Here is a 144179-nt window from a genome sequence, read left to right on the forward strand (position 1 = left end):
AACAATGGCATGGTAGGGCCCCATGTTTGCCCCTCCGTGACGTCCTCTCCAGGGAAACGAAAAGCTGTTTTTTCACTTCTGGCCCCGCAAAGCCAGCCTGGGATCCGCTGCTTACCCGTGTCCCCGGTGCCTGGCACGCTGTCACCAGTGACCAGGGTTCTGCCACGTGAATGGCGTTGGCTATTCTCTGCTGCTGGACGTGCCCCACACCTCTCCGCAGCGGTGGTGGCTTGGCTGTGCCAGAGAGCATGCCGAGTTCTTTCAGCCAGGAGAGGCTGCAGACGTGACCAGGTTCCGCTCCGGTCACGGAGGGATGTACCAGCGGCACAGTGCTGGGGTGTGCCGTTGTGGCCCAGCATGTGGGAAGAGGTGGTGTGGCACTGCACTATCCCGCAGGAGCTCGGAGGGGCAGGACGCCCTGGCACACATGGACAGCCTGATGCCCCTGCGGATAGCTCCTCCCTCATGACCTGGTGCAGGGGGGAGGCAGGGCCATGCATCACTCCCTGCCTGGGCATCTGCCCCACCCTCTTAAGGGGGCTTGCAAGGGGTAGTCCCTTGAGCACAGGGGCCGTAATCCATTATTCTCACTTTGCAGTGCCATAAAGGCCAGGGGAACCCAGCACACAATGAATGTTTTTATTATAACTGGACTCTAGGAGTCTCTTGTTTGTGTAAAAAATCCCTTTGTTCCCCACCAGAGTCGCACGCTGGTGGCTGCCACACTAGGCAGCTCAGGATTATGTGTGCCCATTGAACCGAGACAACAAGGACGTCTGAACAGAGTACGGCATAGACACGTGGCATTGGCATTAGGCAGAACAAGATCACTTGGGATAGCTCAGCAGGGCCACATTCTGGCTTACAAGCAGGAGTGGCATAATGACTTTCCCTCAATGGAAAACACCATAAGAAATGTGTGCTGTGCTCTATAAGACAGCGTGGAAAGGAGAGCCCACCCCTAGGCCCTGCGGGATGGGTGCAGAGAGGGGACCCCGGCCCTAGGTTCTGAGGGACGGATGTGGAGAGGAGACGGTGGCCCTAGGCCCTGCAAGATGCATATGGAGAGGGGACCCCGGCCCTAAGTTCTGAGGGACGGGCATGGAAAGTAGACTGCAGCCATAGGGCCTGCGGGAAGCATGTGCTGGGGGCTACCCCAGCCCTAGGCCCTACAGCTGTTTGGATTTTATCTCACCAGTGACACAGAAAGATTCTATGTGGAGGCTGATAGCTGGCCCATACTGAGAGATACTGGGTTTATGTGGTCAGTGTCTTCCAGCATCAGTGGCTTGCCCATCTCCTGTGGGGCTGTAGGCAGTGGTTCATGCAGGCACCTTTTCTTAACTCTGACCCCACAACTCAACCGTCTTTCGTGCTGGCAAGACACCTTTGCTGGGCTGCTGCTGAGAGGGGTCTTGCTGTCCTTGAGAATAGACCTGAGCTAGAGCAGCTGTCCCTCGGAGCAGCACACTGCTGTGCCCTGGCTCTGCTCCCTCTGCCCTTGAGCTGACCTGGGCCCCTTCTCCTTGACCGACACCAGCCCCCGACTGTGGTGCAGCAAGGTCTCTCCATGCTCTCCTGCTTTGTGCCCCCATCGGGACGGGGTGAGGAGAGCCCTCAGACCCCAGCAGGAAGGGAGCAGAGCCTTTCCTCATTCCCCATGAGGGGAGGGATAGAGCTGTTCCCATCTCCTGCCTTCCCCAGCAGGCATCCTCAGTGGACCCCAGGCTGCCTCTCCCTGACTTTGGGGCTCTTTGGGGAACAATGTCTGGCCCCCTCTTGATCCCTCTGCAAGAGGGAAGGACAGTCTCCTCTGCCCCAGAAGGCAACCCAGGGAAGAGGCATTGGCTACTGGGCTCCCCAGAAAGACTTCACTTGTAAGAGGGGGTGCCAGGAGCTGCCAGGGCCGGGGGCTGGGGAGCTGGCATAGCCGCTCTCCCCTCTCCTCATTGCCCTGGCTACAGAGCGAGCTCTTCCCCTAGCCCTGACAGGCCAAGCCTTACACCACAGCTCTCAGCACAAACGTCGCACTTCACCCAGAGCCCATTCATTTTACAACCCCCAGGATACTCGAAAGCTAATGGGAAAGGCTCGTAAAACCTTCGGTTCCAGGAGGCTCCTCCCTCTGCACAGCATCCCCTAGTCGGGGCCAACAGGCCAGTCCCAGGGCTGGTCACTTTCTTGATTAAATGAATGTTACATCAAAACAAAACAAGGATGGGGGATCTGCCCACCTTCCTCCCTTCTCCTCCTCTGTCCTATGCGCTGTCCTCTAGTTAAGGTTGCATCAAGCCATCTGTTTGAACACTGACTTTTCTAAGTCCTCTACAATTGACATGTTTTTGGGATTGCTTTGAAATGAGGTATGCCTCAGGAGGGCGCCAGGTTGGGGCAGTGAGCCAAATGGGGAGTCACCTGAGCCAGGACTTCTGGAGATACAAGACAGTTCAAAAAAAGTTTCTAGGTGGGGTGCTTTTTTTTTTTTTGGTGAAGAGCCGGAGATCAAACTGTTGATATGATGCCTTTCCAGATGGTCTCAATCGGTCGCGTTTTAACCAAGGTAGTGTATGGCACCCATTAAACCTTTGGGAGACCCAAACTGAGAACGGTGTCAGAAAATGTACATGTTTACATTGTAAATACGTCAATGTAGAAAAATAGCTAGAAGATTTCCAGTCCCACCATTTTATATGCTCTTTGTGCTCTGTGTGACAGAGATGGCAATTTCCTGCAATATCCTTGGGAGAATTTACTGAATTAAGTTTAAATATCATTGGGTCTACTGTATTAAATGAATTGTTTGTGTTATTGTGGGCTAGGATTGTGTGTAACCTCTGGAAGGGGGAGATGTTATGTGACAGATGTGAGACCTGGGAGTTCAAATGACTGTACTGAACATTGTGCCAGACAAGAATGGACTCTTCGAACAAGATGTGGGAAGTGGTTTTCCTGGGGAATATCTAGGGACAGGTGAAATGCAAATTCTCCACCTGTGGCTATGCCAAAACTCAGGCTTTTGAAGCTATGCCCTGAGGAGAGGGGCATTGTCTGCTGATCGCCTGTTACATGAGGCCAAAATCAAAGGCCCAAGTTGAATAGGAAAGACTGAACTATTTGTAGTTGTTGGTATCAGTTATGAACTTGTAGCCATGGGAGTTGCTGCAGAGCCCAAGGTTGGAGTTGGGGGTGACCTCTGGTAAGCTTTGTCGCATGCACGTTGGTTCTCTTCTTGTGTTTTGTTTTCTCTGTAATGCTTTCACTTTAAGAATAAATGTGCTTGCTCATAAAGAGCTGTGTGGTAACTTATAACTGCTGGCAGTCATGCTGTTCATAGCCACCGGAGAGAAACCAAAGTGTAGATGCTGGCATTTTAGGCAATCTAGCTTGCTGGGAATATCACAATGTAGGTAGGGAACTGTGCAGCCCAGAAAACCATGTGTCAGAAAGGAGAGAGATGCAAGTCTCTGCCCAAGGAGAGGTGATGGCTGAGGAGGCGGAAACCTTTAGGCGCGTGCCCTGGGTGGACCATGAGGGGAAATGCAGGTGCTGTTGCCCTGAACTGTGACACTCTGAACTCTGACGATTATTCAGAGTACTTGGTGTGCTGCCTGAGGGCGTGATGATGCTACTAGCCAGGATGGGCCGGGACGGTGTCCCTAGCCGCTGTTTGCCAGAAGCTGGGAATCTGCGACAGGAAATGGATCACTTGAGGATGACCTGTTCTGTTCATTCTCTTTGGGGCACCTGCCATTGGCCACTGTCGGTAGACAGGATACTGGGCCAGATGGACCTTTGGTCTGACCCAGTCTGGCCGTTCTTATGTTCTTATTTCCGATCTTTCGTAAGCCTGCTGCACGATCCTTAGAGTTGTTTCCTACTGTCTTGTTTTCTGATTGGCATTGTTAGGGAGATGGCACACCTTTTCCCCAAGTTACAGGGAAGCAACCATTGCTGCTCTTCGTCTCTTGCCTGTTCCCTGAGCGTATGAGTTCTGACGTGCCTCTGTCCTGTGCTGAATGCTGTCCCTGAGAAGGAACTGAGATCACTCACATAACTCTGCAGGAGTCCCAATGTGTCAGTATTGACACTTGCTTTCATTTGCTGAGGAATTGCACAGTTAATTACTTCTACTAAGCCTGACTGCTAAGGCCCTGAAAGTGAAAGAGAGATCAGAAGCTGGCATTTTGTTTCTAGTGGTGTCTACGTGTGAGATACTTGCAATCAATCCTCCAAAACCTTAATGCGTAGATAAACATTTCTTCATAGTTTTAATAAATTATCTACTAAGGAGGGCTTAAATGCATTCATTGTTGTGTGACTGGTTAAAACTTGGCAGTGGATTTAATGAATGATTGGAGCTCTGTGATCTACCGAGTGTGTCCCGTCAGACCTTCCTAACCAGTTAGCACTACGTAGGGCGGTGGCTTGTAAACCAAGTTATTAAGATGCGCGGAGCAGTTGTAGCCATGCGGGTGCCAGGATATTAGAGAGGCAAGGAGGGTGAGATAATTGCTTTTATTGGACCAGCTTCCCCTGGTGAGAGGAACAAGCATTCAAGCCACACAGACCTGAAGAAGAACTCTCTAAATTAATAAAATGGTATTCCTGAAAATGCTAGAATTATCAGTATTCCCCAGCTTCTTACACACATGAGAAAACTGGAAAAATGAATGGATACAAATAATGCTTGCTTGCAGTTTACTCTTTTAGTCAGATTAAGTTATTGTTCTGCTCTAATTACATTCTCCATCCAATAATTAGCATGAATAGTTGCAGCTCCATTCAGATTCGTTAGCATGAAAGATCAATACTATGGGACAATTATTTTAACTCAGTTGGATGTTCCAGTCACACTGTGGGCTGTTTTTTGATAAAAGGGGCTATTAATACCAGGTGACATAGAGCGCCTGATGATGGTTTCATTGGCGCCGGTTTAACATTTCTCATCAGAATCAGGCCCAGTATTTGGCAAACCTCCGTGCTGGTAGAAAGCCATCGATGCCCGGCAGGGAGCATTTACTTGCAAAATGATGACTGGAATGTTGACATTTTTCAGGATCACTTCCAATACTGTTGTCCCCTAGACTAGACAAAGTAATCACAGCAAATAGACCCAAAGGATCTGGGGTAATGGAGACCAGTAAAGCAGTAAAGTACATGGCATAAAGCACTGTCTATCCACCTGCTAAGAAATGCTTCCGTTCCTTTAGCTACACATAGTAGGTTATATTCTGCTGTCCCAATTGCTATGGTAATCAGTGTATTTCAGATGTCTTGCAGTATTCTGAGGCATGGTACCACAGTACTCAGACTGTTGGGGGTGGCCAACTAGGATTTTCTACGGCTGTCCAGTTCTCTGTAGCTGAGCTGAGATTGTTGCTTGATCCACCCAGTGTATCTTCACTCTTCACAACAGCAAGCAGAAGGTTGTGTTGCCTCCTATCATTTCTGCTCTCGAGAGGTGAAATCTGTCATTATTTACATGAGTAAATAATGGTGAAGCGGCACAAAATGGTATTTCTGCCCTTCGCTTCAGTCTTTATAGGTCAGGCTACATTCAAGTTACAAAAGTAGGGAGGGGCTCTTTGAAACTTGTGAAATTTAGAATAAAGGTTACTGCAAAAAAAAAAAAAAAAAAAAGAGAAAGAAAAAGGCTGAAGATCCCAAAAGGAGGGTTGTGAATTGCTTAAACCAAACTGATGCTTGCATGTTATAGTCTTCTGGAAAAAAAATCCGTGGGCCAAATTCAGTCCCCAGGTGTACACACAAAACACCCAGTGAAACAGCTGAAGATGCCCTACATCGAAGGGCAAAGCTTTATCCCAGATGTGACTGTCTGAGGTAGCTTTGGCGGCATGATTTACATTATAAGCGCTCCCCCTGTCTATCCTCTTCCTCTCTCCCTGCTCCCACGTACACCTCAGGCAAGGGAACTTTCAGCTGCCTTAAAGCTGGCAGTGCCAGCTTCTGCCCCAACTTCCCACCCCCCACATCATTGTAAGGGGTGTGTCAGGGCTAGGAGAGAGCAGGGCAGAGCACCACTCTGCCAGCCTCAGCGGACATGAGCTGGAGCAGCCTTTTAGATCATGTCAGGGCCAGGGCCTGTGAAGACCGGCCCATAGAATGAGGGCGTTATAACTGGCCCCCTGGTGGCCTGCTCGAGTTCCTATACTACGCAGGTCTTGATCACGGGACAGACTCTTGTTCTCAGAATGTAGTCAGACTAAAGCCAGGTGAACCACAAAAGGTTCAGAGATCTGGTTTATAAAGAAACCCGAAAGCGTAGATGCCAGGTGGAGCAAAGATCTTATGGGAATTGGTTTTTAATGTGATTTCCAGAACTTACTGCTTTGGGTCAGGCTAACAAAATAATAATGGGGCTATAAAAGATAGATAGAAACACTATTTCTGGGACTAGATAATAAAGTCAGGCTGACTTTGAATAACTGTAGGAAAATATTATTTGGTCCTAGAAAACAAAGAAAAAGAGAGCATTCCCAATAGTTGGGACGAGCAAGGAAAAGGCATAATGTTAAAGGAGAGGAAGAGAAGAAGGATAAGAAGATTTTAAGACAAGGAACCAAGGGAGCAAACACGAGAGTGGCAGAGTAGTGGTAAGAGGGGAAAGGTAGAGAGGACTGGTTCAGATGATGGCATTAAACATCAAGTACAATTGAAGAAGTAGATGGTAAAGTGAAGAAAAGAAGGTGGGGGGGGGGGAAGGGAGAGAGAGAAATGCAAACTGTGAAGGAGAGCCAGTATTAGACACACTGCATGAATTTGAACTGACTGAAGTGTCTGAAGAGAGGATTTCAGATCGCCATTGTAGAAATTGAAGTAATTGGCTTTCATCCAAAAGGACATGGAGATGAGATAGGCTGAAACAGCGTTACGGCTATACAAGAGTGAGGGAGGAAAGGTGGGATGTAATTGCTTGTCAGCAGAGATACAGTGCCAAGAGGGAAGTACAAAGAGACAAGAGTTGGTGACTGAGACGAGAGCCTTCGGAGACACCCACCAAAGGAGCAAGGAAGATTCTCATTGCAGGATACTTTAAATGATCAATCAGATGAGAAGCAGGAAAATCACTGGCATGCAGAACCCAGAGAAACGTTGTGTGTGCTGAGGCAATGAAGAGGTGGGGTGTAATGAATGCCACAGTGGCTGATGGGCCAAGCAACAAAATGGAGAGAAGTGAGGCCTTTGGATTTTGCTCCATGATGTCTTGAATAACTGTAGTGAGGGCTGTGTGGATGACGTGAGTGAAGTATGGGTTTGAAAGGTCCAGGCCACCAAGCCATGGAGGATGGAATCGGACCAGTGAACAGCCTATTCCGAGATCTGAGAATGGAAGAGAGGAAGGCAATTGGGTAAGCATTGGAATAAGGATTTGTAAGGAGAGAATAATGGAGCTAGAAGGACTGGAGTTGAGGGAACAAGTATGTTCCTGTGTTCTTGCTCCAAACTGTAGTGATGAAGAGCTCTTAAAAAAATCAGCAAGATTAACGTTGGTAAAATAAACTGTTTTTCTTAAAAACCACTGCACCTTTTCGCTCACACTTCCCAACCTGAATCAGAGACCAACTATAGGAAATGTCAGCCTGAATAGTTAAAGTTTGCCAAGATCAGAAATAATTGAAAACACAGAGTTATAATGGGAAGTGTTTGGCAACTTTTAGATAGGTCTTGCTACCTCTCTGCCTAGAGCATAGCACATTCTAACAACATAATTTTGTTAATTGTGGATATATTTCTATGCACAGAGTCCCTATTACAGGGATTAATAGATGTTTATCTTTTGTCACAGCAATCTTTTCTTCCTGCTCCTTCCATCTCCAGCCTGATCATGATATTCTGTATTGACGTCATAATCCTGAAATTTCTGCATCTAGTCCTTCCCAGCTGCTAACAGGCATTGCTGAAAATTACAGGATTAGGTCTTAATGGCAGGCTCAAGCTTCAGGGAGAAATGAGGAGAGAGCAAGAGAGAAAGCTCTTACTTAAGCCCCCAAAATCCCCAGTCAAGAGGAGAACTGGAGTATGTAAAATGCAGAAAAAACAAAAGCTATCCTCTCTCCACCTTATTTTTCTGAACACTTGGTTAGATGCCCAAAAAGCCGCAATGCCATGACTGAGGAAGAAGGCCGAACTGGTTTAGAGGGGAAATGAACGCAGCTATAAAAATGATACATATTATTATAATATAATTATATATACTACATATAATTATTAATAATGCAATAAAGGCAGACATGATAAATACAGGTTTCAGAGTAACAGCCATGTTAGTCTGTATTCCCAAAAAGAAAAGGAGTACTTGTGGCACCTTAGAGACTAACAAATTTATTTGAGCATAAGCTTTCGTGAGCTACAGCTCGCTTCATCGGATGCATTCAGTGGAAAATACAGTGGGGAGATTTATATACATAGAGAACACCCATTGTTTCTTGTTCTCTATGTATATAAGTCTCCCCACTGTATTTTCCACTGAATGCATCCGATGAAGTGGGCTGTAGCTCACGAAAGCTTATGCTCAAATAAATTTGTTAGTCTCTAAGGTGGCAGAAGTACTCTTTTTCTTTTCATGATAAATACATATTTCTCTTATGTATTTGGTAATAAACAGATGGTGTAATCCTATCACATGATAACAGTCTTTCCTTTCCACTGTATCTCAGGAGGATGTTAAACCATACCTGCTAAAGTTAGACATTTTAAAATCAGCAGGTGCATATAACTTGCGTCAAAGAGTTTTTAAGAAGCTGGCTCAGGAGCTCGCTGGACCATTAATGTTGATTTTCAATGGGTCTTGGAGCACCGGGGAAGTTCCAGAAGATTGGAAGAAAGCTAATGTGCCAATATTTATAAAGGGTCAATGGGATGACCAGGTAATTATAGGCCAGTCAGCTTGACATCAATCCTAGGCAAAATAATGGAGTGGCTGATATGGGACTGGATTCATGACGAATTAAAGGAGAGTAATATAACGAATGCAAATCAACATGGGTGTATAGAAAATAGAGCCTCTCAAACTAACTTGATATCTTTTTTGATGAGATTATGAGTTTGGTTGGTAAAGGTAATAGTGCTGATGTAATACACTTAGACTTTTGTAAGGCGTTTGATTTGGTACCTCGTGACACTTTGATTAAAAAAACTAGACAGATATAAACGAACATGGCACACATTAAGTGGATTAAATGCTTGCTAACTGATAGGTCTCAAAATGTAACTGTAAATGGTGAGTTGTCATTGAGAAGGCATGTTGTCAGTGGGGTTTCCAGGGGGGTTCCACAGGGTTTAGTTTTTGGCCCTTTGCTAATTAATGTTCTTATTAATGACCTGGAAGAAAACATAAAATCATCACTGATAAAGTTTTCAGAGGACGCAAAATTAGGAGGAGTGGTAAATAACAAAGAGGTCAGGTCATTGATAAGAGCAAGCTGGATCTCTTGGTATGCTGGATGCAAGCAAACAATGTGTTTTAATATGGCTAAATTGAAATGTAAAGTGTCATAGAGTTTAAGGCCAGAAGGGATCACCCGATCATCTAGTCTGACCTCCGTCCCCAACAACTGAAATGAAACCAAAGTATCACAGCCCACAGGAGACTAGACTGTGCTGGGCCACAGGCAGAGAATAGGAAGGACCAACATTCGCTGGTAGTTATTTTTTCAAACAAGGAACATGTAAGAACAAAGAATGTAGGCCACACTTACATAATCAGGGACTCTACCCTGGAAAGCAGTGACTCTGAAAAGATTTGGGGGTTATGGTGGATAATCAGCTGAACATGAGTTTCCAGTACGATGCTGTAGCCAAAGGGGCTAGTGCAATCCTTGGCTGCATAAACAGGGGAATCTCAAGTAGGAATTGAGATTATTTTACGTCTCTGTCAGCTCTGTTGTGACCACCGCTGGCATATTGTGTCCAGTTGTAGTGTCCAAAATTCAAGAGGATGTTGATAAATTGGAGAGGAGTCAGAGCAGAGCCATAAGAATGATTAAAGGACTAGAAAATGTCTTATAGTGGTAGACTCGAGGAGCTCTGTCTATTTAGTTTAACAAAGAGAAGGTTAAGGGATGACTTTATCACAGTCTGTAAGTACCTACATGGGGAAGAAATATTTGATAATGGGCTCTTAAACCTAGCAGGCAAAAATATAAAGTAATCCAATGGCTGGAAGTTGAAGCTAGACAAATTCAGACTGGAAATAAGGTGGAATCTTTTAACAGTGAAGGTAATTAACCATTGGAACAATTTACCAAGGATCATGATGGATTCTCTACCACTGGCAATGTTTAAATAAAGACAGGATTTTTTTCTAAAAGATCTGCTCTTGGAATTGTTTTGGGGAAGTTCTCTGGCCTGGGCTATACAGCAGGTCAGACTAGATGATCACAATGGTCCCTTCTGGCCTTGGAATCTATGACGCTGAGTCTCTGGGAGATATCAGGTTTCAGAGTAGCAGCCGTGTTAGTCTGTATTCGCAGAAAGACTGAATGCGTCCGATGAAGTGAGCTGTAGCTCACGAAAGCTTATGCTCAAATAAATTTGTCAGTCTCTAAGGTGCCACAAGTCCTCCTTTTCCTTTTGGGAGATATCAAGATTTTGGTCTTAATAACACTGAGGATGTGCTAAATAGTTGGAAGTATTTAAACATTCTTTCCTGCCTTTCCCCTTCACCACCAAAAATGCAATCTTGAGCAGTGAATTTGCCTGGTGTGAGACCATTTCCGCCAAATGAAATTGAGAGACAGTTTGCAGCCAGCCCTGCCACACACATTGTGGTGCACAGAATGGCTGAGGCAGTGGGAGTCTAGCACGCTCATCCAGAGGAAGCTATTGGCCAGCATTTTCCAACTTGCCTGACCCATAGTGGGGATTTAAACCCAGGCCTCCCACATGAGTACACTAACTGTGGGGCTTTTGGGGTATTGCAGGCGAGAACCCCGCCCTCCTTAGTTTTGTGAATGGTGCGTAAGTCCCCTTGTGAATCTAGCCTGAAAAATTGAAATGATTCATTTTGACATTTCCAAATGATTTATTCTTTTTTATTCAACTGCAACAATTTGCCTAAATCGACATAATTTTGGCAAATGTTTTGGGTTGATCTGAATCTGCATTTTTTGGAGAAAAAAGGTTTTGGATGAAAATTTTGCCCAGCTCTAGGTTAAAGGCCTAATTTTAAGCAACCAAGTTTGATATTTTTGACCTGTAGTACCGAATCCTGGTCTGTTGAAGTATATAGGAATTTTGCCATTGGTTTTGGCCAAGGATTGGGCCCACTGTGTCCACCTTTCGTAGCTTAACTCCACAGTCCTGAAATGCTGAGGAGCCTATGAAGTTTACAAGATGTTTTCATAGGGTTTTGGTTTTGGGGACCTTTTTAAGCTGCACTCAGGAAATTGCAGTTTGAGTTTTCTTTAGGATTGATAAAAGCTACCAACGTTTATCATGTTATGGCAGATGTGACGAGACCACTCCTTGGTAAAATTTGACTAAGGGCTGGTTGAAAATTTTGCATCACAACTTTTTGTCAATGGAAAATTGAGTTTTTAACGAAACAAAATGTTTGCATTAAATGTGTCTGCTTTCTGCAGAAAATTCCATCTGAAAAAGTAAAAAAAATTCAGCAGAAAAGGAAAAATTTTTATTAAAACCTGAAAACATTTGACTGAAAATCATCTTTTTTAAAATTTGAAAATGCCATCACAATAGCTTATAGGAGTTGTACTTCAGATTCCTCATGACCCCTTTCCCTCTATAGGCTGGGTGCCCTGGCTGGACTACAGCTCCCATGATACATTGCAGCTGGGGACTCCCATGATGCACCACGACAGCTCTGCAAGGAGGGACCATAGTGCTTTATGAGAGATGTCATCCAGCCAGAGACCTCAGCCCAAAGAGGAGAATGGAGACCTGAGGCACCCAAAGTGCAACTCCCATCAGGCACTTTGGTAGAATTTCTGAATGGAATTTTTTAATTTTAGCCAAAATTGTTTGGTTTTCTTCTAAAAATTTTCATTTTTTGATTTTTTTGCCAAGAACCTGAAATTTTTCACATAAAAACCTTCCATTTTCTGACCTATTCTAGTTCTAATCATGAGAAAGTATTTCTGCTTTGGATCTGAGGAAATGAGCAAGATTTTGAGCACTGTACAGGTCTGAAAAATGTTGTCAGCTCACTGCAATGGTAATGAACTGGGATTTTTATTGATATTTTCACAAATCTCTGCACCGCAGTGGATGACTTTATTCCCACAAAGAAGGATCTGAGGAAAGAAATGTCTCTCAGCTCTGCTTGCCGACAAGAAGGGAGCGGTAATGCTGAGGGATTCTTTTCACCTCACTGGTTTCACCACGACAATGCACCCTGACAAGGACCGTCAGACCTAGTTAATCCAGCTCAGTGTGTGCTTTCAATATAAACTCCTCCAAACTCTGTAGCTGAATGAATCAATGGACCATGCGTGTTCCGGGAGGTAGTGTCGTCCAGTGGTAAGTGTGGGCAAGTAGGGTTCAGAACTCCTGGCTTCTGCTTCTCATAGCTCTGGGGCAGACTGTAGCCTCCTGTGGCAGGGGCCCCGGCTGAGGAAAACTCCATGAGATTACCATTGTCATGTTTTCTCCAAATTATTCCATTGGGGCAGGGGGGTTGTCTCACCAAAGAAGGAGCAGAGGTTCAGACCCTGAGACCCGCAGCTCCCCTGACATATAGGAGATAAAGGACCAAACATGCAGAGCCCCCATGCCGCGGCCTTGGCTCTGGGGTCCATGCTCTTCTTCCAGCTGCCTGGTTCCAAAGGAGGAAGGTGCTTTCAGAGCGCCATGCAGTGCCTTCTCCATGGTGTGATAAGTCAGCTCGCTCCCTTCCTGGGATTCGGTTTGATGGGCCAACATAAACTGACTGCATCTCTCTATCGGGCCTCTTGCCATTGTCTCCCGCGCTCTGCTCCTCACCCCGCAGCGCGTGGGAGCAGGGTGGTGAATCTATTCCTCTGCAGAATGTGACGCCGCTGTGACTTAATGGGGGCTGCACGTAGGTGGAAAGGAAACTACAGGCCAAGTCTTGCACAATCGTACCTGCACAAACTGATGGGGTCTACTTCTGATCTCAGGGCTGTGGTCCATGCATGGATGTCCCGTTCCCCACTAGAAATAGTGGTGGCGAGGCTAGTCCCCTCCTGGGTCAGCACTCCCCCCTTTCCTGGGACCCTGTGGAGGGCTTTCGAAAGAGAGCTGGCCAAGCTGAGCTGCTGGTGGAGAGGCAGCGATGGGGACATGTGACTTACCGGGGTACAATCCAGACTAATGAGTGCTATGATATACCTGTACCCTGGTATATCATGGGGGACCTACCCATCTTTGTCCAAGGGGCTCTGTCAGAGCTCCCCAGGCTAACAACAGTGCACACCAAGGCCTGGGATAGGCCTGGTGCCTGGGTGAAGTTTTAAACATAACTTTAGGCCTGGGGATGGCCAGGGGATGGGGCTAGGTCTGTGGCTGACAGGGACAGGGACGTGGCAGCTGGAGCCACAGCAGGTGTGGGGTAAGGCTAGGACTGAGGGTGATAAGTAGAAGTCATGGCTTTGGGACGTGAGTGGGGCCTGGCGCCCCGGGGCCGGGAAAGGACAATGAGAGCCTGTGCTGTGCGGGGAGGGTGGGGTGCCCCACCTGGGGCTGGGCGTGGGAGGATCATGCCCGGAAACAGCAGTACCAGATGTGCACGGAGAGGGAGTGCTGCCTGCAAACTGTGGCTAGGGGTATGGCCGAAGCATGACAGCGTGTGGCTGGAGGAGGGAGTATGTGTGTGTGTGGGGGGGAATAACACAAAGCCACCATCCGCTGTAACAACAGGTTAAAATAGCTCTAATTCTGAAAAACTAAATGGCAGCCTTTCTCCCGAAGCTGTATGGGAACCGATGGCAGCCAGCACTCCTCTCTTCAGTAGTGTAGTGATGTAAGCTGAGGTCCAGGCCTGCCCTGCACTGTGCATTTACCTTCTGTATGGTGTTAGCACACGATGTGCTTCTGGGGCAGGGGCTGGCTACAGCCGCCTGCACCGAACTCCACTATCATGGGTGTGCAGAGGACCACGTTCTGCAGGGTATCTCAAGAGTACAACAGGGCTCCAAATTGGTTCAGCTGGGTTTGAAGCCTGAGGACTCATTGCGTCCTGACTTACACTGTGTGGTTCATTTCATTTTTAAGGCCTGAGATGTCCGAGGATTTGCTAGCGTGCAACTAATGCACCCAGTGACTCAAAATGAGCGTGCCAAAGGAGATGGGCTGGTGCAGTTGTACATATAGGGAGCATGGGAGAGTGCTGGTAGGTACCGAATCTGTTCAGCACTTCCATGCAGAGCCTTTATAAGTGTTTGACAAAAGATCAAACACAAGAGCAAGACACGCTCGCCTAGAGGGCTCTCCGCAGTCTCCTAGTGGCTGCACTCTGAATGCTGGAAATGTGGCCCTAATGCTGGTTTTGCTAGCCAAGGTGCTGGAGCAATCGAGGCGAGCCTCAAACACAGTGTCCAGCCCTGCAAAACCTTGCTCACATTAACAGCCCTCCTGGACTCATGTAATTTCCTGTGGTAGAAGGTCACAGACTGCAGGGATGGTCCCAGCTTAAGGGCCTGATCCAAAGCCCACTGGAGTCACTAATAATCTCCTCGACTTCAATAGAGATGTACTTAAAATTAGAGCTGGTAACACAGAATGGCCATTTGCTTTCACAATTTTGAAGGAAACAAAATAATTTTCATTTCATTTGATTTTTTGTGTGTGTAGATTTTCCAAATGTTCGTTTAAATGAGTTGAAGCCAATGCACAGAAAATGGCCTGGAATCATTTAATCAAACATTAGAAAATTTTGAACCACACAAACATTTTTCATAAAAAAAACCCACGTGGTTCTAACAAGCATTTTTTAAAAGTAACAATCCAAAAATCATAAAACCCTTTTCAAGGAGAAATCTGCAACTAGCTGCAGTTAAAATAGGCAATGCCCTTTCCGAGTCAGGTTGCTGTCAAGCCTTTGTGCTCCAAAATAAAGATGGTGTTCAGTGCAGGCTAAGGCTAAACCCAGGCAGTGACCAATGCAGATTCAGGCACCCGTAGCGTGACTCAGAACCCTGCCTTCACTTTGCCATTCAGCTGACTATGCAAATAGACACATCCGTGCCCAACAGGAAACTACTTCTGCAAATTAGGGGGGGAAATTGTACCAATCAGACGCTCTCTGCTCCCTTCCAATGTATATCTTGTTCCTGTACTAGACACCGTAGCTTTGTTGCACTCTGACATGTGAACCAAACGGAATGATGTTTTGTGGAGCGCAGATCAAAATGCTTCATTTCGCGCCTCCTTCTGTCCCCTGTGTCTTCCCAATGGAGAGGGTGGGGGGGAATCCTGAACATTGGTTTGGTTTTATATCAGAATAGGTTTTCACTTTCATTTCAATTGATTTTTAATGTAATTTACTTATATTTATAATTTTTTTAATAGAATGTTTCATTACAAAAACTAATTTCCCCAATACTAATTTCCCCCTACTGTTACTCACACCTTCTTGTCAGCAGCCTGGAATGGGCTACCCTCATTACTACTACAAAAGTGATTTTCCCTCCCTGTTAATTGAATTGTCTCGTTAGCACTGACTCCTCACTTAGTAAGGCAACTCCCATCTTTTCATGTACTATGTATATATATATATACCTGTATTTTCCACTCCATGCATCTGATGAAGTGGGTTCTAGCTTATGCCCAAATAAATGTGTTAGTCTCTAAGGTGTCACAAGGACTTCTTATTGTTTTTGCTGATACAGACCAACACGGCTCCCCCTCGGAAACCTTTGTTTGTCATGTTTTATTTCCAAACATGATTTTTGAAATTTTGAAATAATCAAAAATTAAAAAAAAACACCCAAAGAAATCCCATCTCTAATGAAGCCAGTCAATCCAAAGTTGCAATGAAAGTGCAGAGAGAAGGGGGAGGGGAAATGCTTTCACTGTTTGGTTTTCTCTGTTCTCCCCTCTTTTCCTTCTGCTATGTCACTTTGCTGATCAGCTTTTCACAGGGTGGTCTTCTGTATATGTTTTTAAAAGAACACCTCCTTTTGGCAGTTTTTCTATCTGAAAAACAAGAAATGGATTTAAAACATGGATATTCTTCAACAAGAAGAAGAAAAGTGTGCCCAGCTCTCTGCCAGGGGCCATATTTGCTGCTCACTAGAGAAATGCATGCCGGGAACATGCCAAGTAAAAGCAAAAAAAAAAAAAAAAGATGTGGCTTTATTTTAACATGCATGAAAAGGTTCCTTATGTTTTGTCTGTGTCATTGGCAGAGGGAGGAACCACACCCTGGACTGCAAGGTTGTAATCATTTTTAGTAAGGAGGCTCCCGCATGCGGTGCTCTGGTGGAACTAAGGGCTCCTTGTGCATGTGAAAGCACTGCCCCAGATTGCTTCCAGCATCCCTGCCCCACAGCGATGGATTGTGGCTCACACCGGACCCAACCAGCAGGACATGGGGGTACTGCCAGGGCCTTTCCCTCCTCCCCGCAGGAGTGCTCCATATTCTCATTGGTGGATGCTGGATACTTGCCCCAGGAGAGCCCTCTCTGGTGCCCAGTGTTCAGTCAGCTGGGGAAAATCCCAATCTACGGTTGGCCATTGTAGGAAGGAGCTCATTCCCAGCACACTCAGAAATTCCTTTATTGGGGAATTAGGTGGTTCAGGGTGCCAAGGAGCCAAGGAACAGTGCCTCCAACAGGAATGAGCCTTTGTGACTGATGGGCCCGCAGAACTTTCATAGCCAATCTACAGCAGAGGAAAACTTCAGCTAGATATGGCTCTTCAGTCTTTGGGCCGGATTTTGCCCCTCTGTAAGCCGATGCAATGCCATTGACGTCAGTGGAGGTGTACCTGCTTACCCGGGTCTGAATCTGGCCCCTTATCTTTTTGATCCACTGGACTGGACGTAATGCTATCTTTGGGGCCTTCAAGCAGAAAGACAAAGAAGCAATTTCAAGGCTTCTTTGAAATAAGCAGAAGATGATGGCCACTGAAGAGGAGGAGCTTTAAATGCCTCTCGCTCTTTTTGGGCAGGACATAGAACGCATTGTTCGGAATCACACAAAATAGCGTGTTGGGAAAATTGTTTTTAAGCCCTTTGTCTCTGGGGATAATTCCCAAATGGCGAAAGGCAGATAGATGAAGTCATTGCCTCGGCTGTACTATCCCCCACGTTTTTCAGGGAGTTTATGAACTCAGATATAAAGACTTACCTTTCACCAGAATGATTAAGAAAAGGCCAGTGTAGCTTTGCTGCTCATTGAAGCATGAAGCGTGTTTAATTTAATAACGCTGATAAGTCTTAAAGCCAGGAGCATTTGGCTAACACATGACCCACTTTTTCAATCAATTGGAAACATTTACATAACCGACTGATTCAGGGTTCTGCATTTGTTGGCTATGGAGGAAAGAATAAAAAAACACCGTTAAAAAAAACAAATTGGTTACAGCTCAGATAAGTATCTCTGATAAGGATTTGCTAAACCATCCCTTGCATATGCAGTTCATACATTATGGTGTATATCTTGCAACTGAAAGATGGCAGATTCAATCAAACCTTTAAATCATAGAATCATAGACTATCAGGGTTAGAAGGGACCTCAGAAGGTCATCTAGTCCAACCGCCTTGCTCAAAGCAGGACCAATCCCCAATTTTTGCCCCAGATCCCTAAATGGCCCCCTCAAGGATTGAACTCACAACCCTGGGTTTAGCAGGCCAATGCTCAAACCACTGAGCAATCCCTCCCCCCATGCGAATTGTGAACCAGACGTTCAGGGCTACATTGTGTTTTTCCTCTTGCCCTGTGCAAGGGTCGGCACATTGATGTTTTCCTGTTGTTGTAGGGGTATTTATCTGCTGAGCCTTCCATGCCAGCCCCTTTCTGCTGGCTGTTACATTGTGGGGTGGAGCCAAAGGTATACCCACTCCCCGCCCCTCCTGCCCACCTGCTTTGCGAGGGAGTGAGCTTGTCCCTGCATGCCTCCAGCCAAGGGCTGGGGAGGCCACGCAGGAGTGCAGTGGGAGGCCTCGCAATCTCTTTTGGGTAGCCCACCTCCCAAGATAGCCTTAAGAGTGTGGCCCAGCATGCTGGAACATCTTGACAAGTGGCTATTTGTAATATTGGAAAGCTGTCCTATGCTGCGGGAGGTGTTTTCTCGGGCTGAGTGTGCAATGCGTTTGCCCCACAGCCCCACTCTGCTGCACCGCCTGAGGGGCGCCAGGCTCTGCCACCAGTACTGCTGGGGCTAGGCAGGCCTTCCCGTGGATTTCGGCAAGAAGGCCGGAATCGGTGCTGCATGGCCACGGCTGCAGGGAGAAGCAATATTTTCCCTGGTCAGGCTTTGAAGTGGCTGCAAAGTCATTCCATTCTTTGTGTTTCATTGTTTTTATTCTTTTCTAGTCTCTTTCCTGGTGTTCTTAATGCAGGACGCTGGTGCTAACCTGCCCTTTCAGAGGTACATTGTTAGAGTGGGAGGAGGGGAGGGCTGGCACCAGAGGTGAAAGTAAGCTGGTACACCCCGGTACGGCGTACCGGTAAGAGCCGGTGCTCCGTACTGGGGCAGCCCAGCTTCCCCAGGGGGCAATTTAAAGGGCCTGGGGCTCCCAGCAGTGCCTGGAGCCCCAGGCTCTTTAAATTGCCTCCAGAGCCCCGCTGCTGGAGCCCTGGGGTAGCGGCTGCAGGGCTCCGGCAGCTATTTAAAGGGCCTGGGGCTCCCCTGCTTCTACTGCCCGGGCCCTTTAAAGAGCCACTGGGGCCCCGCCACCGCTACTCCAGGGCTCCGGCGGCTATTTAAAGGGCAGGGCGGTAGAAGAGGGGAGCCCCGGGCCCTTTAAATAGCCCCCGGAGCCCCAGGCTGTTGCTGCTACCCCGGTGGGGGGGGCACTTACCTTACAGGGTGGGCTGGGGCTGGCTCTGACCCCCTCAACCCCGTCCCTTCCGCCCTAGGCCCCGCCCCATTCCGGGGGCCAAAGCTGGCCCCAGAGTACCGGTAAGTCACTCGACTTACTTTCACCCCTGGCTGGCACACCATTTATAGACTGAAGCTTCCAGGCCATGGCGCGGCCAGCCTGCCGCTTTGGACCCACTTACACTCATGAAATGAGGGCAGCTGAACCCTTGGACTGCACCAAGAACATACCTGTCAGGGGCTGCCTGCCTTCTCCCCCCAGCTCCCCAAACAATGCTTTTCTCCTTGACATCCTTGACTCCCCCTCCTGGATCTTTGAGCACCCGTGTCCCTTTGTCTCCTTTTCCTACTGCTCTGGAAGGCTCAGTGTCATGCTGACCCCACAGTCTGGGTGCGGGGTGCAGCTCCCTCCAGAGAGGCCAGAGCTCCCTGCCCTGGGTGGCTGAGCTGTCCTAATTAGGACCGTCCCTCCTGGAAATGTATTTTCTCTGTGTGCAGCAGTTGTGGCTAAGATGCTCTATAGCCTGGGGACAGCGAGACCCTGTGGCCCGATTACTGCAGGGCCAGCAGAGCTGGCAGCTAATTGAGGGCACTCCTGACAGCATGCCAAGAGCCCTGGGACTCTGCACCGTCAGGTTTGGGAAGGCGACTGCTGCTATGAATTTGGAAAGAATCAGGATTCACCAATGAGAGGCTTTCCCCTGTTAATTTGGAGAGAGGACTAGAGTCATTTATAAAGTGCAGTAAACAGGCAGGGATTAGGCTGCCACTGAAATCAGCTCTGATGGATTTTGCCCTTCTGAGGATAAACAGAGCTTTAATTTTCACTCCGTGGGTGAGAGACCCGACTGACTGGGGACCTGTTTCAAGCTGTGACATGCAGCGAGCAAGCAAAACACACTTTGAGTTACTAATTACTGATTCACCCTCCCTCCCCCGGCTCTCTCCATCGCATCTATACTACTGCCCACAGCCATCAGACTGGTCTTTAATGGTTGGCTATCATTAGACATTGTAAAAATAAATTATGACTAACAGATGCTCGTAAGCTGCCTGAAATGCCCTGTTGAGGTTACAGGGACAAACCATCCCGATGTGTCGAAAGAATAGTCAGTATGGCAGGCGACCAGCTTGGCTTAACGGTGAAATCCTAGCAGATCTTAAGCATAAAAAAGAAGCTTACAAGAAGTGGAAGGTTGGACATATGACCAGGGAAGAGTATAAAAATATTGCTCGGGCATGTAGGAATAAAATTAGGAGGGCCAAATCGCACCTGGAGCTGCAGCTAGCAAGAGATGTTAAGAGTAACAAGAAGGGTTTCTTCAGGTATTTTGGCAACAAGAAGAAAGCCAAGGAAAGTGTGGGCCCCTTAATGAATGAGGGAGGCAACCTAGTGACGGAGGATGTGGAAAAAGCTAATGTACTCAATGCTTTTTTTGCCTCTGTCTTCACGAACAAGGTCAGCTCCCAGACTGCTGTGCTGGGCATCACAACATGGGGAAGAGATGGCCAGCCCTCTGTGGAGACAGAGGTGGTTAGGGACTATTTAGAAAAACTGGACGTGCACAAGTCCATGGGGCCGGATGAGTTGCATCCGAGAGTGCTAAAGGAACTGGCGGCTGTGATTACAGAGCCATTGGCCATTATCTTTGAAAACTCGTGGCGAACGGGGGAAGTCCCGGATGACTGGAAAAAGGCTAATGTAGTGCCAATCTTTAAAAAAGGGAAGAAGGAGGATCCTGGGAACTACAGGCCAGTAAGCCTCACTTCAGTCCCCGGAAAAATCATGGAGCAGGTCCTCAAAGAATCAATCCTGAAGCGCTTGCATGAGAGGAAAGTGATCAGGAACAGTCAGCATGGATTCACCAAGGGAAGGTCATGCCTGACTAATCTAATCGCCTTCTATGATGAGATTACTGGTTCTGTGGATGAAGGGAAAGCAGTGGATGTATTGTATCTTGACTTTAGCAAAGCTTTTGACACGGTCTCCCACAATATTCTTGTCAGCAAGTTAAGGAAATGTGGGCTGGATGAATGCACTATAAGGTGGGTAGAAAGTTGGCTAGATTGTCGGGCTCAACGGGTAGTGATCAATGGCTCCATGTCTAGTTGGCAGCTGGTGTCAAGTGGAGTCCCCCAGGGGTCGGTCCTGGGGCCGGTTTTGTTCAATATCTTCATAAATGATCTGGAGGATGGTGTGGATTGCACTCTCAGCAAATTTGCGGATGATACTAAACTGGGAGGAGTGGTAGATACGCTGGAGGGCAGGGATAGGATACAGGGGGACCTAGACAAATTGGAGGATTGGGCCAAAAGAAATCTGATGAGGTTCAATAAGGATAAGTGCAGGGTCCTGCACTTAGGACGGAAGAACCCAATGCACAGCTACAGACTAGGGACCGAATGGCTAGGCAGCAGTTCTGCGGAAAAGGACCTAGGGGTGACAGTGGACGAGAAGCTGGATATGAGCCAGCAGTGTGCCCTTGTTGCCAAGAAGGCCAATGGCATTTTGGGATGTATAAGTAGGGGCATAGCGAGCAGATTGAGGGATGTGATCGTCCCCCTCTATTCGACATTGGTGAGGCTTCATCTGGAGTACTGTGTCCAGTTTTGGGCCCCACACTACAAGAAGGATGTGGATAAATTGGAGAGAGTCCAGCGAAGGGCAACAAAAATGATTAGGGGTCTGGAACACATGACTTATGAGGAGAGGCTGAGGGAACTGGGATTGTTTAGTCTTCAGAAGAGAAGAATGAGGGGGGATTTGATAGCTGCTTTCAACTACCTGAGAGGTGGTTCCAGAGAGGATGGTTCTAGACTATTCCCAGTGGTGGAAGAGGACAGAACAAGGAGTAATGGTCTCAAGTTGCAGTGGGGGAGGTTTAGGTTGGATATTAGGAAAAACTTTTTCACTAAGAGGGTGGTGAAACACTGGAATGCGTTGCCTAGGGAGGTGGTGGAATCTCCTTCCTTAGAAGTTTTTAAGGTCAGACTTGACAAAGCCCTGGCTGGGATGATTTAATTGGGTATGGGTCCTGCTTTTGAGCAGGGGGTTGGACTAGATGACCTCCTGAGGTCCCTTCCAACCCTGATATTCTATGATTCTATGATTCTAAATACTCTGTGACTCACTAGCAGAGCCCACCTTCCTCCTGGACTGCCCAGGGTACAACTGTATCGTACAGGCTGCTGGATAATCAACTCTTACTGAAAGGATCCCTCATTAACTGCCCCTCAAGCTGTCCCCTTGGTCCTGCCTGGAGCTGCAACCCCTGCACACGCCTAATGCAGAGGATTAAAGGGTCCGAACATCTTTGCTGTTGCCGTCCCAGTGTAAATTGTGGCATGGCTCTGCAGGCTGTGACAGGCCTTATTTTCCCTGCTGGACCGAGCTCAGAAGAGTGATAAATGGTGTGAGAGGGCGGCAGGTGCAATGTCTCATCCCTTTCCATCCCGGTAGGTATTTCAGCACCGTCTGAAACGGAGGACGTTGTTCCACAGAACACACCGAGACTAGACACCGTGATGGAAGCCTTTTGCCCGTGGCGATGGAGAACCTGGGGAGAGGTTAGAAAGGAGACAATGAGATTCATTTTCCCTTCCTCTCTGGTAACATAAAGGGGTAGAAATTGCCCCCAGGGTTATCCCAGGTGTTAGGGGATTGTCAGGACAGATGGCACAGAGCTGCCGCAACGTCTCTGCACTGCCCCCTCTCCCAACCCAACCCTCAAGGACCATGACAGCAGAGTGTCAGAGAGAACTACCCTCAGGATGCTGTAATTCATGTCAGGGCCAGCCAGACCCCTAGCCGCCTGGCCAGTTTTTCTCCTGCCTTGCTGGTTGCTCGTTGCGATGTGCTGAGATTTTTTCACTCATAACTCTTGGCACACTCCAACCGGTGATCTTGCTGTGTGCACGTGTGGGACCATCAGTGGCTGCATCCACTGTGGCATGCAGGTCAGGTGGCTGCTGGAAGTGCTGTTAGCATGGCACCCGGGTCTCACTCTGCGTGTGGGGCCCTCAACCTCTCGATGTGGCGGCTGAGGCTCCTGCTTCCTACCGCACCAGAAAGCAGGACCCCACCAAAGAGGGGTAAGGAGTGGGAGCCAGGGTGGGGGAGACAGGGGCTCCTGAGAGGGGACATGGAGGGGCTCCCTGGGCTGAGGGTCCAGGGAGGGGGCAGGAGGTCAGGCCAGGGAGGGGGACACCTGGGAGGGGAAGAGGAGGATCAGGCTAGTGGGGCGGGGAGTGCGGGTGGCAACTGTTTCTGCCTCTCAGCAAGCCTAAGAAAGGGGAGGTGCAAAGAGGGCTTAGAGCATTAGATACCGTGATGGGCACAGTGGGCTGGAGAGGACAGCAACCAGAGTGGAAGGGCTCAGGGGAGGGTGTGGACAGGACTCTAGTAGATAGTACCAAGGTGACTCTAGTCGATAGTACAGTCAATGTGTTTAGAGATAAAAGGAGATGGGGAGGTGGTATGAGAGTGAGGCAGGGTCGAGGGTCACAGGGAGGTAATAGGGGAGGGAGTCAGGGTCAAAGATGGTTGGAGAACCGCACTCAGAGAGTAGTTATCAGTGGTTCACAGTCAAACTGGAAGGATCTGTCGTGGGTCTGGATCTATTCAATATCTTCATCAATGATTTAGATAATGGCATAGAGAGTACATTGATAAAGTTTGCGGATGATACCAAGGTGGGAGGGTTTGCATGCGCTTTGGAGGACAGAATTAAAATTCAAAGTGATCTGGACAAACTGGAGAAATGGTCTGAAGTAAATAGGATAAAATTCAATAAGGACAAATGCAAAGTATTCCACTTAGGAAGGAACGATCAGTTGCACAAATGCAAAATGGGAAATGACTGCCAAGGAAGGAGTACTGCGGAAAGGGATCTGGGAGTTTTAGTGGATCACAAGCTAAATATGAGTCAACAGTGCGCTGTCACAAAACAATCAAACATCACTCTCGGATGTATTAGCAGGAGTGTTGTAAGCAAGACATGAGAAGTCATTCTTCCGCTCTGCTCCGTGCTGATAAGGCCTCAGCTGGAATAATGTGTTCAGTTCTGGGCACCATGCTTAGGGAAAGACGTGGACTAAATAGAGAAAGTCGAAAGTCCAGAAGAGAGCAACAAAATGATGAAAGGTCTAGAAAACATGACCTGTGAGGAAAGATTTGAAAAAATTGGGTTTGCTTAGTCTGAAGAGAAGACTGAGGGGGGACATGAGAACAGTCTTCAAGTACATAAAAGGTACATAAATAGGAGGAGGATAAATTGTTCTCCTTAACCTCTGAGGATAGGGCTTAAATTGCAGCAAGGGAGGTTTAGGTTGGACATTAGGAAGTCAGGGTGGTGAAGCACCGGAACAAATTGCCTAGGGAGGTTGTGGAATCTCCATCATTGGAGTATTTAGGAGCAGGTTAGATAAATACCTGTCAAGGATGGTCTAGATAATACATAGTCCTGCCTTAGCGCAGGGAACTGGACTAGACGACCTCTCGAGGTCTCTTCCAGTCCTACGTTGCTCTGATTCTGCAGGGTTTTATGGTTGGGAGACAATGCTTATATTGTGAGGGGAAGAAAGTAGGTAAGAGTGATAGGCAGTGAAAAGTGAAAGAGAGCAGTAAAGACAGGAAGGAAAGTGGGGATAAGGGAGGTCATGAAACTGTATGGGATGGGGTTGCTGGGGTGAACGGAGAGGTTACAGGAGGAGAGTGGGGAGACATCTCCATCAGTGACAAGACTGAAGGAGAAGAAAGTGATGGGGAAGGAGAAGGGAAGGGGGCGGCCCACAGAAGGGCCTTGATCCATGAGGCATGGTGCTGCCAGGGCTACTACAATACAAATAACAATAGAATGGTGTCCTCCTGAATGTGAAATGTTACAGATGGAGTTTGGTCATTCCAGTCTCTCCCAACCCTAGCTTAATCAGCCATGTACCCTAGTGATGCGCGGCTTTCTCCCATCTCCTCTCTCCCCAGGAAAGCTCCTTCTACTATAGGAGTATGTGCCAGGGGACATTTCTTCCATCATGTAACGTTGCCGTGTGGAAACCAAGAGCAATTGCAGATGGCTGTAATGAAGGTAGTACGGTGGTCTTCTGCTGGCTGTCATGGTCCCACAAGGCAACTCACGGGTCCAGCGGAGAGAGGGAGGGTTTTCCATTGCCTTAAGGGCACGTGTTTTGTGGGTTAGATGGATGAAATGATTGGTCCATTAAGTCCTGTATTCTGCTTCTGGTTGTGGTCAGCGCCTGATGTTTCAGAGTCAAATGGAAGGAACTGAGATGTGTAAGGACCTTCACAAGAAGAAAAATACCAGGTACCACAGGGCTCTTGAATCTAGTGGAGAAAAATGTAACAAGCACCAATGGCTGGAAGCTGAAGCCACCCGAATTCAAATTCCAAGTCAGGCACGGATTGTTAACAGTGATGGGGAATTATCCATTTGGCCAGCCTCCAAGGGAAGTGGTGCATTCTCCATCTCTGGATATCTTCAGACTGGATGCCTTTCTGGACGATATGCCGATGCAAATACAAATGCCTGGGCTCAGGACAGGGTAACTGGGTGAATTGTAATGGGCTGTGCTACACAGGAGGTCAGACTAGTTGATCTGGTGATCCCTTCTGGGCCATGGATTCATGAATGTCTTTAGCTCACCTATAACCAAGCGGGAAAAGCCTCACCGGTTGTGGCTGCTAGTGAGTGTAGTAGCCCATTGGATGCGTTTGGTTCCAGCTGCAGTTGTAGAGGATACACATCTGGCCCAGGTTCTCTGGTGCACCCAGGTGTGCTTGGCACAGGACCGGAGGGAATTTAGCACATCCCACCTTTGTGTTTCTCTAATCTTTGGGCCATCCAGAGAATGCTTTGGCCCTTGGTGCATGTCAGGCTCCCTATGACCCAAGGCACACTTCCCTCTTCCCCATTCCCGCCACTTTGCCTGAAGTGTGGGTAGCACTGAGCCGGCTCTCGACAAGCAGGGATTCCCCTTGCAGAATTCCTTGGCAGCTGGTAAAGCTGGAGATCCGCAAGCCGAGGAGCTGACCCGATGAGAAAACCACAAATAGAAGTTCAGCAGGACATGAGCAGAGCTAGACTCTGGGAAGAAAAGCTCCCTGGGTAGGTTCTAGTCTTGCTTATAAGCAAGATGAAAAATGTGTATTACAAATAATTGTCCCACTCTTTGGGTGTGTTTGCGCTGTGATTAAAAACCCATGGCTGGCCTGTACCAGCTGACTCAGGCTCAGGTTCCAGGGTTGTCTAATGGCAGTGTGGAGGTTCAGGTTTGGGCTGGAGCCTGGGATCTAGGAGCCTGCAAGTTGGGAGGGGAACCTGTAAACAGCCCCTTTGCCTGAGCCCTGCAAGCCTGAGTCAGCTGGCAGGGGCCAGCCACAGGTGTCTGATTGCAGTATAGACATACCCTTTGTCTGTCCCAGATGAGGGTGAGCCCCTACCTCACTCTTCTGGTTTTGATGTGCCCCATGAAACAAGCTCTTGCCATGTCACACAAGCAATGTACTGTGTGTCACATACATGCACCCACATCCTTTTACTATAACAAAAACAAAGAAGCAAACCCATGAGTATTCAGGAGCCCTGACCATGGGAGTTGTGCAGGACAAGGGCAGAGCAAACAGTCAGTGAACAGAACCTTACAAATGTCCCTTGTCTTCAAGCCGTGTGGGAGCACTCAGCTTGTTCGTATTCTGCTGAAGGCCAAGTCCAAGTCCCCGGCCATTGGCAGCAGGTGTTGTGAAAAGAGTGAAATCAGCCGGTAGACTTCATTGATTCATAAAGCAGGGAGCACTAAGCAGCTCTTCCTCTGTCTCCTTACAGGTGATTGTTTTAGGGCTGTCTTGTCCTTCCTTGGGGGCTCCCTGTTCCTTACCACACATCTCCCGTACTCAGTAGGAAATGGAATCAAAAGTCTCGGAAGGTGGCCTGAATGTTACTCTCACCATCCGGCTGCTCATGCATGGAAAGGTAAGGAGTGGATACACGTTTTGTTGTCTTCATTTCAGCTCCATTGCCCGTAACAATGAAATGATCAGTGTTTACCAAATGGAGAAAGATGAAAGGCTAGATGGAGCCGTTCGGCCCTGCCCCGAGCAAGGGTCAGCATGTCACTGCGCTGCTCCAGGAGAAGCCTAGGAGGGAACTGGGACTCCGAGAGGTGCAATTCCTGCTCCCTGCTTGGGCCAGCCCTGACAGGGGTGCAGCTGCCTTCCCCCATTGCACAGGTTCCGCGCTGTCACGGCTCTTCCTCTTCCTCTCCCGCTTTCAAAGGCAAGGAGCTCTTTGCAGAGCTCAGTGAAGGACGAGACCTGAGGGAGCATTACTAGACACTTGAAGTCGCATGAATTTAGCACCATTCCACGGCTTTAGAGCAGCGTTTCTCAACCGGCTCAGGTTGGCATTGACTTGGTATTTAAAGGCAAAAATGTTTGCGGTCCCCTTACATTTCTCAAAAGAGTAAGAGCAAAATACATTTCAGTGACAAGCCTGTGTTACGGATTTGTGGGTGTCTTTGGAGAGGCTGACAGAGGATCCTTGGTCTTGAAGCAGAAGGGTTTTGGGGAGAGGGGGAATGAGATTTCCTTTGCTTTAGACTGTAAGAGGAGTTTCAACACCTCTCAACCCTTCCCCCCTCTTGGCCTCTCATGACCCCCCAGGGGAGGGGTCCCAAATCCTTCGGCTGAGAAATGAGGCTCCAGAGCAGGGGTGGGCACCCTACGGCACGCGAGCCGATTTTCAATGGCTCCCTGCTGCCTGCCGGGTCCCAGCCGCCGGCCCCGCTCAGCCCGCTGCCAAACCCGGGCCGGGATCCCGGCAGGCTGCAGTGAGCCATGCAAAATCCTGCCCGACCCGCCCGCTCTTCTCCGCCCTCCCACCCCCCAGGCAGGGTGAAGAAGCTTGGTCCTGCCGGGTGCTGCTGCAGGGCAGGCAAGGTCCCCCCTCCCCGGCCTCTTCCCCCGCCGTGCGGGGGTCCTGTCCCTCCCCCCTCCCTCTTCCCCCCCCACGCTGTGCTGGGCCCTGCCCCTCTCCCTCCCTGCCGCCACTCAGCTGGTGCTCTGGGGCAGGGGGGGAAGCGGAGCCGCTGCTCCGGGGAGGAGGCGGAGACGAGGTGGGGCCGGGGGTGTGGAGATGGGGGGTGGAATCAGGGCATGTCCCCCTCCCAGCTCCCTGCCCTGTCCCCTGCAGACCCCCACACCCCCAGCCCCCTGCCCTGACCTGTGCACCCCCCCACACACCTCCAGTCCCCTGCCCTGACCTATGCACCTCCCCTCACACCCTCCCAGTCCCCTGCCCTGACCCCTGCCCCCCCCACAACCCGCCAGCCCTCTGCTCTCACCCCTGCCCCCCTCACGCACCCCCAGCCCCCTGCCCCCCACGACCCCCAGCCCCCTGCCCTGACCCCTGCACCCCCTCACACACCCCCAGCCCCCTGCCCCCCACAACCCCCCAGCCCCCTGCCCTGACCCCTGCACCCCCTCACAAACCCCAGCCCCCTGCCCTGAGCCCTGATCCCCCCCACGACCCCCCAGCCCTCTGCCCTGACCCCTGCACCCCCTCACACACTCCCAGCCCTCTGCCCTGACCCCTGTACCCCCCACACTCCCCCAGCCCCCTGCCTTGACCCCTGCACCCCCCCACAACCCCCCAGCCCCCTGCCTTGACCCCTGCACCCCACACACACACCCAGTCCCGACCCCTGCACCCCCCCTACATTCCCACCAGCCCCCTGCCCTGACCTCTGCACCCCCCCACAACCCCCCAGCCCTGACCCCTGCACCCCCCACGACTCCCCAGCCCTCTGCTCTCACCCCTGCACCCCCCCACACCCCCAGTCCTTTGCCCTGACCCCTGCACCCCCCCATGACCGCAGCCCCCTGCCCTGATCCCTGCACCCCCCCACGACCCCAGCCCCCTGCCCTGATCCCTACACCCCCCACACACCCCAGCCCTCTGCCCTGACCCTTACACCCCCCCACACACACCGCCGCCCTCTGCCCTGAGCCCTGCACCCCCCACGACCCCAGCCCTCTGCCCTGAGCCCTGCACCCCCCCACGACCCCAGCCCTGTGCCCTGAGCCCTGCACCCCCCCACGACCCCAGCCCCCTGCCCTGATCCCTACACCCCCCACACACACACCCGAGCCCTCTGCCCTGATCCCGCACCACACTGCAGCCCTCTGCCCTGAGCCCTGCACCCCCACACACCCCAGCCCTCTGCCTTGAGCCCTGCACCCTCCACACCCTGCCGGCCCCACTCAACCTGCTGCCGGTGTGGGGTCCCAGCCACTGGCCCCGCTCAGCCCACTGCCAGTCTGGGGTCCCGGCCGCTGGCCCCACTCAGCCTGCTGCTGACCGAGGTGAACAGAACCCCAGGCTGGCAGCAGGCCGAGCGGGCCGGCGACGTAAGATCAGCATTTTAATTTAATTTTAAATGAAACTTCTTAAACATTTTGAAAACCTTGTTTACTTTACAAATGACAATAGTTTAGTTCTATAATATATAGAGTTATAGAGAGAGACCTTCTAAAAACGTTAAAATCTATGACTGGCACGCGAAACCTTAAACTAAAGTGAATCAGTGAAGACTCGGCACGCCGCTTCGGAAAGGCTGCCGACCCCTGCTCTAGAGGAAGGTCCAGTTCTCCGACCGATGGCATTTGGGAAGGTGTGAGCCTCCTCCCCCATGTGTCAGTAGTGGTCTGAGTGACAGACATTCCTCTCTCTTGCTCACTGTGGGGATGGCTGTGCTAATCAGCCACCACACAAACCGCTTCTGAACTCGCCGGGAAGTCGCGTGGCGTAATACAGCCTAGCTGGGAATGTGCAGCCAGCTGCTCTGCTTGGCTGGCTGACCGTGCCAGAAGACAGGCATGCCCATGTGCTGGAGGAGGGCCGTGTACCATGGAACTGAAACACAACCGATGGCTCCATTCTGAGAGTCCTGTGTAGGAGACATCTTTTCTTATAAAAAAATTAACCCCCCTTTAATTCATAGGTATTGGTTTTTGCACATGATGCCACAAGAGTGCGAGAGCTGTGTTCTAGGCTGCCTCGCAGCCAGCTTGTCCAGGAGATCATGCAACCACTCGGCTTCACTTTGCAGACATCCAGGCCCCATTCAGGAAAGCATGTTCTTACGTGCAGCCCTGAACAGGGGTGATCTCTTGAACGGGGGCCATAGTTCAGAACCAACATGGTCTATGAGGCACCTCAGAAAGAAAACAGAGTTTATACCCTCCTCAGGACAGAGCAGCACGTACCTTTGGCAAACACATGTGACCACCCCCCTCTGAAATAAAGAAGTAATTCCCTTTCTGCTCTGTGTTTTTGGGGCTATTTGAAAATTGATCTGGTGGCTCATAATTCATTGAGCTCAGTGCGTGCACCAGCTCCTGTACGTCACTAGGAGATTTTATTGGAGTTTCGTAAATTCTGTAATTTCTGTCTTTGTGTTTGGGTCTTTTTTAGGAAGTTGGAAGCATCATTGGGAAGGTAAATATTTCTTCAGATTCCATCATTGTACATGTTAGTTGCATAATAGTTATAACCTGTATTTTTACAGCTGTTAATTATTACATTATACACCTCTGACAATTGGCATCATGTGGATCTATTGCTCTGATTGCAAGAGAGATTATTCAGGTATCCGAAGAAGAAATCAAATGATGTTCTCCTTTCCAAATGCATCTAAAATACTGTCAGTTTTCAAGTCTTAATGTTGCTGCATCACTCTGGCTACTAATATGTATCTTCATTCTGGGATGGTGATAATTTTGTTCCCACTGATACATTAAGGAAAAAGATGAATCTCATCACAAGAGTAGCAAGATGTCAGTAAATAAGTTGGTCTTCACAACCTTGGTAGACTAGCATAACAACAAAGAAATTCCTCCAATTCCTCTACAGCAGAGTACTGAGTTATAGGTGACCTGTTTACACAACTGCGCCAATTACAATTACAACCTTCCTGAAAAGTGGACAGGTGCTTATGTGTTAAAGTTCAAAATTGGATGGCACTTACAGTAAAGAACATAGACTATCATTGGCCCCGGTGGACCTTCATGAAAAGTGACATGATACTCCATGGCACTGCCCCCAAAGAACAGTGACATTACTACAGCGTTATGGAGGACCATTGCTGGAGTGTTTTTACAGGTTGGTAGGTCGGTAGAAGACGGGGTCATTACAATGACTGGTAAGAGGGAGGATGCCTGTCTCTCCACACATGGCCCTTATTTTTTCCATTATTTTCTTATCAAACTCAGATTGTTTAGTCAACTTTTTGATGGATATGAATGTCTTTGAGCTTCTTCCATGGAGAAGGACATTTGGAAAGGAAGAAACTCATTGTGAATCTCTATCAGAATGATCTGAATGCTGTTTTGTCAGTGAAGTGAGCAGACTTGATTCCAATACACGCAGGGATAAAATCTGTAGAGTATGAAAAGGAAATTGTTAATAGCCCATTCTCAGAGTACAAATACACTTCAAAGCTCTAGCAGGGCGGGACTGAGGAGCGGGAGCAGGGGGTGAACTCTTCTCCCAGCTTTCTAAACTGTATTGTATGTATTTGTATTTTATGAAAATGTATTAGAAACTTTCTGAAGTTTCAGTATCGGGACAGGTGTTTGGATGAAGCTATTGATGATATTCTAATGGTTGTGTTTCTGCATCTTATTTCAGAAAGGAGAGACGGTGAAAAAGATGCGGGAGGAGGTGAGCTACCCAGACATTTGAAATGATTTCTAATGAAAGCGACATGGAGACTAATGGAAAGGCCTTGCTCCTATGGCCCAGTTCGTGGAAGCTTCAGTGAATAGTTGCCTAGAGCTTTGCAGACATTTGATTTTAGCTGTGAGAAAATGTGCAATTAGTCACTTACTCAGTTTTAAAGACCATTGACCCATTATTCAAGAAATTTAAGCAAGCTGCAGAATAATAAAAGTAGGCTATGGCCAGAGACTTTGTCAGTTTTTATTCATGCCGTACTCAGGAAAACTCCCATTAACTTCAGTGGAGATTTACCTGAACCAGTAATTTGCCTTACAAGTTCATGGTCTGAGCACTTTGAGCTTTTGTGCACTGCTTGGCTGTCATAGCCGAATAAAAGGTTTGTTTGTTTTATAAATGAACCTGACCCCTGCCAGCGCACCTTTACATTAGAGGGGAGCCACCAGGAGTCCACAGGGGTGCAGGGCTCTGCCTACACACTGGTCAGATTGCAGGAGCTGAGGTCACTGGTGAACCTCTAGCCTGTTTCTCTAGGTCAGTAGCCAGCTCTGGTTCAGTGTGCGGCTGTCAGGTTGATGGGCTTTTTAATGGGATGAGAAGATTTTTTTCTTTCCTTTCTAGAGTGGAGCAAGAATCAACATCTCAGAGGGAAACTGTCCGGAAAGAATTGTGACCATCACAGGCCCCACTGATGCCATCTTCAAGGCTTTTGCCATGATTGCTTACAAATTTGAGGAGGTAAGGAAATACACACACTCCTTTGCAGATGGAGAACTGGTGACCTGCTTTTTGGTCAGGTCATTAGGAATGGTCCCCCAGTTCCATTAAACCATTAAAGACCATTAAAGTCTGGTGGAAATAATTGTGGGTCAGCGCACATGTTTATCATGCTGCCGTGCCTACAGCTCACTATTATGATGCAGCATTACCTGGCATTGTCATAGCGCAGTGTTAGAAGGTTGCGACGTAATGTCAGGACACAGCTGTCACCTCAGACTGGGGAGGGGGGTAACAGGACAAAGTTTCTAGGCCTGAGCATCAGGTAGTGAGGCGGGGTGGGAATGCTTTCTGAGGCGGCTGCAGCCCTCTCTTGCTGTGCACCCTCTGGCTGCTGCGGTGAGGAGCCAATGGGTGTGATGTCGGTGGCAGAGCTGTATCAGGGAATACTACCAGACGGACCTGGTAAGAGGGCCCGGGAGCTTGGGAAGCAGGGGAGATGGAAAGCTGAGGCAGAAGGGGAAGGGGAGAGCTGGGGGGAGCGTGCATGGGTGAGTGTGCATGTGTGCACACGTGTGTGGGGAACAGGGGTGGTGGAGAGGGTGGGAGGGAGGAAAATCACTGAGGGATGAAGAGGTGACGCACTGGTCAGAAGCTGGAGTGAACAAGTCCACACAGAGCCACCTCATGCTGGGAGATACAGAGTGGCCCTGTTTCCATTCTTGTTTTGGAGCCTGTCATCCTGGCAACAGATTCATTCCAGCCCTGAGAGTGAGATCCATCCGTTTCTTAGTGGAGAAGGGGGTAGCCCTCTCGCAACAGGAAGGTCACTACCTGGCATCGTTTCCGGTAGTCTCAGCAGAGAGGCCAAGAACCAAAATAGGCAGGATTAGAACCAGAAGTACTTATTTTTAGAGCTCGTGCCTGCTGGCTAAGGTTGAGCTGCCTGGATGGGGTAGTATGGGATAGGCCAGCATGGGCGCTGCACCTGTTCCTGAGTGGGGAAAGTCCGTTTCTGCACCTCAAAAGTACAGTACTTTTCAGAATACCCAGCACTTTTCATCGGTAGATCTCACAGCACATTACAAAGGAGGTCAGTATCATTAGCCCCACTCTACAGATGGGGAAACTGAGGCATGGGGCAGTACAATAACTTGCCCAAAGTCAACCAGTGGCAGAGCCAGGGCTAGGAATCCCAGGACAGGGCACTCTCCACTAGACCACACCCCTTCACTACATTTGTGCTCAACAGATGAAAAATACAGCCACCGAAACCCCTCTGCAGTAGAGGGCTTTGTGCATTACACGGAAAGTGGATTAGCCATTATACGGTGTTGTGAGCGTTGAGGGCACAAGGAGCAGTCTCTTCCAGGGAGGGCGAGAAAAGCAAAAGCTTTACTCCTAGGTAAAACTGTGAGGAGATATAGTTCACAGGTGGTGTGTGCTGGGGCAGATACCATCCCTGTACATTACATGGTCGCTGTCTCTAATTTTGCCAGCAGGTGATCTCCTTCAGGTTTTGCCTCACGTTTAATTCAGTCTTTGCCCATTGTCTTTCTGCCAAGTGTAAGGGTTCCATGTAGTCTTGTGGGAATAGAGGCAAATTCAGTCCCTTAATCGGTGCCCTCGTGCTTCCTGGTTGCATCCTCTCAAGACAGCCCTTCTTATGCTGATGGGAATAGGAAGGAGGTATCTGTAGACTTGATACAGGTAGTTCCATTGAGGTTCACTTACTCAACAGATAGATCTAACAAATATTTATTAAGGGAAAACACTCAGCAAACAGTGATCAATAACTTACAAGTAGGAAGCTCATTAGGACGATCTCATCACAATCACCGCCAGCACTGACAATACAGCTTCAACTTCCCTTTGTTACGCAAATTATTTATACCTTTTTGTTATCTTGTCTTATACATATGTACTAGTCTCTCATTTCCATGTCAGCTCTCCTCCCCCATCAGTACAGGTGTCATGTTAGTTCAAACCGATCCTTTCTATCTTTTTAGTGATTTTACCTGTTCTTGTTCTCACAAACATGAGGGCTCTGTAATTTCTCACACATGCACGGTTCTACTTACGCTTATACCGTTAAATGTTATAAGCACAGACTCTTAAAATCTCCAGCAGGCTTCTGTCAGGCCTACATACGCCTTCGCTCCCAACACTCTCCACTGTGAAGCCATAGAATCCTTTCTAAGGCTTCATCTAAGCCTGTATTTTCTATACATCTCTTCTCTTTCCCAGCTGCCTCCTACCCTTCCAGATCAAAGCAATTAACACCCCTACGAGTAAGGCTTGCGCAATTGCGAAGTCCATTGATATCATACGTGTCCATGGATGTTCCCCAATATTATATGCTAACTCCCACCATGGGGCATTTCCCAGAGTATCTATGTCACTTTGAATATTTCAACTCTCTTGTCTTAAGGTCAACAAATGTTCTGGGCATCTGGTCATTGAGGCCTGCACATTTCAATGCAGTGGTGGTATGACTCAGCTTAGCTTTATCACACAGTCTAGGGCAGCACCAATCAGATGAGCATCAGCTGATACACATGCACATCCACCAATGTGATATATGCTATCATGTGCCAGCAATGCCCCTCTGCCATGTACATTGGTCAAACTGGACAGTCTCTACATAAAAGAGTAAATGGACACAAATCAAATGTCAAGAATTATAACATTCATAAACCAGTCGGAGAACACTTCAATCTCTCTGGTCACGCGATTTCAGACATGAAAGTTGCGATATTACAACAAAAAAACTTCAAATCCAGACTCCAGCGAGAAACTGTTGAATTGGAATTCATTTGCAAATTGGATACAATTAACTTAGACTTGAATAGAGACTGGGAGTGGCTAAGTCATTATGCAAGGTAACCTATTTCCCCTTGTTTTTTCCTACCCCCCCCCACCAGACGTTTGTGTTAAACCCTGGATTTGTGCTGGAAATGGCCCACCTTGATTATCATACACATTGTAAGGAGAGTGGTCACTTTAGATAAGCTATTACCAGCAGGAGAGTGGGGTGGGAGGAGGTATTTTTTCATGCTTTGTGTGTATATAAAAAGATCTTCTACACTTTCCACAGTATGCATCCGATGAAGTGAGCTTTAGCTAACGAAAGCTTATGCTCAAATAAATTGGTTACTCTCTAAGGTGCCACAAGTACTCCTTTTCTTTTTGCGAATACAGACTAACACGGCTGTTACTCTGGAAGCTGATACACTGTGGATCTCATGCTGGGGAACTGAAAAAATTACCTTGTCCCCTAGTCAGGTAACATTTCTTGGCAGAAGACTGGCCAGTCATAACAGCATGTTTGTGTCCCATACTGGAAGTATCTGGCCCAAGAGCTCATATAATATTTGCCTTCTCCAGCCCTTGCAACCTTGGCTGACCTTGCCTCAGCCATACTGTGCAATTCCAGGTTTCTTCATCCAAAATGAAACCCCATGCCAGCAATGCACTCTGCAGTACATCACAAAAACACAACCAGGTACGAGGCCTCTTGGAACAATATGAGGTATCTGGGGCTTTCCAGACTCCCACACCCATCCTCTCCAGCGTCTGAGGATGAGTGCCATGTTCCTTTGAGATGTGATCTGTCATGGAAGTTTCCAATGTACCTATGGACTGGACACTATACACTCTTAATGCCTCACTTAGTCCTGTGGCCACTGCCACTGCCAGTACCATAGAAAGGATCCATGTTTCATCAAGTTTGCACCTTTCCTCAGCATAACAGACCCTTGAGTAGCACCTAACCTTGCACCAATCTACTCCCCTTATTTCTGTCTAGCATCTTATTTGTTCTGAACCCAGGCACTTCTCCACCTCGAGTTTCCTTTAGTCCTATCTGTAGTTCCAGTATTCGGAAGCTGCCTTACCGTATGCCATACTATACCATGCCTTTGATACATGTGGATGGTTCATAATTTTTCCCATTTCATTGATTGCTGCTTCCACTTCCCTAAACAGCTGTCCTGTTATCCTAGCATCCCGGACAGCCTTTAAATGCTCCCCATACCCCCATGCTGTTGTTGACAGGTTTTGTAATTGAAGTCTCATTTACTGGTTTTCCTCCCACAATACTGTGATATCTATATCATTCCATAGGGAAGTTCCCAACACCCCAACTCCTAATACTGGTCCTAAATCTCTTTCTTTTATCTTTCTTCCTCTTTCTCTTTCCCTTCTCAAGCCACCAAATTTCCTCCTCTTCCACCCCATCCATTGACTGTCTGAAATTCGGTACCACTTTCGTTGGCATTCGCGTATAGAAATGCACGTATTTTTCATGACAGAGCTTCTGTGCTAATGTAAAAATGGTTCAGTTCAACACTACGGGTATCATTTGGTACTGTATATTATTATACATAATCTGGTGTTCACGATTTATCACTAGTCCATTGTCAGGTCTCACTTCTGTTTCGGGCATGTTTCATCACCTTGCTTCAATTCTGGAGTAGGAGGCATTGTTACTCCAGCGTGTTCAGGAGTGGTGTGGTACTCTGCCAGTCCCTCATCGCATGCTGAGAGAGGGTCAACGTCTCGGTCACTTTGCTGGCATGATAGGTGGTAGTCCAGCAATCTGCCGAAGTCACTGTATTAGATCCGACGTGTCTTACCTGTGCCCTATGAATGGTTAGGTTATCCATTACCATCCCATGTAACGCACTGCCCCGTTTAAGTCCCCCAGTCCAAGTACCTGCTCCCGAGAGTCACTTGTGCTGCAGGATCCGCCACCTTGGCTGTGGTCCAGTCTGCACCAGGATAGGGCAGGCTCTCCTGCATGATTACCTGGGAGCCATAAGGCTAAAGTGGCATTCTCCCCCTCGTGCGTTGTCATGGCCTTGTTCCTCTGCTGGATCACGAATTCCACAGACCCCAAGGCAGTGCATGTTATGCCTCCCACGATGGACAACACCTGAAAAAGAAAACAATTCTCACTTCCCTCTACTTACATCAGTGGATTCCCTTCTGTCCTGCTGTCTGTACAGTTTCAGCTGCATAGCATGCAACCACCGATACACCATCGATACCTGAACCAGGTGTACTGATGGACTAGTCTGGTCCATTACATAGCAGTGACCCTCCCAAATGGCTTTTGGAAGTGGCCTTTTATCTAAGACATGCTGCACAAGTACCTGATCTCGCACTTCATTCTCCTCACCAGAAGCTTGGTCATCAGAATATCTTTTCATTTTTCGTTGGGCTTCCCCTAGGTTTCCTGCCACCATCTTGTGTCTATCTTGTATATGCCATACCAGTGCCTTGGCCCACTGATCTGTTACAATGCCCTACTGCATTACATCTGCCACTGAGGTAATGAATAAGCATTCCCAGAGTCTCATCTCCCTTCCAGTGATAGCCTCTGTCCGGGTTCCTTCCCCACTCTGAACTCTGGGCTACAGATGTGGGGACCTGCATGAAAGACCCCCTAAGCTTATTCTTATCAGCTTAGGTTAAAACTTCCCCAAGGCACAGATTCCTTTCTTGCCTTGGGATCGCTGCCACCACCAAGTGATTTAACAAAGAATCAGGTAAAAAGAAAAGAAGGACGTGTGGCACCCTAGAGACTAACCAATTTATTTGAGCATAAGCTTTCGTGAGCTACAGCTCACTGCATCGGATGCATGCAGTGGAAAATACAGTGGGGAGATTTTATATACACAGAGAACATGAAACAATGCGTGTTACCATACACACTATAACGAGAGTGATCAGGTAAGGTGAGCTGTTACCAGCAGGAGAGTGGGGGTGGGGTGAGGGGGAAGAAAACTTTTGTAGTGATAATCAAGATGGGCCATTTCCAGCAGTTGACAAGAATGTGTGAGGAACAGTAGGGTGGTGGTGGTGGGGGGGAATAAACATAGGGAAATAGTTTTACTTTGTGTAATGACCCATCCACTCCCAGTCTTTATTCAAGCCTAAGTTAATTGTGTCCAATTTGCAAATTAATTCCAATTCAGCAGTCTCTTGTTGGAGTCTGTTTTTGAAGTTTTTTTTGTTGAAGAATTGCCACTTTTAGGTCTGTAATTGAGTGTCCAAAGAGATTGAAGTGTTCTCCGACTGGTTTTTGAATGTTATAATTTTGATGTCTGATTTCAACAAAAAAACTTCAAAAACAGACTCCAACGAGAGACTGCTGAATTGGAATTAATTTGCAAACTGGACACAATTAACTTAGGCTAGAATAAAGACTGGGAGTGGATGGGTCATTACACAAAGTAAAACTATTTCCCCATGTTTATTCCCCACACCCACCCTACTGTTCCTCACACGTTCTTGTCAACTGCTGGAAATGGCCCACCTTGATTATCACTACAAAAAGTCCCCCTCTCCCCGCTCTCCTGCTGGTAATAGCTCACCTTATCTGATCACTCTGGTTACAGTGTGTATGGTAACACCCACTGTTTCATGTTCTCTGTGTATATAAATCTCCCCACTGTATTTTCCACTGCATACATCCGATGAAGTGAGCTGTAGCTCACGAAAGCTTATGCTCAAATAAATTTGTTAGTCTCTCAGGTGCCGCAAGTCATCCTTTTTCTTTTTGCGGATACAGACTAACACAGCTGCTACTCTGAAACCAATCAGGGAAAGGACCACTTGGAGTCCTGTTCCCCCAAAATATCCCCCCAAGCCTATACCCCCTTTCCAGGGGAAGGCTTGAGCACATATCCTCACCAATTGGTTACAAAGGGATGACAGACCCAACCCCTCGGGTCTTAGAACAATGGAAAAAATCATTCAGGTTCTTAAAAAGAAGGATTTTATTTAAAGAGAAAAAGGTAAAAGAGTTCCCTCTGTGCTTAGGCTGGTAGTTAACCTTACAGAGTAACAGAAAATTCAAAGAGCACAGAGGAACCCCCTCTAGCCCTAGTTTCAAAGTTACAACAAAACAGGAATAAACCTCCGTCTAGCAAAGGGAAAATTCACAAGTTGAGAAAACAAAGATGAACTAATACGCCTTGCTTGGATGTTACTTACAAGTTTGAAACAAGAGAGACTTGTTCAGAAAGGTCTGGAGAACATGTATTGATGTCCGGTCCCTCTTAGTCCCAAGAGCGAACAGCCGCACAAACAAAGAACCCAAAACAAAACCTCTCCCCACCCGATTTGAAAGTATCTTTTGTCCCCATTGGTTCCTTTGGTCAGGTGCCAACCAGGTTACTTGAGCTTCTTAACCCCCGACAGGTAAGGAGGAATTTAGGCTATCCCTATGGTTATGACAGCCTCAAAAGGAGCAATCCTTGTACCTTTCACCACACTTCCTTTGTGGGCATTAAAACACCTTCTTCAACATGGTTTTGTCAGTCCAGTTGGCTCATACCACCAATCCCCAGCGTTGCAGGTGGTATTGTATATGGAATTTTGGATCAAGTTCTAGTAACTCACAAACCTCCCTCATCACCTTTCCCACAAATCCATTATCACGATCCACAGCCTTCGGAAAACCTCACCTAGAGAACATCTCTTCTGTTAGCACCTTAGCTGTCGGGGTGGCTGTACAGCCTTGAGTCGGGGTAGCTTCTGTCCACCTAATAAAATTCTACAATTACCAAAATATACTTGTTCCCTCTAGTGGCTGTAGGTAATTCTCCAGTATAGTCCATTTGGATTCCTTCCCAAGTACTGGGAGGTACGGTCTGTGGACAGCTACGGGTGTAGAGCAGTGACTGGAACCAGACAGACACCTAAGAGAGATAATTATGAGCTATGGAAATAGTTGACCGACAGTGCTTTTGGTTTCTGACCGCACGCTATGGTCCTATGTGCAGTTTAAGGCAAGATTAAGCTGTCCCCTTCTGTGTATATTTTCACCGGTTGGGATAGGGTGTGTATGGCAGAATAATAGAGCCTGTTTTCATTTTTCCCCTTCCCAAGGACATAATCAACTCAATGAGTAACAGCACTGCTACCAGTAAACCACCAGTAACACTGAGGTTGGTCGTGCCTGCTAGCCAGTGTGGGTCACTGATTGGCAAAGGAGGCTCCAAGATTAAGGAAATCAGGGAGGTAAGGCAGACCTTTTTCTTAAACCTCCCTTGTAAGTGCACTGTTTAAAAGCTACATTTAACTCAAGTGAGAATGGAAACTGACTCTGCAGCCTCTGCAGTGGGTATCCACGTGCAGCCAGCTTCACAAATAGCATCGCCTCCAGCAAAACGCCTGCCACCAGAAGTTGACTCGGAAATGCTAAACCTGGACTTTTGATTTCCTAAGGATCCCAGCATGTAACTGACGTGGGCTCCTGCCAGCACCGGCATGACACTGCATTTGACTTCTACAGGCCTTGGAGACTGACATATGCACTGTGTGCATGGCGTGGCAAGAGGAGGGAGGGTGATTGTCATGTCATGTTTGCAAAGCAATTCTTAACCAGGGTCTAACGCACCGAAAACTGAGCACATTGAAGTTACAGCTGACTACAAAAAGGAAGGGAAGGTGTTTTCGTTCTTGCAGCTGCTGTGCATTCAACTTTGCTATTCTTCCTCTCTCTCTCTCTCTCTCTCCCTTCCTGCTTTCTCCAGTCAACAGGTGCTCAGGTTCAAGTGGCGGGGGACATGCTGCCCAACTCCACAGAACGGGCAGTGACAATTTCGGGGACCCCCGATGCAATTATCCAGTGTGTCAAACAGATCTGTGTGGTGATGCTGGAGGTACAGTCTGTAACAATGGGGGTAAAGTATATAGGAAAAGCTATCAACAACCAAACTACAGTGAAAACCCTGGAATAGCTATTGATGTTATTGTTCACCCTCACTTACTGGTACCATTAGTTTAAAATCCTCACCATGTGTTTTTGCCCAGCCATGCACTCTGTTCATTTACTAGGTATGGAGTCTGGGGCTGAACTCTAACTTAACTGAGAAGTGAAATATGATGTTTTCTCTTTAGATTTGAAATGAGATGGAGGGGCAGTCAGCAGTAGAGTCTCAAGAAGGTTGCTTTTGAAATTAGGAGGCCATAGGCTCTCTCCCTTAGACTGGAGAGCTTGTGCGGTGGGACAGAGACGGCTTAGTGCGAGAAAAGCAAGGGGAGTAGGAAGGGCATAGAGAGAAATAAGAGCTGTGACGTGAGCTGGATCTAGTCCATGGAGCATTTGAAAAACTAGGAAGATCATTTTGAACTGGATCCTGAACTGAAGGGGGCAGTGGTATTGTCTGAGGACCGGAGCGATATGGTCACTGCATTGAGTGTGTGAGAGAAGGCAGGAATCAGCCTTCTGCACACTGGAGTCTGGGGAGTTCTTAGCAAAGGAAGTTGGGAGAGGGAGGAGGATTTTGGCAGAGGTGGGTTTGGAGCAGTAGTAATCACAGGCCGGGCTGCACAGGTGGTGGACAGGTTTGCAGCACCAGGTACCTGTTTGGAGATGCAGAATTCAGTGCCCATTATGGCAGTAGAGGCAAATGGGAAGCCTGCGTCAGACTGGGAGATAGGTCTACGAGCTGAAGTATCGATAATTATTGTAATGCTTTACAATGACTTCGCTACAATCCTGTCACCTTTCTAGTACTTAACCAGTGAAATTCTCATTTTCCCTGTGTTGTTAATGCAGTATGAGAGAAAGCAGACTTGTGACTATCGAGCCCTGAAATTCTGTAGCTCATTTGGGGGGTTTGATTGCACAGGTTTCTGTGTGTTAATATTTATTGTGAGGTTCTTAAAACTCATATTGATTTTATATGCCATGCATTCTGCAGATAGTAGTTGTGTGTGTAATTACAATTATAGATATAAACTATAATGACCTATAAATACGTACTGTATATAATATAAACAATAATGGATACGAATCCAAACATTTTGGTCTGAAATCTCATAGGAAGAGGCTTTCGCAAGATTTCTTTCGTGCATTAACAATGATTTGGTTATCAGACAGAACTCGGCATACACCTCTCACAAACACCAGTAAGAGCAATAGTCACAGAATACAGCTCGTGCATTGCCTTCACAACAGACAGGTCAGGCTGAAGCAGGAGACTGAATTGGCAAATGGTATTGACTTGTGGCAGGATGAAAAGACAGAGGGTGTGTGTCGAGGAGAACCCTCCCAATGGCATATGGCTACGTGGTGGCTCTTCGGTCACTGCTCACTCGCTCCACCAGCACACTGTTGGGGTGTGTGTGTGTGTGCAGCTTGCACAATTGCTGCTTGTGCTGTCCCTGTTCTGTGGATAAGCAGAGGACTTGAATCTCCCATGCCCCCAGGGTGATCCCTTTCATAAGTACGGTAACATCACGGAAAGGGGTCTCAAGAGCTGTATGCTATTTCCTCTTTAAACCAGGAAGCGAGGAAATCACTTTCCATGGAGTGTAATAAACAGAATTTCTTATTTGCAGGTTTATAATAAAATGCTTTTCTTCTAAAATATAGAGACCATGGGAGAGGCGGGGTAATTTCCCAGCCTTTGTTTGTGAGCTGCCCTGTGTGTGTATATCACAGTCACCAGTTCATTATTACCGTTATTGATACTACTGCACCACATAGCAGGCCCCATTCCACTAAAGCCCTGCAGTGTCCTGTATGGATACGTAGTAACCAGATAGTCTCTGCCCCAAAGACCTTCCAATAGTAGCTGTACAACCAGGCACAAAACCGTTCATAAGATTAGAAGTGGGCCCAGCAGCACGGGTGGCCTATCTGCGTTGGAGAAAACTAAAAAGGATTTTTTTAAGTGGAGAAGACAAAGATGGTCAATGTGTTGTACAACCTTCTCACTCTTTCTAATTTCCCCCAACACACTGATGGTTGCTGTGCTCTACAACAGTGCCCCAGCATTGTATCCAACACCTGACACCACCGATGTGATGCTGTAATCAGGTGTTGAGATGTACAGCGTAGCTTGATGATGGTAACAAAGGCCATGCTATGAAGACAACTTCCCTGTATGTACGCCTAACGAGTTATCTCCCTCGCAACCCTGCTGCGTGTCCCATAGGCAGCACATCGTGCTATTGCCACGTGTCTCTGGGTACATGTGTTCTTCAATGAGAGTTTGAGGGGTGCTGTTCAGATGTTCTCTCATGCACAAAAGCCTGGTAAATTATGAATGTAGATTAACTGAGAAATCAGTCTATACAGTGTGTGTGGGGATGAGTGCTGGAGAGGGAAATAGATTATGCTGAGAAGGTGCACTGGTGTAACGCCCGTAGGAAAGGGAATTGCTGAGAAGCCTCACCTCATTTAATTTAAGGACTTCTCTCCCCACCCCCGCCCCCCGCTCACATGACTATTTCCCTTGTCTCCTCTCATTTGGAAACCATATTCGCCCAGTCCCAACAGCAATGTTTCTGTTAAAGGTATTGAAGGAATCTCTGTGGGGCAAGGACAGTGTGATAGAATTCATGGGCCTTGTGATGTCGATGTCCATGACATGGGTTGGGTTGGTTGCTTTCTAACTTTCTTTTTACTGATGTTTCAGGAAAGCTGTTCTAATGTTCTCTCTCCCTCTCCTTGTCCCTTTTCCTAGTCCCCACCGAAAGGTGCCACCATTCCCTATCGCCCAAAGCCCGCCTCCACCCCTGTCATTTTTGCAGGTGGTCAGGTAAGAGCCGACCCGCTTGCGGCCTCCACTGCCAACCTCAGCCTCTTACTGCAGCACCAGCCGCTGCCTGTTAGTGCACTCAGGTTTTCTCGCCTTCTCACTTGCATGGTTTCATCCCATTCATATTGTGCCAAAGCAGATGGACTGAAAGCTCTTTGCTAAACTGCTCTTGGTTAATTTGCCTGAATACCTGGCTTAGTTGCCCCATCCATGGGGGGCGAGTATGAAAAATTCTTCCTCTGGCCAAATTGCTGGGAATAGAAGTGAATTTTACAGTCCGCTTCCATGCTGTCTTGCATTCTAGGAAACAACTGAACATTTGTAGCAGGCAGCACTCAGGGTGGAATGTGCTCTTCCCCACATTTACGGCTTGAGTCTGCAAAGGAAGATGCTGGGCGCGCTAGTCCTGATCCGGGAAAGAACCTTAGCCCGTGCATATTCAGCACACGATGAAGGGCTGTGTTGCGTTTGTCTCAGAGAACCGAGAACCTTGCAGGAGTGCTCCCTTTGTGCTGTGAGACAAGGGCCGTGAGGAACGGGAACGCTTTCCACTGGTTGGTTTGGGGTGCTTACACGCAGTGAAAATACCACTTGTGATGTAAAACATCACGCTTTGGCATGGGTTTGCTACAGCTTCATCTTTGCTGGAACCTTAGCTTTATTTTTCATATATTCTGCTCAGTTTTGAGCAACATTTCACCTTTAGATGCACAGAAATGAAGGCGTTTTCACTGACATTTTCCCATTTTCTAGTGAAAATTAGCTTTTCATATGAAGATAGGCCAGCTAATATTTTCTCAGAGGAATCCAAAAGCTTTCTAACTTCTAGTATTTTCAGTTTCACTTGGAAAGTTACACACAGCTCTGATTAAACATCACTTTGGTAGCAGTAGGACTGGATTTGGAGCTCAGCGCTTCCCAGGGAAAACTCAGCCCCTTGGGTCCTAATGGGGTCCTAAGTCCTTATTTACACAAACTTCGCATTAAAATTTTGCCTGAATTGGGCCTTTTATTAAAGCCCACAATACAGGGCAGTGTTGCACGTTTTTTGCACAGTTAGCGGAAGGTAATGCGGTACCAGTAACGCATGCTACGGCATAATCACCGTTGTTTTTAATGGAGGGACTGAAAAATAACAGGGAATATTGCACTGGCTTCAGTGCCTGTAAATCAGGGCAGAGTTTGGCCCACAATTAGGGAACTTTGAATGTGTTTATAATAACCCTTTGAAAGTGAATCTGCACCTTCTTTTCCATAGATACTCGTGCCTTTCATGGCACTCGCCCACATTGGCTTGCCGGAGATTTGCAGAGAGTCTGAACTCTTGGCTGCTGGCATTGCTTTTTGCTTCAGATAATCAATGCACATTTTAAAAAATCAGACACGGATCAAGAATTACATGGATTTTAAAAGCTGATCTACACTATGAAGTAAACGTTAGCATCCCCACCTCTTCTGTAGCTTTGTGATTTCTCATTACTTCTCAAGCGAGGAAGTGACGGTCAGCGAGTCCCCCATGAGACCTGCATTGCCATATTTATTACCCATCATTCCTTAGGGTTGGAGCTGGCTGCTCTAAACACCTCATTGCACCAGTTTAACTGAAGTCACTTTAAAAAATCAGTTTAGTTAAAGCAATGCAAACCTCTGGGTGGAAACCCTGAAACTGCCTTCTAAAACCAATCTGAATTAAACCCAGGCAACATTGTAGAGAGAGGGTTTAAGTGCTCAGGGCATTTTCAGATGTGTAGGTAGCCATATTCTGAAGTTCGGGGTCCAGCGTGCAATGACATTAATAAAAAGAAAAGGAGTACTTGTGGCACCTTAGAGACTAACCAGTTTATTTGAGCATGAGCTTTCGTGAGCTACAGCTCACTTCATCAGATGTTTACCGTGGAAACTGCAGCAGACTTTATATACACACAGAAATCATGAAACAATACCTCCTCCCACCCCACTGTCCTGCTGGTAATAGCTTATCTAAAGTGATCAACAGGTGGGCCATTTCCAGCACAAATCCAGGTTTTCTCACCCTCCACCCCCCCCCCACAAATTCACTCTCCTGCTGGTGCTAGCCCATCCAAAGTGACAACTCTTTACATAATCAAGTCGGGCTATTTCCTGCATAGATCAAGGTTTGATCTATGCAGGAAATAGCCCGACTTGATTATGTAAAGAGTTGTCACTTTGGATGGGCTAGCACCAGCAGGAGAGTGAATTTGTGGGGGGGGGGTGGAGGGTGAGAAAACCTGGATTTGTGCTGGAAATGGCCCACCTGTTGATCACTTTAGATAAGCTATTACCAGCAGGACAGTGGGGTGGGAGGAGGTATTGTTTCATGATTTCTGTGTGTATATAAAGTCTGCTGCAGTTTCCACGGTAAACATCTGATGAAGTGAGCTGTAGCTCACGAAAGCTCATGCTCAAATAAACTGGTTAGTCTCTAAGGTGCCACAAGTACTCCTTTTCTTTTTGCGAATACAGACTAACACGGCTGTTCCTCTGAAAAATGACATTAATGACACTTACGTCATCTGTCTAATCTAATTGTCTCTGATCAATCTCGGTTTTCTATAGAACTCATCATTGTTGCATCTAAGAAACAAATTAGGATCGGAATTCTCCCAGGCTCCAGTAATTTCCCTTCAAGCCAGAATGATAGCAAACAGAAACATATGTGGCCAAAAATCCCCAAATCATCCTTTTGGGTGCCTCAGTGAGTGGGAGCCCAATTGGAAACACTCAAGGCTGATTTTCAGAAGGGACGAGCACCTGTGGGTGCCATTGACTTTCAGGGGAGTCCTGGGAGTCAGGCCCCAGTTCTCTCCATGTAGATGCTCAAAAATGGAGCCACTCCAATGTGTGCCCTTGGGAAAATGGGCATTAGTAGCCAATTTATATCTTTGTGGTAGCTCAACCTCTGTGTGCCTTCCAAGACAGCCCTGTTTAAAGCATGTTGTTCCCCCAGCCCATAATTGCTAGCGGAAGTGCAAACCAAGTATGGGAGCACATGACAAGGGGACACAGCAGAACGCATCTTAACCAGTTGCCAAAAGCATCACCACCCTCTGAGCAGCAGTCCTGCAGACGAGCTTTGGGTCCAGCTGTGGAGTGAACTGTATCTTCTCAAAAGGGAGAGTAAGATGGAAGGAACTTCCCCCTGCTGTTAAATTGTTGGTGTCTTGAGCAGAGGTTTATTTCAAGGGAAGAAGTGGGGCTCTAGGGGTCGGAAATCCTCATTGGCTGTATAAAAGAAAACTCCTTAGCTACTCTGCATAGGAAGCTATTAGTTGTAAGGGCTCTGCCTCAGAAGGGGTAAGTGCCCTGTCCTGTGATTGGAGGAACAAATGTATGGGGGAAAATGCCTCCAGCTGCCTCAAATCTCCCCATGTATACAGCAGGGCTGAGGAGTGTCAGGCGTTCAGTGCCACACTACCACATAACCTCACCCGCACAGGCAGACTCCAGCTCACCATCCTCAGCTACAGTTCCTGGCACAGGTACTGCCCCCCATCGCTTCCCCCAACAATCCCCCCAACAGCCTCAGGCTCTGCCACACCCCACCCACCTCAGGCTGTTCCATCCCCACAACAACCCCCCAACAGCCTCAGGCTCTGCCGCACCCCACCCACCTCAGGCTGTTCCATCCCCACAACAACCCCCCAACGGCCTCAGGCTCTGCCGCACCCCACCCACCTCAGGCTGTTCCATCCCCACAACAACCCCCCAACAGCCTCAGGCTCTGCCGCACCCCACCCACCTCAGGCTGTTCCATCCCCACAACAACCCCCCAACAGCCTCAGGCTCTGCCGCACCCCACCCACCTCAGGCTGTTCCACCCCCACAACAACCCCCCAACGCCCTCAGGCTCTGCCACACCCCACCCACCTCAGGCTGTTCCATCCCCACAACAACCCCCCAACAGTCTCAGGCTCTGCCACACCCCACCCACCTCAGGCTGTTCCATCCCCACAACAACCCTCCAACAGCCTCAGGCTCTGCCACACCCCACCCACCTCAGGCTGTTCCACCCCCACAACAACCCCCCAACGCCCTCAGGCTCTGCCGCACCCCACCCACCTCAGGCTGTTCCACCCCCACAACAACCCCCCAACGCCCTCAGGCTCTGCCGCACCCCACCCACCTCAGGCTGTTCCATCCCCACAACAACCCCCCAACAGCCTCAGGCTCTGCCACACCCCACCCACCTCAGGCTGTTCCATCCCCACAACAACCCCCCAACAGCCTCAGGCTCTGCCACACCCCACCCACCTCAGGCTGTTCCATCCCCACAACAACCCCCCAACAGTCTCAGGCTCTGCCACACCCCACCCACCTCAGGCTGTTCCATCCCCACAACAACCCTCCAACAGCCTCAGGCTCTGCCACACCCCACCCACCTCAGGCTGTTCCATCCCCACAACAACCCCCCAACAGTCTCAGGCTCTGCCACACCCCACCCACCTCAGGCTGTTCCATCCGCACAACAACCCTCCAACGGCCTCAGGCTCTGCCACACCCCACCCACCTCAGGCTGTTCCATCCCCACAACAACCCCCCAACAGCCTCAGGCTCTGCCACACCCCACCCACCTCAGGCTGTTCCATCCCCACAACAACCCCCCCAACAGTCTCAGGCTCTGCCACACCCCACCCACCTCAGGCTGTTCCATCCCCCCAACAGCCTCAGGCTCTGCCACACCCCACCCACCTCAGGCTGTTCCATCCCCACAACAACCCCCCAACAGTCTCAGGCTCTGCCACACCCCACCCACCTCAGGCTGTTCCATCCCCCCAACAGCCTCAGGCTCTGCCACACCCCACCCACCTCAGGCTGTTCCATCCCCCCAACAGCCTCAGGCTCTGCCACACCCCATGCACCTCAGGCTGTTCCATCCCCACAACAACCCCCCAATGGCCTCAGGCTCTGCCGCACCCCACCCACCTCAGGCTGTTCCATCCCCCCAACAGCCTCAGGCTCTGCCACACCCCACCCACCTCAGGCTGTTCCATCCCCACAACAACCCCCCAACAGTCTCAGGCTCTGCCACACCCCACCCACCTCAGGCTGTTCCATCCCCCCAACAGCCTCAGGCTCTGCCACACCCCACCCACCTCAGGCTGTTCCATCCCCCCAACAGCCTCAGGCTCTGCCACACCCCACCCACCTCAGGCTGTTCCATCCCCCCAACAGCCTCAGGCTCTGCCACACCCCATGCACCTCAGGCTGTTCCATCCCCACAACAACCCCCCAATGGCCTCAGGCTCTGCCGCACCCCACCCACCTCAGGCTGTTCCATCCCCCCAACAGCCTCAGGCTCTGCCACACCCCACCCACCTCAGGCTGTTCCATCCCCCCAACAACCCCCCAACGGCCTCAGGCTCTGCCACACCCCACCCACCTCAGGCTGTTCCATCCCCACAACAGCCTCAGGCTCTGCCACACCCCACCCACCTCAGGCTGTTCCACCCCCACAACAGCCCTCCAATGGCCTCAGGCTCTGCCACACCCCACCCACCTCAGGCTGTTCCATCCCCACAACAACCCCCCAACAGCCTCAGGCTCTGCCACACCCCACCCACCTCAGGCTGTTCCATCCCCACAACAACCCCCCAACAGTCTCAGGCTCTGCCACACCCCACCCACCTCAGGCTGTTCCATCCCCACAACAACCCCCCAACAGTCTCAGGCTCTGCCACACCCCACCCACCTCAGGCTGTTCCATCCCCACAACAACCCCACAACAGCCTCAGGCTCTGCCAGACCCCACCCACCTCAGGCTGTTCCATCCCCACAACAACCCCCCAACAGCCTCAGGCTCTGCCAGACCCCACCCACCTCAGGCTGTTCCATCCCCCCAACAGCCTCAGGCTCTGCCACACCCCACCCACCTCAGGCTGTTCCATCCCCACAACAACCCCCCAACAGCCTCAGGCTCTGCCAGACCCCACCCACCTCAGGCTGTTCTATCCCCACAACAACCCCCCAATGGCCTCAGGCTCTGCCACACCCCACCCACCTCAGGCTGTTCCATCCCCACAACAACCCCCCAACGGCCTCAGGCTCTGCCACACCCCACCCACCTCAGGCTGTTCCATCCCCACAACAACCCCCCAACAGCCTCAGGCTCTGCCACACCCCACCCACCTCAGGCTGTTCCACCCCCACAACAGCCCTCCAACGGCCTCAGGCTCTCCCCCACCAGCAATCCTGCCAACTGCTAAGGCTCTTCCCCCGTCCCCACTTCAGGCTGTTCCATCCCCAACATCCCCCCACAGTCTCAGGGTCTCCCATCCCCTCAGCAACCCCCACCAGCCTCAGGCTCCACCAGCGCTTTCTCTCCACCCCACCCCACCCCACCCGCAATGACTCAGTGAACCCAGTCCGCCACACTCTGAGCCCGACTCCCTGAGATGCTCTGGCCCCCACTGACTTTTGCAGGCTCCCCAGTCACTGCTGACTTCCCATTCCCCAGCTGCTCATGCATCTGCCAGACCCAACCTCCTGTGCAGAGAGGGAGTGCTCCTGCCTCCTTGCCAGTGCAGTCCCGGGGCCTGGGGCACCCTGAGGGGAGTCGGGGACGGTTCCTGGTGACACATGGCACCCCTGGAGCTGGGCAGGACTCGGCAGCTCTGATCTTGGAAGAGGGGAGTGCCACTTCCACAGTGTGCTCCAGATCCGTTGGGAGCCCCTCTGTAGGGACTGTGCAAGGGAAGGCTCTGCGGGTTAGCAGGGCACAGGGCTAGGGGCTGGCTGGGCACTGCAGATTCCACTGCTGCCCAGCACCGAGGTCGTACAGGTTAGAGCACACTGCGCCTTCAGTAACTCGTTACAGCTTTCCCCTCCATGCTTCCAAGAGCCCCCCCACCTCTGAGCCCTGGCAACGTGGCTCTTTCAGGAGCCACCCACAGATCCCGGCCCTTGGTGCGGATGGCACAGTTTAGGCCCCACAACCCCTGTCTCTCCAGGGAGGGAAGGCCCCACACCTGACGGATTCCATGGGACCTCCTGCGTCAAAGCAACTTGTCCCTTTGGGTCACTGGTATGCCACATAGCAGCAGCAGGGAGGTGTTTGAGAAAACTCCAGGGTGGACCAGGTCCATGGGGGAATGGGAAGTTGCATGTAGATCAGCTCAAGGTGCATTTTGACCTGTAGTAAAACTCCAGTATTTTCAAATATATTTACAGTGGTTCCCATTAAAATGTCAGTGTTTTCTGACAATTAGCACTCTATGGTTTTTCCATGTGCTTTGGACTGGCAATATCTCTGGGGTTTCTGTTGGGAAATGTTGACCTTTTAAAAACAACTACTGTACCCAGTTTATTTTTGAAGAAAGTTGATTTGCATCTGTCCGAGACACCGTCCTATCTGTGGCTAACTCTGTATGTAATCATCAAAAGATATCACAGAATAGCCTCAAGAGGTTGGACTGTTTATTTTGGACATTATTTAATGTTGTGCTTATTGGACCATTTTTCATTTCTACATCTCTAGTTACTGAGTCCCCAGTAGAAATAAGTATGTATATTACTGATACTTTTGGAGCTGATTGGTAATTCGGAGCTGACCAATGAACTATCTTCAGAGCCTGGTCATTTAAACAAAATTAAAGCAAAATATCAAATGGAAATTTAAAGGAAAAATTGAACAATTTAGAGAACATCCTCAGTCTGTTTTCCTTCCTATTACTATACCCTGTGTGAATACAGCCTAGGGAGTGAAAGATTTAGCGATGGGAATTTAACCCTTTGGAGACCGTGGACATGTATAATGCCAATAAAATATGTTACCTCACCCACCTTATCTTTGTCAATGTTCTAAGAATCAGATAATAGCATTTTTGATGGCAAGAAACCACTGAATTGGCTTTTGTGTCCAATTTCTCTACACTTGTTATTGATCTTCACCCCACCAAGCTGAGGATGTTACTGAGCCAAACAGCTTGTTGTTTGCAACGAGTGATGTAACTTTTCAAAGGTTACCAGACTTTCCTCTTCTTTGCTGTCTTTACTCTCCCTTTACAAAGTGTTATCCATCCTTTATGCCATTTAATTTGGAATCATCTGAAAAATGTTTTATTTAATCAGATATGTTTTATTACCCAGTAAACTCCTTAGCAATAAGGCGTCTACAGCTGTTGGCAGACAATAATGCTTATTTTCAAAGTGATAAAAAGAGTATGTTAAAGGATTGTTGCAAAACTTTGCTGAAGATACCTAGGAAACACCCTGAACTACAGAGGGTGAAATTCACCACAATGCAGAGAGCCACCACAAGGCCTACATGCCACTTAAATGCCACTTGCGCTCTATTTTGAGGGCATAAGTGAGACGTAAATGGCACACTGGACTTCTGCTGCATCTCTGCTCAGGGTTTCATTTCACCCTAATGTAGTAACATAATGTATGTACAGATTAAAAGTGTATAAATACTGGACATTTTATAATTTTAAACAAAATATTTCTCACTTTCTAAGACCCGAGAGCAGGATTTTGTGTTACCCCTACAAAAGCTAACGATGACATCACAAACACCTAAATAACTGAAGGGTTTAGGGTCTGATTCTGAGCTCACTTACACCATCAATGATGTAAAACAGAATTGGACCTTTCATTGCTAATTCTACACATTACAGGCCATTCTGTCACCGATTTGAGTGTTTCTTTCTAAACAAACTCTTCCAGGATGCTGAGCTGCAGGGCTGAGCAAACCTTTTGTCAGACCTGAGAAGCAAATCACACTCACTCTGCACAACGTTGCTGTTTCGGTGATCTTTGCTATGTCCCTTTTGGACAGTGGATAGAGATAATTCATCTGCAGTGGCCAGGAGGGGGAAATTGCAGTCTGTTGAAGTCAGTACCAAGGACAGAGACATTTCCTTAGCCCCCTTTTCCCTACACCAGCCACAGACCCTGGACTGACGTCTATGGGCTGAAATTTTCAAAGCCACATGTGGGATTTGGATGTCCAATTCCTGCTAACTGTAAGGGAAACTGGGTGTCCTAATCTCTTACCTGGCTTTGCAAATCCCAGCCATAATGTTTTGCAGGGTAGATGACTAAAGGATTCAGTTCTGCCAGTGGAAACCTTCCTCTGGCTACACTCCCACTGACAGGTGGAAGTTCTGTCTGGAGGAAGGACACTATAGCTGCACTGTTAGGCTGTCGTTTCAGAATGATCTATCCTGGGTAGGACTATAGGCCATGTACAGGGGGGAAAGGGAAGTAGTTGGTGCCCTTTGCAGTTGGTACGTTCTGTGCACATCATTTGCTTTTTCATTCTCCGGCCATAAGTGTAGCAGCAAGCTGGCAAATTCAGAGCCCTGGTTAATACCAACTTTCCAAATATCTGCTGTATATTAAGTTTGTGGGATGTCACTTTTCATCCCCCCCTCCCCCAGTACAAAGCTATTTAGCTCTATCAATTATGGTGCAAGCTATTAGAAAGCTAGGGCCCAGCCCTGACTTGAGGTTGCTGAGCTCCTGTCAGATGGCCAGTCCCTGAGGGATCAGGCTGGTCATTAGAGGTGACTCAGGCTTGCAGGTGCGTTGTCTGTTCAGCTGTGCAACTTCTAAATTCAAGCTGGACTATCATGAAAGGATGGTCTCTAGATAAAAGAAAAAGGTCCTCAGAAATAAATTCAAACCCGCAGCCCACCCTCTCTCTAAGGATTGGTCTCTGCAGCATGGTGTGATTTACGGCTCTGGCAGAAGTACCCGCACTCGCTTTCATCTGGCTCGCACGCTAAAAAGGATGCAGTGATGGGGGCTTCAGGGGAGGCTAGCAATGACAACATGGACCCAGGGAGGCCAAGCAGGCTTGTACAGCCCATGCTGCCATGTCTTTACTACTATTTTTAGTGAGCTAGCTACATTAAAGCTAGCGCGGGTATGTCTACCTTCCCCCTCCACCATTGCAGCATAGATGTGGCCTAAATGCCTCCTGCCTGGCTTGTAATGGTCTCAGTTCCACAGCATGTAGAATGCCCATCAGCTCCTAGAAGGAACTTCCATGATACACAGAGGGAACAGATGGCCAGTGTAACCCCTAAGAACCACATGTGATATGTGTTTCATGGCACAGCATGGAATCCAGGGATGAATACATTCATTTGCTTTCCACTCAAATGTTTCCATAGTTGGGACCTCCCAGCCCTGGTCTACACTGCAGGCTTATGTCGGAATAACGACATTGCTCAGGGGGTTGGAAAACCAGTCACATAGCTCCTGCCTCTTGGGGAGGAGGAGAACTGGCACCGACCGGAGAAGCTCTCCCATCAGCATAGGTAGCGTCATGACTAAGCGCTGCTGTGTAGACAAGCCCCCAGTCTCAGCCCCTGTGATACAATAGTGCCGACTACATATCTCCTCTTCGGTACAAACACAGCAGCATTCTGATCACCCAACATGGCGCCCTTTCCTGCAACCTCGTAACTAGGGTCCTACCAATTTCATGGCCCTGAAAAATGTGTCACAGACTGTGAAATAAGCCCTTCTCCGTGAAATCTGATCTCCCCCTTACTGTTGGGACCGCCTCAGTCAGGGGGCTCCTAGCTGCAAGTCCTGGATGGGCTGGGGAGGGAGAGGACTTGTCCTTCCCCTGCACGGCCACTCTCGTTCTCAGGGGGAGATCAGACCCACCTTGGAGTGCCTCCCCTTCTGCAGGAAGCTCCAGTCCCAGAGGTTCCTGCAGCTGGAGGAGACTTGTGGAGGTGGGTCCAATATCCCCCTGCTCCTGGGAGCGCCTCAGCTCGGGGGGCTCCTAGCTGTGAGTCCCTGCTAGTCTGGGAAGGGTCAGGACTTGTCCTTCCCTTGCGTGGCAGCTCTGGAATGGCAGGATCAGACCCACTTCCTGGTACCTTGTGGGTTGGGACCCCATGATTACAACACTGTGAAATTTCAGATGTAAACAACAAAAAACATTAAATTGACCAATTTAAAAACCCTCTGGCCATGAAATTGATCAAAATGGACCCTGAATTTGATAGGGCCCTACTCATAACCTTAGAGTTACTTAACCAGATTCACACTGGAGAGATTGGAAGTCGTCACATGACAAGGGATTTTCCAAGCTAGCCCGCTGCCACTATGTATTTATACAGCTTCCCAAGCGTGCCGCTGTTCAAAAACCTTCAGGGCAATTTGTGCATTGGGTGTAAGGACTGTGTAGCAATTCTGCGGTGACATCCCAGTGCTGACCTCTAAATGAGGATCCTGTAATCCAAAGAGCGGCACTTGGGGACTCATACGTACCTTTGCTATAATTGTGTATTGTTAAGGGACGGCTCTGGAGTGGGCATTTGTAGTGGGCAGCGCTGCTCTCTGTGACAGAAATCATTTCAAGCCGAGAGGCAGGCTCATTGCGTAATGCGAAGGTTAACAGTGTGCCGTCAGCCTGGGGGGCTGAGTGCTTTATAGTGGCCAGTCCAAAAAACCAGTGCTGACACCTGTTGTGAGAGGAGCGGTTTTAAGAGTGATGATAGGGTTCTTTATGGGGAGGAGGTGGATGCCTGGTCTGGCTTCATTTATACATAAAAATACTTTCCCAAAAATCATAGGGGGCTTCTCCCCCTTCCCAGATTGGCTATTAAAGGGGGAAGGGATTTAGATGAAAGCTGCAGCTGAGGCATAGGGCTTAAATAGACCCGACAACCAAGTCTAATGACATATCTTTTCCTTTCACAGGCCTATACAATTCAGGGACAATATGCAATTCCACACCCGGATGTGAGTTTTACCCTAATTTTTCTTATACCCATTTTGCTCTTTTATGTCACCTGCATGATACTGTTAATTACTACGAATATTAATATTAGACAATAATATTAATAGCATATTCTCAAAGTAACAGTCTCTGTGTAGTATCTGTAATACCTTGAATAGCCTTTTAACCTATTAGCACTAAACTTTATTAATATTGAGGACTTGGCCTGATGTTAAATTTTTTGTATTGTTCAGTGCTATCCCTTTACTAAGACAAACCCTATATGCATTTTGTGCCCCAGAGAATGGTCAAAAATAGTCTTTTCCCTCTGTGTCCCTCCCTCCATAAAATGTTGCTAATGAAATGCGTACACTGGCTTATCCGGGTGCTCTTGTGAGGGGGTAGGTATATTTGAAAGCTTAGAGACTTATGGCTGTCTCATAGACTTTGCTTTCTAAAAGCGGTGCCTTCCCACAGGTTGGTCTGTCTTTGGGTATGTTGTCAGTTGTATTGCAAAGGAAGTCTGGGCATCTGGTGCTCCTGAATTCTCTCCCCACTATTATTTTAGACTGAGGATTGATTTTGCAGTCAAACTGATCAGTCACCTAAGCATAGATGCACCCATTCCTTGTGTTTTGGCGGAAGGGATGAAATGTCCCAAGCTCTCTCTTTGACATGGCTTACAAGCAACATGCAAAAGTTCCCTAGAAATGAAGGACAGTACAGGTTGCTGTGTTGAGTTCAATTCCCAGTCAGGGCTGTATAGGAAGGCCCTTGGTGCTCTCTGTCTTTTCTGGTAAGGGTGAGGATTTTTTTCTGTTGATCTTAATGTTAGTCAATGGGGGAGGCGACAGATGGAGGAGAGAAAGAAAAGGAGGTTCTGTGCCAAATTCATTCCTGGTTAATGCTTATTTCTAGTGAGAAAAGCTGGGCACAGGTGAGCAAGGAGTAAACACATCCCCTCTGCAGCTTTCACCCATGTGGCTCATATGCAGCCTCCAGCAGAAATTTAAAATTATCCTTCTTGACAGGTCCCCCAAGGGAAGGCGGGATGGATACAGACGCCACCATCTCCAGGAGACAACTCTCTCCTGGGGTGTAGGCCTGTTCCGTATCTTCCCTTCTTGGCCCGGTCTTTGTCATTTTGCAGCATTCCCTCCTTAGTGGGAGGAGACACAGGGAAGAAGGCAAAACCATATGTTTTATAATAGTGGGTGTGAACGAAGGCACGTGCACTGAGGCGGGGTGAAAAGAGGCAGTCTCTTAGCCTTCTATAGGTGAAAGGAAGAACTCCCAGCTACACTGCTCTTGGTGAGTGCTCGAGTAAGAGTGAGTCTAGTAAGACCTCAAGGTTGGGGACCACTTTTACAACAGGTGTGCTTATTCAGGTGGGTGGTTTAAGCCAATTGGCTTCTATCCAGGACCCCATCCATCTCTAGGAAAGCAAGGACATGGTCCCGCCCAGAGTCAAAGAGGAGGCGAGACAGAGCTGGGTGTCCTCTGCCTATTGGTGACACTTTGGCCCTGAGGTCTTTATGACCTTCCCCAGTGGCTTCACACAGGTGCTGAAGAGGAGTGACAGAGACACCATAGCAGGCAGCCAAAACAGCCCTTTGCACTCCCCTAAAATAAGTGGAGCTACTTTTAAGGACTACAGCCCTGACCTGCCAGGGGCCACAGCTGGATCAGCAGCACCTTGTAGTCACTAGTACCTAAAGCCACTGACCAACCTAGCAGTGTGAGCCCAGATGTCCCACCTCTGTTCGTTGTCGCGAGAAGACCAGTGACTGCCAAGATCATGCGATTGCCATGCCCTGGCCCAGCTGGAAGCCTGATTGAATGACACTGTGACGACTTGCTCAACTCACCCAGATCTGTGAGCCACTGCGTTACCGCTGTGCCTTAGCGGGAGGGCGCTTTGCTGCGGCTAAGCTGGGAATCTGTCCCTGACACGCCAGCCTGCCTGCCTTGCCAGCAAACCCTGCAGCATCTGCCAGTCCAGCCCTGCCCCGCAGCGATCCCCACTCCCGGAGCTCCCAGGGACGCCTCCCTACAGCGTCCAGCCCCTCTCCCTGGGACCCGCTGCCTCCAGAGAGAGTGAGCACACAGCACCCTGCTAGGCTGGCTGAGGACTTCCCCTCCCCTGCTAACACACAGCACTGGGATGGGTGTGTAACAAAACAAGCCTGAGTTTATTAACAAAGGACATAGGCTTAAGTGATTTCAAGTACGGGTGAAAGCGATCTGAGAGGTGTGACAAAGTCAAGTGGTGCAGCTTCAAGAGGGTGGTCCTCTTGGGTTGCAAGAGGTGGGCGGGTGTGTTAGCCCTAGAAAGATAAAGGCCCTTTTCCCTATAATGGGGGTCAGCAATCTTCGGCACGTGGCCCATCAGGGTAATCCACTGGTGGGCCACGAGACATTTCGTTTATGTTGACTGGCCGCAGGCACGCCCCCCCCCCGCAGCTCCCAGTGGCCATGGTTCCCCGTTCCTGGCCAATGGGAGCTGCAGAAAGTGGCACGAGCCGCAGGGACATGCTGGCCTCCGCTTCCCGCAGCTCCCATTGCCTGGGAACAGCGAACCGCAGCCACTGGGAGCTGCGGGGATCCATGCCTGAAGACGGTCAACATAAACAAAATGTCTCGCAGCCCGCCAGCCGATTAACCTGATGGGCCGCGTGCCAAAGGTTGCCAACCCCTGCCCTATAAGCTGAGAAGGGGCTACCTCAGGTCAACTAGGGACACCTGAATCCAATTAAGGGCTGCCTGAGGCCTTTAAAAACCCCTCCTCAGGGAGCTGGGAGGGAAAGAGACAGGCTTCTCCAGGGTGAGAGGCTGCTCTCATCTCTACAGGGGAAACAACCAAGCTGACTGCCTGTTTAGGGGAAGGACCTGCACCCTGGGGCCAGCAACAGGACAACCCCCCTCCAGAGAGGGGGTCAGGAAAAGGAATCCCCCTTTATTTTGTGTTTGTGAATTTGTTTCTTTTGTTTGGTGGAGGAGCCCTCGTTGGGCCTGCCCCGAGGCCTACCTTGAAAACATTGATAAATAAACCCCGAGTGGGAAAACAAACACTGTCCAGAGTGGACTGATTTACCCCAGGCACCGCCAGAGAGGGAAGTGGTACGCCCAGTGAGACAGAGAAGGTGTCTTACCACAAAGGTTATAAACAAAATGAACAAAAGACACTTTCCAGTGACTAAACTGTAACTTCAGCAAGTTACTATCTTTGTCTGAGCAGGTTTCTTATCTATAGTCCGTTCCTAGAGACTACAGGCTCCTTGGTTGAAGGAATGACCCCTGAAATCCACCCCCCTCTTTTTTTGCTTTTTGAAACCCAAAATGGAACTTTTTCATTATTTCATGTTTACCTTTTTCTACCACCGCCTATTTCAGAGGCAAAAAGGAAGGGAAGAAAAGGGGAAAACATAAAAACTAAAATAGTGCAAAGTGCAAGGTCATGCACTTAGTAACTAAAACAAGAATTTTTGGTCTAAGCTGGGAACGTAACAGAGGAGGAGAAAGAAAGAGAGAAACATGGGTGTATTACTCTCTCTAAATACGTCAAAGGGATAAACACCAGGGAGGGAGAGAAGTTATTTAAGTTAAGTGCCAATGTTGACACATGAACAAATGGATATAAACTGACCATTAACAAGTTTTCTAACCATCAGAGGAGTGAAGTCCTGGAACAGTCTCCCAAAGGGAGCAGTAGGGGGCAAAAAACTAGCTTGTTTCAAGACTGAGCTTGAAATTTATGGAGGGGATGGTATGATAAGATTACCTACAGTGGCATGTGGCTCATCTGACTGCTAGTAGCAAAAATCCCCAACAGCTGGAGATGGGACACTGGGTGGGGAGGGCTCTGAGTTACTACAGACAATTCTTTCCCAGGTGTCTGACTGGTGGGTCTTGCCCACATGCTCAGGGTCGAACTGATGGCCATATTTGGGGTCGGGAAGAAATTTCCCCCTGGGTCAGACTGGCAGAGACCCTGGGGGATTTTTGCCTTCCTCTGCAGCATGGGGCATGGGTCACTTGCTGGTTTGAACTAGTGTCAATGGTGGATTCTCTGTAACTTGAAGACTTTAAATCATGATTTGAGGGTTCAGTAACTCAGCCAGAGGTTCGGGTCTTTTAGAGGAGGGGTTCTCAACCTTTTCTTTCTGAGGCCCCCCCAGACATACTATAAAAACTCCATGGCCCACCTGTGCCCCAAGAACTGGTTTTCTGCATCTAAAAGTGAGTGCCGGCGTTAGGGGGTAGCAAGCAGGTCAGTTGCCCAGGACCCCATGCCACAAGCGGCACCGTGAAGCTAAGTTGCTCAGGCTTCTGCTTCAGCCCCAGGTGGTGAGGCTCAGGGCCCCACACTTCAGCCCCATGCAGTAGGACTCTGGCTTTCTGCCCTGGGCCCCAGCAAATCTAACACTGGTCCTGCTTGGCGGACCCTGAAATCTGCTCACGCCCCAGACCCCTGGTTGAGAACTACTGTTTTAGAAGATGGGGTGGGTGAGATTCTGTGGCCTACAATGTGCGGGAGGTCAGACTAGACGATCACGATGGTCCCTTCTGGCCTTAAAGTCCATGAGTCATGGAGACCAGACTCTTAGAGCTGGTCCATTGCCGCATTAGCATAGTGGAAGGACCCTCCTGCAGGAAGTGGTGATTAGACCGTGATGAAGGCATATTCCTCTGCGTACTGTGGTCAGGCTGTTGCCTAAGATGAGCTCCATTGTGTCTGTTTGCATGCACAGCCTCAGAGACAGTTCAGGATATGATAAACCCGTGAGGGTCATGAATACTGATCCTAGTGATTTAATGGAATATCAAGCTCATATTCTGTTAGTCTGTTTGCAAATGCATTCTGTGGGCCTCATGACGTGATTTTGTCGGATCTTCTAAGCTATGAAGGTTGGCCATAATCAGTACTTGGATGTGAGCCTTGCAGCTACGACACATACCGGCAGGTGCTTTAGAAAGTAATATTGGAGAGTCGGTAGGTGGGGCTCTTCCCTCGGAGGCAGCGCTGAGGTCGGACATCAGATGGGTTAGTAGCTTTGTGCTGCTAGAACCCCAACTTTTACACAAAGTGTAAAGCGGAGGTCCTGATCAGTTGTGTTCAGTAGAAATGCCTTTGCACTTTCCACAAAAATGAGTGCCATGGTGAAATTCTACTCCCTGAAATCTGTGGCATTTCCATTGGTTATGATATTCTTCCCTTCCTGGACTCCTTTGTTGTATATTTTTTCTGTGCACAGTTTGAAAGCTGCCAGCTTCTACTTAGGTTGCATTTCAGCAGTGGGTGAGAAGGTCACTTTCTCTATAGTTGGCAATCATTTTATGAAATTTGTGGAGTGTGTTGATTGAAGAGCCAGTCGCTGGATGAGTGATAGACAGGAGCTGTGTTGCTATTAATATGCTTGAGTGTCCTGATGCTTGTATTTAAATGCTAAGCAGATATGGGCCTGGTTAGTACTTAGATGGGAGACCAGGGCAAGGTGAGGTCTGTGGAATACATGTATCCTTTGTGTACCAGGCAGACGCTTACTGACCTCAGCTCTTGCTAGCTACTAACAGGATACCAGAGTCTCCTTTTGTTTGATAGGTAACCTTATTGGTTTTGATTTACTATGTCCCTAGAATATGTTAATCACAAATAAAGACAATACCTTATTGGACAGAGAGCTGCATGGATATTTCGCATAAGCCTGCACAGTCCACATCAAGTTTTGCAATTTTTATTCATTCTTGCCAGTATTCACATTTGTTGCTGCTTTTATTATTTTGTAGTGGTGATGGGGATGAAGGGAATACAGAAGATTTTTGAGGAGAAAGTATACAGATGACTATTGGGACATATTTTTTTGACAAAATACTGATAAAAATAGAAAACATGATTTATTTTAAATGTTTGTCCTTTTTTATAAACAATAAAGAAATAAGATGCAAAAGGCTGCTTTACTGCAACGTGAAGACAGAGATTTAATTGCGTGCTGCCAGGAAGCCAGATGCTCCCCTGGTGTAAACTGGCATAGCTTCAGTGGACAGTCTGGCCCAGAGCATTTAGAATTAAGGTTCCATGGGCAACTTCCGTTGTGTCCCCTTCGCTTATGCTTCACAACAGCATCTCTTATAACATGATCATACAACTCTAGGCTATGTGACACGTTGGACTGGATCACCCCATCCCTGTGACACACGTGCGTAGCACTTCATATCACTTATGCAACAAATGTCATTACAAAAACAAAATATGCCACGGTGGCCTCTCAGTTCAGCATGAGGGCAAACAATGGCAACCTCTTGACAGCACTCTTTGTGAACCATTGGCAGATGCTGTTGGCAAAGGAGCCAAAGGGAATTAGGTGCTCAACTCCCAATGAGCATCAATGAGATGTGGGCACCTAATTCTCCTAGACCCCTCTGAAAATCTTAGCTGTCACCCCCATCACTCTGTGTTGTGCAATCTGCTGTTGAACAACCCATTGCAAATCTCATGTTGTTCAATAATCAGTATGGTTTAACATTTGTATTTCTGGCAGGCGGGTTTAAAACACACTACTTCTTGCATAACAACGTACAAATATCAGAGTAACAGCCGTGTTAGTCTGTATTCGCAAAAAGAAAAGGAGGACTTGTGGCACCTTAGAGACTAACCAATTTATTAGAGCATAAGCTTTCGTGAGCTACAGCTCACTTCCTCAGATGCATATCATCTGAGGAAGTGAGCTGTAGCTCACGAAAGCTTATGCTCTAATAAATTGGTTAGTCTCTAAGGTGCCACAAGTCCTCCTTTTCTTTTAACGTACAAATAAAAGCTTTTATGGTGACACAAATGACACTTCTGAAAATGGGAACTACTGAAATGATGTTTACTATGCAGCCAAATGTAGTGGTAATAACACACAGACTGGGCCAAATTCTGTTAGAGGCACTGTTTTAGTCAAGTCTAACAAAGTTCAGTGTTACCCATCCCTTTTAACACAGCATTGTCTATTTTTTCTAAGAAGTTTTTGTTTTATATATTTCAAGTTCTCTCCTTAAATAGACTGTGAATATGATGAGTCTACTTTGCTAGTCAGATCAACATGCCCTTTCTCCTAATTGTCCTTCTCAATACACCCAGCATTGACTCAGGCTATACTTCTTCTTGTTATGATGCAGCTCTCTGGCAGAGGAACAAAGCACATTATGGTGTATACTGCATTGTGGAAGCATTTGCGCTCTGGTCAGTAACAGGCAAATAATATTTGTGATTTGTTCAATACTCTGTGGCCAAATCCTGCAGAATTTACAGAGACCTCATTCAATGCCTGAGTAATGTAGTTGTATCTCTTTCAAGGCTTTAGTATTTAAAACAATGCTCAATTAGTTAATTAATGGAAATATGAAAACAATTTTACTAAGTAATTCGCTCTTTCACTTGCTGCAACACACATTTGTCTTTGAGCTTTCCCTTTTTATTGATACCTCAGCAATGTTGTTATCCTGGGGATTTGGAACTATCTGTAAGGAATGAATGAATATGGACATCCTGGGACAAACCCCAAATTCCTTGCTCAGTTTTCCCGTGGATAAATTGGTCACTCGAGTGAATGGGAGTTTTGTCTCAGTAAGGACGGCCCTTGGGCATTCATGTACAGACCGAGACAGGTAGTCTCCATTTGGAATTTGCAATGGAAGGGAAGCCAGTGGTGACTGGGAGGCTAGGGGTTCTTTGGATATGAGGAGCATAGGAACTGTTTTAGCATAGTGGGATCTCAGCCCTGAGCCATGCGCCAGAGCCATGCACGAGATTGCCCAGTTACCCGTAATAGGGTATAAGCAGACATTTTGCCAGTACGTAGTGATATTCTGCATCACTGCACATTGGTAGAAGCTAGTGCTCTCCCATCGTGGCAGCTTGGTTACCTGGATATGTCGTCATAGTTCTATACTGTGAACCTGACTAAAGCGGAGGAGGGGACGGGTGGTGGTGGTTGGGGACTCCCTCCTAAGGGGGATGGAGTCATCCATCTGCCGTCCAGACCGGGAGACTCGAAGTGTGCTGCTTGCCTGGAGCTAGAATTCACGATGTGACGGAGAGACTGCCAAGACTGATCAAGTCCTTGGACTGCTACCCCTTCCTGTTTCTCCATGTGGGCACCAATGATAGTGCCAAGAATGACCTTGAGTGGGTTATTGCAGACTACGTGGCTCTGGGAAGAAGGATAAAGGAGTTTGAGGCACAAGTCGTGTTCTCGTCCATCCTCCCTGTTGAAGGAAAAGGCCCAGGTAGGGACCATTGAATTGTGGAGGTAAATGCATGGTTGCGCAGGTGGTGTCGGAGAGAGGGCTTTGGATTCTTCAACCATGGGATGTTGTTCCAGGAAGAAGGATTGCTAGGAAGAGACGGAATCCACCTAACAAAGAGAGGGAAGAGCATCTTTGCAGGCAGGCTTGCTAACCTAGTGAGGAGGGCTTTAAACTAGGTTTGTCAGGGGACGGTGACCTAAGCCTGGAGGTAAGTGGGGAAGTGGGATACAGGGAGGAAACATAACAGGGGAGGCCTCCTGATTCATACTCAGAAAGTAGGGCAACCGGCTAGTTATCTTAAGTGCCTGTACACAAATGCAAGTAGCCTGGGAAACAAGCAGGAAGAATTGGAAGTCCTGACACAGTCAAGGAACTATGATGCGATTGGAATAACAGAGATTTGGTGGGGTAACTCACATGACAGGAGCACTGTCATGGATGGGTATACACTGTTCAGGAAGGACAGGCCAGGGAGAAAAGGTGGGGGAGTTGCATTGTATGTAAGAGAGCGGTATGATTGCTCAGAGCTCCAGTATGAAACTGGAGAAAAGCCTGTTGAGAGTCTTTGGGTTAAATTTAGAGGCGAGAGCAACAAGGGTGATGTCCTGGTAGGTGTCTGCTATAGGCCACCAGACCAGGGGGATGAGGTAGATGAGGCTTTCTTCGGACAACTAACAGAAGTCTCCAGATCACAGGCCCTGGTTCTCATCGGGGACTTCAATCACCCTGACATCTGCTAGGAGAGCAATACAGCAGTGCAGAGACAATCCAGGAAGTTTTTGGAGAGTGCTGGGGACAACTTCCTGGTGCAAGAGCTGGAGGAACCAGCTAGGGGCCATGCTTCTCTTCACCTGCTGCTTACAGAGAAGAATTGATAGGGGAAGTAGAAGTGGGTGGCAACCTGCGTAGCAGTGACCATGAGATGGTCGAGTTCAGGATCCTGACAAAAGGAAGAAAGGAGAGCAGCGGAATAAGAACCCTGGACTTCAGAAAAGCAGACTTTGACTCCCTCAGGGCAGGATCCCCTGGGAGAATAACATGAGGGGAAAAGGAGTCCAGGAGAGCTGGCTGTATTTTAAAGAGGCCTTATTGAGGGCGCAGGAACAAACCATCCCAATGTGCAGAAAGAATCGCAAATATGGCAGATGACCAGCTTGACTTAACAGAGAAGTCTTCGGTGCGCCTAAACACAAAAAGGAAGCTTACAAGAAGTGGAAACTTGGACAGATAACTAGGGAGTGGTATCAAAATATTGCTTGAGCATGCAGGGGTGCAATCAGGAAGGCCAAAACACAACTGGAGTTGCAGCTAACAAGGGATGTGAAGGGTAACAAGAAGGGTTTCTACAGATATGTTAGCAACAAGAATAGGGTCAGGGAAAGTGTGGGCCCCTTACTGAATGGGGGAGGCAACCTAGTGACAGATGATGTGGAAAAAGCAGAAGTCCTCAATGCTTTTTTTTGCCTCGGTCTTCACAGACAAGGTCAGCTCCCAGACTGCTGCACTGGGCAGCACAGCATAGGGAGGAGATGAGCAGCCCTCAGTGGTGAATGAACAGGTTAAGGACTATTTAGAAAAGCTGGACATGTACAAGTCCATGGATCTGGATCTAATGCACCCGAGGGTGCTGAGGGAGTTGGCTGATGTGATTGTAGAGCCATTAGCCATTATCTTTGAAAACTTGTGGTGATCGGGGGAGATCCCGGACGATTGGAAAAAGGCAAATATAGTGCCCACCTTTAAAAATGGGAAGAAGAAGAATCCAGGGACTATGTACTGTTCATCCTCACCTCAGTCCCTGGCAAAATCATGGAGCAGGTCCTCAAGGAATCCATTTTGAAGCACTTGGAGAAGAGGAAGGTGATCAGGAACAGTTAACATGGATTCACCAAGGGCAAGTCATGCCTGACCAACCTGATTGCCTTCTATGAAGAGATAACTGGCTCTGTGGATATGGGGAAAGTAGTGGATGTGATATATCTTGACTTTAGCAAAGCTTTTGATACAGTCTCCCGCAGTATTCTTGCCAGCACGTTAAAAAAGTATGGATTGGATGAATGGACTATAGGGTGGATAGAAAGCTGGCTAGATCATCAAGCTCAGTGGGTAGTGATCAACAGCTCGATGTCTAGTTGGCAGCCGGTATCAAGCGGAGTGCCCCAAGGGTCTCTCCTGGGGCCGGTTTTGCTCAACATCTTCATTAATGATCTGGATAATGGGATGGATTGCACCCTCAGCAAGTTCGTGGATGACACTAAGCTGGGGGGAGAGGTAGATACGCTAGAGGGTAGGGATAGGGTCCAGAGTGATCTCGACAAATTGGAGGACTGGGCTAAAAGAAATCTGATGAGGTTCAACAAGGACAAGTGCAGAGTCCTGCACTTATGTCAGAAGAATCCCATGCACCGCTACAGGCTGGGGACTGACTGGCTAAGCAGCAGTTCTGCAGAAAAGGACCTAGGGGTGACAGTGGACAAGAAGCTGGATATGAGTCAGCAGTGTGCCCTTGTTGCCAAGAAGACTAATGGCATACTGGGCTGCATTAGTAGGAGCATTGCCAGCAGATTGAGGGAAGTGATTATTCCCCTCTATTCGGCATTGGTAAGGCCACATCTGGAGTATTGCGTCCAGTTTTAGAATCCCCACTACAAGAAGGATGTGGAAAAATTGGAAAGAGTCCAGCAGAGGGCAACAAAAATGATTAGGGGGCTGGGGCACATGACTTATAAGGAGTGGCTGAGGGAACTCGGGTTATTTAGTTTGCAGAACAGAAGAGTGAGGGGGGATTTGATAGCAGCCTTCAACTACCTGAAGGGGGGATTCAAAAAGGATGGAGCTCGGCTCTTCTCAGTGGTGACAGATGACAGAACAAGGAGCAATGGTCTCAAGTTGCTGTGTGGGAGGTTTACATTGGATATTAGGAAACACTATTTCACTCAAAGGGTGGCAAAGCACTGCAATGTGTTACCTAGGGAAGTGGTGGAATCTCCGTCCTTAGACGTTTTCAAGGCCCAGCTTGACAAAGCCCTGACTGGGATGATTTAGCTGGGTTTGGTCCTGCTGAGCAGAGGGTTGGACTAGATGACCTCCTGAGGTCTCTCCAGTCCTAATCTTCTATGGTTCTGTGAAATGCTGGCTCACAACACTTTCCTCACAACTCTTGCCAGCTCGTCAGAGTACAGAAATTAGAAATATAGGAGATGTTGTAAGCCGTTTAGGCATTGGTTCAAACAACTGCTTTACCTTACTGCCTGGCTGTGGAGTCCCCTAAGTCTTTTGAGTTTTTTCATTACACTCATATGCTTTTGTTACATATCCACATGAAAAATATTTTCATTCAATAATAGAAACAGAAAGGGTTTCACTGTTTCCCCTGGCCCTGAGCAGCTCCAATGAATGGTCTGTGGCTCCCAAAGTTGTTCCATTCGGCAAAACATCATCTCTTCACACTGACGTAGTTAGGAATGCTCAGGTTAATGAGCAATCTGGTTGGCTTTACTCCGGTTTCCATTTTACAGCCCAAACAGCAGTGGGCAGGGGTTGTGTCGTTCAGGGCAGGAAGGATGGGAAAGCTAGGCTGGTAATGGTGGCAGTGAGGAAAGAGCTCTTGTAAGATACTGCACAGCAGCTGTCCTTGGATGGCAGCGATGAGAGGCTTCAGCAGGGAGATGCAAATTTTAAAAGAGAAACGTGAAGGGCTAAAGAACCATTGAAAATTTTATCATTATCTTTGGAATGAACCCAAGGAGACTGTTTTGGTCTCCATTTTAGTGTAAAGCAGGATAAGGTCTGTTTTTTAAAAAATAATCCTGTTCTTTTTTTGTTTCAGTTAGAGAGTTGTCATGCCCAGTGGACTAACACGTCTTATCCCCGGGTTTCCATGTTGGTTTGCTGGACTCATACTGCATGTGACATTAGGGGTTATTCTCATTTTGATTCATTGGGACTTAGACACAAAACTCTCTGTGCACCGGCATGACACTGTGCCCCCTTGGTCAGTAACGCCTTGGGAGAGTTTAAAAGCTGATACTCCATGTCTGTTGTTGCACTAGAAAACCTGATGCAAGCTCACCCACTCGGGTTGGTTGGAATCTGGCCTACTCTTTTCCACTAGTTTGTTTAAAAGTTGACCACTTGCATGCCAAATGCTTCTGATGTTCTTACTTGCCAGCTCTCTGGTAACTGACTGTTAGATACCATTTCCAAAACTCCTCTCCGCCTTCCCACCTGTTTTCTTCTGCCTCCAGGGCTTCACCCTCACCACTGCTGATGTCAGGCTCCCCTCCACTCCCTCCCTCAGACGTGCTGCAGGAGCCAGGACTTTTAGGATGTTGTTTCACATGCAAATTTAAATGACAACTCCCCCACTTGCCTGCAGGGGACTGGACTAATTGACCTAACAGGTCTTTTCCATTTCTGATGTCTATGGTTTTGTTAAACCTCCTAGGCCGCCCAAGCTCTCGAAGATTATTGAAGGGGGTGTGATACGGGGCACTCCTTCCTGCATACACAGCAAAATCTCAAAGGGGGCCTTATCAGGATGAAATTTCTACCTCTTCAGTTTTCTTAAATTTGAAGCAATAAAACGGAGCACAAAATGTATTCCAAACATATTCTTCTTCCGAGGTCTCTTTTTAAGGGGCCAGGAAAAGACTCCGAGCACAACAAGGGATTTGCAGGCTCTGAAATACTTACCTGTTTTAGCTGAAGCCCATGTTTTGCCAACTGCTGGGTAGTTTGTGTCGATAAAGTGACGACTTTAAGAGCTACGACTGGTTTGGCAACTAGATAAATTTCCCTTTCAATGTGCAGTATTCAAGTCAAGCAAGGGGAACATCCAGTGGGTAATGAAACAAAATGGCCAATTACTGTACACTTCTGATAGCTATCCCAGGGACTATCTGTGCTTTTTAAATATTGGAATTTGATTGTTATGGACCTGGCAGCATATTTGACACTGTTCAGATATTTTTACTCCTATTCTTCACTAGCAGCAGTCAGTGACAATGGGTTACAAAGTCTGATCAGCCAAGTTGCATCTGGAATTGCTGTGCTTTGATACCCTTCTACCGGCTTTGACAGCTCCCTGTTCCATCAGGGCACGTGATGCTATCTGTGGGCTGGCAGGATCAGGAGAGATCTGCACTGACAAAGTTAAATGATTTCAGTTAGAGACCAAAACTGGGCTTGCTGCTGGTATTGTACTTCAGACCCTGATCAAGCACTTCTGCTAAAGATTTGGGCTTTACTGTATCTACCCAGGCCAAGTCCTTCTGTTAATGTCATGTTTGCCATGTCTTAACATGGCGTCCTGCTTTGGTTTTTTTATTATAATTTTGTTCTTAATTTTTTTGGTGTGACTTGTTGTATTCTATAACAATAACCTTCTTAGTTCTAATGTCCCTCCTACCCCTCAGCAGTTGACCAAGCTCCACCAGTTGGCTATGCAGCAAACCCCCTTTACTCCCCTTGGACAGACCACCCCCGCTTTCCCTGGTACGTACCCAGATGCCCTTTACAGATTTCCTTCTCTTCTTACCTGTAGAGTTTCTCTCTCTTTCTAAGCTTGTTTTATTTAATGGAAATAAATAGGACAAGTAAAGTGAAGTTGCAAATGTCAATGGTGAAAAGTTAACAAAGATTAGTATTTCAAAGTGCTTCTCCTTATGGCTCAGTTTGCTGTAATTGTGCGTGTACAGTCTGCTCTTGGGAAGCCATGTTTATCTGCTTCCTGCTTTGCTAGCTTGAATAGAGGTGAATCAACTTTGGGATAAAACAAATGCTTGTGGGCCCTTTCTAGCACAGAGGACTGGGTATTCATTGCCACGGGTTGGTATGTCCTTTGGGAGACATCCATACACTCTGACAATGCTTCATTTGTTGAGCATTGTCTGCAGATTCAGAAATCTGTAAAGGCTGTGTAAATTCCTTTCAGCTCTTCCTATTGATCTCAGTCACTGTCCATCCAGGATGTTCTCTTCATATGCACAAAGTAGCTGTAGAATGTCAACAGAAACATACTGTACGTGAAGCCTCTTTGTTTTGTGCTTCATGAGAAGTGGTGGGAATTAGCCATACTTTTAGGGGGGAATCCTGTCCTCTGGTGAAGGAGGCCTTTGAAGCAATATGCTATAATGGAGGACCCGCAGAACTCTAGTTAGGGCTATATGTCTCAAAATTTGCTAGCAGAATTGATAATACAGTTTACATTTTTCATTGTGAACTAGGGTGGCAACTATAGAGTCGGGAATGAAAATACTTAAAATACCTTCATTCCTCTCGATGGTCAAAATGCCAACTGGAAATTCCTTTTCTGCCATTTTGTCCATCATATTTTGAGCTTCCTAGATGAAGTGACATTGCTTATCTCCTTGAAGGCAAAAGCATTAAATCTGTTTCTTCTTTGCTCTTCAGGAGAAAAGCTGCCCTTACATTCCTCCGAAGAAGCTCAAAATCTGATGGGCCAGTCATCAGGTAAAATAAAAGCTATAGGGAAATTAGTAGGCTTCTGTTGCAGTATTTCTTGAATAGGACCCCATCAGTGTTGATAATCATACATAAATTGTCTTATTGTGTTGACAATACAGTACGACTTCCAATGGGCAAGAACCGATGGCGTAAGACAGTACCTGCCATTTTCTTTCTACAGTATGTCCAAGGAACGGAATAAATTTACCCGTACTGTACTGTACTTCAATAGTCCATTAATATAGTCTCTTGATATAGGTGTATAATCGCCATTCATGCTAATGAGAATTATGCATGGTCAAGAAAATCATAGAATTATGACCTGTATTATTGTATTTGAGTTTTATACAGTTCTCCATGAGATAACAGAAGAATACCCATGGGAGGCAAGAGACAGCAATCCTACGTTAGTGTAGCTTTATTAATCCATCCAAAGGAAGGTAGCTTTCTAAGCTGTGCAAGGCATTCATGTATCTGAGTAAAGCTGTCATTTTTGATAAATTCCTATTTCAAATTTTCTGCACTGACAATTGGCTAAGAAGCTAACACGTGTCAGTGCAGACTTTCTTTAATAATAATTGTTTATATCTTAAATGCAGTCAAAACAGGGTGTTTTAGCACTTGATAGATGATAGAAGAAATTAACCACTTGAAAAATATTGTTGACATTCACAACACTCAAAATACCTTTAATTTAAACATACATTTGGAAAATAATCATTTCATAATATGGCCTAGTGCTAATAAGTTAATGTATTTTCCGGTGAAAAATATTTTATTCTTCATGCCATTGAAAGGAATTTTGGGGATCTTATTGTACTATAATATCTCTTGCTGGGGAATGGAAGTACATTTTGTTAAAGCAGTATGGGTATATTTTATGGGCTATAGCCTCAGCTCATGGAAATCAGCTTAGTTCCAACGAAGCCAATGGAGTCACGTCTATTTATATCAGCTGAAGATCTGGCCTTATGTTTAAATCATAACCTTACGTATAGTCCCGGGTATTTTTAGTAAAAATCATGGACAGGTCACAGGCAATAAACAAAAATTCATGGCTCGTGACCTGTCCATGACTTATATTAAAAATACCTGTGATTAAATCTTGGAAGGGGGGTGCATCTCAGAGGGTATCGGGGGGGATTCCACTCGGGGGGCATCCGGGGCCAGCGGCACCAGCTGTCCGGGCCAGCAAACTGCAGCTGCTGCAGCCGGCCAGCCAGCCGGCCGGGGAACGCTGCCCGCAGCTGCCGGAGAAGGGGCTGGTGTGGCTATGCCCCAGGCCACTCCAGCAGTGGCTGGCATGGCTATCCTGAGGGCCACCTGAGCAGCTGGCCCCATCGCCAGCCGCTTGGGCAGCCCTGGGGTCAGCCACACTGGCCCCTGCAGAATCACAGAGGTCACGGAAAATCGCAGAATCCGTGACTTCCACAACCTCCATGATGGACACAGAGCCCTATTTATAAATACATAAAAATGCCAACATAAATGTGCTGGTGACATCATACACATAGATCAGGCACACTGCAAAATGTTCTGACGACATTACTTAACCAAAAAGGCAAACTTTGACCACTGAAATGGATTCTGCAAGACTTAATTCCCGCCCCCCAAAGTATAACATGACACGCAAAAACTTACATTTTTCTGCATGTGTTGGTTTAGTATTTTTGTAATAGTTGGACAAATTTTGACCGTTGTTTTGTGCACATGACTACAACTCACTTTCTTGCTCTGGCATTCTTCAGTGCTCATGTCACACTAGTGTCATCCTAGCTCTGACACATGGAGCTAGGTTCTCGGCTGGATTAATTCAGCCCAGGCCTTCGGAAGTCAATAGGGATATGCTGATTCACACCAGCTGACGATCTGGTTCATGACCTTTCATTAGATAGCGTCCCCTCGCCTCACTCCCAGGAGATGTTATAAATTGTAACTGTGTAACATATTGATTCAGAAAATGTCTCCTGTGGAATTCCAAGCGGTTACAAAATTGAACCTCATAATGCACGTGAGAACCCCCTGAGAGAGTTCAAGGTCACGCACTCTGGGATTTTCCATCACTGCAGGTTGGTGCACTCTGAGGTGCAAGTAACAGGGACAACCCCAACTCCAGTGCATGGGACGTGATAGTTAGGGTGGCACCCAGCAAGGAAGCCAGAAGACCTGCTGGACTGTACAATGTTCAGTGGGGGAGAGGATGTTGAGATGGGCTCATCTAGGGGAATGAGGAGTAGGTTCTAGACAGACATAGTGAAGAAGGATCCATGGGGTCAGGACTGGATCAGAACTGGGAGCAAGGAGGAGATGGAATGGTGAAGAGGAGGGAATTTGTCCAGACCGGAGAAGAGTTTCCAGTCCCATCTGAGTATGGGCAAATATTAGGACCGGCTATTATTTTGCCTCAATGATTTGCCCTTCCCATTAACACTGCGGGGGCGGATTTGTTAACCCAGAAAGGGAGTATTAGTGACAATGTGGAGTAATATAAAAGAAGGCTGCATCTATTTCAGTGAGTGTGTTACTCTGCAAGCCTGACTGGTGAGAAGTGCTTCTCACTAAGTCTTGGCACTTAGGAGCCTACTGCTGACCAGTAAAGTCCTTCCTCTGCTGTAAAACCAATATTAAATGCAGGGGAGAGCTAGTGGTGACAGTCTCTTGAGCTGGTGTCCCAGCCAAGGGCTAATGCTGCTTTGTGCCCACAACAGAGGGCTGCACGGCAGGATGGGTGTTCTTATGGTTAAGGCACTTGATTGGCAGTTGAAAGTCCTGGCTTGTATTCCCAGCTCTGCCACTCCCGTCTTGTGTCCTTAGACTATTCATTTAGGCCAAAATACTTAAACTTCGGCGCCTAAGATTACGCAACTAAGTCTATATTTAGATATTTAAATAAGTGCCCAGATTTTCAGAGGTTCTTAACAAATCCCTTGGAAATTTCTGGGACTAGTGAGAGCTCATCAGTTCTGAAAATCTGGACCCTTCGGTGTCTAACCTTGAGCAGCCAAGTTTGAAAATTGTGGCCTTACCTTTCCTTCAGTTTCTTCTTCTGGGAGATGGGTACAACACTTACCTGGCCTCCTGGGATGGTCGTGAGGCTAAATTCAGTAATGTATGGGAAGTGCTATATCTTCCAGCAAAGCAAAGCAATTTGATATAGTTATTTCCAGGAGTAGTCTCCGAAATGCCTATTTAAACTTTTTTTCAATGTGTTCATAGATTTCAGTCTTAGTGAGAAGTACTTTGTATCATGTCAACTCTGGCATGCTAAGGACAAAGGCAACACATCACATTTCTTTTAAGGATTTTTCCATATATTCACTCTTCACTGTATTATTAATGCAACATCAATCTTCCTTATGGACTTAATACTGTAAAATATGGTTGTTCTGATTTGAATTCTTAAAACACAATGATACCAACAGAAATGGAGCTCATTGGTTCCAGGGGTGCTGGAACAATTTGTACAGCGGGGGTGCTGAGAGCCATTGAACCAAACTGGAGTCAAAAATGGAAACCACTTCAAGCCAGGTGGTGCGGCAGTCCCCCCAGCCCACCCCCAGCACTCCTAGTTCCAGTATTGGTTCGTTCATTTTCTAAATGTACTCTGTTGTTATCAGCAAAATTAGTTGGGAAATCATCTTTAGCAGTACAGAAAACGTTGGCGGAACTGAAGGATAGCAAAACTAGATCATTGCTTGTATTGTTTGTATATTCCTTTTGGAGCAACTACAAAATACCACATGGCATGCAGCAGCAATTCTGGGGTAATTTCATTTCATGACTTGCATGATAGAGTTCAATAATGCCGCTGTGTTATTTCATAGAGACACTGTAAGTAACTGGCTTCATCGCTGTTAATTGGGGGAAATGATAAAACATGAGGCATTTTAGGAGCCGTGAAGGCCATCTGGCCTTAACGTACCTGCCTTTTCTTTTCTTTTTCTTTTGTTTCATTTTAATCCTACATTCTGTGTGCTTTTTCTCCATGCTCTTACTCCCCTATTTGTCCAGACACAAACCTTGGTGTCTCTTGAACTCATTTATATTCTTTGCCTCAAATTCCTTCCCTTGTCATTTATTCTATATACTGATTAAAGTTTTTGCGAGTAACTGTAAATTTATGTTGGCTACTAGACAGCTTCACTCTCCCAGTGCTGCAAATAGGGATATGAATGTCACTATTTCGGCAATGAATGAAGATCTAATAATCTTATTTAGAGAAACTACTGCTGACATATGCTTGGTCCTGTACTGAGAACAGTATGAAATGCTGATTGATTACATTTCAAGCTGCATAGATTTGTCCCCTGACACCTCCACTTTCATATTAATGGAAAGTGTTCTTTATCTCTTCAGGGAAACTGAAAGGAAATATATGTCTCTATACAAATCAATCACTAGGTACAGCATGTTTCTATCTGGTTAAACAATAATTCAGGCTCTAAAACTGGATGTCTTGATTTTCCTGTGGTGGAAGAGCAGGATGGGTATTGAATTCAGTTAGTCAGTTCCTGTTTTGTACTTTGTGTCTTTGATTCATTGCTGAGTGTAAATCTGTAGTGCCTGGACTCCCAGCGTTGCATCGCAGAACACAAACGAGTCAACGTGAAGAAGTTCCTCTCTCAGCCTGTGTTATCTGATGCATTGTGACACAGTATTCCACTTTCACTACCATTTGTAAACCACTTGTGAAGACTGCTGCCAGAGGGACATGCAGAAATATATCATCTAATGTAGCAATGCCACATGTCCTAACAAAGACCATTCTTGATCTATCTTGTACCTCCTCTCCATGACTGTTTCTTAAGCATATTTTGCTGTATCATGTGATCAGAGAGGTTTGTAGTGTGTATACTACTTACCCCTTGATGCCATCATCATGATGATACAGCATTCATCCTATAAGGCATTTACTACTTCTAATTTGTTGTGGGCCATGTGATTTCTCACTCTCCAGTGCTTACTTACAGACTTCCCCACACAAAATGCACCTCTTATTTCTCATTGGTAGACTTCAAACAATACAGGATGTTGCTTGCTTAACCTATTTCAGCTTTTCCCAGGTGGGTCTGTAATTTTGCACAATGGTTTTCAGTAATCTAGGGATTCTTTGAGTGTTAAAATAAAAGAAAGGAAGCATGGACTAGCTGGCAGTAGCAAGGAGCTCTTCCTCCTTGTTTCTTGGAAGGAAGACAAAGTGATGGAAAGGCACCTACAGTCACTGGCTTTTAGTCTGGAAGCTGTGAACCTCCTAATGAGAACCAACTGGGAGGGTTCAGGGTCCCAGAAGAACAGTGGTAACCAGTTGTAGGAGTGTTGGTAGTAATTTTGTTCCTTGTTATTATACCAGAATGTGTTGTCTGCTTACCCTCCTGGCCCTAAGGGAGTATGGAACATTTGTGATGTCTGCTATTTTGGTTAAATACCAGGCAATACACAGTGCTTTCTCTGCAAGCTATAATCATTTTCCCTTGCATATGCTCAGGTTTGGATGCCAGTCCCCCGGCCAGTACTCATGAACTCACCATTCCCAATGATGTGAGTATAGCACCTTTGAATGCTCTCTGTACCAGGATATATATGAAAGCTACAGATAAATCAGTTAAATAGCTATGTAGCAGCCAGTTCATTGAGCCCAGCCATGTTGTTTGGCAATGTTGTGTCAAAACATTTAGTATGATTGCTAGACTTAATGCACAGAATAAAACAAAGAAAGTTAAGAATGGGTCAATCTGGCTCTCCCCTTTTTTTTCTTTGCTAGTTTAAAATCTATGACTATGTCTTTTCTTTAAAGTGAATTTAATGCTCATGAAATATGTCTGGTTGACAGCTCTAGAGAATGAGGTCATCTAATATTCCATGACCGGTACAGCACGAGGAGACTCTTTTCATGGTCCCATCAATGTGCTTTAGCTATGTGGACCCCTGTGATGTAACTGCCCACTCAAACCTTGTTCTCTCTGCTGACTGCCAGTTTACTATGTTTAATTTATTGTAAATGGATCTGGAAAGGGATTAACTATAATTTAATCTTGTTGAACAGAGAAAGGGAAATCCCAATTTAGGAAAAAAAATTGGCGGTTATGCGAAGGAAGAGTCTGAGACGATCGAGGTTCCTCAGCAGGGGAAGGGAAATAGAATGTATATTTTTGTAAATATTCATGCAGATTGCCTACGGGTGCATGTGCCCATGGTTGGTCTGACAGCGTCTGAGCTGTTGAGTGTCTCTGGTGTGTTAGTATACAGTAAATGTCAAACTCACATGCTCAAATTTTCATAGAAATGAAGCATTTAAGGGCTAAACTCAGCCCCAGCTGAGGCACGGAGCTGTCCCAATGGAAAATCCAAGGATTCCAAGGGTCATTTCTCAGGTGGAGCTGCATGGGCATAGCCAGCTCTATGCTACTGGCTCCTCCCACCCGAAAAGTTGAAGAGTGTTAGGGACAGGGATGAAAGAGGCAGAGTACAGGGCACTTCACTGATCCTGGATTGCCACACTGGTTTCCCCAGGACCACTGCAGGCATCATATTTTAAAGCAGCCCTGAGGCTCCTCTACATGCCATCCAGGGGCATTTTGGTCTCCAGGCAGCCCAGGGTCAGGGAAACCGAAAATTCTCAAAACCTTCTGCACCTTGGCAAGCTTCAGCTGCACGCAGGAGGGAAGGTAGCATAGATAACCTAGCTAGTCACAGGACATTTTCCAAACCTATTCTTATTCCTCTGGTTCATAGGCGCTGACTCCCCTGTTTTCCCATGGGTGCTTGACCCCTGCACTGCTCCCGGCCCCGCCCTGACGCTATCCCTTCCATGCAGCCCTGCCCCTGCCCCGCCTCTTCCCAACCCCGCCCCTATTCCAACCCCTTCCCCAAAGTCCTCTCGTCAACTCCGCCCCCTCCCTGCCCCTATTCCAACTCCTTCCCCAATCCCTGCCCCAGCCCCGCCTCTTCCTCGCCTCCTCCCCTGAGCATGCCACGTTCCCGCTCCTCCCCCTCCCTCCCAGCATGCTGCCAAACAGCTGTTTGGCGGCAGCTGGGGGGAAGTGCTGGGAGGTATGTGGAGGAGCGGGGACATGGCGCGCTCAGGGGGAGGGGAGGAGGAGGTGCGGTGGGGGATGAGGGAAGCTTGGCTGCCATTGGGTGCAGAGCACCGACTAATTTTTCCCCATGGGTGTTCCAGCCCTGGAGCATCCACGGAGTCGGCACCTATGTTCTGGTTCATCTCTGGAAAAAGGGGCAAAGAGTGATGTGGCAAATTTTCAGATGGTACAAAATTATTCTAGATAGCGAAGTCCAAAGCAGACTGTGAAGAGTTACAAAAGGATCTGACAAAACCAGTGACTGGGCGATAAAATGGCAGATGAAATTCAATGTTGATAAATGCAAAGTCATGCACATTGGAAAACATCCCAACTCTACATATAAAATGATGGGGTCTAAATTAGCTGTTACCACTCAAGAAAGAGATCTTGGAGTCATTGTGGATAGATCTCTGAAAACATCCACTCAGTGTGCAGCGGCAGCCAAAAAAGCGAACAGAACGTTAGGTGCCATTAGGAAAGGGATGGATAAGACAGATAATATCATAATGCCACTATGAAAATCCCTGGTGCGCTCACACCTTAAATACTGCAGGCAGTTCTGGTCACCCCATCTCAAAAAGCATGCATCAGAAATGGAAAAGGTACAGAGAAGAGTAACACGATGATTGAGGGGCAGGGAACGGCTTCCCTATACGGGGAGATAAACAGTCTGAGTCTTTTTAATCTTAGAAAAGAGACAACTAAGGGGGGATATGGTCAAAGTCTACAAAATCATGAATGGTGGGGAGGAAGTGAATAGGGAAATGTTATTTATCCCTTCATATAACACATACATTAATAGGCAGAGGGATTAACACTACCATAGGGCAGTACTATTTCACACAACGCACAGTCAGCCTGTGGAACTAGTTGTCAGGGGATGCTGTGAAGGCCAAATAACTGGGTTAAAAAAAGAACTGGATAAGTTCATGGAGGATGAGTCCATTGATGGCTATTAGCCAAGATGGTCAGGGATTCAACCCCGTGCTCTGGATGTCCCTACACCTCTAACTGCCAGAAGCTGAGACTGGATGACAGGGGATGGATCACCCAATAATTTCCCTATTTTGTTCGTTCCCTCTGAAGCACCTGGCCCTGATCACTGTCGGAAGACGGGATACTGGGCTAGATGGACCTTCGGTCTGACCCAGTCTGGCTGGTCTTATGTTCTTAGGAAAATCCTCTTGGGGAAATCCCTGGTGCTTTCCTGTGCCTTGATTCCCAAGGGTTCAGGTAGTTGTCATCTCAGGATTGGAAACATGAATGCAGAGATGGTTAAAGCATTTTTGTGAAGATTGGAGCAACTATTTGCAGAAGGATCTAGTCTCTGATAAATTATAGCTCTCTGTGAAGGTGATGTACAAATGTAAGTGGGGGAATAGTCCCGCTATTGTGGGGAACTTTCCTGGCTTCTGCACTACCCCGGTGAAGTGGGCTAGTGAAAGGATCTGAGTCCTCGCTCCCACTTCCTTTACCCAGTGGCCTCCCTGCCCTTAAGGACTCCCCTTCCACTCTCCTGTCTGGCAGAGTCCTCGTAACCCCGACAAGGCTGGGCCCAGGAGTCCTGGGGAGCTCGACCCCCAACCTTGCTGTGGTCACCTAGGACAGGGGCTAGGGTGTCCTCACTCTGGCGTACTCTCTCTGCACTGAGCGCTTCCCAGACCCACTGATCATTACATACAATTTAAAGCAAATGCAAGTTATTTAATCAACAATTTTAAACAATTTTAAAAAGAGTAAGGAAAAATGGGAAAGGTGAAAGGAAACACATCACCCCGCTCTGTGGCAGGGAACATCACAAACAGTGTCCCTGGAACGTCCGGGCAGTTCACAGTCTGCTCCTTGTGAGTCCCAGGCCCCTTCTCCGGCCCTGGCCGTGCTGCGGGGATGCTGCTGGTCGGACACTCGCTCTGGTGGTGGCCACACGCTCTCAGGCTCGAAGTGGCAGGACCCTTCTTCCCAGTGTGGCCCCCGCCCTGTTGGGGTTACGATCCAAGCCTGGCCTGCAGAGCCCCTTGGCTGAGGCATCTCCCTGTGCGGGGCCCGCTGCCCAGGGTCCCCCTCGCTCTCCCCAGGTGCTCACCGCACACAGCTCCGGACTGCTCCAGCCCCAGCCCCACCACTCGGTCTCTGCACGGCTGCTGCTCTGCCCCCAGCTCCCTGGGCTGCTTCTCTGGCCCCTCTGGCTCCGGTTGCTACAGCTCTGCTCCCGGGACAGGTCTGTTCTCTCTGGCCTGTGCCTCTGGCTTTGGGGCTGCAGCTCTGCTCCCAGAACAGGGTCTGCTCTCTATGGATCTTGCCCAGCTCTGCTCCCCAGCTCAGCTTGGGCCCCTGCTTTCTCCTTAGCTCGGACCCGCTCTGTCTGACCCAGGCAAATCCAGCTCACACGGAGGAGGGGACCTCCCTGGCCTCCTGATTCCCTGGGTAGCCTGCCCGCCCTGTCATTCAGGCTGACGTGGAGCATTGGCCTCTCCCCATTGATCCTGGGGACTGTCAGTCTCAGGGTCCTGATTCCCCATCAACCCTTCCCCCTTTTTAGTACTGGGAGCTAGCAACTAAAACACCCCCACTGAATGTTAGTAAGGGGGCACCAGTCCCCTTACACAAACTACTATGTATTACTTCAATGACTTGGGACTTGCAGTCACTAGAAACTAAACTTGTTCTCACACACCTTTTGTCAAACATTGACAGCATGCTGAATATCTACAGCTGCTTTCTCATCCAGTGTGCTAGAATATCCTTTTTTCTTTACCTCTTGGTGACCAGAATAATTTTGAGCAAGAAAATAGAGAAGTCTGTTTTGAAAGCTTTCAAATCCACTAATTTATCTTCGCTTGGAGAAAAAGGGCTCACATGCCCTTCCATATCGTAAGGCAAATAGCCTAACAACTCTTTTTAGCAGAGGTAGAATAGCTTTCCTTGTATTACAGAAGAAATCAGTGCCAGAAGTCAAAGGATGAATGCCCTAGGGTTTGGAAATTCTGTTTGACTAATGATGATTTAATACATGCATTGACGCTCCTTGTCAATTGTGTTAGGCAGGGTGGAGAGAGTCGAGGGAGTGCAAGGGAGTGTAACGGAGTGAAGTATTTTCTTTGATCCTAGAAGGTTAATTTCAGAACTGCTCTGCTTATCAAAATATTATTTTAAAATCAAAACATTTTGGAATCCCCAAATCAGAAGGCTTCCATCTCAATTCGATTCTTTGCAGGCAAAAAACACAGGAACTCTTGAGTTGTGGCAGAACAGAGAGTCCAGAAGCAGTCAACAAACACTCCCCATCACCTCCTGGGTTTTTGCAAAAGCGTTTAATATACCAGACCTGAACGAAAGAAACACCATTGTCCTTGGTGCTTCCTGGTTAGCTGATAACTGTTCTAACATGAAAGCAAGCTACACTTTGCAGCCACATATACAAAAGACCTCTTTCATGCATACTTCAACTTCACTAGCCTACAAAATCAGCCCTGAAACTTGGTCTCCGAATTAGGGTTCTTTGTTCCTGTAGCACATGTAGGTGAGGTCAATCCTGAATTTCTTCTGGATATGTAGCATCAGTCAGTCGTGAGACAGAAGCTTCAAGGTTCATGACAAACATGTTGGAGGAGCAGAATACCTTTAAAATATTCCTGAGGGACACCAAAAGCATCACTTGGTCCCCAGCAGATAAATCTCTGTTTCCAGTTTGGGAAGTTTCATCGCCGATAGTTCAGAATTACCACAGGAATTGTAGTCATGCGTATGGTGAACATCTGGTGAACAAAACCATGCTTATAAAACAGATAATACAATGGCAGTCTAAGCAAACTGGGCAGTGCAAGACACAAGACCTACCTCACAGAGATGTTGTGAGGCTTGATTCATTAATAAATAACTGTTGTTAATAGTTGCATAATTCATAGATTCCAAGGCCAGAAGGGACTGTTATTATCACCTAGTCTGACCTCGTGTATAGCACAGATCAGAGACCCTCCCCAATATAATTCCTAGGACAGACCTTTGAGAAAAACAGTCAATCTTGATTTTAAAATGGTCTGTGACAGAAAATCCACCACGACCCTTAGTAAGTTGTTCCAATGGTCAAAACCCTTGCAGTCAAAAGTTTATGCTTTATTTGCAGTCTGAATTTGTCTGGCTTCAGCTTCCAGCCATTGGATCGTGTTAGACCTTTTCTCTGCTAGATTGAAGAGCCCATTACTAAATATTTTCCCCCATGTAGATACTTGTAGACTGTGATCAAGTCACCCCTTAACCTTCTCTTTGTTAAGCTAAATAGATTAAGCTCCTCGAGTTTGTCACTAAAAGGAACATTTCTTAATCATTTCATCATTCTCGCGGCTCTTCTCTGAACCCTCTCCAATTTATCATCATCCTTCTTGAATTGTGGGCACCAGAACCAGACACAGGATTCCAGCACTGTTCGCACCAGTGCCAAATACAGAGGCAAAATATCCTCTGTACTCCCACTCAAGAGTCCCCTGTTTATGCATCCCAGGATTGCATTAGTCCTTTGGGCCACAGCATCACATTAGAAGCTCATGTTCAGCTGATTATCTGCCACGACCCCCATATCCTTTTCAGAGTCTCTGCTTCCCAGGATAGTCTCCAATCCTGTAAGTCTGGCCTACATTCTTTGTTCCTAGATGTACACATTTACATTTAGCCATATTAAAACACACAGTGTTTGCTTGCGCCCAGTTTACCAAGCGATCCAGTTCACTCTGTATCAGTGACCTGTCCTCTTCATTATTTACCCCTCCCCCAGTTTTGGTGTCATCTGCAAACTTTATCAGTGGTGATTCTATGTTTTCTTCCAGTTGCTTGATAAAGAGGTTAAATAGCACAGGGCCAAAAACTGATCTCTGTGGGATCCCGCTGGAAACAGCCCTGCTCAATGACTACAGTAACCAGCTTTTAGTCCATTTAATGCATGCCATATTAATTTTATACTAATCAAAATGTCATATCATACCAAGCCAAATGCCTGACAGAAGTCAAAATGTCTCACATTAACACTATTACGTTTATCTACCAAACTTGTAATCTCATAAAAAAAGATATGAAGTTAGTCTGACAGGATCTATTTTCCATAAACCCATGTTGATTTGCATTAATTACAGTCTCCTCCTTTAATTCTTTATTAACCAAGTCCCGTATCAGCCACTCTCACAGGATTGATGTCAGGCTGACAGGCCTATCATTACCTGGATCACCCCATTCACCCTTCTTAAATATTGTCACAACATTAGCTTTCTTCCTGTCTCCTGGAACTTGCCTGGTGATCCAAGACTTATTGAAAATCAATATCAATGGTCCAGCAAGCTCCTGAGCCCACTCTTTTAAAACTCATGGGTGCAAGTTATATGAACCTGCTGATTTAAAAATGTCTAACTTTAGTAGTTCTGTTTAACATCCTCCAGGGATACTAATGGAATGGAAAGAGTGTTATTGCCACCATATAATCAGACTTTATAATCTGTTTTTTCTCCAAATAAGAAACAGATAGATTTATTGAACCTCTGCCTTATCTGCATTACTACTGACAATTCTACCATTTCCATCTGGTAATGACCAATACCATGGTTAGGGTTCTTTTTGTTTCTATTTGAAAAACTCTTTCTTATTGGCCTGAACTATGCTGGCCATAGACTTCTCCTTGTGTCCCTTCGCTTCCCTTAGGAGTTGTAGAAAATTGATAATTGCTGATTTATATTCATTACTATCAAGTTCCCCTTTCTTCTATTTGTTATATATTATTTTTTAGTTTTTGTATAGCTACCTTCACTTCCCCTCTAAACTAGGTTGTTTTTTTTAACCCAGCACAGTCTTCCTCCTCAGTTGTGGGATTGGGCCTTTTCGGGGCATTTAGTAAGATGTTATCCAGCAATGTCTGGAGATTAGCAGAATCATAGATTTTTTTTTTAAGGCCAGAGAGGACTGTCAGGATCATCTAGTCCAAGCTCCTGTGTAACACAGGCCAGAGAAAGTCACCCTGTGATTCCTTCACCAGACCCAGTAACTTGTGGTTGAGTTAGAACAGATCCTTTTAGAGAGACATCCAATCTCAATTTAAATACTTCAGATGATGGGCAATGCATAACATCCATTGGTACATTGTTCCAATGGCAATTACCCTCATCGTTGAAAGGTATTGCCTTGTCCCTAGTCTGAATTGGTCTACTTTCTGTTTCCAGCCATTGTTATGCCTTTGTCTGTTAGTAGATTAAAGAGCCCTCTGTGGTCAGATCCTTCTCCTCATGTATGTATTTAGAGACCATGATCCAAGTCATCTCTTAACCTTCTCTTGGATGAACAAAATATATTGAGCTCCTTTAGTCACTCACTATAAGGCAGCTTTGCCAGAGCTCAGATCATTCTTGTAGTTCTTTCTGAACCATTTCTAATTGGTCAACATCCTTTCTGAACTTTGGATGCCAGAACTGGACACAGTATCCAGTAATGGTCTCAACTCTGTACTGCTTGGCGATGTTCTTCCACCAGGGCCCCATGTCCTTTTCAGAGTCTTTGCATTCCAGGACATGGTGCCCCCTCCTGTTAGATGAACAATGTTGTATGAAGTGATGTTATAATTATCTCTGTGGTTGGCTCCTAGTGTTCAGAGTTAAGAAGCAGTTAGTTGGTGGAGGAGCCTCCTGTGAGATTTTAAAGAGGAATTCTAGTGGCCTAAAGTTCTGTGTGCTGCCTTCTCTAACCAGGATAACTCTGTTCACCTTCTTCACTTATCCCCACTTGATATTGCTCCGTTGGTTAATCTAGTATTATGTACTATGGGGCCACAGAAGAGGAAGGAGACATAGCATAGGTTACCAGTGAGGATTCCCTTTCCTTATCATCCTCCCTCAGCAGCCATTCTCCTCCACTTACTGAGAAGTCAGCAATACAAGGAAATCTGCACTGTCATAGAAGCAGTATTCTTACACTAAATCTAATTGCAAAGTGGAGCAAATCATTGTAAGATCTGTTAATGTGTCTTCAATGTGACAAAAGAAGAATAAACATTCAGATAAGAAACCGTCACCAGTTATACAGACTATGACAGAGGGAGCACAGATGCCATTTGAATGGCATGCAGAATTTCAAGGCAAATTTCTTGAAAGTGAACTTAAATTTGCATGCCCCAGTAGAATGTGCACACACAAATGAGACTGACATACATCGAATCAAGTAGTTAGACCACTAATTGATTTGTACACACAAGTCCTGTTGGCTTTTGCAAATACTATAATTTGCACACATAAATGACAGGGAGTCAAGGGTGAAAGTAACATAAAAAGCTTACCGGTACAGGGGCCCAGCCTCAGGTGGAAGGGGCGGGGTCTAGGGCAGAAGGGGCAGGGTTGGGGGGTCAGCCTCCCGTAGCCATGTGCTTAAGTCCTGTTGAAATCAATGAAGCTAGGTCAGTTTACACTAGCTGAGGATCTAGCCCCATATTTCTTGAGAATTGTATCGGAGAGTCTATTGGGTTGCTCAGTGTCATAGTCTGGTTCTGATCCCCATACAGTTAGAGAGAGAGGAAATTGGGGAAGGAGTAGGAGTAACAAAGGGGTAGGAGTAATTATTGAGAACTACTGAAAATGTGTCAGCTCACCTCCTGATGGGACACTTGTCCTAAGGATCCACCTGAGGAGAGGAAGGGACTCCAGTGGTAAGTGACCTATCCATTTTCTTCTAATTAGACGACTCTGCTGAGCGGTTTCAGGTTGGCTGGGTCTGGAGGGAAGCTGTGAGCGGATACAATTCAGGAGCTCCGTTCAGTTCTAACTTCAGGTCCTAACTGGAATGAGGGGGGAGAACTTTGTTCCATCATTAGTTGATCAAGACTCATTTTACCAAGCCAGTGTACACACGATTGACATCTTCAGCACGATTGTCAGTGTTGGTCCTGAAGAGGCTCAGGGGTTGAATGTGCTTTGAGCAGATACTCCTGGACTGAGAAATGATGACATTTACAACAGCAGCATACGGAGGAACGATCACTCCCCGGAGAGGCATTGTATATCTCCACCCACCCAGTAACAGGGGACTTCTCTTACCTCTGAACTTACTGGACTCTACATCTGAGGCAATTGACTCTGAATTTGACTCCAAATTTCCAACAGGAAAAAATGTGGGTGGTGTTAGTGAGAAATGTATTAGTCCCGTTCAGCTGGAAATGAGCCAGACCCTGCCCTATCGGGTGACCATGAGGGGGATATTTGCATTTTTCTTCAAATGCTGCAAATTCCAAGCTGCATGATAACACATAGAATCATAGAATCATAGAATATCAGGGTTGGAAGGGACCCCAGAAGGTCATCTAGTCCAACCCCCTGCTCAAAGCAGGACCAATTCCCAGTTAAATCATCCCAGCCAGGGCTTTGTCAAGCCTGACCTTAAAAACCTCTAAGGAAGGAGATTCTACCACCTCCCTAGGTAACGCATTCCAGTGTTTCACCACCCTCTTAGTGAAAAAGTTTTTCCTAATATCCAATCTAAACCTCCCCCACTGCAACTTGAGACCATTACTCCTCGTTCTGTCATCTGCTACCATTGAGAACAGTCTAGAGCCATCCTCTTTGGAACCCCCTTTCAGGTAGTTGAAAGCAGCTATCAAATCCCTCCTCATTCTTCTCTTCTGCAGGCTAAACAATCCCAGCTCCCTCAGCCTCTCCTTATAACTCATGTGTTCCAGTCCCCTAATCATTTTTGTTGCCCTTCGCTGGACTCTCTCCAATTTATCCACATCCTTCTTGAAGTGTGGGGCCCAAAACTGGACACAGTACTCCAGATGAGGCCTCACCAATGTCGAATAGTGTCAAATACATCACAGCTTTGTGTTCATAACTTTGTGGCTGACCTGGTAATTGCATGCAGCACTGGATTCTTTATACAGGCTCTAGTCTGCCAGAGTGGGGTTATGTTGTAAGGGAAATCCTTTCATTCTGTGGAAAGCCGTGCAACCTCTACCTCAACTGCTGATCTCCCTTCCTGCAGGCGCAGTGAACCACCTCCAGGCTAGAATTAACTTTGCTGTCAATGAATGATTCAGAGTTCAGGTGGAGCTGAGACTTGGGCTGTTTGTTAATCACAGTTAACTCACGTGATTAACTGCAAAAAATTAATCTCACCATTAAACCATAGAATACCAACTGAAATTTATTAAATATTTTTAGATTTTTTCTACATTTTCAAATTCCAACACAGAATACAAAGTGTATAGCGCTCACTGTATATTATTATTTGCACTGTAAAAATGATAAACAAAAGAAATAGCATTTTTCAATTCACCTCATACAAGTACTGTAGTGGGATCTCTTTAACATGAAAGTGCAACTTACAAATGTAGAATTGGTTTTGGTTATATAACTGCACTCAAAAATGAAACAATGTAAAACTTTAGAGCCTACAAGTCCACTCAGTCCTACTTCTTGTTCAGCCAATCGCTCAGACAAACACGGTTGGTTACATTTACAGGCGATAGTGCTGCCTGTTTCTTATTTACGTCACCTGAAAGTGAGAACAGGCATTTTCATGGCACTTTTTTAGCCAGCATTGCAAGGTATTTACGAGCCAGGTATGCTAAACATTCGTATGCCCCTTCATGCTTTGACCACCATACCAGAGGACATGCTTCCATGCTGATGATGCTCATTAAAAAAAAAAAATTCATTAATTAAATTTGTGACTAAACTCCTTGGGGGAGAATTGTATGTCTCCTGCTCTGTTTTACCTGCAGTCTGCCAGATAGTTCATGTTATAGCGGTTTGGGATGTTTGTTTCAAGAACTTTTACTGCAGATTTGACAAAACACCAGGAAGGTACCAATGTGAGATTTCTAAAAATAGCTACAGCACTCGACCCAAGGTTTAAGAATCTGAAGTGCTGTCCAAAATCTGAGAGGGACGAAGTGTGGAGCATGCTGTCAGAAGTCTGAAAAGAGCAACACTCCGATGCGGAAACTACAGATCCTGAACCACCAAAAAAGAAAATCAACCTTTCTGCTGGTGGCATCTGACTCAGATTATGAAAATGAACATGCGTCTATATGCACTGCTTTCTATCATTATCAAGCAGAACCCGTCAACAGCATGGACACATCTTCTGGAATGGTGGTTGATGCATGAATCTTTAGCACATCTGGCACGTAAATATCTTGCAACACCGGCTACAACAGTGCCATGCAAATGCTGGTTCTCACTTTCAGGTGACATTGTAAACAAGAAACGGGCAGCATTATCTTCTGCAAATTGTAATCAACCTTGTTTGTCTGAGCGATTGACTGAACAAGAAGTAGGACTGAGTGGACTTGTAGGCTCTAAAGTTTTACACTGTTTTATTTTTGAATGCAGAGGTTTTTTGTACATAATTCTACATTTCTAAGTTCAATTTTCACGATAAAGAGATTGCACTACAGTACTTGTATTAGGTGAATTGAAAAATACAATTTGTTTTCTTTTTTACAGTGCAAATATTTGGAATAAAAATAAATATAAAGTGAGCACTGTACACTTTGTATTCTGTGTTGTAATTGAAATCAATATATTTGAAAATGTAGAAAACATCCAAAAATATTTAAATAAATGGTATTCTATTATTGTTTAAAAGTGTGATTAGTCGCAATTAATTTTTTTAATCGCTTGAGAGCTCTAATGAATTTACACCCTGTCGTCCTGTGAAATCTAAGGTAGGCTATGGCAGTCACTTTACCAGGTGTGAACAATGCCTAATTAGCTCAATGATGCATTAGCTGTGAAGCCCAATGAGGCCATTAACTGTTTCTGCTAAAATGTTCAACCCTTGAAACAATGAAATTCAGGTACTGTAGGACTGTGAGCAGAGCTTAAGTAAAGGGTCACCATTTGGAGTTTCCTAATCTTGCCCTCTGTCTGTTTCTCATGTCATTCACTGTGTCTGAGGGAATGCCATTGATGAAAGGCAGAAAAACTGAATATTTAATGTGGACAGGTCACTGCAAATCTCCTTAGCATACCTCACCACCACTTCTCAGGCCCGAAGTTAGCTAGCTCCCTTTGACTGCTTCGAACACAGTGGGGAAGCTCTGGAGACAGACACACTTTCCTTACTTCCATGTACCTTAACGTAGCCACTCTGGCAGTGTTTGATTTTCTTTAAAAATACCCAGGCAACATTCAGAAATCCTCCTCTCACTTTCCTGGTTCCCAGTTTCCCCTCTCACTTTCTTTATCTATTCTTTCCTCTTACTGTTGATAAATTTATCCGTTGGGGGCCTATGCAAAGGAAGTTTGTGATCTCACTGCCATCATAAGTAGACTGGCATTCCTTCTGTAAATACCTAACCCTTGAGGGCGAGCAGACGTTATCAAGTGCATGGGAATGGAGACCTGACCGACTCTCTCAGCCCGATAGCTGACCTTTCCAGAAAAGGGCTGAGGAAATGTCTGTAATGCATCTTCTCTGGGAATAGAGAACGTTAGTCTCTAGTGCTGTCAACCTGCTACCTTCCACTAACACAAAAATAGATACCGCCACCTTCTCTCTGATGCTCACCTTTGTGAGCTCAGGCCACTTCAAACCTGGTTAGATGGAGACCTCTAGGATCTGCTTAGCAAGGGATTGATTCAATGTGGAGAGGCACACTGACCCAGGAGGGTGTCAGGGACAGAACAGACCCATTCATGCCGATTCAAAGTGTAGCTGCTGTTATTAAAAGAAAGTGAAGGAGAAGGCAGAAGCAGATGATGTCTTTGGTGATTTGGCAGAAGTTCAGTAACCCCCCATTTTAAACTCCGTAACTCTCCCACACATTAAAATCACAATGCAGATAGATAGCCTTTCACCTCTGGTACATTCCAACCAGCTGAGGACACAACTGAAAATGAGTGTGGTGACCTAGTGCTATGTCTGTATCTTAGCCCTCAGCACTAGCTGGCATAATCTCTGTACAATTAGCAGCCTCTGCTCAAGAGAACCCAAAAGACCAGGCTACTGCAGGTCAGGATGAACTTACAGTGGCAGAGCTTTGGGCAGGAAATTGCTCATATTACCTATGGCTTAAACCAGTGCTTTCAGTCTCCTGCCTTCATGAGCATTAAAGTCACTCACATCCTTTCACAGAAATGATGAGTTGTCTGACAACCCCTGTGAGCTTCACCGTGTGATCATGCTTGCATCCTGCAAGTTACTGTCTGAGGATCTGCTTTAAGAAATTCCCTCCATACTTTTTTCTAGCTAATAGGCTGCATAATCGGACGCCAAGGGACCAAAATCAATGAAATTCGACAGATGTCTGGAGCGCAGATCAAAATCGCCAATGCCACAGAAGGCTCATCGGAACGTCAAATTACCATCACAGGAACCCCAGCTAACATCAGCCTTGCCCAGTACCTCATCAACGCCAGGTGAGATGTGCTAATCAAGGCCACGTTCATCCACCACAGTCTCATGACCGCCCTGTAAAGAGAGAGGCCAACTGAATAAGTCATACAAAACTCAGACAGTAACATATACTCCAAGCATTACTTTCATGGGAGTGATTTCATTAGGTTCCAGGGCACTGCATGAAGTGAACACACCGGTGATTTTATTGGTTGTTGATGTTCAAAGTGAGTGGGAATATTATATCATCGATGTGGGCCTTTCTCCCAGGAAAGCCTTCCTAATGACAACTCAGCCATTTCCTCAGGGTTAGAAGTCAGGCCACAACTTACGTGTTGCTCGAGTTATGGGTCTGTTAACGTCTCTGTAGTTGTACCCTTGTTAGCAGGAGTTTATAATTAGGCTGTAATATTACGTTCCCTCAAAAGCAGGGTGAATTCTCAGCCGGGGTGTGGGAATTTGCTTGTTTTGGGGGAGAGGGCAAAATTTGAAAACAGTTCATTTAGCCACTTTGTCCACATGGCAAAAATATAAAGAACAGCAAATGCTGAATGTGAAGTCCCAGGTGCCTCTGTTATGTGTTTCCAAGACTCAGAAATGTCTTCCTCCTTCAAACTAATTAGACCAATAAATAACAAAATGGAACAGCCTGTTTATTTTCTTTAATAATAGCACACCTGCGATACATTTGAAACAGAAGATTTCATGAAGGTAATTAGTAGCTGAACTTATGGTGAATGTTCACCATCAACATTGGCCCAAACTGGAGTCATAACAGTGTCTGTGGTTCACTGGGGCAAGGATGCACTGAGCAAAGCCCAGTTGTGCAAACATGAAAGTGCAAGTTTGGACTACTGAGTAAAACACGCTTTTTAAGAGGGCTGTAATTGGGTGTGGTTGGCTGAGTTTATCCCAGAGTGCAAGCTGTAACTGAGTCTCGAGGAGGAAAAGGGGTGGAGGTTGGATTTAGTCAGACTTTTTGTGTCTGAGCACAAATGCACAGGTGGTGAGATGGGGAGGGAAGACCAGAGTTCAGAGGAAATGTGATAGTTTTCTATTTAGGAGCCCCTGGAACAATGCATCACATTAACATTAGAAAGAGACCAGTTGCAGAAGGGGTTCATACAGCTAGATTGACTATCAAATCTTTCCACACAGGGCAGAGTCTGTATCATGCCAGCCAATCATGAGAGGTCACTGGGATTTTAGCATTTAACCATCCCATTTATTACCTTCTGATAGTGTTTCTGCACCTGCCCCATCACGCTGTCAGGATGAAACTGCAGTAAGAATGCCCCCCGAGCAGTGCTCTTCTCCTAGTCACTTCATGACTTTGGTGCTCATTCAGGCGAGGGACTGATCACACTGGGTAGATCAAGTATCGTGCAAGCAGGGTCGGTGTGAGCTTTCTTGCCATAATGGAGGCTGTGCTAACTAACCGCAATTCTGACCTGTCCCAACCTCTGCCTTTCTGTCCTAAACGTCTTCTTCCCACTCTGATGTGCTTCAGCACCTGCATTCTGACCTGTAGCCCCTCTGTGGGTCAAGCCCTGGGTCTCCCTTGAGCAGAGACTAGCACATGGCCTAAAGTGTGAAATGTCTGTCCTTCCCTAGCTGCAAAGCCACATTTGAAAACCATGTCTGAGCTGCTGGCATAGAACTTTCTTTTACCTTTAAGTGCCTCTTTAAACAAACTCTCCTTTCTTTGCAGGTGGGGCTGTTATTAATAATAACTATTAGGCAATCTGAATTCCAGCTGTGAATAGCACAGAGGAAGAGATGGAGTTGGGATGTAGCAAATAAATCATTGTTAAATGATTAATAAATGTTAATAAATCATTTTCTCCCAACTTTTTAAAATCTATGGCAACGTGAAAAGACCAAAAGGAACTTTAATATATAAATCCCTTTGTTATGATGCAGTTAGGGTTGCTACGAACACACTACACCTGACACAAACTCACAAAAGCAAGGAAATGAAAAGTTAAGCCACCTAACAGATCTGTACTTCACAGGCCACATCCACAACCTTAATTCTGCTCCCTCCTTTTGCCCTTCTACACACACCCTTTACCAGATTATTTTCCCCCCAACACTAGTAGTTGTGGCTGGAGGTTTTTGGGGCACAGTAGTTGTTTGCATTGTGAGAGGAAGTTTGGCAAAGGGTCATGTGCAAAAGCGGGTGCTGGAAGGCGAGCATCCTGTGGGCAGAGTTAAGGTTGTGGGGTCTGTGGTGTACAAGATGTGATAGTGGCAAGGTATGCACCGTGAAGGAAGAGTAGAGGGTATGTACTGTTAGGTGACTTAACTTTTCATCTCCATGTTGTTGTGGGCTTATGTCAAGTGTGCTGTGTGGGTGGCAACCTTCACTGCTTCACCATGGAGACTGTGTGTGTTCATTTCCAAGGATTGTAATGCATCATTGGGGTGGAGGTGTAGGGGGCGCAGGCCTGGGTGACACTACAAGTGCAGCTGCTGAAGGAAGATATTTTATCTGTCAGCATCCGTGCATGCGTTCTCCTGCACTGTGGGATAAACGCTGATAATTCCAGACAGGAAGTGATTTTTGTGTGCCCAGCCAATCAATCAGGCCTGGGTGAGCTCAAGGTCCCGCCTCACAACTAATCAGGCTTGCATGTGCCCAGGCTCATGTATATCAGGCTTGTATGCACAGTGCCATTAACTCCAATTCATTATGTGAATTATGTCTAAAAATCACCCGAGGCCAACCTTGCTCTTTTTCTTTTTTTAGAATTTTTTTTTGGAAAAAACCCTCTCCCCATTGGACGAGATCTCTGGGGTCACCTTTCTACTGAGGGAGATTGACCATCTTTTTAAAGAGATGTCAGTCAACAGTAAAACCAGGGGTGCTGAGGAAAGCAGCCATCTGGAGTCCCAGTTCAGAGACTTCCCATTAAAAGTTTATGGAAAGAGACCAAAGAGGCTCCCTCGACATTTCAACGGGCATAAAACTAACCTTGTGGGAAATTTCACTGATTGGCCACCTGCTCTTAGAGACCGGCAGACATTATTCCCTCCAGTTCAGACCCATTTTAAAATGCAGTCTTGACTATGGTGTCACTTCCAGGCTGATAAATGAACACTTTAGCTGGCAGGTTGCACTGGCGGAAAGGGAAGAGTGAATAGGAGACAGCGGAAAAGAGGACTTGTGAGTATGCCACAAAATCTTCGTTTTCTTTTCTAATCCTGCTGTTTGTTTTTATCTCTTCCCTTTCCCCTTTCTCTTTACCTTTGTCTATTCTAGGCTGACGTCTGAGGTCACTGGAATGGGGGCACTCTAATTTCTACCCGTCACCCTTCATTCTGCATCACCTGACCCTCTCAAGCCAATGACACTCCACCCGGCTTGAACAATCTGTATTTTTACTCCCTTCCCTTTACCTCCATAGATACTTTTTTCTTTACTAACACACACACACACAGTTTCTTTATATAGTCCATACTGTGCTCCTGATATTGCTCCTGAACGCTTTTTTTATGGTCCCAGGCCTGTCCATGGTTTCAAAGTACAGTGTTAATTATTTTAACTACCTTTTGGGGGGTTTCCACTGGTGAGACTTCAGAAGAAGGCTTGGTCTCTGGTGTCAGCTTAGCTTAGCTATTTTAATGTTTTATTTTGACATTTTAACAGCACTTACTGTAGTGTATGATTTATGATGCCAGCTAGAGCTGTGCTTGCTTTGAAATACTCTGCTCATAATTATCCCATTGAAAGGTCCATTTTTCATTTTGCTTGTCCTGGCTCACCTTTTAAACCTGGAATCCATGTCCGGAGAATGTGGCATGGTTTACCCCGTGTCACTTTGGAAGCAGGATGTGCAGGAGCCAATGAATACACCTCTGAGTCCCTGTTGGTTCCCACACACAGTATATTCTTTCCAACATGGCAGTGTCCAAACAAGCCATTTTTATTACTAAAGAAAGAAGAAAAACAGTCAGTCTTATTTTTTAACTAGGAAGTACTTGGGAGTGGGGTGGGTGGGGGATTTAGGGATCTGGAATCCAAAGCCACAGGGACCTCTCCAAGTATTCTTAAGACAGTAGCCCATAGTGAATTTTGGACTTAGCTCAGGAAGCTCAAATCTCTGTGAGCCTGCTGTGTTTGCCATTGTTTGTATTCAATAAATATCTGTGCAGCTCTGCTACCAACGAGCTCTGACTTCTGACTCTGGTTTTCTCCTGGGGTTCTCCGAATGAGCTTCTAGGCTGAGCCTGGGCTTTTCCTCCCCTTCCACTCTTTCCATTTTGTCTCAGTAATCTGGGCTCATCCACAAAACCTTCCGATCTGTTTTTTTTTAAAGGTCCCCATTGATTGATGCATTGCTTGAGAGGTTTTGAATTCCCCAATGTTTTTTTATAAAAGGAAGGTATTCCTGTTGCAAAATGATTCCATTTCCCCCTCAGATTAATTGACCTCTTGTGATATGAAAAAAAAACCCCTACATCTCCAGCCCACTTGTCTGGACAAATCTGCCATGGGTGGGTTCTGTGCTCTCACCTATTGTTCTTCAACCCCAGCCCTGCTTTCTGCTTCCACAAGTTTGTCTTTGTATCGCTATCCTATTTCCCATGTGGGGAAAATGATATATTTTCCATAAATAACAATACATTTATACTGTATAGAATGTATAGAACATATTTAATGTATTACACGTGTGTAAAATACCATGATAAGAACTAGCTACAGTATCTGTGCAATACGTTAGCATTGTAACACATGGGAAATGTTATTTTTCCATATGAGCTCCACGATCTCCTGCTCTTCCCCACTCTCTGTGTCTCTCACAAGCGCACACCTATAAACACACGTGTGCCAGGTCTCCTTTATTCTGCCTCAGGAGCCGTGCTACTGGGCTAGCGCCCACTGGTCAACCAGTCTGCTTGGAATGCTCCTGGGTGTGGTCAGCGTTGCTCCGGATGGCACAAATGTGTCCGCTGGCTCTGTCCATGGTTTCCCTGTAGTGCTGCACATGGGCACCCACTGCAGGTTGATACGCTCAGCTGGGGAGGAATGAACATGGAGGCATTTCTCTTTCTCTAGCAGCTATAACGCCTCATGGTCTCGCTATTTGAGCCACCGCCGTAGCCAGGTGCGTGCGTGCATGTGGGGAGAAGGTTTGTTCCTGCAGATAACAGACAGCCTGTGGGCTGGTGGGGAAGCTCATGCCAAAGCGACACTCATTAGTTGAAAGGATGCAGCGTGGGCTTCTCCCAGCACAGGCCTCCGTCTGTGAGCGAGCCTGGAAGAGGGTGGGGCAGTGGCCCAGCTCCTCCCATCACATCTCCATTTGGTGCACAGCACGGCTGGTACAGTAAGATTACCCCACACCTGGTGCTGTGGGCAGGCAAGCAGCAGGATTCTGGCTGCCTCCTGCAAAGGTGTGAAAAACAGGCAGCGGTCCCTGCGCCTGCAGTGGAATCTGTCCCATAGAAGAGTCGGAACCTCAGGGGCTAGATTCCCAAAGAAAGGTGGGCATGGCAGCACTCAGCATCACACTGCCTAACTTTAGGGGCCCGCAAAGTGCCCTGGGATTCACAAAGGCTGAGCTGGGCATGTAGGCTCCCAAGTCAAAGATCAGGGATGGAGAGGCACCTTAGATGGGTCCACAAAAGCCAGCACGCTAGGCATGGACCCACCCAACCTGACCTGGGAGATGCTGATCAGAAAGGGGTGCAATAGGCCCTGCCCCCTCAGGGAGAGGGGCCTCTAGGCCTGGTCTCAGAGAGCCATTGGACCAGATAGAGCACCATCACGTGCGTGATGCTGTAGCCTGGTGCTCAGAGCACTCCCCTGGGAGATCCTGCCTGTTCCCAATGACTTCTCCAGTTATTTATCCACACTTCCGCGGGCGAGCCAGAAGGAGTCCGCCATCAGAACACCCCCCAGCCCACTGATGAGAACTCACACCTGAGAGGTAGGAAACTCCTGTTCAAATCCCATCTTCCCCTCAGGCTGAGCGGGGACTTGAACCAGGGTCTCTCCCACTAGGCCAATGGTTATGGGGGTGCGCCTTCTCGCCCTGCCCTTCAGTGTAAGCTCACCTAGAGGGCACGGTCAGCCCACAGGCTGGACTGGGCTGTGCAGGTGAGCTAGACAGAGGAATGACAATTTGGGTAGTGCTCTGGGACTCGGGCACCTGGACACCTGGCCCGGGGCAGCCGCAAGTGAGATCAGAGGCTACTATGGAGGCTACACGTGAGCGTGGCCACCCACAGGTTTGGGGGCAGCTGCCCAGGGTTTGGGGCACCTAAAGTGGCAGTTAAGCACCTAAGTCCTTTTGTGACTCTAGCCTCAAGCATTTTGAGTTCACTGAGGAATTTCAAGGCCAAACGTTTAAACGAGCGTCAAACTCCTTAAAACGCATTGTCCCATTCCTCCCTTGCCGCCAGAGTGACTTGGAATCCACTCCCGTTTGTATTTCCCTGTGCACATGATCCAGCACCCAAGCGCACTACAAAGAGTCTCATTACGTACAGGTAGTGGGGTGGCTGCATGCTCCAAACAGGGCCAGCAGCCATGTGGCCAGGAGACAGTGATCGCAGGCCCATCTGTGCTGACATCTGGGCAAAAGAATCCACGAGCGCAGGCACCTGGCTGACAGCTGTCCCCTCATTTAAAAACAGACCAAACACCTGTAGGGTGGGCTTTTCATTTCACTCTGTCGCACACACCACATTTTGGTTTAATAGCTTAGCCAGAGACCGGCTCCTCCAGTATCAGAACTCCTTGGAGCCTTCACATTTCTAACTCAACTACAAGAAACGCCCGTACGTGAGCCCTAGGTACCCTGACAACAAACGAACATATGGTCCGTGGAAGAATGCCACCCAGCAGTCGTTCACACCAGCATAAGCTAACACACCAGCCAGTAAGAAGAGCAGCAAAATGTCCCCCATCACACTGCACCTCGGGTTTGAAAGCATGCTCCGGAGGTCAGGCCCGGTGTCTGGGGAGAATGTTCCAGAGCCAAGGGGTCTTTGTGGAGACAGCCCCACCAGCAAACCTTTCTCCCAGCGACGAAGGCCACGGTGGTGTCCCTCCCCTCGGCTGATCTCAGCAGCAGTGCAGCAAGGGGAGAGAGGGTTTTCTCCAGCTCCCAGGCTTCATAAGTCCAAACCAGCACCATCAACTCCACCGAGAGACAACCAGGTGACATGAATCAAATTTCTTAATGGCAAGGAATTGTTAGCTCATGTTGGTAGGAGCGTGACTAGCTTTTTCTGAGCCTACAGGGGCTCCGAGAAAGGCCCAGGACCGCCCTGGAGGGAGAGAAGGTGGACAGCTTGGCTGATTCTTTGCCCCATCGGGCAATGATCTTCAGCCATGCCCTGTCCTCATAGCTAACACGCCCCCTGCACCACAGGGTAAAGGAGGGCACAAGAACCAGCTATCCCAGCCCTGCTCTAGCTGGAGATTTGAGGGAGGGTCCTGCTGCATGAAAGGCACAAAGGGAATGAAATAGGGTCGAGAACCTGCCATAATATGCGTCTGGAAAATTGTTTAGTCTGGAAAAGAGAAGACTGGGGAGGGACATGATAACAGTTTTCAAGGACATTAAAGGTTGTTACGAGGAGGAGGGAGAAGAATTGTTCTTCTTAACCTCTGAGGACAGAGCAGGAAGCAATGGGCTTAAATTGCAGCAAGGGCGGTTTAGGTTGGCCATTAGGAAAAACTTCCTGTCAGGGTGGTTAAGCACCGGAATAAATTGCCTAGGAAGGTTGTGGAATCTCCATCATTGGGGATTTTTAAGAGCAGGCTGGACAAACACCTGTGAGGGCTGGTCTAGATAACACTTAGTCCTGCTGGGAGTGCAGGGGACTGGACTAGACGACCTCTTGAGGCCCCTTCCAGTCCAGTGATTCTATAAAATACTGCTTTAGCGAGACAAGGCGAGGGAGGTCAGATCTTTCACTGGATCAGCTTCTTTGGTGAAGCAGACAAGCTTTCCAGCTTACACAGCGCGAGCTCCGGGGCAGGCCCCCCTTCTGTCCCCCGGCATCACACTTGCTCCTAGGGCCCCTCTCAGGTCCAGGAAGCCCCCTCGCCTCCCCCGTGGTGGGTGCGAGAGGGGGCTGCCACCACGTGTGCACCTCCTCCCCTGCTGCTGCCCCTCATGGTAGCTTCACGGGGGGTGGGGATGGGGCTGCCCCTTGCCCAGCGTGGGGCAGGAGCGGTGACTGTGGGAGGGGATGGGGCTGTGCTGGTGGAGGGTCCCGCCGGAAGAGGGAATGGTCCATCGGTCCGAGGCTGACGGCAGGGTCAGGGTCAGCCTGCCCAGGCACGAGTGGTTGGGGGGCGCTAGGATCCTGCGGCGGCAGCTGATGCCAGGAGCCAGCAGAGCAGAGCTCAGTGCAGAGCTGCAGGAGGCAGCCACCCACTGCCCCGGGCAGGAAGGGACACTTCGGGGAGGCGCGGGGTGGGCAGCAGGAGGGGCTGGGGGAGAGACCCAGCCCTGAGCATTGGTGGAGCCGGGCCCCCGGGCCCTGAATATTGCTGGAGCATGGCACCATGGGCCCATATAACTCGCCGCCCCTGCCCGTGTGCAGCCAAGCTTCCCAGAGATTTGTGCTGAGTAAACACATTCTGAATCTTTGCACCTGACGGTGAGCACCAGTTCCTCTCCGTGGCTCAGCCTCGGTGTAACGGCTGGTGGTCTCTGCCATTTTTAGTTTTCATCACAATTAGGGGGATAGATGAATGTCTTGGTGCCTCACACTGAGAAGGCCCCACTCCTGCCTTGAAAGGGTTAATGAGAGCAAGATCAAGTGGATTTACTCAAGCTAGGCCCTTACGAATGCAACCTCAGATGATAAAAACGGGTGAGTTTTGCAGATTAATGGAGGTGCACAGCGGAGCTTGGCAGCGTTTGCTTCTAGCCACAGCTGCTGGGGCAGCAAAAGCCGAGACTGCGGGACACTTGGAGAACTTCCTGCAGTTTGACTGGACGATCTCTGCCCTGTGCTGATTGGCTGGTTGCTCCCACGCGCCGACTGGCTCTTCATTCAGCTTTGCTCTGTACCGGCCCCGCCCCCTCACCCCGTGTCTTTCCAGGGAGCAGATCCCCTCCTAACTAAGCCCACCCGAAGTCAATGCACCGGGGCCCTAACACGCCGTTCACTGTTCCCTCTGCTGGTGTGTGCTACCCTTTCCCCACCCTGCCTCTCTGCCTGCTCTAGTTCCATTGCCAGTTCCTCGGGGCAGGGGCCAGCTGCTGTTTGCACAGTGCCCGGGCCCCATCCTTGGCTGGGCCTCAAGCCCTACCGTAATAACCACGATTAACCGGGCTAACGATGCATGTTAGGGGCGGTGGTCACAGACTCTAGTAAAACAGCACTCCTGCCTTTTGGTTTTCCGCTACTACCCTGGCTGTTTCTTTCACAGGACCACAATGGTTGTTAATCGCGCAGCTGCAACCAGTGGAAGGAGGGTGCGCCAGTGTAGAGCGTCCGTGCAAGGGCCCGTGAAACATTAGAGCCCTCGGGGTGGCATTCACCCTTGGGCAGGGCCCTGTTGGGAGGGGCTACGAGGGACGGACGTGGTGAACAGACCTGGCGTGGATCTGCACCCAGGTGGATTTCACCATCTATAGGGGGTTGGAGGAGCCGGCAGACCCTCTGCACAGGGGTGAATGGCTGTAAGAAAGGCCAAATCACCCAGGTTTGAATGTTGTAGCAATGTGAAGGGGTGTGAAGCCCTCCCAAACAATGCAGTCATAATGGGACAAATTCATCACAGGATAACGGTGGGGTATGGTTCTCCTTTGGAATTGACCGAGACCAGGGTTCCTGTCTGGAAATGTTTGGCAGCCAGTAAATACCATTACCTAGCTCGTAGGCCTCAAAGTGCTTTACAAAGGAGGTCAGTAGGAATGCCTCATTTTACAGATGGGGAAACTAAGGCATGGTGGAGGGGAGTGACTGCACCTGGCACAGCTGGGAAAAGAACCCAGGTTTCTTGAGTTCCAGGCCACTGGGCTAGCCACTAGGCCACACTGCCAGTGCTAGCAACTGAATGTCTGGTGATGTTTAGACATTTGCTATTCATACGTTGCCAGGTTTACAGGAATAGTGTAAGTTTGTTTATTGTTTGTATTGTGGGGTCTATGAGCCCCCACCATGGACAGGTGCCCTTTGTGCAAGGTGCAGTACAAACAGAACAAAAAACGGTCCCTGCCTCCTAGTAGCTTACAGGCTACAGCAGCTGGAGACAGACACCGCTTTACGGCTAGCAGCATTGAACAGGCAAGCTCCCATTGATAGCAGTTGTAGTTGTGTGCTCTCAGCACTTCTGCAAACCAAAACAGGCCAGAGCATTCTCAGAAAATGAAGAACACATAGTTAGTGGTCACTTGCTTAAACGAAAATGTTGGTGAAGAGCCTAGCATCACATAGAAACTCTGTGTCAGAGGCAGGTATGGAATCCAGTTCTTCTGGATTACAGTCAACAGCCTTCACCATGAGATCAGCCTTTCTCCTGCATCAGATCCCTGTCTCATTCTCAGCACAGCATCATAGCAATGTAGGGCTGGAAGGGACCTTGAGAAGTCATCAAGTCCTGTGAGGCAGGACCAAGTGAACCTAGACCATCCCTGGCCAGTGTATTCATATTCAATAACACATTTCTTTAACCAAACATAAGATAACTTTAATTCTCTAATTTTACATTTATTCTGCAAAGGGTGGGGGAGATATTCTACTTGCACTAGGGTTCACTGGCTGAACCAGCTGGGGAGGCCTTGGGGATTAACTGTGATGCTGATGCACCTCCTCGTCCTCTCCCTGAAACCAAACAATACAGACAGCAGCTAAGAGAAGAAGAGGCTGGCAGAGAAAGTAGGTCCCTGATCACAGCTGGATTTAGGGGAAGGCAACCCAGGAGACAGCCTGGGGTGCCAGGTTTGGGGAGGTGCCAGGCTTGGGGTGCTGTTTTTGTTGTTAGTGACAAAAGAGAAAATCAAATGTTTGAAGTGAAATGTTTTTGGTATTCCGTATGTGGATCACGGTTGCCAACTTTCACGCCGGAAATAAGCACCCCAACTTTCACAATAAGCCAAAAATCAAACTAATCCCATTTCAAAACAAGGCCAAAACAAGCCAATCCCTAAGAACCCCAACACCCTATGTGTCTAGATCCCCCCGGCGTGCAGTCTGGGACTGTGGTGGGCCCGCTGTGCACCCCAGACTCTCTCTCTCCCTTGCCCCTGCTTGCCCCTTGCTCCTGCTTGCCCCCCTTGCCCCTGCTTGCCGGGAGCTGATCAAAAAAAGAAGCAACAAGCTACAACAAGGAACAAGCTACAAGCCAAACAAGCTACAAGCCGAAAACTAGCCAACAAGCAACTCACAAGCCAATTAAGCCAAAAACAAGCCCAATTTCTGCGTTTTTTTCACAGGTTTGGCATGTCTGATGTGGATTCATTTTGCACTTATGTCCTAGAATGTTCTGGACTTTTGTAGAATCTCATGGAACCTTCCAGACTTTCTGAGAGCACGTTTTCCTTGAACTTCCTAGAATGTTGTCAGCCAGGCCCTCACGGGTATATGAGGGGTGGGGCATCGCCAGTGAATCAGTGAGATATAAGAACAAAATGAGAGTCCAGCTGCAATATTGTGAACCTTGTTTTACTGTGTAATTGTGAAAGTGTACTTACGTTTTAAGAGTTGAAGAGTGTAAGTAGCGACTAATGAAGGACATATTTAATGAGATGCCAGAGATATCTATTGAATCCCTATATATGCAACAATATAAAACAAATAGTTACTTCTTTTGCCATGTTTAACATGTAATATCTGATGACTTTCTCAGACTGTGGAACATAGACTTTTGCTCTCCCTAATGCTGTCTGTTTTCTCCTGGAGAAAATAAAAGATACCCCCAAAGAAGCATTCAGGAGCTCAGTGTAGGAAGCAAAGAGCTCAATTGCAATATAGCTTTCAGCAAGGGGCAAAGTTGATGGGAAAATATCTGAAACAGAATAACACAGACCGGGCTTTAGGTAGCAGCAATCGTCCCAGGGCAGAAGACATTGTGGAGTGAAGCGTAAATGATGGAAGTCCTCTTACTAAGGAATTAGCAGATTTGCCTGAAGATAAGGAATGGAAATGTGTGGAAAGTGATGGAGAATCATCCAGTTTTCCTGGCGGAGTAAAGGAGAGTGGTGATAAAGAAGAAAGTGGCTCACAGGAAAAGGGGAGTAATGACAAAGGAAAATCTGGTTTACATGAAAAAGAGAGAAACGATAAAGAAGAATCAGCCTCGCATGATGACAGAAACAGCAGTGAGAAAAATTGTACATCACAAATCAATACATCAGAGCCTGCTTTATGGCCAGCGATCTTAAACTCTGCCATTATTGATCGTACAATTTTGAATGGGCTGGGCAAAATTGAGGATATGACCATTTCCAGTAAATGAGCAAAAGCGACACTTCTCAAAGTCACACTGCAAAAGAGTGCTTGAGAATGATGAGAAACGGAATTGGCATTGCCTAGTTTACTCGAAATCAACTGACAAAGTGTTCTGGTTTTGTTGCAAAATATTTGACAAGAATGCCAAATCCTTGCTTGCGCGTTCCGGGTACAATTACTGACATAACTTAGCCGGTGCTCTGAAGCAACATGAAAAGTCACCTGGCCATTTTACAGCCTACTCCAAATGGATGGAGATCGAGTCCAGGCTCAAGCTGAATAAATGCATAAATGCAGAAAACAAGTGCATTATTAATGTAGCAACCCAGCACTGGCGAAACGTGCTCATACATCTGAGCTCAATTACCCTGTTCCTGCCAAAGAATAATTTGGCTTTCCAGGGCTCATCGGATAAGTTGTTCACTGAACATAATGGTAATTTCCTTGGTTTGGTAGAGCTCCTTGGGAAATATGATGATGTCATGTGTGAGCACCTACATCGAGTAGTTTGTAAAGAACCTATGGACCATTTCTGCAGAAAAACAATTCAAAACAAATTGATTGACCTTATGGCAAGGAAGGTGCTTGAGAACCTATTGGTGTGGCATGGAAAAGCAAAGTATTATATCGTAATAATGGACTGCACTCCCAACATTAGTCACGGTGAAAAGATGCCATTTACAGTAAGAGTTTTTGATGACAAGGATGGCTGTATCCAAGCAAAGGAACGCTTTGTCTGTTTCCGGTCTGTGGATGACTACTGGAAAAGGCTAATAGAACTGAATGAGAATAAAATAAAATTCAGTACTGACACGGACAAGGCTATGACAACAGCACAGATATGAAGGGCAGAAACAGTAGTGTTGAGGCCAGCATCCTTGCACTGAATCCAAGAGCCTTCTTCGTGCCTTGTGGCTGCCATTCCCTCAACCTGGTTATGTCAGATGCAGCATCATCTTCTTTAGATTCAGTATCTCTCTTAGCAGTACTGCAAGGGAGATATGTCCTGTTTGCAGCATCAGCTATCAGGTGGAAGATCCTCACGGACAATGTTACAAATCTGACAATGAAGCCGCTAAGTGACACTCACTGAGAGAGCTACATTGACAGCAGAAGGCCAGTGAGGTACCAAGTGACTGAGGTTTATGGCACCCTGATGGAACTAGCGCAGTCAAGTAAAGCTGAGGCCAGAATCCAACACAAGGTGCAAAGCCTGGCAAAGCAGATCACTGACTTCAAATTTCTGGTCTCACTTGTGGTTTGGCATGATATCCTGTTCCAATGTTGTAAGCACGGCATTACAAACTCAGTCAATAGACATCACGACCACTGCTACTTGGATGAGAAGCTGCCTTGACTTCATTGTGGCCTACAGAGACAACAGATTTGCAGATGCCATCACTGCTGCCAAAGAAATGGTGGAAAATTTAGGAGTTGAGCCTGTCTTCAAGGAAACTCGTATTCATCAGAAGAAGAGACAGTGTGGTTACAAGGGAAGAAATGCAGTGATGGGGAGCTCAGAAGAAAAAATTCAAGAGGCATTTTTTTTGCTCTCTTGTTGACACTGCTTGCATGTCCGTCAAAGAAAGGTTTGGACAAATGAAGTACCACAAAAAGACCTGGGGGTTTTTGTATGACCTTAGCTGCAGGCAGACAGGAAAACGCTCTTGAACAATTGTACAGACCCTCACCGGATGCTGACACATGGGGAATGTTCGGATGTCAAAGATAATCTATATCGAATTGGACAATGTCTGTCACATTTTGCGACATGGGAAGCACTCTCCCCACCAAGTTCTCCAATTCATTCATGATGCAGAGCTGAAGGACCCTTTTCCTAAGGTGTGGATAGCTTTGAGGTTTTTGCTCACGCTGCCGGTCATAGTCATGAGTGATGAGCACAGCCTTTTGGAGCTCTGGCTCATTAAAACACATCTTCAGTCGATGATGGCCAAAGAGAGATGGACATTACTTGCTATTTTATTGCTTGAAAGTGCCATTGGCTAGTCTTTGGATGTCTCCGACGCTGGGCTTCAGTTTGCGAGGGCAGAGGCAAGAAAAGCGACCTTTTGAACTAAAGGACGAGGGTTAACTCTCCAAGGCTGTCACCAGCTGTAACCCTATTTAATACTTGTCCACCCAATGCTGGTGACAGTTCAATTTCTCGACGTTAGTATATTTCAGTTATTGTTAAAATTAAAAAGCTTCTATAATCTTAGAAAACAGAACAGGAGGACTAGTGGCACCTTAGAGACTAACCAATTTATTTGAGCATAAGCTTTCATGAGCTACAGCTCACTTCATCGGATGCGTGTAGTGGAAATTACAGTGGGGAGATTTATATACACAGAGAACATGAAACAATGGGTGTTACCATACACACTGTAAGGAGAGTGATCAGGTAAGGTGAGCTATTACCAGCAGGAGAGCGGGGGGGGGACGGGACCTTTTGTAGTGATAATCAAGCTGGGCCATTTCCAGCAGTTGATAAGAACATCTGAGGAACAGTGGTGGGGGGGGGGAAGGGAGGGGAATAAACAAGGGGAAATGGTTTTACTTTGTGTAATGACCCATCCACTCCCAGTCTCTATTCAAGCCTACGTTAATTGTATCCAGTTTGCAAATTAATTCCAATTCAGCAGTCTCTCGTTGGAGTCTGTTTTTGAAGTCTTTTTGTTGAAGAATTGCCACTTTTAGGTCTGTAATTGAGTGACCAGAGAGACTGAAGTGTTCTCCGACTGGTTTTTGAATGTTATAATTCTTGACGTCTGATTTGTGTCCATTTATTCTTTTACGTAGAGACTGTCCAGTTTGGCCAATGTACATGGCAGAGGGGCATTGCTGGCACATGATGGCATATATCACATTGGTAGATGTACAGGTGAACGAGCCTCTGATCGTGTGGCTGATGTGATTAGGCTCTATGATGGTGTCCCCTGCTGGAAATGGCCCACCTTGACCTTGATTATCACTACAAAAGGTTCCACCCCAACCCCCACTCTCCTGTTGGTAATAGCTCACCTTAAGTGATCACTCTCATTACAGTGTGTATGGTAACAGCCAATTTTCATGTTCTCTGTGTGTATAAATCTCCCCACTGTATTTTCCACTGAATGCATCTGATGAAGTGAGCTGTAGCTTACGAAAGCTTATGCTCAAATAAATTGGTTAGTCTCTAAGGTGCCACAAGTCCTCCTTTTCTTTTTGTGGATACAGACTAACATGGTTGTTACTCTGAAACCTATAATCTTAGAGGAAACTTTTTCTTTTTTTTTTTTTGCTTATCTATGGCAGGAATAAATACAGATTTATGGATCCTAACACACAAATTTATCATCTTATATGACAGGGATAAATCATGCATGCAAATCATTCACCAAATTCATGAAATGGGCTACAAAGGCAATAAAAAATAAGGTATTCAACAGTTTAACAAATGAGGGGGGGAGTGCTGAAGACACACCTTGCCTGGGGTGCCATTTGGTCTAGGGCCAGCCCTGTCCCTGATCCCCTTCCCTCCCCACCCCCAAACTGGGCACTACCAAGAGCAAGTGGCTCCAAAGCAGAGTCATGCAGGTTTCAAGAAGCAAATTGCCAGCCATTAAATCCTCTGTGCAAGTGTGTCTGCTCTGGTCCTACATGCAGGGAGATGAAAGCTGGGGTAGATCAGGCATAAGCATCACATGGGCCAGGCTGTGGGGGAAAACTGAAACCTGCAGAAGTCATTGAGGTTCTGGCACTTTAGGGGTCTTATAGACAATTCACTACACAGCTGGGCACCATGAGCTGAGCGCCAGCTATCCTGTGCACTGATGGAAGCAGAGAGTCTGTGGAAAAGGGAGTATCATCATGTCTATGTACAAGGGGGGCCCATTAACTGGTTTAGGTAGTCTTAATTGTGTCATTTCCTAACTTCCGACTTTGTAACATTAATCATGTGGTTTTCATTTATCTTTTCGTATGCAATTTCCTCGGTTATTTCACAAAGGAAAATGGAAAACGAAAACGAATTCCATTTGGAGTGACTGCAGCATGCCCCCACCTACATCCTCACCAGGTTTTGAAGTAGAGCTGGCCAAGACAATTCGGTGGAACAGGTTTCCACTGCAGAGTGCAGTTGTCTCAAAATTGGAACATCTCACCGGAGTGTGTCGCTTGTGATCATTTTGGAGCAGAGCTGGCTCAGGCTAGACAGAAAGTGGCCAGGGCAGCTGAATTTGAGTGACAGCCATTCCAGGAACTTGTCAGGGCCACAACCCAGGTGTGCTGCAGGAAGCAGAGTTGCTGGCCCTTGTCTCTGTTCCAGCCAGCTAATGGGAGGGACTGCATACCTCCCCTAGCTACCCCCGCTCCAGGGTGCTTGAGAAAAAGACCCACCTCAGAGGACCCTGCTGGCTATGTCCCCGACACTGCCCATGAGAGAGCACGCCTTTTGTGTGCACGCAGAAACCTCCCTGGTCACACAGCAGATAGCAGCCTTGTTGCTGCTCCTTGCAGCTTCCCTCTCCTGTTCCTTTGGGATACCCCTTGAACTGCTGCCTCTCGGGGGAGCGTCCTGCAGAGGCAGGACTATCTGAGCTGTAATTCTGCATCTCTGCAGCCGTGGCATGGCAGGATGCTCCATCCCCGTGCATGGGTGCTTTCCCCCAGCTGTGGTGTCCCTGTGCTGTCTCTCAGGAGAGGCGTTGAGCTTCTGTTAGCTATCCGGAGCTGGCTTTGTTTTCTGGGAGCATCCCCTCTGCGCACTCAAACAAACATTTGCAGGGCAGCTTTTGGGCATGGCCTGGTCTGTGCTTTGCCCCGCTACTGCTGCCTGGCCAGGGGAGTTCCAGCAGCGTCATAGAATCACAGAATATCAGAGTCGGAAGGGACCTCAGGAGGTCATCTAGTCCGATCCCCTGCTCAGTGCAGGACCAATCCCCAACTACAGCAGCATCCTGCTAGGTAGCTCAGCCCCAGGAGCGAGAGCCCTGCAAGGTGGTGCGGAATGACAAGTCAGTGCCCCAGTAATGGTCAGAGAGCTCCAAAGAGGCACAAGGCTGAGTGTCCCATCTCCAGCTGCCAAGAGCAGCCCCTGCCAGCAGGGGGCAGATGACCCCATCTGCATGGTCGCGGGTCTGAGAGAACGTTAATTTTATCCAGTGGCTGGACTTTCCATGTGTGAAAAGAATCAGAGGGTGTCTTTAGTTTTCAGAATAGCAGCCGTGTTAGTCTGTATCCGCACAAGGAAAAGGAGGACTTGTGGCTCCTTAGAGACTAACACATTTATTTGAGCATAAGCTTTCGTGGGCTACAGGCTAGTCTCTAAGGTTTCTTTAGTGTAAATCTTAACGGCTTGACACACCCCAAAGCCAAGCCCAGTGTTTAGGGGGTGACCCCAGTAAACGTGCCAGCTATGTATCTAGAGTTGGCGCACGGCTGGAACGCTTTCTTGCTTAGCCGTGAAGACCTGAACTCACACCTGTGGTGTTGGAGGGCTTCCTCCGTCAGTGAAGGAATCTGCCACTTGAGTCCACCCTAAAATATCGCTGACTGACTCTCTGATCATTTTGGTCTGAGGCTGGACTGGCAAGCTCTGCTTTCTTGGGAAAGGTTTCTCCTTTGGTTTGAGGAGTTTAAGAAGAGACAGGAAGAGGTAAAAACCTTGGCTATTTAAAGCACTTAACTAAAGAAAACTCCATATCTTGAAATTGACAGTAAGTGGAAAATGTGCTTCTGGCTTTTACGTTTGGGCACTAAACAAAAATTAGGCCAAGTATTTCATGTATTGTTACATATAGTTTCCTATACTATATGTGCAATATACTTTAGAAAACACAATATAGAACTGGTAATGGGTTTAGAAAAATAGATAATTTTCCCTACGGGAAAGTGACTTTCACCAGTGAGACATTTTACATTTAAATGCTTCTGCTTTAGCTGTAATTCAGCTTTTTGTGTATTCACACTAGTCACTTTTAATTATTCTAATTTTCAACATGCAGTCCATTAGAAAATGTAACCCCCCCCCCCCCCCGCCCCAGTGCCTCTGGAATTAGGGCTGCAGGATTCCTCTGCACATGGAGATGTGGGATAGATAGAGTCTTAATCATTTTTATCCAGGGTCACAGAGGTGGAAGGATGGTTTTGGTTCTGTATAAAATATTTTTGACAGCTTTTCTCATCGCATTTGCAAGAAATGGAACCTGAGAAGTCCACCTCCTACTAAATCTGATCAGTTACAGCTGTAGTTGAGTCTATTCCAGATACCTAGTCCATGGATCAGTTAAATTCCAAAAGAAATATAACCCTCCCTGTTCCAAAGGCAGGGCTCAGCCCTGGGGTTAACTGGCTCAGTGGTGTAGCATGCTGTCTTTATATATGATAAGATCTGAATTTTAATCCTGGTTTGGGTCAGAAATGGAAACTGGTTGGTGGGCTCTTCCTACTTATCCCCATCACAAAACTAGCATGCAGTTTGCCAGTGCTAATAGCCCTGGTTCAGATGAAGCCCAGAACAAATGAAGACAGATGTGGGCCTGTTTTAGAGACTTGTGCATTTGGCCTGATGGTGGATTTAGCAGATCAGGGCTCAGGTAAATTAGCAGATTAGGAGAGGGAAGCATTCACCTCTTTGCATCCTCTCCAGCTGGCACTAGTCACCCCTGACTTTCTTAGGACCAGAGCCAGGCCCCTTTGAATCATAGAATCATAGAAGATTAGGGTTGGAAGAGACCTCAGGAGGTCATCTAGTCCAACCCTTTGCTCAAAGCGGGGCCAACACCAACTAAATCATCCCAGCCAGGGCGCTGTCAAGCTGGGCCCTAAAAACCTCTAAGGATGGAGATTCCACCACCTCCCCAGGGAACCCATTCCAGTGCTTCACCACCCTCCTAGTGAAATAGTGTTTCCTAATATCCAACCTAGACCTCCCCACTGCAACTTGAGACCAGTGCTCCTTGTTCTGTCATCTGCCACCACTGAGAACAACCGAGCTCCATCCTCTCTGGAACCCCCCTTCAAGTAGTTGAAGGCTGCTATCAAATCTCCTCTCACTCTTCTTTTCTGCAGACTTAATAAGCCCAGTTCCCTCAGCCTCTCCTCATAGATTCATAGATTCATAGAGATTAAGGTCAGAAGGGACCATTATGATCATCTAGTCTGACCTCCTGCACAATGCAGGCCACAGAATCTCACCCACCCACTCCTGCAATAAACCTCTCACCTATGTCTGAGCTATTGAAGTTCTCAAATCGTAGTTTAAAGACTTCAAGGAGCAGGTTTCAGAGTAGCAGCCGTGTTAGTCTGTATTCGCAAAAAGAAAAGGAGTGCTTGTGGCACCTTAGAGACTAACCAATTTATTTGAGCATAAGCTTTCGTGAACTACAGCTCACTTCATCGGATGCATCGGATGCTGTAGCTCACGAAAGCTCATGCTCAAATAAATTGGTTAGTCTCTAAGGTGCCACAAGTACTCCTTTTCTTCAAGAAGCAGAGAATCCTCCAGCAAGTGACCTGTGCCCCATGCTACTGAGGAAGGCGAAAAATCTCCAGGGTGTCTTCCAATCTCCCCCGGAGGAAAATTCCTTCCTGACCCCAAATATGGCGATCAGCCAAACCCTGAGCATATGGGCAAGATTCACCAGCCAGATCCTACAGAAAATTCTTTTCTGGGTAACTCGGATCCCACCCCATCTAACATCCCATCACAGGCCATTGGGCCTATTTACCATGAATAGTTAAAGATCAATTCATTGCCAAAATCATATTATGCCATTATACCATCTTCTCCATAAAATTATTGAGTTTAATCTTAAAGCCAGATAGATCTTTTGCCCCCACTGCTTCCCTTGGAAGGCTGCTCCAGAATTCCACTCCTCTGATGGTTAGGAGCCTTGGTCTAATTTCAAGTCTAAACTTCCTGATGGCCAGTTTATATCCATTTGTTCTTGTGTCCACATTGGTACTGATCTTAAATAATTCATCTCCATCTCTGGTATTTATCCCTCTGATATATTTATAGAGAGCAATCATATCTCCCCTCAACCTTCTTTTAGTTAGGTTAAACAAGCCAAGCTCCTTGAGTCTCCTTTCATAAGACAAGTTTTCCATTCCTCGGATCATCCTAGTAGCCCTTCTCTGTACCTGTTCCAGTTTGAATTCATCCTTCTTAAACATGGGAGACCAGAACTGTACACAGTATTCCAGATGAGGTCTCACCAGTGCCTTATATAACGGTACTAAAACCTCCTTATCTCTACTGGAAATACCTCGCCTGATGCATCCCAAGACCACGTTAGCTTTTTTCACGGCCATATCACATTGGCGGCTCATAGTCATCCTATGATCAACCAATACTCCAAGGTCCTTCTCCTCCACTGTTACTTCTAATTGATGCATCCCCAGCTTATAACTAAAATTCTTGTTATTAATCCCTAAATGCATGACCTTACGCTTCTCACTATTAAATTTCATCCTATTACTATTACTCCAGTTTACAAGGTCATCCAGATCCTCCTGTAGGGTATCCCGGTCCTTCTCTAAATTGGCAATACCTCCCAGCTTTGTGTCATCCACAAACTTTATTAGCACACTCCCACTTTTTGTGCCGAGGTCAGTAATAAAAATATTAAATAAGATTGGTCCCAAAACTGATCCCTGAGGAACTCCACTGGTAACCTCCCTCCAGCCTGACAATTCACCTTTCAGTAGGACCCGCTGTAGTCTCCCTGTTAACCAATTCCTTATCCACCTTTCAATATTCATATTGATCCCCATCTTTTCCAATTTAACTAATAATTCCCCATGTGGCACGGTATCAAACGCCTTACTGAAATCTAGGTAAATTAGATCCACTGTGTTTCCTTTGTCTAAAAAATCTGTTACTTTCAAAGAAGGAGAACAGGTTGGTTTGGCACAATCTATCTTTTGTAAAACCATGTTGTATTTTGTCCCATTTACCATTGACCTCAATGTCCTTAACTACTTTCTCCTTCAAAATTTTTTCCAAGACCTTGCATACTACAGATGTCAAACTGACAGGCCTGTAGTTACCCGGATCACTTTTTTTCCCTTTCTTAAAAATAGGAACTATGTTAGCAATTCTCCAATCATACGGTATAACCCCTGAGTTTAAGATTCATTAAAAATTCTTGCTCATGGGCTTGCAATTTCATGTGCCAATTCCTTTAATATTCTTGGATGAAGATTATCTGGGCCCCCTGATTTAGTCCCATTAAGCTGTTTGAGTTTCGCTTCTACCTCAGATATGGTAATATCTACCTCCATATCCTCATTCCCATTTGTCATGCTACCATTATCCCATAGATCCTCATTAGCCTTATTAAAGACTGAGGCAAAGTATTTGTTTAGATATTAGGCCATGCCTAGATTATCCTTAACCTCCACTCCATCCTCAGTGCTTAGTGGTCCCACTTCTTCTTTCTTTGTTTTCTTCTTATTTATATGGCTATCGAACCTTTTACTATGGGTTTTAATTCTCTTTGCAAGGTCCAACTCTACTTGACTTTTAGCCTATCTCACTTTATCCCTACATGTTCTGACCTCCATAAGGTAGCTTTCCTTGCTGATCCCTCCCATCTTCCACTCCCTGTATGCTTTCTGCTTTTTTTTTTAACAAGTCATGTGCCCCAGCCCATTAATCATTTTCGTTGCCTTCCGCTGGACTCTCTCCAATTTGTCCACATCCTTTCTGTAGTGGGGGGCCCAAAACTGGATGCAATACCCCAGATGTGGCCTCACCAGTGCCGAATAGAGGGTAATAATCACTTCCCTCGATCTGTTGACAATGCCCCTACTAATGCAGCCCAATATGCTGTTAACCTTCCTGGCAACAAGGGCACACTGTTGACTCATATCCAGCTTCTCGTCCACTGTAACCCCCAAGTCCTTTTCTGCAGAACTGCTGCTTAGCCAGTCGGTCCCTAGTCTGTAGCGGTGCATGGGATTCATTCGTCCTAAGTGCAGGACTCTGCACTTGTCCTTGTGGAACCTCATCAGATTTCTTTTGGCCCAGTCCTCCAATTGTCCAGGTGACTCTGGACCCCATCCCTACCCTCTAGCATATCTACCTCTCCCCGCACCTTGGTGTCATCCGCGAACTTGCTGAGGGTGCAATTCATCCCATTATCCAGATAATTAATGAAGATGTTGAACAAAACTAGCCCCAAGACCGATCCCTGGGGCACTGCTCTTGATACCGGCTGCCAGCTAGACATCGAGCCATTGATCACTGCCCACTGAGCCTGACGATCTAGCCAGCTTTCTATCCCCCTTATAGTCCATTCATCCAGCCCATACTTCTTTAACTTGCTGGCAAGAATACTGTGGGAGACCGTGTCAAAAGCTTTGCTAAAGTCAGGGTATATCACGTCCACTGATTTCTCCATAAACACAGAGCCAGTTATCTCACCATAGAAGGCAACCATGTTGGTCAGGCATGACTTGCCCTTGGTGAATTCATGCTGACTGTTCCGGATCAGCTTCCTCTCCTCCAAGTGCTTCAAAATGGATTTGAAGTCAATAGAAAGACCCTCAGTCTCTTCAGCAGAGTTGGATCAGGCCTGGCGCCAGATGCTGCCACTCTCACTCACGAGCTGTACTTGATGTAAGCAGAGTCAGGATGAGCTCCATCCTGACATCTGGTGGTGAGCTGTGGCAAGTTGTGGAAAAGAACTTCAGGGGCTGATCTCATTTGCATAGGCACACCCACCGCGCCTAGCATGAGCCCAAAGCTGACCAAATGGTCACTTTGGCTGCTGTGGGGATCCCCAGTTTCTCTGTTATTGGGGCAGGAAGAATAAATTGTTATTATCCTGATTATGTGAATCAAGGACAGTGGAACTGTACTTGGCCTTTTGTTATGATGGAGGGACTCACCATCACTTAAGTAGCACTCGCTAAGCAAGGGACATGGGTTCCAACTCTCAGTGAATGGAGAGAGGCTGAGGATAGGTATTAATGCTTGGTGGTATGGGTCCTATGTGCTAATTGTACTTCCTCCTTTCTCCACTGTGGAATATCAGAGCTAGTTTTGATTCCATTAGGAGACTAGTTACAGGCTGCTGAGCTGAATTCATTTTGGGCCAATGGTGCACCAGCACTGAGGCTCCCCTGCTACAAGCTGAAATCACTGAGTATTGTGTTAAGTAGTGGGGGAGCCTGAAGCAGCTTGCAGGATGGCTGGAGCAGCTCATGGGATGGCTGGCAGAGCAGAGCAATTTGTGGGATGGCTGGTGGACTGGAGTGGAGTGGAGCCCCATGGAGAGGTGAGGCAATCAGCTTTGGACCACGTAAGGTGCTGCTTAAGCCCCCCCCCCCCCATCTCCACCCAGGTTGGGAGGTAAAACTGCAGATAAACTTTTGAACTCTGGCACTGCACTGACCAGGGACAGAGACTTCTGGGTTTTTGGACTTTGGGTTGCTGGACTCAAGAACCAAAGGGAAAGGACATGCCCCAATTTGCTTGGGGTGGGTTTTTTGCTCATGGGTTGTGTTATGAATCCTGTTGGTGGTGTTTCCCCAACATAAGGCCACATTGTTTCTCTCTGTTATTAAAAGGCTTTTGCTCCACTCAGACTCTGTGCTTGCGAGAGGGGAAGTATTGCCCCTTGGAGGCGCTCAGCGGGGGTGGTATATATTTGTCCCAGGTCACTGGGTGGGGGCTCGTGCTGGTTTTCCATTGTGTTATTGGAATGGAACCCCTACATACTGAACCCGGCCCTTGTTGCTGCCAACTCTGACGGGCAGAAGGGTGATATTTACTGCGCAAATACAGCCGCTGGCCCCAGGGGGGCACTCATCGCAGAAGGTGTTACTCAGTGAGGGTAGCAGAATCGGGCCCTGTCTTACTAAACTGACTCTCAGATTGGTATTGACATCGAAGAGGCTGCCAAGCGGCCTGAATAAATACAGAATCCTTCTCCTCTTGGGGATGGCTTTGTTATCGGCATAATTGTTCTGGTAAGTTTTCACATGTGCCTTAGGAGTCTGGTGGCAGGGCCGGAGGGTAACGATAGAATCATAGAATATCAGGGTTGGAAGGGACCTCAGGAGGTCATCTAGTCCAACCCCCTGCTCAAAGCAGGACCAATCCCCAACTAAATCAACCCAATTAATAACGCCCTGCAGCCTGAAGTTTCCTCACTCATCTGTCCCTCCTCCCTATTGCCAAGGTTGTAAGTATTAAGACCCAGGCTGGCCACCAGATGTCACCCTCCGCCTGTATTTTAAACAGCTCCTTGCGTTGGCAGCGGCCCCCGTGTCCCTCCCCTGGGCGGAACCCCGCAGCCGTGGGCTGGGTGCGGTGCCGCCTGTCTGCTGCTGTTGCAAGGAGCAGCCTCGCTTTCCCACCCTGTATCTTTCCACGCCGAGGGAAGACGAGAGACGAGCTCTGGTGCCTTCTGGTGGCTCACTGGAAAATGCAGTGAGCCCTTTGCTGGACCCGGTGGGGTGCTCATGCCCACAACCCAGGAGCTCCATTGACGGGGCAATAGACCTAGCCTCAGCTGGAGACAGCCATTGTCATTGGTGTGTACGCTGACTGGGCCGGAGAGCTTGCATGCAATGGTGGCTGACAATCAGCCAGAAGGGGTTTGCTGATGTAAGGGCCAGATCCTGAGAGTTGCTGAGTGCTTCTTCCTAAAGTATGGAACATTTGCAGCTCCCCTGGACCCCCCACGGGCAGTGGGGACACTGGGGGCCTGACCCAAAGCCCACTGAAGTCCATGGAAAGACTCCCTTTGACTTCACTGGGCTCTGGAGGAGGGCGCAAGCCAGTAGGTGTTAAGGGCTGGTATTTGTCCTCGCCTCTGAAGACTCACGACACCCAGCATAGTGTGTGGCATTCCTTGTTTGGCAGACACGGTACCCTTTAAACCCTTTCAGGACACTGAGCGGAGTATCTGCACCCACACTCACTCTCCCTATATAACCATGGGGCCGCAGTCATGGCTCTGTAACGAAGGTTGGGAGACAGCTTCCATTATACGCCTCATTTTAATCCTCTGTCTCCAACGTTCTGAGCGTTCCTGTTTGTCTAAAATGACTCATCCTGGCTTTTAAGCCAGAGGAGAATTCTTTCCAGAACGCTGAAAGGGAATTGGACGAAACCCAGTTCTTCCAAAGCTTCTGTAGAAGCCGACCAATCTCCTCAGCAGTGGCTACTGCACCAGCCATTGTTGCTAGGGCTGAGGGGAAACTTCTGGAGATGTTACTCTGAGACGTGTGACCCTTTGGGATCTGCACCGAGAGCTCCTGGACTGTTGTAAGCTCTGTGGCTGTTACCGTCCTCTAAAGGCATCCCCAGCATTTCTGTGGGGTGATGGAAGGGCAGGGGGTTCGGCCTGTGACGCCCACTGGTCCCATGGAACTGGGCCAAGGTCAGCATCATTCATGCAGCCCCTCCAAGCCCTCCCTCCCCTCCATGACAGCACTGTTCCCATGGAGCTGCATTCCTCTGGCCGCCATGGGCCAGGACTCATGGCCACCTCTCTCCCAGTCCCCTGGAGCTGCTAGGCCAAAGGGGAGAGTGGCAGCAAGGCTGGCGGTGTCCTGTATGGCTGCTGCCTTGGCTTGCACCACAAGCCAGGAACTTGCTGTGGATCGGCAGCAGGAGGGACGAGCCAGAAGAGGCGTCTTAGTGTGGGTTGAAGAGTGGCTCAGCGCAGTTGGCAAGCCAAGGTGTTGTTCCAGAAAAGAGCCCCGCGCATGTCCTGCCTTCTCCTTGGGGTGCTCCAGGAACGGCTGCCAGGCGCGAGTGCTGGCCCAGGGGTGTGTGCTTGGCAGCGGTGAAGAGTGACAAGATGTAGACTCTCAACACCTGCTGGGCTTGGGGGTCCAAAGCTCCCGATTTCCCCCCTTTCCATTCGCATGAAACTTGCTACAAATATCCTGCCTGGGCCATGAGGTGCCCTTCCCCCAGCCCCCAGATCTTTTCCTGCAGGTTTTCTTGGGGGGAGGGCTGAAAACGGGGCTTAAAAGGGTGACTGAGTTGCTGCCTGCACTGGGACGGCTGCAGAAGCCCCATAGCAACAGAAATGCAGCTACTCTCATAAATCCCATATAATAATCACAGGCCCCAGCACCCCACTTTGAAAATCAATACATCTGCCGGGCACTGGCCAGTGGTCTGGCGCGTTAACTCCTAAGCAGTGCTGCTCAGGGAAGCCAGGGGCATCATTTGCTATGGGCAAGGAGGCGTTTTCCCTCCCCCAGGCTCTATGCGCCATTCATTGTGTCTTCCTCTTTTTGCCCTCTCCCTATCTCGCCCGTCTTGGCAGGATGCAGTATGATCACGTACAGCATTCTACCTGCTGTCACGGGTCTGCCCCCCACTGCCTGAAATGACGCCCCGAAGGAAGCCGTGGTCTAGTTAGCATGTGGCCAACTCTGTGCGGGTGCACAAGGATGGGGACAGGGCATGTAGATCCTTGTTGGCTTGCACAGCAGGACCGCCGACCTTATGGCCCTTGATCCCACCAGATCAAGCTAGTGCTGGTGGTGGGCTGTCCATGGCCCAGGCCAGCAGAGCCTGTCGGTCTCAGAGGAGAGCAGACATGACAGCCTCTCGCCGGTGTGAAGCTCTGGGAAGTAGGGGGCCTTCTTCAGGCACAATGGTCCCTGGAGCTGCTGCTGGTGCCGAGGCACAGCCCAACCCAGAGCCTGTGCCCCCCGGCAGCCCTTCCCCTCAGGGGAGGGACTGTCTCTCCGCCCAGCGGCCTTTGGCCTCACATTGTGCTCTCAGACATTTCACTTTGGGAATATCTGTGGCTGGCACAAGTACAGCCGTAGAGCCAAGTACAGAGCTATTCACACAAAGGTCAGTGACTCAGCCCCATCTGTTCCTGTTCCTTGCCCTACAGATGACGGGGACAAATGCTTTACTCCATGCAATTGTTTTCTTTTCCAAAAATACTGTATTGTTTCCTAATCCACTGCGTTATGTATCGAGCATGATAGCACCGTCCAAGCGTGCTCATCACAGGATAACACCTTAGGCAGAGCCTTGTGCAATTCCTTTGGTGGTGATTAGTAGCATCTGCTCCCCCTCTGCTGTGGTCCTGCAAAGAGAGACAGCAGCACAGAGAGAGACATAGTCATTAAAAAAGAAAAAAAAAATCCAGCACATTAACTCTGTCTGCTTGACTGTTTAATACACAGCTCACATGTATACAAATTCCCACACCACAGCTTATGCAACTTCATCACAGATGCACGTTTGTAATTTTGTTGTTTCCCTACACGGAGAGCAAATGTAGTTGACTAAACAATTTAACAATATATATCCCTCAAAGAGGAATTAGTAAAGATGAAAGCTCACAGTGATTAATGTGAAAATTAACTGTATCTGGAGTATGATTTGAAGTTTTGTATCACACTGCTTTGGCTGGCTGATCTTCCCACGTATGGTGTTTCTAGAATGAACGACTTTGATCTCTTCATGGAAGGCCATCTCCAGAATAACCAGAGCTTGTTCAGGGACGGCAGATTGAGGCATATCTCAAAGAGGTCATTATAGAATTGTTAGACAGAAGGTTGATGGCGAACTGTCTATGCAGGTCTTGAGGAGGAGCACAGACACTTTTGTGGTGGGCCTGAGGGACATCTGTATTTGACAGGATCAGTTGGAAAGACGGAATTACCTTCTGTTCAGCTAAGGACCTTGGAGAAGCTGAATTGTTCCTGGAGGAAAAGAACATCCATGTGTAAATGGAAATCTAATAGTAGTGACCAAAGAAGGAGCTAATCTGAATGCAGACTTTTGGCAACTGGAGCCAGAACCGTCTGTGTGCCCCACTCCCTGGATTTTGAAAGTGTTACACCAAAGAAGAATTGGCCCTTGGATTTGAAATGCTCTAGTAGACCTCTAAGGGAAGGACCGTTGTAACATTGATATCAAAAGGCTTTCCTGGCAGGAACGGGTCACAGGGAGAAACAGTCGAGAACTCTCTCAAACTAGAGCCTAAAATTGGGTTTGTGGGTAGCCGTTTAGGGCGATTACTGTCTTGTGCATTCTAAGGAACAAGTTCTGACTAGCAGGTGAGCGGTCATTGGCACAGGGAAGGCTGAAATCTTGCCACCATTAGCAGAGCTGCTGCAGGGCTGAGCACAGGAAGAGAAGAATCCTCCGACAGGCCCCACTGCCTGCACACAGCTGTCTGCCAAGGTTGGGGTGCTGGAGGTCGGGCAGGATTTGTTGTGTCTAAACCATCCAAGACAGATGGCCCTCCAGCCTCCTCTTGAAAACCACCAGGGAAGTAGCTTCTACAACCTCCTGCCACCCTTATTCATCCACGTGGGCGCATTGATTTACTTGCGGGTGCGCAAGTGACACTGAACAGGTCATCTGAGCAAAGGGGGAGGGTTGGGCCCTGATATTGTTAGTGCAGTCTACTGAGAAAATGAATGGCTCCCTGCCTTACAAGGGGCTGTAAGGCTCAAATCTCTCCAGGATTGCGAGGCATACACATACCACAGTAGCAGGGCCATACCATATAGCACCAGCAGCCCTTGCAGTTTTCCAGAGAAGTCAGTGGGAGTTCTGGGTGCACAAAGATGGCAGCATCAAGCCCAGTGGAAACTGTTGGAAATGTACTGTAAACGTACAGTTACATGACATATTCTGAACTCACCTCATAATTCATGATACCTTAATTGCCCAGGGAAAGTGTTTGTGGGTTAATAAATACAAGGTCTGGCTCTGAATGTATTTATGCCCAGTGCATCCCTGGTGACTCCCAAATAGTCATTCCTAAGCTTTCCGTTCCTTTCAATAAGTGCATTTCCCCTCAATGTGATTCAGTCTGAAATAAAAGATAAGACACTTGCATACCTGTTGTATTCTCAACTTGGGAATGTTCCTCTCCCCATCACCATTTGACACTACAGTAATTAAACCGGCAAGCGTACTGCTTATAGGTGATCTGTGGATGTCCCATGCTTGGCTGAGTGTTTATCAAGTCTTATAACCTATTTCCGAAAATTTTGAGTAGGCAAAGGGTCGGGGGAGGGAGTGGCACTCTGCCTAAAATGAAGTCACTGATAACGCAGAAGAAAATGACCTAGAATGCTAATGGATCAATGTCCTAACAGATAAACCACAAGATGGGGTACTACTTAGCGTCTGCGAGAGCCCTCCAAATCGCACTAGGAACAGGAAGACCACTTCCATATGCACCTATTTGCAATGTGTAGGAAAAACAGCTGTGTGATCATAGGGGCCTTCCATCTGAGTGACACATGCTGGAGGGCTCATGCTTCCAGTAAGAAAACATCCTCACAATTTCTAAACATTGTCAATGACAATTTCCTAACTCAAAAAGGGTTGCCTCCAACATGGGGGAATTCTATATTAGACTTCATCTTGACAGATAAGGAGGAACTGATCACACAGCTAAAAAAGAATGGCAACGTAGGTACATGTTCATGACTTGCTCACATTTATAATGTGCAAACAGAATAAAGTGCAGACCATTTATACACACATGGTGCTTTCAAGGGGCCAATTCTACAAAGCTGCAAACAATTATAAGCCAAATCCGATAATCTGGGAAGAAGAATTTAATATAAAAATGTGAAATCATAATTGGAAATTGTTTAAGAATACTTTACCAGTTGCCTGAAATGCCAGAATTGAGAAAGAAGGCTGTATTGTTTAAAAAAACAACCCAAAAATAAAACCAGCTTTAGGGGGGAAGTGAAGACAACTATACAAGATTGTATATATACACACACACAAAAGGAAGAAATGGGAATTTGATAATAATGAGTATAAATCAGAAGCTAGGAATTGTAGAAAACTGATAAGGGAAGCAAAGGGACAAAGGCAAAAGCTATTGACAGCAAGTTAAGGACACTAAGAAGATGGGTAAATGGAATGACCCAGATAATTATAAGCCTGTCAACCTGACATCAATCTCAGGCAAGATAATGGAACAGCTGATATAGGACTTTCTTAATAAAGAGTTAAATGAAGGTAGTACAATTAAGGCAATCAACCTGGGTTTGTGAAAAATAAATGCTGTCATACTAACTTGCTATCTATTTTTGATGAGATTACAAGTTTGGATGATGAAAGATAATTGTATTGATGTGATATTCTTAGCCTTCTGTGATGTTATTGTAGGAGTGTTGACCTTAGGATGCGAGAGACGCAAGGTAGGTGAGATAATATCTTTTACTGGATCAGATTCTGCTGGTGGAAGAGACCAAGACAGGCTTTTGAGCTACACAGAGTTCGTTGGGAATAGGAAAGGTACTCAGAGTGTTACAGCTAAATACCAGGTGGAACAGATGGTTAAGCAAAGAAGTAAACACATTGCAGGGGGCCACTGAAAATGAAGTGGCCTGTTTACACTTTTGCAGTGATAGGACAAAAGTGAGTTAGTGGGTTTCAGATTTATTAGGCTTCATCTACACTACAAGTTACTTCAGTGTAATGTATGTCACTCGGGGGTGTGAATAATCCACACCCATGAAATGATGTAAATGATAACGACCTAAGCGCCGGTGTAGACCACGCTATGTCGATTGCTTCTCAGGCCGCCTGAGGTACCGCCTCTCACAGAGGCAGGAATTCTCTCTTGTCAGTTTAGAGCGTCTTCACCAGCAGTGCCAAAATGGCACAGCTGCATCAGGGTAACTGCACCGCTGTAAATGATCCGACATAGCCCTGTGGAAAGCGACGTAAAGTCCAGTACCCCTATTGAGTCCATGATTTTTAGTGTTGTTAGGATATAGATATTCAGGCCTGTCTGTAAAGGCCTATACTCTAAGAATTTAGGTGTATTCTTATCACTTGGCTAGTGATAGAGGTATAAAAGAAAGAATCAAATTCACTGTCTGCTGGTGTAAGGGCCTTCTCTTACTGTGACAGTCTGAGGCCCTGTTCTTAGGCTAAGGCCTTTGGCTAAGCAGCAGAGGCAGCCATAAGCTGGGAAGCGACCGGTCACATCCTCACATTCCAACCTAGTCACATTGAAATAAGGTGCTATTGGGCTGTTAGGCACTATCAGGACAGGATTGTATTCCTAACACCTCCAGAGAAAGGGAAGTGCCTAGAAAATGTAAAAGGAAACTTAGTTTGATAGCATCCTGTCTGGCAAGAACTCACTTATCAATAGCTGGGATGTGAAATCCTCACTTCTGTATTGTTTTGTCATTATAGTTCCCACTTTGCTGTTGTTTGTCTGTATAATCTCTGTCTGGTTCTGTGATTGCTCCTGTCTGCTGTATAATTAATTTTGCTGGGTGTAAACTAATTGAGGTGGTGGGATATAATTGGTTACATAATCATGTTACAATATGTTAGGATTGGTTAGTTAAATTTCAGGAAAATGATTGGTTAAGGTATAGCTAAGCAGAACTCAAGTTTTACTATATAATCTGTAGTCAATGAGGAAGTGACTGGGGTGTGGGTGGGGGTGGGGGTGGGCATGTGGGTGTGTGAGATGGGAACAGGGAATGGGGGTAAGAAAATTGGAATCATGTTTTGCTAAAGGGGGAGATGGGAACAGGGAATGGGGGTAAGAAAATTGGAATCATGTTTTGCTAAAGGGGGAAATGGGAACAGGGAATGGGGGTGGGGAAATTGGAATCATGTTTGGCTAAGGGTAGGAATGGGAACAGGGACACAGGTGTAAGGCTCTGTGGTGTCAGAGTTGGGAAGGAGGATACTGAGGAAGGAAACTGGAATCATGCTTGCTGGAAGTTCACCCCAATAAACATCGAATTGTTTGCACCTTTGGACTTCAGGTATTGTTGCTCTCTGTTCATGTGAGAAGGACCAGGGAAGTAAGTGGGTGAAGGAATAAGCCCCCTAACAAGTGTCTCGCAGAGTTATGAATTGACGTGTCCAGGATCATCTTTGGAAAGTGCCGTGCAGGTTTCCTTTGAGGATGAGGACCGGGAGGTCGGATATGAAGCGATCGGTTTGTGAAGAGTGCTCACCCACAGGTGACAGGGTGTTTTTGTCTTTTATCATTTTCCTGTGTGAATTCATTCGAGAGCATCACGATTGTCTGGTTTCACCCACATAGCTGTTGTGGGGGCATTTGATGCACTGACTGAGGTACACCACGTGTTGAGATAGGCATGTGTAGGGTCTTGAAGGGTGAGTTGTGGCGGTATTGATCATCATAGCAGTGGAGATGTGTCTGCAGGTTTTTGCATCTGTTCTGGCAGAATCTGGTGCCACTTTGAGTCGGTGGGTCCTGGTCTGCGGGGAGCTTGCTACTGATGACAAGATTTGGGAGTTGTTTGAAGGCCAGAAAATGGGTTGACGCCCTGTATGGGTCCCAGTGCGGGGTGGTAGGTGAGAAGTAGGAGTGTGCGGTGAGAGTGGAGTGTTCTGTATTGAAGATGTAGCCCACAGCTGGGGACACCCAGAGCGGTGAGCCACTGTCACCTCTCTTCCTCAGCAAGAGTGAGCTTTGTGAGAGGGTAGACGTATGTTAGCTCCCTGTCAGCCCCACCTGTCTTCCTCACCAGCAGCCTCCTCAAGGCTCTCCCAGCCCAGAGCTCACCTAGCAGGTAACAGTGAGCTCCAGCCCTCAAGCCCCTCCGAGATGTTTCTCTGTGGTGCACAGCCCCTACCCTTGTGCATTCACAGAGGAGATTACAGTCACTGCTGTGGTGAAGAGTCAATACATCACAGCTGATTGATTTCTCTGGAGTAAATACATCCTTCCCTGCCAGCACAGCACTCACTTGGGTTAGAGTAAAACAAGTTTAGTAACAAACGAGCCGGGATTAAGTGATACCAAGTAAAAGGATAAAGACGGAGATGGCTACAAGCAAATCAAAGTGAAAACATGCATCTAAAAGACTGAAATGTCATCTAGCAAGATACAGCCTTTGTTCAAGATGGTTTCTCTCACCCACAGCTCCCTTTCTAGTTTTTCACTGGCTGGCCTGGCCAGGGCCATCACAGAAACCAAATCACCTGGTTCCTTTCCCTCCCATGGTGAAGGGTAAAGATGGAGTCTCTCCGTTCCTTATATTCCCAAAGGGACTGTGTTTGTCTTACAAGTCAGGAAGGCCTCGCAGGGATTCAGTCATCTGTGTCTCTCTGGGATGTTAATTCTCTGTCTCTTGAGTTCAGGCTCAGGATACCCCTCCCCCCTTGGTTTCGCTCAATGGCGTTGTTTGTGACTAATATGTAATTTGAGATAAACCCACATTCCTTTGTGTGGAACAGATTTGTTTATCACTTTTCCTTGGGCGAGGCTGTCTGCTCTTAAACAGGTTCTAGTCACATCATACAGAGGAAATTCATAACTTCACATGTGACGTTAACACCTGTTTTACAATGATTTTATTAACCCAGGTGTTATTAGTGGCCCTATAATAGTTTACAAGGCATGTTTTCTACAATTACAAGTGTATCGGTGTGTTGGGTGTGAATGCTAGCATGCCTACAGCCACTGGGTGGTCAATGGGGGAGGAGGGTGGTTCTGTATTGAAGTGGGTTGGCATTTGACTTGGTACCACACAACATTTTGATTAAAAAAGCTAGCCCGATATAATAACATGGCACACTGTGACGGGGTCGGGGGACCCTGTCCAGTGCGGGGTGAGTTCACCCCATCCTTTGAGTTGCCCTCAGTCCCTAGGCAGTGAGACCTAAGGGTTAAAGTCAATTGAGTTGCCCTGATCTACAGGGCTGTAAGGCCTCGTGGCTGGAATCTATATAGTCACCCTGATCCACAGGGAAGTAGGGCCCGGTGGCTCAAGTCAGTGAGGTAGCCCTTCTCCACGGGCAGTGGGGCCTAACAGTTGGAGTCCATAGATTTACCCTGGTTTACAAGGCAGAGAGGCCTGGTGTCCAATGTCACTAGACTTTGGGTTCGCAGAGCAGTGTGGCCTAGCGGCCAGAGTCAATAGAGTAGTCCTCCAGGGTGGGGCTGTATGGCCTACTGGCCGGTTGGGGTGTGTGGGCCACCCACCGAGGGGGTGGGTGGCTGCCAGGGTAGGGGGACCTGGGCCCCCTCTGCTCCACTGGGTCCCAGCCCAGGGCCCTGTCAGTGGCATGTGTGTCCACCACTCAGTCAGTGAGGATCCGTCCACCACACGCTGACCATCACTGGGACAATGGTTAGTCCTCCCCTGGGCTGCTTTCTACTGTGATACTCATGGTACTGGTCTGTGCATCTTTGTAGTCTCTGGGTTCCTCGGCCAGTGCAACTCCCTGTGGCTCAGACCGCCCTGGGGCATCCACAGGTAGCTGGGCATCTGCTTAGGTCTCAGTGCCTCTGGCTCCCGTGGTCTGGGGCTCCGGTTGTTTCTGGGCAAGAGCCGGCAAGGAGTGTCCTTCCTCTCCGGCAGTCAGCCCATACTGAGCTGGGCTGCTCCCCCTTATATTGGTGCTACACCTGGAGCATGCCCAGTAAGGACGTCGGAGGGGTGGCTTCCTCCACCCACAGTGAGGAGTTAACCCGTTCCCGACCAGTGCAGGGTGAGTTCACCCCGTCACACACACATTAAATGGATGAAAAGGTGGCTGATGGATCTCAACAGGTAACTGTAATGTGTGAACTGATGTGTGTGTCAAAGGTTTAGGGGATTCTTCTGAGTAAAGGATAGTGCATGACGTATTTTATATTCCCCCCTCTTCTGCATATCGGAAGAGAGCTTGTATGCCCACACAGATAGCATTGGCAAGTCACAGTCTCTGTCTGCTTTCCACTCCCACTAGCAGGTGTGTCTCTAGGAGTGTCCCGCAGGGATCAGTTCTCGAGCCTACACTATTTGACATTTTTATCAGTGACCTGGGAAAGAACATACAATCATCACTGATAAAGTCTACAGCTGACACACAAATTGGGGGAATGGTAAAAACGATGAGGACTAGTCACTAATACAGAGTAATCTGGATCACCTGATAAGCTGGGTGTAAGCAAACATCATGCATTTTAATACGGTCCAATGTAAATGTATACATCTAGGAACAAAGAATGTTGGCCATACTTACAGGATCATAGGTTTCAGAGTAACAGCCGTGTTAGTCTGTATTCACAAAAAGAAAAGGAGGACTTGTGGCACCTTAGAGACTAACCAATTTATTTGAGCATAAGCTTTAGTGAGCCTCAGCTCACTTCATCGGATGCATACTGTGGAAAGTGTAGAAGATCTTTTTATACACACAAAGCATGAAAAAATGGGTGTTTACCACTATAAAAGGTTTTCTCTCCCCCCACCCCACTCTCCTGCTGGTAATAGCTTATCTAAAGTGATCACTCTCCTTACAATGTGTAGGATAATCAAGGTGGGCCATTTCCAGCACAAATCCAAGGTTTAACGAGAACTTCTGGGGGGGGGGGTAGGAAAAAACAAGGGGAAATAGGTTACCTTGCCTAATGACTTAGCCACTCCCAGTCTCTATTCAAGCCTAAGTTAATTGTATCCAATTTGCAAATGAATTCCAATTCAACAGTCTCTCACTGGAGTCTGGATTTGAAGTTTTTTTGTTGTAATATCGCAACTTTCATGTCTGTAATTGTGTGACCAGAGAGATTGAAGTGTTCTCCGACTGGTTTATGAATGTTATAATTCTTGATGTCTGATTTGTGTCCATTTATTCTTTTATGTAGAGACTGTCCAGTTTGACCAATGTACATGGCAGAGGGGCATTGCTGGCACATGATGGCATATATCACATTGGTGGATGTGCAGGTGAACGAGCCTCTGATAGTGTGGCTGATGTTATTAGGCCCTGTGATGGTGTCCCCTGAGTAGATATGTGGGCACAGTTGGCAACGGGCTTTGTTGCAAGGATAGGTTCCTGGATTAGTGGTTCTGTTGTGTGGTATGTGGTTGCTGGTGAATATTTGCTTCAGGTTGGGGGGCTGTCTGTAGGCAAGGACTGGCCTGTTTCCCAAGATTTGTGAGAGTGTTGGGTCATCCTTCAGGATAGGTTGTAGATCCTTAATAATGCGTTGGAGGGGTTTTAGTTGGGGGCTGAAGGTGACGGCTAGTGGCATTCTGTTATTTTCTTTGTTAGGCCTGTCCTGTAGTAGGTGACTTCTGGGAACTCTTCTGGCTCTATCAATCTGTTTCTTCACTTCCGCAGGTGGGTATTGTAGTTGTAAGAATGCTTGATAGAGATCTTGCAGGTGTTTGTCTCTGTCTGAGGGGTTGGAGCCAATGTGGTTGTATCGCAGAGCTTGGCTGTAGACAATGGATCGTGTGATGTGGTCAGGGTGAAAGCTGGAGGCATGTAGGTAGGAATAGCGGTCAGTAGGTTTCCGGTATAGAGTGGTGTTTATGTGACCATCGTTTATTAGCACTGTAGTGTCCAGGAAGTGGATCTCTTGTGTGGACTGGACCAGGCTGAGGTTGATGGTGGGATGGAAATTGTTGAAATCATGGTAGAATTCCTCAAGGGCTTCTTTTCCATGGGTCCAGATGATGAAGATGTCATCAATATAGCACAAGTAGAGTAGGGGCGTTAGGGGACGAGAGCTGAGGAAGCGTTGTTCTAAGTCAGCCATAAAAATGTTGGCATACTGTGGGGCCATGCGGATACCCATAGCAGTGCCGCTGATTTGAAGGTATACATTGTCCCCAAATGTAAAATAGTTATGGGTGAGGACAAAGTCACAAAGTTCAGCCACCAGGTTAGCCATGACATTATCGGGGATAGTGTTCTTGACGGCTTGTAGTCCATCTTTGTGTGGAATGTTGGTGTAGAGGGCTTCTACATCCATAGTGGCCAGGATGGTGTTTTCAGGAAGATCACCGATGGATTGAAGTTTCCTTAGGAAGTCAGTGGTGTCTCGAAGGTAGCTGGGAGTGCTGGTAGCGTAGGGCCTGAGGAGGGAGTCTACATAGCCAGACAATCCTGCTGTCAGGGTGACAATGCCTGAGATGATGGGGCGCCCAGGATTTCCAGGTTTATGGATCTTGGGTAGTAGATAGAATATCCCAGGTCGGGGTTCCAGGGGTGTGTCTGTGCGGATTTGATCTTGTGCTTTTTCAGGGAGTTTCTTGAGCAAATGCTGTAGTTGCTTTTGGTAACTCTCAGTGGGATCATAGGGTAATGGCTTGTAGAAAGTGGTGTTGGAGAGCTGCCGAACAGCCTCTTGTTCATATTCCGACCTATTCATGATGACAACAGCACCTCCTTTGTCAGCCTTTTTGATTATGATGTCAGAGTTGTTTCTGAGGCTGTGGATGGCATTGCGTTCCGCATGGCTGAGGTTATGGGGCAAGTGATGCTGCTTTTCCACAATTTCAGCCCGTACACGTCGGCGGAAGCACTCTATGTAGAAGTCCAGTCTGCTGTCGACCTTCAGGAGGAGTCCACCTAGAATCCCTCTTTCTGTAGTGTTGGTAGGGAGGTCTCTGTGGGTTAGTCTGCTGTTCAGAGGTGTGTTGGGAATATTCCTTGAGTCGGAGACGTCGAAAATAGGATTCTAGGTCACCACAGAACTGTATCATGTTCGTGGGGGTGGAGGGGCAGAAGGAGAGGCGCCGAGATAGAACAGCTGCTTCTGCTGGGCTAAGAATATAGTTGGATAGGTCAACAATATTGCTGGGTGGGTTGAGGGAACCATTGCTGTGGCCCCTTGTAGCATGTAGTAGTTTAGAAAGTTTAGTGTCCTTTTTCTTTTGTAGGGAAGCAAAGTGTGTGTTGTAAATGGCTTCTCTAGTTTTTGTAAAGTCCAGCCATGAGGAATTTTGTGTGGAAGGTTGGTTTTTTATGAGAGTATCCAGTTCTGAGAGCTCATTCTTAATCTTTCCCTGTTTGCTGTAGAGGATGTTGATCAGGTGGTTCCGCAGTTTCTTTGAGAGCGTGTGGCACAAGCTGTCAGCATAGTCTGTGTGGTATGGATGTAAGCAGTGTCAGGACGAGCTCCACCCTGACATCTGGTGGTGAGGTGTGGCAAGTTGTGGAAAAGAACTTCAGGGGCCGATCTCATTTGCATAGGCACACCTACCACGCCTAGAATGAGACCATAGCTGCCCAAATGGTCACTTTGGCTGCTGTGGGATCCCCAGTGTCTCTGTTATTGGGGCAGGAAGAATAAATTGTTATTACCCTGATTATGGGAACTGTGCTTGGAACTGTACGTGGCCTTTTGTTATGATGGAGGGACTCACCATCAACTAAGTAGCACTCGCTAGGCAAGGGTCATGGGTTCCAAAACTGTGTGAATGGAGAGAGGCTGGGGACAAGTAGTAGTACTTGGTGGCATGGGCCCCTTGGTGAGGGCCTTACATGCTAATTGCACTTCCTCCTCTCTCCACTGTGGAATATCAGAGCTAATTTTGATTTCATTAGAAGTCTAGTTATAGGCTGCTGAGCTCACTTTGGGCTGACAGTGCACCAGCACTGGGGCTCCCCTATTATAAGCTGAATTCACCTAAGAGCTGAAATCACTGAGTGTTGTGTTAAGTAGTGGGGGAGCCTGAAGATATATTGTGGAGCAGTTTGCGGGACGGCTGGTGAAGCAGTTTGACGCGGCGCAGTGTGGATGGCAGGAGCTGCTTGTGGGCCATGGAGCTGAGTGAAGGAGTTCGTGGGGCGGCTGGCGGAGCGGAGCACAGCGGAGCGCAGCACAGCTGAGCGAAGGAGTTCGTGGGGCGGCTGGCGGAGCGGAGCGCCACTATGGAGCTGTGAGGCGGTCAGCTTCAGATCACGTAAGGTGCCTCTTACCCCTGTCCCATTTCCACCCAGGTTGGGAGGTAAAGCTCCGCAGATAAACTTTCGAACTCTGGGGCTGCCCTGACCAGGGACAGAGACTTTTGGGGCATTGGACTTTTGGGACTTTGGGTGATTTGATGTTGCTGGACTCAAGAACCAAAGGGAAAAGGGCATGCCCCAATTTGCCTGGGGTGGGTTTTTTTGCTCATGGGTTGTGTTATGAATCCTGTTGGTGGTGTTTCCCCAACATAATGCCACATGGTTTCTCTCTGTTATTAAAAGGCTTTTGCTACACTCAGACTATGTGCTTGCGAGAGGGAAGTATTGCCTCTTGGAGGCGCCTAGTGGGGGTGGTATATATTGGTCCCAGGTCACTGGGTGGGGGCTCGAGCCGGTTTGCATTGTGTTATTGGAATGGAACCCCTAGATATTGAACCCGGCCCTTGTTGCTGCCAACTCTGACGGGCAGAAGGGTTACATGTAGATTGTAATGGATTTTTTACCTTCAGTCCCTTTGGTACGATGTCCATCTGTTTGCATTTGCAAAGGAAGATGATGTCTGTCTGTATCTGTACAAGTGTTTTCATGCAGTTGATAGATTTCCACTCCATACGGCTAAATGCAGTGCCTTGCATAATGACAGGTTTCAGAGTAATAGCCGTGTTAGTCTGTATTCGCAAAAAGAAAAGGAGGACTTGTGGCACCTTAGAGACTAACCAATTTATTTGAGCATAAGCTTTCGTGAGCTACAGCTCACTTCATTGGATGCATACTGTGGAAAGTATAGAAGATCTTTTTATACACACAAAGCATGAATAGAATAGGCTTGGATAGAGACTGGGAGTGGCTAAGTCATTATGCAAGGTAACCTATTTCCCCTTGTTTTTTCCTACCCCGCCCCCCCTCCTCCCCAGACGTTCTTGTTAAACCCTGGATTTGTGCTGTAAATGGCCCACCTTGATTATCATACACATTGTAAGGAGAGTGATCACTTTAGATAAGCTATTACCAGCAGGAGAGTGGGGTGGGGGGAGAGAAAACCTTTTGTAGTGGTAAACACCCATTTTTTCATGCTTTGTGTGTATAAAAAGATGTTCTATACTTTCCACTGAATGCATCTGATGAAGTGAGCTGTAGCTCACGAAAGCTTATGCTCAAATAAATTGGTTAGTCTCTAAGGTGCCACAAGTACTCCTTTTCTTTTTACAGGATCATAGAATCACAGAATATTAGGGTTGGAAGGGACCTCAGGAGGTCAGCTAGTCCAACCACCTGCTCAAAGCAGGACCAACCCCAACTAAGTCATCCCAGCCAGGGCTTTGTCAAGCCTGACCTTAAAAACCTCGAAGGAAGGAGATTCCACCACCTCCCTAGGGAACCCATTCCAGTGCTTCACCTCCCTCCTAGTGAAAAAGTTTTTCCTAATATCCAACCTAAACCTCCCCCACTGCAACTTGAGACCATTACTCCTTGTTCTGTCATCTGGTACCACTGAGAACAGTCTAGCTCATCCTCTTTGGAACCCCCTTTCAGGTAGTTGAAAGCAGCTATCAAATCCCCCCTCATTCTTCTCTTCTGCAGACTAAATAATCCCAGTTCCCTCAGCCTCTACCCATAAATCATGTGCTCCAGCCCCCTACTCATTTTTGTTGCCCTCCCCTGGACGCTTTCCAATTTATCCACATCCTTCTTGTAGCGTGGGGCCCAAAACTGGACACAGTACTCCAGATGAGGTCTCACCAGTGCCGAATAGAGGGGAACGATCACGTCCCTCGATCTGCTGGCAGTGCCCCTACATATACATCCCAAAATGCCATTAGCCTTCTTGGCAACAAGGGCACACTGCTGACTCATATCCAGCTTCTCGTCCACTGTAACCCCTTGGTCCTTTTCTGCAGAACTGCTGCCGAGCCATTCGGTCCCTAGTCTGTAGCGGTGCCTGGGATTCTTCCGTCCTAAGTGCAGGACTCTGCACTTGTCCTTGTTGAACCTCATCAGATGGGGGACTCTGTCCTGGGAAGCAGGGACTCTGAAAAAGATTTGGGGGTCATGGTGGATAATCAGCTGACCATGAGCTGGAGACTCACTCACAACACAGGAATCATCACCTCGTCTCTAGGTTTGGAAAAGGTACATGGAATCGTAATGGCCACAGAGAGATAAAAATATTCTCAAAATAATCTCATTCCAAAGGCAGCGCTTCCAGAGCCTCATATAAACATGCTGAGGTACTGGGGAGGCCTTGGGGATTAACTGTGACACTGATGCACCGCCTCCTCCTCTCCCTGAAACCAAACAATACAGACAGCAGCTAAGAGAAGAAGAGGCTGGCAGAGAGAGTAGGTCCCCGATCAGGGCCGGATTTAGGGGCAGGTCCTGTGGGTTTGAGATTTTTGGTGGGGAGGGAACTCTTCAAGCGACTCACATGTATTCATTTGTGGTCAAGCAGTGTCAGGGTTTGCAGATGTGGATTCTGGTGTCTTTGATCTTTGCATTTACAAATCTTTCACTGGTTAGGTTTGTGCCTGGAGCTAGAGCTGGAGTTCTGGTGTAGCATTTCGTCCTTAACCTAGCCAAAGGGGGTATCTCTTCCTAATGCACAGCGACCTGTAAGGACAGGTATCATTGCCCTTTTGTGCCATGGGCTGCATTTTATTAGCATTACACTCCTCTCTGTAATTAGGCTTTCTATTGTATTTGAATGGCTATATCTGTTTATTTGTGGAAATACAATAAAGCATTAATTATTTAAAAAGCCCTTTCCGCACAGTCCAGAAAAGCAAAAGTGAGATTTATTTACACATGGGGGCTGCATTCACCTTCTCCTCACAACAGAAAACCGCGAGTACTCCTGATGCGTCAGGGTGTCTCCTTATGCGGGAGGACTAAGTGTGCAGCAAAAGGTTCCGTCTGCCTCCCTAGCAAGCATGGGGTAGCTTTGCTGTGGCCCTGCTGACAAGATGCTGCCCTTTTACTGTGCACAGGGCAATCTGTCTCAAGCTAAGATTATAAGAAGTCCGTTCGATGGCCATTGTCCTGGATCTACCATAGCAATGGCGCTGTGTGTGGAAGGTGCCCAGTGACAGGATATATTCAGTGACTCCATCGAGCCAGATTTTAGGGAGGTGGCTCAGGACTGGATCCAGCTTTAAAAATCCTATTTAGAAGAGGTGAGAGGATGGGGACTGAGGCTAACTTCCCACATACCGCCTGTGGGGTGAAGGGCGGGGAGAGGAAGGGCTGGAGGCAAGGTCTGCTAGAGATGCCACTGTAGAGCATCTGTTTTAGGGTTTCCCTGGGCCAGTGATGTGGTGCTCCCTGGGTTATGAGACACCTCACCACCACCTGCCCTGAGCAGGAAGCCGTCTTGTCTGTGCCTGTGTAGCTCTGCTCCCTGACACCAGCAGCCTCTGGACCCACAAGCACTGACTTCCCGGTCTCCGCAGACTCGCCCCCCCGGTGCAGGCTAGTGACAGACACACAGCAAGCCCCGAGTCCTTGGCGCACTCCCTGCAGCATCCAACCCATCACTGCCACACTCAGAAGTGACCAGGTAAGCTGTTCCCGAAGAGACAGTGTGCACAAGGCTTGACTGGCACCGCTCAGGGTCAGGCCTTCAGAAGAACTCAGCACTGAGATCTAGTCAGAGTGAAACAATTAACGTTTATTATCAGAGTGAAGTTTAAGAGGGAGGCTAACAAGGTCACATGTAGAAAATAAAAAGTGTAACACATTTCTTAGAGTCTAAACTTAACTTTAACGGGATCAAATCCTTGTCCAAAGTGATTTCTCACTTGAAGCAAACTCTCAGAGTCACCAAAGCACATGGCTGGGATCCACCCTTTATGGATGCAAAAACTGCGGTTCGTTTTGCTCCCTAAGTGGTTGATCACAGTCCCTGTTCTTCAGTTAAGAGTCCAATAACCCTTGAAAGTGCCCCGCTAGGCAAAGCTGCCCTGCTGTTCTCTTCCTGCTGCCTTCCCATCCCCCTGTGCGTGAATGGGGCACCATTGCTTGGCTTACAATGCTTAATCTCCAGCTGACCCTCAGCAGACTGGTGACTAGACAGCCCTTCGTCTGGCAAAACCTGTCCGTTCACCCTACCTTATCAGTACTTACGCTCAGGCCATCCTTAAATACCAGCCATACAGACCCTTCGCAGTGATTATGACAAGCAGTATGACGCAAGTTGCTGTTTGACACCTTACATCATATTCTTTGTGGATAAATACCCTGAAAGCAGCGTGCGAGGTGTACTGAGCTTGTCAGGCCTCTTAGGAGGTGTTGACACAGAGTAGTGAACCTTTTGCCAGCTGGCTCTGCTCAGTGAGCAGAGCCATTCTAGGGCAGAGGCCTTATCCTGGGCTGACGCCAAGCGTTGCCTCTGGGGGACTGAGCAGAAACCGCGAGGGCTGCAAAGGAAAAGTGGCCAGTTCCTGGGCTGGGTGCAGAGGCTCAGATGCTGACTGCTGCTAGCACTGAGCCTCATGCTCCTGCATCAGGCCTGTGATGATCATGCCGAGATACAGGGATTGATGGTACAGAATGAGTAAAACCAGCCCAGAAAACATGGCTTTGTGCACCCAGCAGAGACCGTGCAACCCCAGCCTCCCCAGGCCATGGATTTTGAGGGGAGGTGGAAGAAAAGTCTTAAATAACCATTGAAAATGGGAAACTATGCTCATAAAGTCCCAGTGGGAGCTAATGTTGCGGGGCATTTCCCCCCCGCCCCGAGACAGGGAACGCTAACATCCCTCTGACTCTACATGTCGCACCAGTGACCCCAGAAGGGTTAACGCTGAAACTTGGAATAAACTAGAGTCTATAAATGGCCTGCTGGAAAAAGGGCCTCAGATTCCTGGCTCTGGTTTATATCAGGAAATGATGGAACGCAGGAGCGGAGCCGCCAGAAGGCAAAGAGGGAGGGGGAAAGTGTCACAAAGAAAATCAAAAGGTTTTCCACATGGCAGCCCAGCCGGCAGGGCCTGGATTCATTATCCAACAGGAGGCTGTGTTTATAGCAATGTGAGTCACAGCCGGGCCCCAGGGCAGAACGCCCTCCAGCCACCCCACAACTGGGACACAGGTGGCTCCAGGAGGCGGGCAAGAGACAAGTCACTCCAGTCCCCAGCTCAGCCTGAAATGTGTGATACAATAGCAGCTCTCAAAAAGACGCCAGTCAATGTACCCTTCTCCTGCAGCTCCTTCTCTCCTTCTCCTGTACCCTCCTCCGCTCCCCAGCGCCGAGGACAGCCCCAGCGAGCTGTAGGCTATTTGCGTCTCAATAGCCAATCGATTGCAGGTGCCTTTCACCCAGGAAACTCTCTTTTTACCAGCAAAATTCGTACACGTATAGAGACGTGAATCAGTGCACTGAGACCACCCAGCAGAGCCGGACGAGCTGGGATGGGAAGCCCTCTCCTGCTGGGACTGTGCCCGACTCTACACAGCAATATATGTGATGGGAGTTAAATTGCGAGTAACCTGAATTACTGCTAAAAAACGGTGCTACCAACCCAAACGCACACCAGAGCTGCTCAGCACACAAACGCACCGCACAGTCCCGCCACATACAGTCACACCTCACAGGCCTGCCTCACTGAATCACTCCTCACAATCCAGCCATACCCAAACACGCCTCACAACCCCACCACACCTCACAATCCAGCCACACCCAAACACACCTCACAACCCTGCCACACCTCACAATCCAGCCATACCCAAACACGCCTCACAGCCCTGCCACACCGAACCACACCTCACAATCCAGCCACACCCAAACACGCCTCACAACCCTGCCACACCTCACAATCCAGCCATACCCAAACACACCTCACAACCCCGCCACACCTCACAATCCAGCCATACCCAAACACACCTCACAGCCCTGCCACACCTCACAATCCAGCCATACCCAAACACACCTCACAACCCCGCCACACCTCACAATCCAGCCACACCCAAACACGCCTCACAACCCCGCCACACCTCACAATCCAGCCATACCCAAACACACCTCACAGCCCTGCCACACCTCACAATCCAGCCATACCCAAACACACCTCACAACCCCGCCACACCTCACAATCCAGCCACACCCAAACACGCCTCACAACCCTGCCACACCTCACAATCCAGCCATACCCAAACACGCCTCACAGCCCTGCCACACCTCACAATCCAGCCATACCCAAACACGCCTCACAGCCCTGCCACACCGAACCACACCTCACAATCCAGCCACACCCAAACACGCCTCACAACCCTGCCACACCTCACAATCCAGCCATACTCAAACACACCTCACAACCCTGCCACACCTCACAATCCAGCCATACCCAAACACGCCTCACAACCCTGCCACACTGAACCATACCTCACAATCCAGCCATACCCAAACACACCTCACAACCCTGCCACACCTCACAATCCAGCCACACCCAAACACGCCTCACAGCCCTGCCACACCTCACAATCCAGCCATACCCAAACACGCCTCATAACCCTGCAACACCGAACCACACCTCACAATCCAGCCACACCCAAACACGCCTCACAGCCCTGCCACACCTCACAATCCAGCCATACTCAAACACACCTCACAGCCCTGCCACACCGAACCACACCTCACAATCCAGCCACACCCAAACACGCCTCACAACCCTGCCACACCTCACAATCCAGCCATACCCAAACACACCTCACAGCCCTGCCACACCGAACCATACCTCACAATCCAGCCACACCCAAACATGCCTCACAACCCTGCCACACCTCACAATCCAGCCATACCCAAACACACCTCACAGCCCTGCCACACCGAACCACACCTCACAATCCAGCCACACCCAAACACGCCTCACAACCCTGCCACACCTCACAATCCAGCCATACCCAAACACACCTCACAGCCCTGCCACACCGAACCATACCTCACAATCCAGCCACACCCAAACATGCCTCACAACCCTGCCACACCTCACAATCCAGTCATACTCAATCACAACTAGGGTTGCCAAGCCTCCCGGTTTGGCCGGGAGTCTGCCAGAATCGGGCTCGATCTCCCAGAGTCTACTGAAGCCAATCCAGGAGACTTTAGGCCACTAAAAATCTGGCGGTACAGAGAAGCGAAGGCAGGCTCCCTGCCTGCCCTGGCTCAGGCTCCCTGCCTGCCCTGGCTCCATGCTGCTCCCAGAAGTGGACGGCATGTCCGACAGCGGCTCCTAGGCTCAGGGGCGGCCAGGGGGCCTCTGCGAGCTGCTCCCGCCCCGAGCGCCGACTCCACAGCTCCCATTAGCTGGGAACCACGGTCAACGGGAGCTGCAGGGGTGGTGCCTGCAGGCAGGGGCAGCGCGCAGAGACCCCCTGGCCATCACTGAGCCTAGGGGCCACTGCTGGACATGCCACCACTTCCAGGAGCTGCCTGAGGTAAACACCACCTGGCCGGAGCTTTCACCCCAAACCCCCTCCCACACCCCAACCCCTGCCCCAGCCCGGAGCCCCCTCCTGCACCCAAACACCCTCCCAGAGCCCACACCCCCTTCTGCACCCCACCCCTCTGCCCCAGCCCTGAGCCCCCCCCCCAACTCCCTCCTGGAGCCCACCCACACCTCCTCCTCCTTCCTCAGCTCTGAGCCCCCTCCGGCACCCAAACTCCCTCCCAGAGCCTGCACCCCGAATCCCCTCCCGTATCCCAACCTCCTGCCCCAGCCTGGTGAAAGTGAGTGAGGGTGGGGGAGAGCGAGCGATGGAGGAAAGAGGCCTGGAGTGAGCGGGGGGAGCGGCCTTGGAGAAGGGGCGGGGCGGGGGGAGGGCAAGGGTGTTTGGGTTTGTGCGACTAGATGGTTGGCAACTCTAATCACTACTCAAAACCCCACCGCACCTAAATGCTCCTCCCAATCTTGCTGCACACAACCGTGCCTCACCACCCTGCCCCACCCGAAAACACCTCACAAGTCTGCCTGCACCTTCCAATCACAACTCACAATCCTGCCACACCCACACAGGACTCATGACCCAGCCACACCCAAATGGCCCTGCAGCCCCACGACAGCCAAGCATGCTTCTCAATCCCTCCTGAACCCCGGCATGCCTCGAAACCTGGTTTTTTTGCTGGGCTTTTTTTATTTCTCCTCCATTTTGTGAGTGACGCGTGCTCCTGAGAGTGAGGTGATCGTGCTGGCCGGCACGCACCAATGCCTTGCTCAGACCTAGGCACTGCTGTGACACGCCCTGCTGTCCAAGCTTCTAGCTGCTCTTTGCCAGAGCCTGGCACTGGCAGAATGTGCCCAAGGGTGGCCAAAGAGCGGGTCCACCACTTCCATGACGTGGCACATTGGCAGAACTTTTATCTTGCTCTTCAAAGGTGAAAGGTCAGCGCCCTGGCCTCCTCCGTGCTTTACTGCACTGAGTCAGGAATCAGGACATCCCGTTTTTCTACTGCATGTTTCTAAAATAAATACCAAGATTAGTTAGAGCCGCTCAGGATAATTCTTCTGCACGGCCAAGCCAATTGCTTTAAAGCCAGAGGATTCAAAGTGTCTGTGCAGAAGCCCAGCTGAAGGGGGGGTCTCATGCCACGCAGTGAGGTCGTTAAAGAACCTGGCATACCCAGCACACTGGAGACCTTTGTTTGATAGGGTGATGATGGCAGTATGTCCCTTTGGGCATTTTCCTTGGCAATTTCTTTACATGGCAGATTACGCCATTGAGGAGACTCAAGCCTTACACTGACAGCATACACATTGCCACTTTCCCCCATTCTCGCTCCGTAATATTGACCCAGGCTGATCCCTTCAGGCCCGGAGCTGAAAGCCTGCCCTACTTTCCCTGTAAGCCAGCACAGTGGCAGCTATGCCTCTTTGGCTTTTAGGCTTTTTGTAAATTTGACATGGGTGCCTGTTCTGATTGTTGCTCAAGTTGGTTTAGAACGTAGTTAGGCTGGATTCTCCTGGCAATCAGGGCAAAGTGAAAGGGAGCTTGAAAGTTGTATTTCTGCAAGGGCAGGCCGCGCCACTGGCTGCTAGGAGAATCTGGAGTCAATTGGTTGTCATAGGAACAGTGGCTAAGTGAAGGAATGTTAGTCCTGCCTGCTCGGGAAAGTTGTTAGCGGTTAAAGATATTTTACTCATTTTGTTCATCCTCTTCTGAAAATTATAAACTGAAATCTGTTTCCTGAACAAACGTTTTGTACTCTGTCACGTACACGCGCGCGCGCACACACAAAGTCATGGTATAGGAAGAAAATTGCGACTTATTTGGCATCAGAGAGACTTGGTGGGACAACTCCTATGATTGCAGTACCAGCACTGAGGGATACTGCTTGTTCGGAAAGGACAGGTAGGGGGGAAAGGAGAAGGTGTTGCGATATACATCAAGAATGTGTACAGTTGCTCCGAGGTCCAAGAGGAAGTGAGCGACAGACCTACTGAGAGTCTCTGGGTGAGGATAACAAGGGAAAAGAACAGCAGCGATGTTATGTTGGCAGTCTATTATAGACCACTAAATCAAGAAGAGGAAGTCATTCTCCAAGCATTTAGTCATTTTTAGTCATTCGACAAGCAGGTAACAAAATCAGCTAACACACATGAGCTAATATTAATGGAGGATTTTAACTTCCCTGATATCTGTTGGAAAACCATTGCAGCAAAACATAATATGTCCTGCAACTTCTTAGAGTGTGTAGGGGTGGAAACAAATTGGGAGTCATCCATTTTGGACCTGGTTTTGACCAACAGGGATTAATTAGTTTCAAACGTGAAGGTGGTCGGGAACTTGGGAGGAAGTGATTAAACTGTAAATAATCTGAATTACTGTTAATTATTTACATGATGTAAGCAAGACACCAGAAGTAATTCCTAAGAACATAAGATCAGCCATACGGGGTCAGACCAAAGGTCCATCTAGCTCAGTATCCCGTCTTCCGACAGTGATCAGGCCAGGTGCTTCAGAGGGAATGAACAGACAGATAATCATCAAGTGATCCATGTCCTGTCACCCAATCCCAGCTTCTGGCAAACAGAGGCTAGGGACACCATCCCTGCCCATCCTGGCTAATAGACACTGATGGACCTGTCCTCCAGAAACTTATCTAGTTCTTTTTTGAACCCTGTTATAGTCTTGGCCTTCACAACATCCTCTGGCAAATAGTTCCACAGGTTAACTGAGTGTTGTGTGAAGAAATACTTCCTTTAGTTTGTTTTAAGTCTGCTGCCTATTAATTTCATTTGATGACCCCTAGTTCTTGTGTTATGAGAAGGAGTAAACAACACTTCCTTATTTGCTTTCTTCACAACAGTCATGATTTTATAGACTTTTATCATATCCCCCCTTAGTCACCTCTTTTCCAAGCTGAAAAGTCTTGGTCTTATTAATCTCTCCTCATATGGAAGCTGTTCCATACCCCCCAATCATTTTTGTTGCCCTTTTCTGGACCTTTTCCAATTCCAATATATCTTTTTTGAGATGGGGTGACCACATCTGTACACAGTATTCAAGATGTGGGCGTACCATGGATTTATACAGAGGCAATATGATATTTTCTGTCTGCTTATCGATCCCTTTCTTAAGGATTCCTAACATTCTGTTCGCTTTTTTGACTGTCACTGCATATTGAGTGGGTGTTTTCAGAGAACTACTCACAGTGATTCCAAGATCTCTTTCTTGAGTCAGCTAATTTAGATCCCATCATTTTATATGTACAGTAGGGATTATGTTTTCCAATGTACATTACTTTTCATTTATCAACATTGAATTTCATCTGCCACTTTGTTGCCCAGTCACCCAGTTTTGTGAGATCTCTATGTAACTCTTTGCAGTCTGCTTTGGACTTAACTATCTTGAGTAGCTTTATATCATCTGCAAATTTTGCCACTTCACTGTTTACCCCTTTTTCCAGATCTTTTATTAACATGTTGAACAGCACTGGTCCCAGTACAGATCCTGGGGGACACCACTATTCTGAAAACGGACTATTTATTCTTATAATTTGTTTCCTATATTTTAACCAGCTACTGATCCATGAGAGGACCTTCCCTCTTATCCCATGACTGCTTACTTTGCTTAAGAGCCTTTGGTGAGAGACCTTGTCAAAGACTTTCTGAAAATCTAAGTACACTATATATACTGGATCACTGTTCTCCACAGGTTTATTGACCCCTCAAAGAATTCTAGTAGATTGGTGAGGCATGATTTCCCCTTACAAAAACCATGTTGACTCTTCCCCAACAAATTGTATTCATCTGTGTGTCTGATAATTGTGGTCTTTACTATAGTTTTGACCAATTTGCGGGCTACTGAAGTCAGGCTTACCAGCCTGTAATTGCCAGGATCACCTCTGGAGCCTTTTAAAAAAAATGATGCCACATTAGCTATCTTCCAGTTATCTGGTACAGAGGCTGATTTAAGTGACAGGTTACGTACCATTATTAGCAGTTCTGCAATTTCACATTTGAGTTCCTTCAGAACTTCCACCTGATCCTGGTGACTTATTACTGTTCAGTTTATCAATTTGTTCCAAAACCTCCTCTAATGGCACCTCAATCTGACACAGTTCCTCAGATTTGTCACCTAAAAAGAATGGCTCAGGTTTGGGAATCTCCCTCACATCCTCAGCCGTGAAGCCCGGTGCAAAGAATTCATTTAATTTTTCCACAATGACCTTATCGTCCTCAAGTGCTCCTTTAGCATCTCTATCCTCTAATGGCCCCATTGGTTGTTTAGCAGGCTTCCTGCTTCTGATGTACTTTAAAAAGTTTTTGCTTTTGCTTTTTGAGTCTTTAGCTAGCTGTGCTTCAAATTCCTTTTTGGCCTTCCTAATTGTGTTTTTACACTTCACTTGCCAGAGTTTATGCTCCTTTCTATTTTCCTCAATGGGATTTAACTTCCACTTTTTAAAGGAAGGCTTTTTGCCTCTCACTGCTTCTTTTACTTTGTTGTTTAGCCACAGTGGAACATATTTGGTCCTCTTACTGTTTTATTTTTTAATTTGGGGTATACATTTAAATTGAGCCTCTATTATGGTGTCTTTAAAAAGTTTCCATGTGGCTTACAGGGATTAATTTTGGTGCTGTACTTTTTAATTTCTGTTTAACTTCCTCATTTTTGTGCAGGTGCCCTTTCTGAAATTAAATGCTACCATGGTGGCTGTACTCCATGCTGATTAGGCCTCAGCTGGAGTATTGTGTCCAGTTCTGGGTGTCACATTTCACTAAAGATGTGGACAAATTGGAGAAGGTCCAGAGAAGGGCAACAAAAATGATAAAATGTCTAGAAACATGACCTCTGAGGGAATGTTGAAAAAACTGGGTTTGTTTAGTCTGGAGAAGAGACGACTGAGCGGGGACATGAGAACAGTTTTCAAGCACATAAAAGATTGTTACAAGGAGGAAGGAGAAAAATTGTTCTTCTTAACCTCTGAGGACAAGACAAAAATCAATGGGCCTAAATTGCAGCAAGGGCGGTTTAGGTTGGACATTAGGAAAAATTTCCTAACTGTCAGGGTGGTTAAGCACTGGAATAAATTGCCGAGGGAGGTTGTGGAATCTCCGCCATTGGGGATTTTTAAGAGCAGGCTGGAGAAACACCTGTCAGGGATGGTCTAGATAATACTTAGTCCTGCCAGGAGTGCAGGGGACTGGACTAGATGACCTCCTGAGGTCCCCTCCAGACGTATGAGTCTATGAGGCTATGATTCTATGATCTGATAGAATTTAAGATCCCACGGAAAGGAAGACATGAGAACAGCAAAACAAGGACTTCAGAAAGACTGATTTCAGCTGACTCAGAGAAATGGTAGGCCAGCTCCCGTGGAAAACCCAATTAGGAAGAAAAGGAGTCAAAGGGGGCTGGCAGCTCTTAAAAGATGCAATGCTAGAGGCTCACCATCAAGCTCTCCAAAGCTTAGGAAAGATAAGAAGGAGGCCCATGTGGCTGCACAAGGAGCGTTTTAGCTATCGAAAACCCAAGAGGGACCCCTACAGGACATAGGCGCCGACTCTGTGGGTGATCCGGGGCTGGAGCCCTTTCTGAAATTAAATGCTCCTGGGGTGGCTGTACTCCGCGCTGATTAGGCCTCAACTGGTGGATGGTGTCCAGGGGCTGGAGCACCCACAGGGAAGAAGTAGTGGGTGCTGAGCACCCACTGGCGATCCCCCTATCAGCTCCCCTCTTCCCCCCCAGCGCCTGCCGGCTGCCGGCATGCCCCGCCAATCAGTGCTTCCCCCTCTCTCCCTGCGCCTCCCACCCACCGCGATCAGCTGTTTCGCAGTGTGCAGGAGTCTATGTTGGGGGGGGGGAGAAGGAGGAAGGAGCGAGGGTGCGGAGTGCTGGGGGAGGGGGCGGAAAGGAGTGTGAAGAGGCAGGATGCGGCAGGGACTTGGGGAAAGGGGTGGAGTGGGGCTGGGGCTTGGGGCAGAGCCGGGGGTTGATCACCCCCCTAGCACATTGGAAAGCTGGTGCTTGTGATACAGGAAATGGAAAGAGGAGCGTGTCTTCAAGGAATTATATAGCATGAGAGTGTAGGACAAAATCAGGCAAGGCAAGGCAAAGAATGAGTTACAGCTGGTAAGAAATGTTGGAGACAATACGAAGGGTTTCTTCAAATTTGTCAGACAAAAAAGAAAGATCAGGGATGGTGTGGGTCTGCTGCTCAATGGAGAAGGTGAGCTGGTAATGGAAGATGATAAGAAGGCAGAGCTGCTCAATGCCTACTTTGCTTCAGTTTTCTCACGATAACATGTGACTGAATGACTAGTGAAGTTACCATAGACAATAAAGGGAAACGGATGCAGGTTAGAATAAGTAAAGAACACGTCAGAGATCTTCCAACCAATTTAAATGAATTCAAGTGAGCGGGGCTGGATGCTATTCACCCCAGGGTACTGAAGAAATTAGCTGAAGAAATCTCGGAGTCACTTGCAATAATATTTAGAAACTCCTGGATGCCAGGAGAGGTCCCAGAAGACTGGAGAAGGGCTAACGTCGAGCTCATCTTTGAAAAGGGGGACAAGGAAGAGCCAGGGAACTATAGACCAGTCAGCCTAACCTTGATACCTAGGAAGCTACTTGAGCAATGTATAAAACATTCAGTTTGCAAATACCTGGAGGATGAAGGGTGATCACTAGCAGCCAGCATGGATTTATCAAGAACAAATCATGTCAACCCAGCTTGCTTTCCTTCTTTGGCAGGGTAACTGGTTTGGTGGATAGGGGAATGCAGTGGACATAATATACCTGGACTTCACCAAGGCTTTTGACACAGTCCCACATGGCATTCTGATAAGTAATCTGGAGAAATGCAGGGTCATTACTTGAGCCTAGATGCGCATTGGCTGTCTTTTTGTCACCATCTCCGATAAGATCTAGTTTAAAGCTTTCCTTATCAGGTTAGTCAGATGATGGCCAAAGATGCTCTTCCCAGTACTCCTCTTTCCTGGAACATCCCAGCACTCCTCTTTCCTGGAACATCAACTCATTGTCGAAGTAACCAATGCCCTCTTGCCTGCACCACCTACATAGCCATGCATTTACTTTCAGGATTCGACAGTAGTTGCTCAGGCCTTTTCCTTCAACAGGGAGGATGGATGAGAACACCACTTGCACCCCAAACTCTTTTATCCTTTTTCCCAGATCCACATAGTCTGCAGTGATCTACACAATGTTGCTACACACATTTTACCAAGACAATAATGTTCAGTAGATTATGAGTTTTCAAATGTTACCTCACAAGGCACACTTTGTACAAAATTTATCGTAGTCTTGTAAAAGTAGTGAACATAAGCGTACACTCTGTCACACCTGTGAACATAAAGATACAGGTTGCTCTCACAACAACTATTAAAGCTTATCTCATATTGATCTTCATAATCATTGCAAGATGTCTGGATGGATGAGATGTAGGAAGTTGTTTATATAGATTAAATGTATGTGTCAGAACATGTTGCAGGCAGAGCTGATAAACAGGTTTCTTCATGACAGGAGCTAAAAAGTTTGTCTCTCTGTCACATGTAAGTTAAGCATTCTAAGCCAACACAATGGAAGTCCATTTGCATACAGAACAAACAGGAGTATAGGAAGAGACCTTAGGGGAAGCACCCCAGGAGGAGAAGCCAGGGGTCATTCTGTCTATGAGGGACAAAACAATGAGGTTGGGGAAATATAAGAAGAAGCAAAAAGACATTTTGTCATCCA

At 47.5% G+C, this 144179-nt stretch overlaps 1 protein-coding gene across 9 annotated transcripts; it reads left to right on the top strand.

Moving 5' to 3' along the window:
• The first annotated feature begins 26903 nt into the window (after positions 1 to 26903).
• On the top strand, positions 26904 to 93345 carry PCBP3 (poly(rC) binding protein 3). 9 transcript variants are annotated; one of them, XM_073304784.1, is made up of 13 exons: positions 26904 to 26972; positions 30474 to 30497; positions 31689 to 31721; positions 32358 to 32474; positions 40353 to 40484; positions 41000 to 41128; positions 43943 to 44086; positions 55703 to 55744; positions 69431 to 69509; positions 70428 to 70487; positions 75967 to 76019; positions 89774 to 89943; positions 93186 to 93345. In XM_073304784.1, the coding sequence occupies exons 1-13, from the start codon at positions 26904 to 26906 to the stop codon at positions 93220 to 93222; spliced, it is 1089 nt and encodes a 362-aa protein (XP_073160885.1). In that variant the 3' UTR covers positions 93223 to 93345. The 9 variants fall into 9 exon arrangements, with proteins under 9 accessions (XP_073160885.1, XP_073160886.1, XP_073160889.1 ...); XM_073304785.1 differs by having other exon boundaries at positions 69434 to 69509; XM_073304788.1 differs by having other exon boundaries at positions 43943 to 44017.
• The last annotated feature ends 50834 nt before the right edge of the window (positions 93346 to 144179 follow it).

The sequence above is a fragment of the Lepidochelys kempii genome, chromosome 11 (genome assembly GCF_965140285.1).
Source record: "Lepidochelys kempii isolate rLepKem1 chromosome 11, rLepKem1.hap1, whole genome shotgun sequence".
NCBI lineage: Eukaryota > Metazoa > Chordata > Testudines > Cheloniidae > Lepidochelys > Lepidochelys kempii.

Bases quoted from the DNA above. Each gene is read 5' to 3' on its own strand.
- PCBP3 (XM_073304784.1), top strand. From the start codon at position 26,904: ATGGAATCAAAAGTCTCGGAAGGTGGCCTGAATGTTACTCTCACCATC. The intron at 31,722-32,357 runs GTGAGCTACCCA...TTTCCTTTCTAG, and splicing joins TGAAAAAGATGCGGGAGGAG to AGTGGAGCAAGAATCAACAT. The intron at 76,020-89,773 runs GTGAGTATAGCA...ACTTTTTTCTAG, and splicing joins AACTCACCATTCCCAATGAT to CTAATAGGCTGCATAATCGG.